The sequence below is a fragment of the Pleurodeles waltl genome, chromosome 8 (genome assembly GCF_031143425.1).
Source record: "Pleurodeles waltl isolate 20211129_DDA chromosome 8, aPleWal1.hap1.20221129, whole genome shotgun sequence".
In the NCBI taxonomy this organism is placed as follows: Eukaryota; Metazoa; Chordata; class Amphibia; order Caudata; family Salamandridae; genus Pleurodeles; species Pleurodeles waltl.
Window position 1 is genome coordinate 1,447,932,602 of NC_090447.1, and position 144,179 is coordinate 1,448,076,780.

Consider the following 144,179-nt stretch of genomic DNA (forward strand, 5'->3'; position numbering starts at 1 on the left):
GGGGTGTTCCCTTCCTATTTGCGATTCGCACCGCAATACAGAATTGCTTTGTGACTGCGAACGCAGTCGCAAAGCAATTAGCAGTTAGCACCCATGTCAAGTGGGTGCTAACTCTTTCGCAAAAGGGAAGGGGTACCTATGGGACCCCTTCCCCTTTGTGAATGTCGCCATAAATATTTTTTCAGAGCAGGCAGTGGTCCAAAAGACCGCCAGCCTGTTGGCGGTCTTACCGCCGCTTCTCCGCCTTCCGCCAGGGTCATAATGACCTCCATAATTTGAAAAGGTACATGATATTATTATATGCTGAGCTATATTATGTAACATGTTTGATAATGAGATGAAGAAGAAAGTGCTTGAAAGAAAGCTAGACCCTGCAATGGATATAAGGGACTTAGTTTATCATAATTATGGTATGCTGTTTCTGTTTCTTGTCAATTACAGTGGGGTACTATCAGTGTTTTCCAGTGTGTTAAAAACGTAACAATATCAATGGTTATCAGCGTTTGCACTTTTTGTGCCATTAAAATTCATGTGGATGGTGTTCTTCTGGTGCTTACTGCTTACTTTCTACATTCACCAACATTGCATGATGTATGCTCTGAAAAACAAAGAGGCATATTTACTAGAAAGTGGTGCATCATAAATGATGCACCACTTTCTTTGCGCCCCCCTGCAGGTACCTAACGACACCATGGTTGCGCCGTATTGTGGTGTTTTGCTACACTAGTGTCAAAAAGTTTGACGCCAGTGCAGCAAAGCACAGGGAGGTCCATTGAACATAATGGGTGAATCATTTTAACGCTTGCTCTTAGCAGGCATTAAAAATGATGCAAAAAATGGCACAGTGAAATCTTGTAAATTTCATTGCACCATTTTTTTGGGCCTCCCAGCTCCAGAACACCCCCATTGCATTTATTATGACGGGTGCAGGCATAATATGGCCAAGGGGTTACAAAGTGGCACAAGCATTGCGCCTCTTTGTAAATATGGTGTGCCTGAAATGCCTACAGAGCGCCACATTAGCGTAAAAACAAATTACGCTAATGTGGCTCAAAGAGGCACAAGGGGCTTGTATGCCCCAAAATGTGCTGAAGACTTCGAAGGCTGTGGTCTCTGATGTTCTGTTTGTTGTTTTATAATTTACAGGGCATGTTAAGGATTCTATTACATGGACTACGGTGTCATGTCAGAGATACGGATAATGTGACTTATCACTTTAATTTGCAGTGGCGGATGGTAATTCTAAAAGGGAGGAGTCTGGACAGGCCCACATGCACATTTTCACACCACAACCATTCATTCAAACACGTGCACATACTCACATCCTTTCACAACACTCATGACCAAATATTCAAACATGTATGCATGCACCAAATATTAATAAATACAAAAAATCACCCTCACCTGCAGCTCTAAGTCTGAGATGTCAGGAGAGTTGGGACTGTTACCATCCCTCAGCCATTGAGGGAAGGCTGCAGGCCCAACCTCGTCACAAAATGGGAAGGGGTCAGTGAGACTACTGATTCCACCCTGTCACGTAGGCTCTCATTATCCTAATGAGACTACTGGATTTGGGCGGCAGAATCACTTGCACTGTGGGAGACTGAGTGTGAACCCTCTACAGGTGACACCTGTTGGCCTAATCCGGGTTTTGCTCCGACTAACTAGCAGTGCTTCATCTCCACCCAAGAGCAGGGATGATTGGGCAGCCGAGCGCATGACACAATTGATTCCTCATGGAAATTGTGGTCACTCAGATTGCATCAGTTTCTCTCAGTTACATTAGTCTCACATATTCAAGGATAGTCAGAGGCAGAATATATTTCAATAGGGTTTTATTGAAGCAACTGCTTCTTATATAATAAAGCATGTACTGCAATAACTAAGACGATAAAGCATGACAGGATTAAAATTGTGACAAGGAGAGTAGAACATAAAAATAATGCTAACATGTTGTCACTAGAGTCGTTAAAATAGCTCCTACCTAGGCAGTGTTAGGGCACAGCATGTTAAGCTCTAGTTCTGCCCTTCAGGTTCCCCTGGGAAAACATCATCCCTCATACCTGAGCAAGAGGCCTGTAGTGTACATAAGCAGCTTTAGCAAAGCACTCAGCAATCAGCATACAGTCATGGTCATCTGGCTGGAATCTTCCTCTAACGTACATGGGTCAAAGTAGTGTTTTTATAATAAAGCAGCTGATGTTCCACGAAAGAATCCCTACGTAGGAGGATATATGTTTTTATGAACACTAGAGACAAAGTGTTACCATGTTTGCCGGCAACCTATCTTACTGCAGGCTTGAGAAAAGCACAGAGTGAAAGAAATGTCTTGTTTAAGAACGCAGTGCTGGCCTAGGCAAAAACAGCTAGATAGAGAAAGTAAAGCAAGACCGCAAATGTAGCTACTGTTAAAATAATAAATTAAGCTGAATAAAATATGTCTAGGTTAAAGTGCACAGCGGCAGGCCTAGTTTGCTAAAATATTGTGTATGAAGCTATAACTAAAATGGCTACACAACAACCCCACTTTGGAACAATGTGTCACTGATTGCCACTCGGCCCTGGGCACTTCAGGGCTTAAAACTGAAGTGCCAAGGTCTGAGGCAATAAGTAATGCTCATCACCGAGGGGGAGGGCCTCAAGGTCCTTTGCTGAGCTAAGGAGTTCATGCCCACAGGAGCTGTGACATCCTCAGCCCAGCAAAGTTCAACTCAGGCAGCCAGGAGCCTGCACAATTAGAGCATGTCTAGCTCCTGGCTGCCTGACCCGAAAATGAAGAGTGTCTATCAGGCTGGCCTTTGCTCAGCCTGACAGACATTCTTCTTCAGGGGTAAAAGGTGAGATGGAGTGGCCTCTCAGCCCCTATGAACCGGGCGCGTTGGAATTGTACATTCACAGGTATATACTCTCTATAAAGGAAATGTACCTCAAAGCTATATGAGTGGAATGAAACTTAAATGATGAAGTAAGTTGTGTTTTCTGGTAGTTTTGTCATTTTCAAGTTAGAGGAAAAATTGTCTGATTGAGAGGAAAAATTCATTCAAACTGACATTCATAAGGGCTGGGTAAACCAGATCAAAACAACACTGTATAGCTTGTTTTAGATTATTATATTTGATTTGTGTTATCTCTTTGTGAATTAAAATGAAAAACTTTGGTTATGTGAAAAAATCTGTGGCTCTTGTTCTGGGTACCCAGCCTTCTCTGTACTAAGGGCTACTTACACCAAATCAAAAGCCCCACCACCGCTGAGCTACTAATATTATTAGAGATGTAACAGTTATCACATCAGACAAGATCAGCAGCCACCACATGCAAATATTCCCAGAAGTGCATTAGGAACTGTTGATTTCGGTAATGTAACAAGCATTTGCAATGCAATGGGTCTCTCATTTGCTCGAGTTAGAGCTATTAGCGCTGTAAATTGAAAATGAAAAGTAAAACAGTTGACATAAGTGAGCCGATTCAAAGCGCCATGGCCGCCATGAGCATGAGCGTGAAGGAGAGACAGAAAAAGAAAAAGAAGTTCGCTCGCAGTCAAATATATCGACAATCCTGCAATTATCCATGTAACAGGGGCAGTCTGCAAGGCGGTAACAAAACCCCAACAAGGAGGGACAAACATAAAGCATTTGCTGATGAAAGGAAAGGATTTTTGAAAGGCAAGCCCACAAACGAGTGAAAGTGATGGGCGTGCGGTAGACGTTGTTAAAAGCCCACCATACTTACAACAAGTCAAATCCCTTGTGCGCTCAACCTAAAAATGATTTGACAATGTGGAATGCCTCTATATCGGTAGTACAAAACAGCCATAGCTACAATGCCCCTTGTGCCAGGTTAATAATATTGCTTCTCCCCAACACCGTTTTATTTTTAGCACTCAAATGTCAGCATTGAATATATTTTAGAAATTCAGTCTTTTTTTATCAAAACTTCAGCATTGGAGTCCTGAAAATGCACACAATTTCATTTCTAGTAAATGGCTTTCAATTCTGGTTCACATATACTAATTCAACAAAGCAAAAGCTTTTAATTTCATTGACTAGGCAGCCCACAGCAGAGCACCTTAAAGATAGTTGGAGAGCTACCAGCAGCTCACGAGCTACTGGTTGGAGAAAACTGCTCGAGGTTAACACTGTGTCAGCTGATTGGAGCGTCAATAGAACTTTCTCATTAAGAGTTGGCTTAAACCGATCTAGGGAAACCCTTACCATGGTCTAGATCAGATGGAACACGTCCTAAAGTGATTATCAGTCTTCAGTCCGGTTTTATTACATCTTTGCTTACTACAGGTAGGGCTCAATCACTTCAGAAGCTTTAAGGAAATTTTGACTGCGGCCTTTCGCTCAACAGACACTCTTCCGGCTTCAGTTTTCTCTCATGCACAAGTAAAATTCGACCTGCAAATTTTACCCTTGACTAATACCATATCTTCCTTGTGCACTCAGGAATCACTTAGTACTTGCAAAACTAGCTCTCCCTTAACACACGCACTAGGAATACAACTATATCAACTGTAGACAAGTAAACAACTGCAACCAAACAAGCGTCTCATATACTTCTAATATACTCCAAAGTCTTAGACCTCGCAGGGTCTGTTACAACAGCAAACACGTTGGCAATTTTTTAGCACAAAGCACCACACTCACTTGAAGTTTGACGACTTCCCTACTTTCACCCTTTGCAATACACAAACTCCCTACTAAACTACGTTGGAATACGCAAACTCCCTACTTCTCTCATACATCTCAATTCACCTGCGATTTGCCAAAGCATTGCAAGCACAGATCCTACTCAAAACTCAAACAACACTTGAAACGTACCAATTTAATCTAAACAATCATTGGCAAAACCTAATCTCTCAAAACCAGGATGAACTCTGTCTCATATTGAGACAAAACCACATCTAAACAAGCATTGGGAAAACCAAATCTCCAAAAATAAGGATAATCTCTCTCCTATGGAGACAAAACCATCCTTTGCTACCAGAATCTGTGGGCGTCTGACATCTACTACCCTCAGAGGTCGACTCAAACCTTTTGACTCAGACAAGAGTAATGAGACCATCAAATCAAACAATGAGAACTAAGAACCATAAATAAACAAAACATAAAATGAAGAGTCAATAAGTTATAAACACCAGGACTTATGTGGCCATGAATCACCACACCAATTTATTAAAGTTTAAACATTTACTGCCCTTATATTAACAATGATAAAATCGGATAAATGATGTGCAAAACCAAATGATAGCAATACGGAAACAACACAGGCTGTCCAAAGTGTCTGAAGGATCTCAATCTAATAAGAACAATCACCATTAAACACTACAAAGGAATAATACAGAATGACAACAGAATTATTTGAGCAACAGTAACAGATTTCATTAGTTGTGCAGTTGAATCAATCATAATCAATTAATAAACATTTGACTTAATTGTTGGGTCAGACAACCTAACTACTAAATTTTAATTCGAAAAGCATGTGTGTGACTGGGCTCCGTCACATGCAAAAATAAAAATACGACAAAAACTAATTTTGAAAACATCTAACTATGGCGCTAACAAAAATGTGGTTGGATTTCTAAGGGCAAAACCTGCAAAGCAAAAACAAATGCACATTGGTTATACCTCTCCTAAAGTGAGACAGCAGCCAGCAGAGCCTTCGTCAGCGGATCACAGGAGCAGCAGGTCTTCAAATGTCAGCATCAAGAACCTGAAAAGGGGCACCAGTTCAGTAATCTCGGCCCAATTGTATCTGAACTGTTAAAATCATAAGTAGCTAGATAAGAGCTGAATGGCAGAACTGAACTGAACAGAAACTAAACAGAATCTAAACTGACTTACATCACCTAAAACTTTGCTAAATTAAAGTCCAAAAAATTACTAGCTTGGCTTCTATTGGACAAGACTATGAGGTGTGAATGTGAGCAAGCTATTGGACTTCGTCCTTTTCCATTTGTATCTTTCTTCATTACTTCTTCAAGATAGGTTCATGTTCATGCTCCTTTCTGGTCAACAGTTTTCGTGTAATAATAACTTGGTTAAAAACAACTCAGAACACAACATTGAGCTAGCATTAATTCCTACCAGAAACTAAGGCCCATTGTTAAAACTTGTAATATTTACCATAAGGAAGTACAGAAGGAACAGCTAATGAACAATTTCTTTCAGTAAGGTCAGCATAACATTTCAACATTGTGCTTCTGGAAAAGTACTAAAAAATGGCCCTTTTTACTAATGCTAATGCATGAAGAAATAAAACGATTCTAATAACTTCAAACCATTAGTTTTGTAGTACATTAATAATAATCATCTTCTGTACCTGTAATTATGCTTCATCAAAATACATTTATAAAGGTATTTATTATTTCACGTAGAAATCATGGTAGTGGACATCATGTCCACCACATGCATGTTTTATCTTTCTAAGACATGTTTTTCTAATTAAACTCTTTAGTACATCTTATTGTTATATTTTAGTTACTCTTATTTTATTAATAATGTTTTTTCTCTAACACTGAATGAGTGTTGTTTCTTTTTTTGACGCTGAATGTACAAGACCTGCTTCTCATACACATTATTTCAGGAGCAACCATTGGCACCCCCATTGGCATTCCTGGCTTTGAAAGTGAAAAAGACAGTGCTGTGCAAAATGATCCAGAGAACAGCAGCTGGCCATTGCAGAGTGACTTAAAATGCTAAGAGGTACAACTGTTGCAATTCAGCCCGATCAGCCAAAGTGTCTCCTAGGACCACACTTTTAGGGTCTCTTAGGCACTGGTTAGCCCTCAGCATGAGTATGTTGTGCCGGGAGTCTTTCAGTATGAATGTACCATTCTACTTTGCTTGCATCAGGAAAGGAGTTGTAACTTGAAGCACTCCAGTGATGCAGGACATATGCTTTTCTTGCGTGGAGCCTGCTGCAATGCTTCACATTCAAGCAGAGAGTCACAGGCAGTGTTTTCATTGGCCTTCTAATTATTTTCACCAGTAGATATTGAGGGGCTTATTTACAGGCCCCTGTGTGCCACCATATCATTACTTTTAATGATGATCCAGCACCGCACACTGCAGATCCATATCCACAAGGCCATGTAAAGCCACCATGCGTGGCTTTTCATAGGCTCATAGATATGGAGTGAGGCAATGCAGTGCAAGTCGCTGCAATACCTCACACTGTGATAGGGAGGCAAGCCGTGGGTGTTACGGTGGGTTTTCCCCTGTAACATCCAAGGTATTTGACACATTCACAGATTTACAACATGCTGTAAACCTGGAAATGCATCAAAAGCCTATGCCTCCCAGGGGCACTGAGGAGAAATAACATTTATTCTCCTCGTTTTTTCCTCTTCCTATGTGTGTTCCATTCTGCAGCACATTGTGCAGAAACAAAGCCATTGATTATTTCTGTGTAGAAAGGTGTCCTTCCTGCACAAAAGCAATCATCCCTACAATGCAAACAGCCTTGCACCATGGTGGCAGGGTGCCTGCGTTGGCGCATGGCTGTCAATTGTGCGCCAGCTCTATGGAAGAGGACAGCAATGCACCCTATCTTAAAGATAGGGTGCATTCCTACCCTTTCATATGTTGCAGGGCAGGACAGCAAGAAGGCGTGGGTGCTGCCCTGCAGAAAACCGTTGTTAATGAGTCCCTGAGTTTGCAAACCATGACATTATCAAAAATTGTTTTTTCAGGTGTTTCTATTCACTTCACTTTTCTTCCAAGTGGTGCTCATTGTAGGAAAGAACCATCTTGCCTGGCATGTTACCCACAATTTTACTTGTGTGTATGTTTGTTTTTGCCTGTGTCACTGGGATCCTGCTAGCCAGGACCCCAGTTCTCATAAAGTATGCCCTGTATGTGTTCCCTGTGTGATGCCTAACTGTCTCACTGAGGCTCTGCTAACCAGAACCTCAGTGCTTTTGCTCTCTCTGCTTTTAAAATTGTCACTGCAGGCTAGTGACTAATTTTAGCAATTCTGATTGGCACACTGGAACACCCTTATAATTCCCTAGTATATGGTACCTAGGTACCCAGGGTATTGGGGTTCCAGGAGATCCCTATGGGCTGCAGCATTTCTTTTGCCACCGATGGGGAGCTCAGAGAATTCTTACACAGGCCTGCCACTGCAGCCTCCGTGAAATAACATCCACGTTATTTCACAGCTATTTTCACTGCTTTTAAGTAACTTATAAGTCACCTATATGTCTAACCCTCACCTGGTGAAGGTTAGGTGCAAAGTTACTAAGTGTGAGGGCACCCTGGCACTAGCCAAGATGCTCCCACATCGTTCAGGGCAAATTCCCCGGACTTTGTGAGTGCGGGGACACCATTACACGAGTGCACTACATATAGGTCAATACCTAGATTTAGCGTCACAATGGTAACTCCGAACATGTCCACGTAACATGTCTATGAACATGGAATTGTCACCCCAATACCATTCTGGTATTGGGGGGACAATTCCATGCATCCCCGGGTCTCCAGCATAGAGCCCGGGTACTGCCAAGCTAACTTTCTGGGGTTTTCTCTGCAGCTACCGCTGCTGCCAACCCTCAGACAGGTTTCTGCCCCCCTGGGGCCTGGGCAGCCCAAAGGATTTCCTCTGAGAGAGGGTGTTACACTCTCTCCCTTTGGAAATAGGTGTAAAGGGCCTAGAAGGAGTAGCCTCTCCTGGCCTCTGGAAATGCTTTGAAGGGCACAGATGGTGCCCTCCTTGCATAAGCCAGTCTACATCGATTCAGGGATCCCCCCAGCCCTGCCTTGGTGCGAAACTGGACAAAGGAAAGGGGAGTGACCACTCCCCTGACCAGCACCTTCCAGGGGAGGTGCCAGAGCTCCTCCAGTGTGTCCCAGACCTCTGCCATCTTGGATGCAGAGGTGTGAGGGCACAATGGACAGCTCTGAGTGGCCAGTGCCAGCAGGTGACGTCAGAGACCCCTCCTGATAGGTGCTTACCTTTCTCTGTAGCCAATCCTCCTCTGAGGGCTATTTAGGGTCTCTCCTGTGGGTATCTCACCTGATAACGAATGCAAGAGCTCACCAGAGTTCCTCTGCACTTCCCTCTTCGACGTCTGCCAAGGATAGACCACTGACTGCTCCAGGACGCCTGCAAAACTGCAACAAAGTAGCAAGAAGACTACCTGCAACATTGTAGGGCCTCATCCTGCTGGCTTTCTTGACTGTTTCCTGGTGGTGCATGCTCTGAGGGCTGTCTGCCTTCACCCTGCACTGGAAGCCAAGAAGAAATCTCCTGTGGGTCGACGGAATCTTCCTCCTGCCAACGCAGGCACCAAACGTCTGCATCACCAGTCCTCTGGGTCCCCTCTCATCCTGACGAGCGTGGTCCCTGGAATACAGGAGTTCGGTCCAAGTGTCCCCGACAGTCCAGTGGCCCTTCTGTCCAAATTTGGTGGAGGTAAGTCCTTGCCTCCCCACACCAGACAGTAATCCTGTGTACTGCGTGAACTGCAGCTACTAGGGCTTCTGTGCACTTTTGCAAGACTTCCTTTGTGCACAGCCCAGTCCAGGTCCCCAGCACTCCGTCCTGCAGTGCCCAACTCGCTGCCTTGGACTCCGACTTTGTGAGACCCTCTTTTGTTGTGCTGAGTTGACCGTTGTGCTCAGATCACCGGTTCAGGTGCTTCTGTGGGTGCTGCCTGCTTCTGTATGGGCTCTCTGTGTTGCTGAGCACCCCCTCTGTCTCCACCTCCAAGGGGCAACCTCCTGGTCCTTCCTGGGCTCTGGCAGCACCCACAATCCTCAACCGCGACTCTTGCAGCTAGCAAAGCTTGTTTGTGGTCTTGCTGCGTGGAAACAACTCTGCATTCTCCAGCACACCATGAGGCATCTATTGACCAAAGGAGACGTTCCTGGCACCTTCCGTTGTTGCAGAATCTTTGGCTTTTTCCACCCAGAGGCAGCCCTTTTGCACCTTCATCCGGGGTTTAGTGGGCTCCTGCCCCCCCTGGACACTTGCATGACTCTTGTACTTGGTCCCCTTCCTTTGCAGATCCTCAGGTCCAGGAATCCGTCTTCAGTGCTTTGCAGTCAGTTGTTGTCCTTGCCGAATCCCCTATCTCGACTTTACTGTCTTTCTGCGGTAGTATGGTAACTTTACTCTTACTTTTTTGGGTCTTGGGGTGGGGAATCTTGGACACCCTTAGCGTTTTCTTACACTACGAGTGACCCTCTACACACTACACTAGGCCTGGGGTCATTCGTTGTTCGCATTCCACTTTTGGAGTATATGGTTTGTGTTGCCCCTAGGCCTATTGTCTCCTATTGCATTCTATTGTGTTCTACAGTATTTGCACAACATTTATAACTGTTTACTTACCTGATTTGGTTTGTGTGTGTATATTTTGTGTATATTACTTACCTCCTAAGGGAGTAAATCCTCTGAGATACTTTTGGCATATTGTCACTAAAATAAAGTACCTTTATTTTTAGTAACTCTGGGTATTGTGTTTTCTTATGATATAGTACTTAGTGATATAAGTGGTATAGTAGGAGCTTTGCATATCTCCTAGTTTAGCCTAAGCTGCTCTGCTATAGCTACCTCTATCAGACTAAGCTGCTAGAACACCTCTAATCTACTAATAAGGGATAACTGGACCTGGCACAAGGTGTAAGTACAACAAGTTACCCACTATAAGCCAGGCCAGCCTCCTACACTCATTCTCAGCATATGAGGCTTAAACTAACAATCATCTTAGCTTTAATTCAGCTTTTAGTCAAAGTAAAAATATAGGGGCAGATTTACAAGCACCTCCTTGCGGCACAATAGCAGCATTTCTTTTTAAGCTAATGTGCTGTTAGGAAGGCATTTTTGTCATGCCAGGCATAATGTATGCAAGAGGGGGCGTTCCAGAGCTAGGAGTCCTGCAAAAATGTTGCAGTAAAATCTACAAGATTTCACTGCACCATTTGTGGTGTCATTTGTACCGGCTGCTCAGAGCAGGCGTTAAAACGACGCACCCATACTAACCTATGGGCCTCCGTGCACTTTGCTCCACTAGCATCAACATTTTTTACGCTAGTGGAGCAAAGTGCCACAATAGCGTCTAAACTGTTGATGCTATTGGCCTAATGTGCACCCTGGTGCGCCGTATTATGAATACTGTGCACCCATGGTGTCATTAGGTGGGGTAGGGACAACACAAGAAAACTGGCGCATCAGTGCTGATACACCAGTTTCTTGTAAATCTGCCCCTCAGTTGCTACAGACTAAGAGGGCTTGGGTGGGGGATCAGGGTAGATCAGAGGTTTGAACTGACGTACATGGCAGACTTCTCTTTAGGTGGATGCTTTCATCTTTTTGACATAATACCTGCTATTCTTAAATAATCTCTAGGAAAATATGTCAGTTACAATCATAATAAATTAATTTCAGGCTTGTAAATTAAAATTTCTTCTGGAACACGTCAAGGGTGGCCAGTGTCCCTGATATAATTTTCTATTCAACCCTTAGCAATTGGAATTTGAAACAATGATACAATTTACCCTCAAGTCCTTGGTATATCTAAATTAAAAGTCTACACTGATGACTTGATTCAATAAATCTCACTAAACAGATCTATATATTTTCATTTAATTATGTTCTCATTAAAATACCCAGAAATTCAATATTCAAGTTAATATCATGGTTCAATCAATCAATCAACCAGTAATTTGTTAAGCGCACTACTCACCTGGTAGGGTCTCAAGGCACTGGGGGGGGGGGTGATACTGCTCGAATAGCCAGGTCTTGAGGCGCTTCCTGAAGGTCAGGAGGTCCTGGGTCAGACGTAGGTTGATGGGGAGGGAGTTTCAGGTTTTGGGAGCAAGGTGGGAGAAGGATCTACCGCCGGCTGTGGTACGGAGGACGCGGGGGACAGTAGCGAGGGCGAGCTGGCGTGTCGGGATGTGGAAGTGAAGATGCTCGTTGAGGTAGGCGGGTCCTGCGTCGTGGAGACCCTTGTGAGCGTGGATCAGGAGTTTGAAGATGATCCTTTTGTTGACAGGGAGCCAGTGGAGGTCTCTGAGGTAGGCTGAGGTGTGTTCATGGCGAGGGAGGTTGAGGATGAGTCGTGCTGAGGCGTTCTGGATGCGCTGAAGTTTTCTCTGGAGCTTGGCCGTTGATCCCGCGTAGAGTGCGTTGCCGTAGTCCAGTCTGCTGCTAATGAGGGCGTGGGTGACCGTTCTTCTGGTTTCAATGGGGATCCATCTGAAGGTCTTGCGAAGCATGCGAAGGGTGTTAAAACATGAGGATGAGATGGCGTTGACTTGCTTGGTCATAGCAAGCAATGAATCCAGTATGAAGCCAAGGTTGCATGTGTGGGTGGTGGGCATTGGGGTGGCTCCCAGAGTGGCAGGCCACCAGGAGTCGTCCCATGCTGCTTTGTTGGAGCCGAAGATGATGATCTCGGTCTTCTCCGAGTTCAGTTTGAGGTGGCTTGCCTCCATCCAGTTGGCGATGGCGTGAAGTCCAGTGTGGAGGTTGGTCTTGTTGGTTGCGGGGTCCTTCGTGAGAGAGAGGATCAGCTGAGTGTCGTCCGTGTAGGAGACAATGTTGAGGCCGTGGGATCGGACGATGTTAGCGAAGGGTGCCATGTAGACATTGAAGAAGGTGGGGCTGAGTGAGGATCCCTGGGGGACTCCTCAGATGATTTTGGTGGTTTTTGACAGGAACGGGGGAAGGTGGATTCTTTGGGTTCTGCCAGAGAGGAAGGATGTGAGCCAATCCAAGGCTCTGTGGCGGATTCCAGTGTTGTGGAGGCGTGTGCCAAGTGTGTGGTGACAGACGGTGTCCAAGGCTGCAGAAAGGTCAAGGAGGATGAGGGCAATGGTTTCACCTTTGTCGTGCCTGCTCCTGATGTCTTCGGTGGTAGCGATAAGGGTGGTCTCGGTGCTGTGGTTCTTGTGGAAGCCAAACTGGGAGATTTTGAGTAGGCTGTTGTCCTCCAGGCAGGAAGCGAGAAAGTTGGCTGTTGACTATCTTCTTGATGACCTACTCAGGGAAGGGGAGTAGGGAGATGGGCCAGTAGTTTTTGAGGTCTTCGGGTCGGCTTTGGCCTTTTTGAGCAGGGCGTTGACTTCGGCATATTTCCAGCTCTCTGGGAAGATGACGGTCTCGAAGGAGCTGTTGATGATGGTCCGGAGCTGGGCAGCGATGATTTGGCTGGCTTTATTGAAGACGTGGTGAGGGCAGGGGTCGGCGGGTGAACTGGAGTGGATGGCGCTCATGGTGTTGGTGGTTTCCTCGTCATTGGTGTGGGTCCAGGCACTCAGGATGTTGGTGTGGATGGGTGCGTTGGAGTCGGCGTTGGCAGTGGTGGTGGTGGGGGATGGCGGTGCGAAGCTGCCATGGATGTCTGTGATCTTGCGGTGAATAAAGGTGGCGAGGGAGTCGCAGAGGTCTTGAGAGTGTGGGGGGTCGGCCAAGCAGGACTTGGGGTTGGTGAGTTCCTTGACGATGCTGAAGAGCTCCTTGCTGTTGTGTGCGTTGTTGTCAATTCATTCTTTGTAGAAGGATCCTTTGGTGTTCCGGATGAGCTGGTGATGTTTGCGGATGGCAGATTTGAGGGCAGTGTGGTTACTTTCTGTTTGATCTTGGTGCCAGATCTTCTCAGCTTTCCGGCATTCCCGCTTGGAGGCCTGAAGTTCTGCGGTGAACCAGGGAACTTTCTGGCTGGTGTGGGTGTTGGTGTTTTTCCTAAGTGGAGAAAGGGTGTTAGCGAAGTCATTGAGCCACTGCTTGAGGTTGAGGGCGTTGGAGTTGGGGTCGCTGGTGTTGGGTGGCGGGGCGAGGGTGGAGATCAGTTGGTTTTGGAGATCTTGTTCCACTTGCGGTGAGGGGTCCGATGCTGTTGGTGGCGGGTTTCAGGAAGGAGAAATGGACACAGCGGTGGTCAGTCCTGTGGAGTTCGGTGGTGTGGGTGAAGGTGATGTGGCTGGTGGTGGAGAAGATGGCGTCGAGTGTGTGGCCGGCTGAGTGGGTGGGTGTTGTAACGAGTTGCTTGAGCCTGAGGTTGGCAAGGTTGTTCAGTAGGGCTGAGGAGTTGATGTCGCCTGTGTTCTCCAGGTGAAAATTCAGGTCACCGAGGAGCATGTAGTCCGTGGAGGGGAGGGCGTGGGTGCTGATTGTGTCAGTGATGTCATCGCAGAATTATGGGCAGAGGCCCGGGGGTCTGTAGACGAGGGTTCCTCTCAGGGTGGTGCTGGCGTTCACATAAATCTGGAAGTGCAGGTGTTCAGAGGCATCCAGGGCGTCGAGGGTGCTGGTTGAGATCCTGATGGAGCTCCTGTGGACTATGGCGATTCCATAGTTCGTAATTCTATCTGTAAAAATCAACATGCTCGTCTAAGACTCAACTGTCTGTAATTGGATAATGAATATGGTGAATTGGCAGTAAAACAATTAAGGCTCTTCTATCAGGAAGTGTTCTCCTGCGTCCTGATGGGCTTACTGTTGTGTTCAGCTGTAAGAAATTATACATGCCAAGATCAGGTTATCTGTATGACTATGTCTGTAGCTCGTTCACTCATTTAAAAATGTTGGAAGTGTATGGATATGGTTCAATAGCAGTTAAAAATTAATCATTCAAAGTTATTAAAGTTAACATATGCTAAAAACAGTTGTTAGACCTGACATCCTGAGGGTGGTCCTCCCCCAGATATTTTGCCTGCTTTCCTCCCATTTTGCTGAATTTGTTTTTGTTGGCCTTAGGATTCTGCACTTTACTACTTATAACCACTGCTAAAGTGCTCTGCTTACTCCCCTAAAATATAATTTGATTGGTATATACCTAATTTGCATATTTAGGCCCATATTTATACTTTTTGACGCAAAACTGTGCAAATGCAGTTTTGCGGCAAAAAGTATAGTGCCAGCTTTCGCCATTCCACAGTGCCAGCCGGGCGCCATATTTAAGGAATGGCGCAAGCTGGCGCTAAGCCTGGGCTAAAGTCAGAAAACAAAGACGTTAGCCAGGTGGGGGTGGCGGTTGAGGAGATGGAGGTTGAGCGTCAAACAATGACGCTAGGCTGGTTGAGGCAAAAAAATGCCTCTAACCAGCCTAGTGTCATTTCCAGACGCACAATCATCCATAACACTTGACTCCTGTCTTATAAAAGATAGGAGTCATGCCCACCACCGCAATGGTCAGCACAGGTTACCAGTGTCCCCTGGGTATGGTCATTGCACCCAGTGCCATGCAGAAGGGTCCATGTCAGGGCACCCAATAGCACTCAGAAAATATTATTTTTAAAAATGACCTATTCTTACCTGGGATGGGGTCCATCACTGTCTGGTGTCCCTCTGGTGTGGGTGGGGGTGTTCCGTGGGCTTGGGGTGGGCACCTGTGGGCCCATTCCATGGCCTTTAGCCATGGAAACGGGTCCACAGGTCCCCTAATGCCTGGTCTGACCCAGGTGTTAAATAATGGCACTAATCAAGCTTAGCGCCATTATTTTAGCATGGGGATAAATATGTCACTATGGGAAAAGCGTCATGTTTTGGATGGGAACGCCTACCTTGCATCTCATTGATGCAAGGTGGGTTCATGCATCCTAAGAATGGTGCAAACGTTTGTGCAGAATTTGCTTTAAAAAATGACGCAAATTTGGTGCAAACAGAGTGTAAATATGCCCCTTAGTTTACTTATAAGACCCCCGTAAAGTGACTATATATGTCCAGGGCCTGTAAATTAAATACTACTAGTGGGTCTGCAGCACTGATTGTGCCACTTGTTTAAGTTGCCTTTAAAACATGTACCAGACCTACCATTGCAACCTGAATGCAGTGCCACACTGCCATGTCAACTTGCCATTTAAAACCCCTTGCCAAGCCTTAAACACCCCGTTAATTACATATAGGTCACCCTTAAGGTAGGCCCTAGGTAGCCTATATTGCAGGGTGTTGTGTCATTAAAAGGTAGGACATGTACCTTAAAGTTTTACATGTCTTGGTAGTGAAAAACTTCCAAATTTGTTTTACACTGTTGTGAGACCGCCCCCTCCCATTGGATAATGTGGGGGATTCCTTATTACATTTGATACGGTGTGACTCCAATTGGGAGGAGGTAGATCTGTTATGTTTAGTATTTATAGAATTGTAACGATAAAACCTCTTTAATGGTAAAGTCTGAATTATTGTTAAAATGTTGAAAATGCTGCTTTTATAAAGGTTGCCATTTTGCTGCTCTTAGCCCTATGTGCCTGCAGCATGTTTCCAACGTACATCTGGGGTGGGTGACAGTTGGGCTTGGTGCATGCCGTCTAGACAGCCATACACAGAGGAAGCTTAGGTGTGACTAGATAGAAATATAGATAGATAGATAGATAGATAGATAGATAGATAGATAGATAGATAGATAGATAGATAGATAGATAGATAGATAGATAGATAGAGTGGAAAAATTCACAGCTGAGTAACTGAGGTAAAAACGAATGAACCACTGGCTCACCCAAAAGGAGCTGGAGAATAGCCAGCATCATCATGTGGTGTGGCTGAAGTGTTTATTCTTGCAATCATGATGGTCTGTGACATAAATACAATCAAACATTGCTGGGTATATAAAATCCACCTTTTCAAACTCTCAGACAGACAGGGAAAGTAAAACAGCCATGATGTGCAGCCTGCTCCCCTGCATCGCACTTATTTTTGTGGCCACGGTCTTTGCGGCAGGACCACAGTCTTCAACACCAGGTAATGTATTGTATTGCATCTTACTATTCTAGTAGAAATCCACAATGACTTAAAATTAAACTAATTAGTGAAATTGTGAAAATTAATTTTTCTCTTTTCTCAGTCCTGGTTTAGTGAACTATAGGTTCCACCAGCCATTAAGTTATATTACAGGAGTTTAGAGGAAGCTAAGATTTAAAATGAATTGATAGGATTTGTTTGCAATGCTCTGAGCTCTTATTCTAAGAATTTAAATATGTTATTAGTAAGTAATAAGCATGGCAGATGGGTGCTTATCCTTCCTGTTTGAATTTTATATTTCTAGTAAATATTATGCTGCTGTGTTTAAAGACATTGTTAAGCATAGGCAAAACACACACAGGCATGTCCATCTGTAGGCAAATGGCATGAATAAAAGGCGAAAGTTGTTTTGCAATTGTCAAAAGGCCAATTTATGATCATTTATCAAATTAATCACATGCAATATTTTGTAGGTTAAATCATGGGCACCACTTCACTAATTCATGCACTCTGTCCCCCCCACTCACTCATGTGTACTCACTTCCTACAGGTACCTCCTGAACTATCTCAATTAGGCTCCCCCCTGTACCCATTCACACAGGTATGCCCTTCGCACACAGGCAGAAGATTCATTTTGCACACACACAAACACACACACACACTCACATACAGATATAGGGGGTTATTACAACTTTGGAGGAGGTGTTAATCCGTCCCAAAAGTGACGGTAAAGTGACAGATATACCACCAGCCGTATTACGAGTCCATTATATCCTATGGAACTCGTGATACGGCTGGTGGTATATCCGTCACATTTGGGACGGATTAACACCTCCTCCAAAGTTGTAATAACCCCCATAGTGTCACATACAGAAACATCACTCTTCTGAACTCTCACCCTCCATTTATTTAGCAAAACTTGCATATACAGGAGCACCTTACACACATCAGCAGCACACACACCCTTCAGTCTAAAACCACAATACCTTTCACACATTCTAGACAGCCCCTGCACCCACACACACACACTCTCTGCATTCACATTCTACAGGTACTTTCTGTGCTCACCGCTTACAGGTACACCCTGCACTCACCCTCTAAATGCACTGCTGTACTCTCCTTCCTAAAGGTACCTCCTTACTTTCCACAGACACCTGGCATACATATACATAAGACTCACTGTGCTCAGACAGAGGCACTTATCTATTCCTGCACACCACCCTACTTTATAAAGCAATACTACTTTTTTCAAGAGTGGGTGAATCAGCTAAAAATCAACTGATAGGAAGCAAATTGTATTTACCTCTAACTAAACCATCCAACATTGGTACCCATCATAGGCTCACAAGCAACCCTTTCTCCTTCCCATTGAAACATTCACATTCTTGAGGGTGGCACTTATGAACTACCCATTAATTGGTTGAAACCAAGCAACCAAATAATGAAGTGAATGGGTCTTTTTATGCATATGTTTATATATTACTGCTGTGTCCATGTACCATGCATTCTTAATCTAGCTACGGAGATATTTTAAAGTTAGATGATTCTATGAAATAAAAACAAAGCTCAGCTGTAGTAGGCTGGCCTTGTTTGTAATGGGTACCTATGGTACTTGCACATGAAACTAGGTCCAGTTATCCCTTATCAGTGAAATGTAGGCAGTGTCTAGAAGTCAGGCTCTCTAGCGGTAGCCGTGGATGAGCAGCCAAGGCTTATCTAGGATACATGCAAAGCTGATGCAATACCACTGTAGTCACACAGTACTCACACATGAAACAAAATATGCAGTGTTATAAAAATAAAGGTACTTTATTTAGGTGACACAAATATCAAAAATATCATAGTGACTATACTCCCTTAGGAGGTAAGTAACACAAAAATGATATACACTAGTATGCAGAAATATGCAGGAAAACAGTTAGAAAACAGTGCAATTACTGAAAATCACAATAGTTAGAAATGGGCCTAAGGGGAGCACAAACCATATACTAAGAAAGTGGAATGTGAATGTCGGTCTCCAACCTAGGCAGGTGTAGTGTGTAGGGGGGAGCTGGGAGTATTAGAAACCCCCAAAGGTAAGTACTAGAACCCACCGAGAGCCCAGGAAAGCAGGAGTAAAACACAGTAACTTTCCTAGAACACACAGAAACACAAGAAAGAAGATTATGCAAGAACCAGAAGAGACTGCAAGACACCAACACTGGATTTCTGGACCTGAGGACCAGTGGAAGAAGGGGACCAAGTCCAAGAAGCATAGAAGAGTCCATGGAGAACAGGAGCTCCTGCTATCCTGGATGAAGGTGCAAAAGAAGGACCACTGGTGCAGAAGAACAGTTGGGATTGCACCCATGAAGATGGAGTCAGGTTCCTGATGATGTCCCACGCCAGATGGAAGATTGCAGTCTGTTTTGCTTCACTGGAGTCCACCAACAAGTCTTGGCACACGCAAAGTTCAACGTTAGCATAAAATGGAGCTGCCTGGTACCAGGAAGGACCTGGTGGACTATACCCAAGAGGGGGAGTTGAAGGGGGGTCTCAGCAACTCAGAGAGCCCACAGAAGACCAGGCATTGTCCTCAAGAGTCCCACAGCACGAGGACAAACAAGGTGCAAAAGGGACCCACGCAGCACAACGACAAAGGATCCCAAGCCGCCGGAGAACCACTCAGGAAGCTGTGCGTCACAGGATAGCGTGCTGGGGTACGGAGCTGCATGTTGTATGAAGAACTTCATGGAAAGATGCCAACAAGCCTTGGCAACTGCAAAACACACAGTGCACGGGGTACTGTCTTGCGTTGGGAAGCAAGCTCTTACCTCCACCAAAGTTGGACAGTAGGACCTCAGGACCATCAGGACCACTTCAGTCCACCACCCATGATGCAGGATCCATGCAGCTCAGCAGGAGAGGGGATCCATGCAGCCGGTTGTCGTTGCAGTAGTGCCTGCAGAAGTAGGAGAGTGACTCCTTCACCCCAAGGGAGATTCCTTTGCTCTTCTGGTGCAGGCTGAAGACGGGCTGTCCTCGGAGGATGCACGATCGGAAAATAGTTGCAGTTGCTGGCATGGGCTAAAGATACAATGTTGCAGAAGGCGTCTTGCTTCTTTGTTGCAGTTTGAAAGGGAGATTGGTCACCTAACCAGGTAAGCACCTATCAGGGGAGGGCTCTGACATCACCAGCTGGCACTGGCCACTCAGATGCTCCCAGAGTTCCCTGCCAACCTTGAATCCAAGATGGCAAAACCCAGAGGCCCTATGGAGGAGCTCTGAGCACCACCCCTCCTGGGGTGGTGATGGACAGGGGGTGGTAACTCTCCTTTCCTTTGTCTGGTTTCGCAGCAGGGCAGGGACTGGAGGTCCCTGATCAGGTGTAGACTGGTTTATGCACAGAGGGCATCAAATGTGCTCTTCAAAGCATTTCCAGTGGCCTGGGGAGGCTACCCCTCCCAAGCCTGTAACACCTATTTCCAAAGGGAGCAGTTGTAACATCTCTCTCCCAAAGGAAATGCTTTGTTCTGCCTTCCTTGGCTCAAGCTGCTTAAGCAACAGGAGGGCAGAAACCTGTCTGAGAGGTGGCAGCAGCTAGGGCTGCCTGGAAAACCTCAGAAGGCTGAAACGGCAGTACTGAGGGTCTTCTAAGGAGCCCCCAGAGTGCAAGGAATCATACAACCAATGCTTGCAAAAGCATGGGGGTATGATTCCTACATGTTTGATACCAAACATGCCCATGTTCAGATTTACCATTATGTAGCTACTCACATACCCACATAGCAAATCATACATGCACTGACACACCTGCTAACGTACTCACACACCCACAAAACTATCACACCCAGTCACAGACATACACAGCCACTCACACACCCACACAACCACTCACTGTCATTCACACACCCATACAGTCACTCACACACCCGCTCACAGACCCACAAAACCCCTTGCACGCCAACTCACAGACTCACACAGCCACTCATACATCCACTCCCACTAAACCACTACCATACTCAGTCACAGACCTACACAGCCACTCACACATCCATTCACACACTGACTCACCCACTTACACACCAACACAACCACTCATACACCCACTCACACACCCATACAGCCAGTCACACACCTGCTTACAGACCCACAAAACCACTTGCACACCCACTCACCCCATTCTTTTCTGTGCGCCGGCTCCAAGACCTTCAGTCACCATAGTGCAAGAATGGCTGGTAGGCAGCTGAACCTACCACCAGCACTAGGGAAAACACAGGGGTGTGCTGTATTTTTGTAAATACGGCGCATCCCTGCATTTATGAATTGACGCAGCACGGCTCTACCAACTTCCTTGTAGATATGCCCCATAACTTATGCCCTAAAGTAACAATAACTCATGCCTTCACCATATACTGCTAATTGTCTCACATATTACATTGGTCATGACATCTTCTATGACATCTTTGATAATATTACTACAACATTTACAATACCATTATTCATGAGAAAACTGTCCATGGCGGGGTTTTCTTGTTATATTTAAAAATGTAAATTGTATTTTATTAAGTGTATTAAAGCATACTTTGCTGGATGATTTAATCAGTGATGTCATTTGAGATGCCATCAGTGATGTCACTGACCATCTCATAAGTGATGTAATATGTGAGGTCATAAGCAGTAAATTGCAGGGGCCAAAGTTATAGTTAGCTCATGTAACTACAACTGCTGAATTCTATGTTTGTTGTGTGTAAAATAAAAGTCTATCTGTAATGTACCTGTAAACTGTTGTTTGAGTGAAATTCTAAGGTTTGTGTTTTAATTCTATTTCCTAACTATAATGTCCCTTTAACTGTCGTGTTTTTTTCAGTGAATTTCTATTGTTTTTTAATGGTATTTCCTAACTATCACATCCCTGTAACCTTTGTGTTTTAAGTGAATTTCTACGGTTTGTCATGGTATTTCCTTTTTAAAATATCTCTGTAACTTATGTTTTTTTAATGAATTGTTAAGGTTTTGTAATACTATTTACTAACTATAACGTCCCTGTAATAGCATTAGCATTAGCAAAACAGTTCAACCAGAGGGGTTTGACAATTGATATTCAACATCTCCCTCATTTTCAATTTTTGGTTTCTTAACAACATCCTTATTCACTTTCATTTCCTTCCTTGCAACAGCATCACCACACTGTTTTGAAAGTTTCTGCTGTGGACAGATGGAACATTTCTCATAAACTGGATATTGTCCTAAATGAGGAGCATGGAGACTTCTTAATCAGTTGTATGGTTTAACACAACTTGAGTCTGCTTTTACTCTGCTGTCATCAAATGCAACTAGATCCAAATTAGACAATGTCCTCACTCGAGACAAAGCTACATATGACATACCTTCCTTAAAGACTGTGATACCACTATTAATAAAGGCTGCATCTAAGCCTAAAGCTTGTGATTTATGAATACTAAAGGCATATGCTAGAAAAACTAAAAACTGTTTCTGTTGAACATATACATTTTTCACAAACTGAATACATACAGTACCTTGCCCAATTTGCTTTGTGTTGTCACTCTGATCAAATTTAATCCCAAGGTATTCTAGCCCATTCCTATTAGGAAAATAATACAATCGACAACTTTACTCATAGCACCATTAACCAAATCTTCCTCAATGTTTAAGTTTTGCCACAAAATAACCCTATAGTTTTTGCATAGACTTAAACATTTCTCCAATACTTCAGTTAATGAAACAGATTTTCCTAATGAATCCATTTAGGCTTGTAACTTCTCATTTAGCATCACATTGACACCCTGGTGTTCCATTTTATATACTGCCTTCAGTGGCAAAATGTATTCTTTTTCCAATTCCAGCAAATCATTGTTGAAACGTGCATACTCCTTCAATGTAGGCATTAGGCATGTGCACCATTTTGTATAATATTGAACATTAGCTCTGTTGCTGTCTTCGTTGTTGGATAAAGGTTTTTAAGAAGACAGCTTTTTAGAACACACCTTCTTTCTTTTGAACGAACACCTATGCTAATATATTTCAAAACATAGTTATACTCAATATAAAATGTTTGTTGCATAATCCTGATTAATTCTTTCCATTGGAAATGTAACCAAATATTCACATGTCCAATGCTTTTCAAAGAATTCCTAGCTTCATCATGCAACAGTGTTTCGAACACAGATGAACCCTTCACAGGAGTAAGTTCCAGTAGATCACAAAAACAATCAAATGATTTCCTCCAAATAGGACATCAGAATCTGTTCTCAGAACCTCTTGCAATCACAAATGCACGAAAGCAAGCATTAGGTTTCAGATCATGCTCACAGTTACAATGATTAAAAGTTTAAACTTTTGTAACATTCTTCACACTTCATGACAAGCTTCATCACATAGCTTTTTGTATTCCAGTTTGTTTTCATGCTCCACAGGATAAGTTGCACTCTGTAGTGCAATTGTAGAAAAGCTGTGGAAACTTGTATTAATTAACTTTTACCAGTGCCAGCTTTACTACTGAAATCCAATTCAGGTATTATCCAGCAATATCAGGTCACCAGCATATTACATTACAGGGCAGTTTTGGTAACCTAATTTGGGTGGAAAGGTTTTACCCTGCAGCAGCTCTGCACGCATGTAGGCTGTGTAAATGTTAAAAAAAGTTGGGGCAATAACACAGCCCTTCTTGAGCAACTTATTGGTATATATTTTCCTGGTAGCGTAGCTATGTGAGATCCTGATACGCATCCATGTATCCGTAAAGTTGCTTTGGAATGCCCTACATAGAAAATTTTGCACTTGGGATATTGCGGTCAATTCCATCAAATGCGGCACTATAATCTTTGAAACAGACATAGGGAGGGGGCATGTTCACTTCAGCTGGATTTTTCTCCAGATATGATAGAGAAAGCTCATTATCAGTGGTTGATTAGTTTGGCCTGAATCCAGTTTGGTAGTACAGGATGATATTACTATCATTAATTCGTGCCTCAAGTTCATACAATAATACCTTTGCAAATGCCTTTCTATCGATATTAAGCATGGCAACTCACCTGCAGTTGTCAGGCGAAGTGCAATCGCCCTTTTTGTGAATGGGAAAAAAGATAGACCCTTTTCACGATTCTGGAATACTTGATGACAAGATGCATTGTTAATTAAACTATACATATGTGGTGCCCAGAAGTCCCAATCATCCTTAAAAATGTTCCCTGGCAGACCATTAGGACCGGGTGCTCCATCTACCCTAATGCTCTTAGGGATTCTTGATGTCTCTTTTCCCGTGATGTATGTTGGATTCGCTTTCAGTTCATCCAAAACGTTTGTGAAAAATCTATTAGTGGTCGTGTTCTGTATCTCTGCATCAAAGTATAAAGTTATTTCATGAGCGCACCACTTGTCTGCTGAAACTGTGTTGTCCTTGACTAATGATTTACTTGCTAAGTTGTTGATTTAATCGCAGAACTCTCTTGACTTACTTGGTGCCAGCAGAGTGCGAAAATGGAGCCATTCCTTCTCTATTTTTTTTTTTTTTTTTTCTGCCAACCAGTTTCTTATTAGATTTTCTGGTGCTTTTTGCTTTCTCTTCTGTGTAGCGGTTCTTCCAGATCCAATAGTGGATCACAGGAAGGTAACATATTTGTTTACTCTCTTGGAAGGCTTAATTTCTAGAAAATATGGAGCACTGGTTACGCTTACTCTTAGTTGGTTGCTTCCTGTGCTTGTTTATTATTAAGGCCTAGTGGAACAATGTTATTATCATCCTCCATTGTTTTTGGTACATTGTGGCATTGTGTGCTGAAGTTGAAAGAGTAGCAGCTGCTTTCCAGGCTGCATACCGACCCTTGGCTACTTGACCCCATTTGATTCTTCTGATAATAGGGCAAATATTGGATGGAAGTGGCTGCTCTATCAATTACTCCTTCATGAGTGTTGTTGCCCTTGCATTCACCACTAAAGACGGTGGATAGTTGTAACTTTCTGATCTCTGCTGTACTTAAGATGCCTCACACCTGTTTTGCAGGTTTGTGCTTAGGAATATAGAATCTAAAGTCGAAATAGTCCTAAAAGTTAGGGGTTGTGTACCATTATGATTGGCCAAACTTAAACAAAAGTCATGGAAGTGAGCCCTGAGCAGGTCACGTGGGGTACCCATTTTTGTGGACCTGGAAGGCCTAAGTCATGTATGTTGAAGTCTCCCTCAATGGTGAAAGCATGAGCGGGATATTCGATATTCATACATACCAGATCTCATTATGTTGACCATTTGTTTAACCATCGCGAATTGGATTGTACTGCAGGGGTTAATGTACAAATGTAATTCAAAAATGGAAGTTGGGGTGTCAGTTATTACCAAATCTTTAAGCTCCAGCACCTGCAAAACATTGCAGGGAAGACTAAGAGCCATTACTTTCACTTGTAGATCCAGTTTTACATAAGTCCAAAGGTCACCCATAAGCCTTCCAAACAGGTTTTTCTTTTAGGCTGATGTGTGAATTGCATGAAAACCTTGAATAGCAATAGGCTCCCTCAACCATGTTTCTTTTTATAAGAGGATGTCCTCTGATTGCAAAAATTCCACAGAGTTTGTGTTAGATACTGTAGAAGTTAGCCCTGCCACATTCCAGCTTATGACCTTGATTGTGTCTTTATGAGATGACTTATTTCCCCCCTTACAGCACGGTATGGGGCTACCCCTTGGCTGTGAGCACCGTTGAAACCCATGACCAATCGGATTAGTCAATGCTTCTTCCAGCTGTCTGGCACATTAGCCTTTCGGAGTATGATTATCTCCAGTGTCACGTACCATTTTGATCATGATCCTTCTTTCCCAATTAGAGGGCCTTATTTGTTTTGTCCCTCTCAGGATACTGTAAACTGCCTTATCCTGTGTCAATATTCTAAGGTTGTCGGGTTTCTTCTACTGATTTATTTGACAGACTTGTTGTCTATCTGTCAGGTTTGCGGGTACTTATCCAGGGCCAGCATGCTCACACTAATTCCCCATTCAGTAATGCCATGATTTTTATAGTGTCACCAGAAATGGAACATTCTGGTAAGGTTGAATCCTTTTAATTTGTCAGTGTCATGTTCTTGAGCTGCCCAGACAAAAGATGTGCCATTGCAAGACATCTGAGTGTTGGAATGTTGCTCAAAAGATAAAGAATGTTGGACCTATTTAGTGTGTCTCAAGACCCTCTTGTTCCATACTGTGGGTTGAAGATCAGGACGGTGTTAGATGGTGCCAGCGGTTGTGAGAAGTTGTCCCTATAAATTTTTGTTCAGTGGAGTAGCTGACTTCCTTCATTTAGGTAATCTGCTACTTGGTCCTTTCTAACTACCTCCTTCATGGATTGTGCATCAATAGTAATTAGACAATGCACCTCCTCGGTGCATGCTTGTTCCACAATCTCCTATGGTATAACACTACATGGAACCTGGTGAAGTCCTACATGCCTGAAAGATATATTATGCTTAAATGTGGTGTCAGAAGTCTTGGAATTTGAATTTTGTTCAGACCTATTGCAAGTGGAGTCCACCACCTGAGCGTAGGTGTGCCTTGGGAGGTGCAAAGTCTTATGTTGCGTGAGCCGGACTTCAGTATCCATTTTCACTTGCACATCTGCTTGTTGATTAGATTGTTCAATTATCTTTAGTGCAGAGATCATCAGAATGAAAATTGGATACTTTGCTGGGCCCTCTTTGCTGGAGTCAGTGCCATTTTCCTGCCCATCACTGCATTCAATTGCTATGCAACACACTTTCTGGGTGGTGTGGGTGGTATGGGATATATTAGAGGGGCGACTCAGTCTTCTGCTATGTTTCATAGGCTTTTCTTAACTTTTTCTTTTGATGGCATGACAGTGAGCCATTGCTCTCCAAGCATTCAAAGGCTCCCCCACCTTCCAGGTTACCTTGCTGAGGAACGTGGTACGTTTTCGTGACTTGGCCTACATGCCCTTTTCTCTGATTAGCATAATTACCAGGTTTATCATTTTCCATATTAGGTGCTGATAAGTTCATCTGTGGATTATGCTCAGTGACCTTCGATCTTTGTGCGCTAATGGATTGAGCCCTACATTGAGCACAGCTGTCTATGTTGCCTTCATCACAAAGTTCTACATTCCCTGGTCCCTCCTGTAGGTTCTGAATGGCAGATTCATCATTATTGGGGTCATCCAAGTGCCTGGTTTTACAATGATTTAATAATGGCGACAATAGCTCTGGTAGCATTGTAAGTTTGTCAGTGATTGCGCTATTTGCTGTGAGGTCATTTCCTTTTTGGGAGAACCATTGGTCAATCTTCGTACTCAAGCTGTCCATCTTCCCATCCAGGGATAAGACACTCTGCACCAGCATATGTATTAAATCCACCCGGACCTCTAGCTTATTCAACTGCTAGGAAAGGGCCTTGACCACCGCCAGTAAGGAGGAGTTGATGGTGGTAATGATTTGATCAGCAGTGCTATCACTGAGTGCTTTAGAGTCTAAAGAACAGTCGTCTGTTCATTTAGAGTCTCCGCTTTTCCACCTCCGTGCCTATTTCCTGTTCCCCAGAAATGGTTAAAGATTGAGTCAGTGAGCATTGCATCTCAAGGGGGCAACCCAAAGCCCATTTTGATCTTCTCAAGCTTGTCAATGTCGTCAAGCTCATCCGATCAATCCCCTTCTTAGGGGGGTCCTGCTCATGTTGATATACTATTGCCTCCATTTTGATCTTATGTCGTACTTCTGATGGTGCAAGTCTCAACGCTACTGGGTTTGGGCTGTGGCCAGAGTCCTGTCCGCTGCGCTTAACTTCTGGTGACAGTACTTTTATTAAGTTTGTTTTGAGAACTATTGCCACCCTCATCCAGTGTTGAACAGATCTCAAGGATTTCAGGCCCCTCTGCCTTGACAGCGTACATGTTCGTGTCTGTGAGGTCATCACTGAGTCTGCCACCTCCACCATCTCTTCAATTACAGACTCTTCTGAGCCGCACACAGTCTTAGTTGGGCCACTTCCGTGGGGAAGAAGGGGGCTAGGCACACACTCTGCGGAGGCTGACTACAACCCCATGCTCCACACTGCCTACTTCAAGTCTCCTTGGTGCTAATATAACAGGCAGAGGCAGCAGGTGAGGTAGATAGTGGCCTAGTGGTGCAAGCAGTTAAATCGATGATGCAGAAGCACTCTGCCAAAACTCTCTGCTGCCCCAACCCCCCCCATGCAGCCCCCCTCACTGCCACACCACACCACTAATCTTTTCTACCTCCGGTTCAACAATGAGTGAGCAAATGAGGCATGCAGGTGCAGGCAAAGGCAAGCAGGCAGGTGGTCAAGTGGGGCCGATGGGCAGAATGAGGTGGGATGAGGCAAGGCGAGGCAACCATGACAAGCAGGGTAGACAGGGAACACGAAGCATGTGGAGCTTCCCATTGAAATTAGGGCCATCTCCATGGTTCATTCAGCGTCTCTTTTCTTATTGCGTCCCTAAGCGCTAAGGGCTTGAGTCTTGAGACTTCAAGGTTCTGGCCTCTCCTAACTCTCCAGCCTCAGTGGTGGAAACTCAGCTTGGCAGCTCCTGTGACTTGGCGGCATGTCGGCTTGCAGCACAGCCTGCAGCACCGCTGGCCCCTGCAAGCTCGACCCCTGTCAGCCCAGCTCCAACTGACCTCCTCTTGAGAAAAACCTGCCAAATGAGCAATGGGCTCTATATACCAAAACAACTTACGCTTCTGTAAAAAAATTATATATAGAAAGGATGGAGTCAATTTCACAGATGGATTCAACAGGATGTTCCTCAACAACATAAAAGGATGTATTTTGTTATATGTGTAATTATCATCTACACATCATAAACACAAAAGATCTTTTCAGAGCAACCCTTCTCCCAAACACTGGTTCTTTATTTAATACAGTGGATGTCTGAGTGGGTATGAGTGGCTGTATGGGTGCATGAGAGAGTGTGTGAGTGGGTGTGTAAGTGACTCTGTAAGTCTGTGAATGCATGTGTAAGTGGTTTTGTTGGTCCGTGAGAGGGTGTGTGAGTGGTTGTATGTGGCTGTGTGGGTGATTGATTGGTTGTATTCGTATATGAGTGGGTGTGTGAGTGACTCTGTGGGTCTGTATGTGGGTGTGTGAGTAGTTTTGTGGGTCCGTCAGAGAGTGTTTGAGTGTGAGAGTGAATGTGAGTGGGTGTGTGAGTGCGTGAATAGGCATGTGAGTTTGAGTGGTTGTGTGGGTCTGTGAGTGGATGTTTGAGTGGCTGTGTGGGTCCCTGGGTGTGTGAGTGGTTTTCTGGGTCTGTGAGTGGGTGTGTGAGTCTCTGAATGGGTGTGTGAGTGGGGGTATGAATTTGTGAATGGGTGTGCAAGTGGGTGTGTGAGTGGCTGTGTTAGTCTGTGAGTGGGTGTGTGAGTGGTTCTGTGGGTCTATAAGAGGGTATGTGAGTGCATGTGTGAGTGGCTATGTGGGTGTGTGAGTGGCTTTATGGGTGGGTAATGGGTGTGTGAGTGTGTGAATTGTTGTGTGAGTAGATGTGTCACTGTGTGAATGGTTTGTGACTAGGTATGTGAGTGTATGAATGTGTGTGTGTGATTAGCTGCATGAGTGTGTGAGTGTCAGTGTTTTTCTGGGTCTCTGAGTAGGTGTGTGAGTAGCAGTGTGGGTGTGTAAGTGGGCATGTGAGTGTATTGTGGGTGGGTATGTGAGTGAATGTGTTACTGGCTGTTTGGGTCTCTGAGTGGTGTGTCAGTTGGTGTGGAAGAATTTGAGAGGCTGTGTAGGTGCCTCTGTGTGTCTGTGAGTGGATGTGTGAGAGGTTCTCTGGGTCTCTGAGTGGATGTATCAGGGACTGCACAGGTATGTAAATGGGTGTCTGAGTGGCTAAATGTGTTGAGACGGGCCACTCAACTTAAAAGCAGGATGTCTGCAGGGGCGATGGTATGCCCCCGACCTCCTGAAACAGCTCTTGGCACTTCCTGGTGGACACAGAAACCCCGGCAGGTGTCCCAAAAGGAAAGGTGGAGTGTAAGAGAAAAAGACAACACACTGTCACATTTTGCCGGTCCAGCCAGGCACCCTGTATCTTTGGGGGGCAGGTCATTGTTGACAGAGTGATAGTAGAGTTAGTGCACTCAACTTCCTTGAAACTGAATCTCTCTTTCTGATATGGGCACGAGAGCGATAGAAGTACACCGGGATGCTCCAGAACACTGTTGGCACAGTTATTAACACTGCATTATCAAAACCCCAAACTGAGTACCATAACAATAAGTACTGCAACACTAGAGCTGGCTTCCCAGAGAGTCACTGTTGCACACTGCAATTAGAACTGTGGTTGCACTTATCATGCACAAGAAAGACAAACAAGGGCATAAATTATATCACATATAACTTTCCTTCATGCATAGGGTTAAACTAAAAGGAACAAAAACAATCCAAGAAATACAAATGTCCACTCTGGGTTCAAACAGTTAGGGTGGCACAGTTTGGTTTGGTTTCACTGTGTGTGTGAAAAACCCTTCAAAAAGCAAATTCCTCAACCCTGAAACACAGGCATGAATGACACAATTTAAATCCAAGAGTTATGCTATTAGAGAAAGAAAAGTCACGTAAATGCACTTTTAAAATTGCACTGTCACTTTTTGTAGTACATAAGCTCAAGCAGATTTCCTGAAGCACATTTAGGCAAGTAACTACAATAATAATGTAGAATGTTCAGAAATGCATTTGTCTCTTCAAGATAAGCACTCTGCCAAAATACGAGGTCTGAAGCATACCAGTTGTTCTAGGAGAGCGTGGCGCTCAAAGAACAAACTCCCTGGAGAATACTAGTCACTTAGCTGCAGTCTTTTCCAGAGTGCTGGAGGAATACCTGGTGTCAGCTGGTACAGGAACGAAGAAAATAATTTCCTCAAAAGTCCTGAATATGAGGATGACAGCAGGGTGCTGAGATCAGGAAGCAAAACAAAGCCAAGCAGGGAGGCATGCTTCACTCTGCTATTTATAGCCAATCAGGAAAGCAGTTGAGTTTCCACATGTGGATGAGTCACCACACCCAATTAGAAGCACATGTCTACACCTGCTCACATTAGCAAACAAGCATTGGTAAAACAAGCATTGCTAAAACCAATTGTGTAACACAGCACATTGGGGGTCATTCTGACCCCGGCGGTCAGAGACCGCCGGGGCCAGGGTCGGCGGGAGCACCGCCGACAGACCGGCGGTGCCCCGCAGGGCATTCTGACTGCGGCGGTTCGTCCGCGGTCAGATGTGGGAAACCGGCGGTCTCCCGCCGGTTTCCCGCCGGTTTCCCGCCGGTTTCCCGCTGCCCTGCAGAATCCTCCATGGCGGCGGAGCGCGCTCCGCCGCCATGGGGATTCTGACACCCCCTACCGCCATCCTGTTCCTGGCGGGACTCCAGCCAGGAACAGGATGGCGGTAGGGGGTGTCGTGGGGCCCCTGGGGGCCCCTGCAGTGCCCATGCCAAAGGCATGGGCACTGCAGGGGCCCCCGAAGAGGGCCCCACAAAGTATTTCAGTGTCTGCTATGCAGACACTGAAATACGCGACGGGTGCCACTGCACCCGTCGCACCTTCCCACTACGCCGGCTCAATTCTGAGGCGGCGTCCTCGTGGGAAGGTTGATTTGCCCTGGGCTGGCGGGTGGCCTTTTGGCGGCCGCCCGCCAGCCCAGGGCGGCCGGTATTTTGGTGGGGGAACTCTGGCGGGCGGCCTCCGCCGCCCGTCAGGGTCAGAATGACCCCCATTATGTTTACTTAGAAACATGAAGGTTAAACCACGAACAGAGATATGATTTAACCCTAATCCCTGGGGATGCTGACAGATAACGCATGAGGCACCTTGGGGATTCCTGACAATATGGATGTATGACAGGGGTGTGAGGGGCTGAATGGGCCTCTGAGTGGGTGTGTGAGCGGGTGTGTGGGTATGTAAGTGACATGTGATTGTGTGGTAAGTAAATGTATGAGTGGGTATGTGAGTGGATATATGGATGTGTGAGTGAGTGTGTGAGTGGTTGTGTGGGTGTGGGAGTGAGTGTGTGAGTAGGTCTTTGAGTGAGTATGTGAGTGGATATATGGATGTGTGACTGAGTGTGTGAGTGGTTTTGAGGGTGTGTGAGTGAGTGTGTGAATACGTCTTTGAGTGAGTGTGTGAAAGGGTGTATATTTTTTAATGGGGGTCTGGATCTGCAGATACATCATGGATTTACATGGGGGGTCACCCAGTGCAGCGGTGGATCCGCAGATCCTCGTTTGCCCTGAAAAAACATTTTAGACAATTTGTTGCCCATAAGATATCCCTCAGAGACACCTTCTATCGTTCCCAATGGGTCATGGTAACATTTATCCTCCCCCTGTCAACAGGACTGAGTACCATTATAGAAAATGGCAGCCGCAAATTCCCTTTCAGATTGCGGCCAGCCAATCAAGGCATTGAAGTTGGTGCATGTATCTACGGTGGATCTGTGTCTCTAGATATACATAAAATGTATTTCTTTAATAACTCCAAGCTACTAAGCAGATTTACACCAGATTACAAAAAGCGATATTTCTGACCAAAATCTAGGTTCCTGCCAAATATGGTGTAATTTTGGTCAGATGTTTGGGCTGTAGTCATGTCTAAAATGACTATGGGGAATTGCATGAGAAAATTGCGTTTTGAGACCTCCCCCCTTGTTTTCTCAGCCCCCGCTTGACAAATCTCCCCATAACTTTCCTGACAGGAACTGAATTGACTGCCACACTAATTTTGATCATTTGTTAAGATTCATCAAACAGCACCAAAGTTATTAGCAACACTAAAAATGATTTTCTGCGCCATGTATGTGTTCCTCTAAATACGTATAGCTATTTTAAGTGGCTATAACTCGCGTCCCTGCCATGCACAGTTTTATCTTCAATACTTTCACTGCTAATGTTTCATTTATATTTTTGATGACATTATAGAAGTTGTCATGAGTGCTGTACTATCTGGGGTAATTAACAATGCATGGTAAGGGAGCGAGTTATCATTACCTCAGGGCGTGTGTTTTTGTTGCGTAAAAAAAATCCAACTGCTGAATTTCTAATATTTTGTGCGAGTAAATTCAGAACCTAGTTTTTTTCAATGAATTTCTATGTTTTTATAACGTAAAGTAATTTTATTTACCATACGCTAATACAACCACTGCCGGGGGTTGGCCTTTGGCCGTGTGTGGCGGGGTTTGATCACAGGGCCTGGCCTTTGGCCAAACCCCTATAACTACCCAACCCTGCAGCCAAACCCTTATTACCATCCAGCCCCTAGTCGCACACAGCCTTTAGCAGTGGCCAGACCCTGTGGCCAACCCCTATCAGCACCCAACCCTGTGTCATTTCTTGCCCCCTGTTTCTGCCTTTCCTCTCATTTCTTGCCCTCTGTTTCTGCCTCTCTATCCATTTTCTGCTAGTTTTTTGCTCTCTGTTTGTGCCTTCCTGCTTCTTTCTTCCCTGTTTGTGCTTTGGGGGCAAGACCCCTGCAGTCCCAGCTATCTCCCCACCTCCAGCAGGAGCTAGTACTGCTATTGCACACAGGGAGCTGCTAAATATGCAGCTCCCTCTCTGTGTGCAAGAGCAATCATTTCATCTCTTTCCCTGCCCGCATCTCTGTGGGCAGTGAAAGAGATGAAATCTCTGGTTCCAGCGGGCGGAAGCACTTTGACAGCCTTCACTTGCTAGAACCAGAGTGTTTGCACTCACTTGGCGGTAGCTATCAAAGCTCCTGCCATGTCTGAGCAAACAGCTATGTCCTATGGGTGTGCACCCGGGACATAGCAGGAGCCAGCCCTGGGGGCTGGCGGTTCCCAGAGCCATTACTGGCTCCAGGAGGGGGGGCCGCGTGGCCACCCTCCAGCATTTACAATTTGCCCTGGGGAGGTGGTGATAGCCAGGTGTCCACGACAGACCCCCTTCTTAGTTTGCTTAGAAGCCCCGGGGAGGCCCTGTGCACCCCCCTCCTTTATTTTTTACATACTCCCTGAAACCTGGCCCACACAGGGACTTTAGTATAAGCAAGCACAGGAGACCCTGCTTGTTTTTTTGTTTGTTTTATTTCACAAATTGGTTGCAAATTTAGGGCTAAATATTTTTTTTAAAGTGCTTTCTTGCCTGGCCGGGTCCCCATGGAACCCCAGCACTGAACAAAGAGGTCAGGGTTTCCCTACCCTGTTGCCTTTTCTTTTTTTTAAATCTTTTTTTCAGGGACTCGGCTGAAGCTGAGGCCCTAGATGGCTGACACCACTTCCTGGTTGAAGTGTTGATAGTCAAACAAATCTCTGCAGCAGATTGGGAGTATTCACAAAGTCTTTGCTCCTCCAGATATCTATATTTAGGTTTTTTTTTAGTAGCTCAAAAACTACTGAACAGATTTGAACACCAATCAACAAAAAAGCTTCTTTCCGGACCAATAGCTACCTTTCTGTCAAATTTGGTGTAATTCCGTCCAGTCGTTCGGGCTGTAGTTGTGTTCAAAATCTCTATGGGAATTACAAAGGGAAATCCCCCCGACCCCTTTTTCTCAGCGCTGCCTAATGAATCACCCCGAAAATTCCAATGTACAACAAGATTTCTCGGGAACACTTTTTAAAAATAAATTCGTAAAGATTCGTCAAAGGGTGCCAAAGATGTAGGCAAGTCAAAAAATGTATTTTTCTATGGAAACTAGGTCCTCCTACTGGTGACCGCATATATATATATTCACTTAAAAAAACAAAGGTTACCGGGGCGTTATAGTTAGGCTCACATTTTAAAAGAATGAAACCATAAAACTTCACCAGTTACAGTTAGAGTTACCTCAAGTAACTATAACTCATGCCCTAAGGTAACTATAACTCGAGCCCCCACCATGCACAGTTTACATTGATATCATCAATGATGTTATGAAGAATGGTATGCATATCATATTTTGAGGGGGTAATTAGCAGTGCATGGCAAGTTTCTCCCTGCGCCCACGCTAAATTAAGTTGCCTGCCTTCCACCGTCCTTTATCCACTGTGACTCTGCTTGAACAATAAAAAAAAAAAAATGTTACCCCTGGGGGTGTCCCTTTGGGACCCCACCACCAAAGCTAAGGGGTCAGGGTGTTCGTAACCTGACCTCCTTTCTTTTTTTTTTTACTTTTGTTTTGGGACTCGACTTGTCCTAAGATGGCTGAAAACACTTAAACGGCTTCTGTTATCAGCCAATCAGATCTCAGCACGAGATCAGAAGGGGACGCAAATCTTTTCCATCCCTAGATATACAAATTTGGATTTTCTATATTTTCTCCAAAACTACTGGACGGTATTACACCAAAACAAAAAAGCACTCGTTATGGACCACGACCTACCTTCCTGCCAAATGTGGTGTAATTCCGTTCAGCAGTTTTTGCGCCATCGCTGTTCAAAATCCCTGTGGAAAAATGAATAGGGAAATTGTGTATTGGACCCCCCCTTTTTCGAGCCCCCCACACAAAAACAGACCACCCCGGAACTTTCTTGGTAGCAGCTGACTTGACTGGCAATTTGTTTTGGAAAGTTTAGTGAAGATTCGTCAAGCGGCGCAAAAGATATAGGCAAATAAAAAAACGTTTTTATATAGAAACTAGGTCCTAACAATAACTACCTAGTGGCGAGCGCCATTAAATTATATATATATATACACATATATATATGTATATACTGTATATATAAATTAAATTCTCTTTATTGCCTCTTTCTGCATTCTGCAGCATACATAGAATGGGGAAGATGCCTCAAAGGACTGTTTTGTGCAGAAAGGTATACCTTCCTGCACAACAACAATCCTGCTTGTAACACAAGCATGCCTGCATTGGTGCTAGGCTGCCACAAGTGCACCAGTGCTAGGAGACAGAGGAAGTGCGTTGCATGGAATACTGGTAAATAGAACCCTTCATATTTATGAATTTTAAGGTTTGAGTGGAATTGATCTGCTAAAAGATTAAGGCCCTCATTACAACATTGGCGGTAAATGCCGCTGACCGCCGTGCCGATGGCCGCCAACATACCGTGTCCGTGGCGGAAATCCGCTACGGGTATTATGACCCACAATGAGAAATCCTCCACAATACAGACACCCACACAAGTCCGCCAGACCAAAAGTCAGTGATAAATTGGCGGAACCAAAACCCACACAGTCACGCCAACAGGAATACGCCCACACTATCACGACCCACGAATCAACGCAGTGGTCATTCGACAGCGGTAAACCATTGGCGGTACACACCGCCACATTCAAAATACATACACACTTACATAACACAACCACATTGGACAATTCTAAATACACACACCTGACACACATACACACACCACACCCACAAACTCACAAGACTATAAAACACACACCCACATTACCCACAACCCCTTACACTGAAAAATGTTGAAGAAGCAGAGAGAGAGAAAAGCAAAGACCACACCAGCATTCAGAGGCACACAACACCATCACTCATACACCATCCACGCACAAAACACCACACACCCCAAAACATCACCCCACACATCACATCTAACATCACCTCACACATCACTCACACCACATCATGGCAACTCAAAGACACCCCAGGTTTTCTGAGGAGGAGCTCAGGGTCATGGTGGAAGAAATCATCCGGGTAGAGCCACAGCTATTTGGATCACAGGTGCAGCAGACGTCCATTGCTAGGAAGATGGAGCTATGGTGGAGAATTGTGGACAGGGTCAACGCAGTGGGACAGCATCCAAGAATTAGGATGACATCAGGAAGAGGTGGAACTTCCTACGGGGGAAGGTGCAATCAGTGGTATCCAGACACCAGGTAGCCATACAGAGGACTGGCGGTGGACCCCCACCTCCTCCCCCACAACCAACAACATGGGAGGAGCAAGTCTTGGCAATTATGCATCCTGAGGGCCTCGCAGGAGTAGCAGGAGGACTGGACTCTGGTAACTCAAATCTTTACTAAGATTTATAAATCCTGCATGCCATCACAAACTCCTACCCCTACCCTCACACACATCACTCCACCCCCTCACATATACCCCACCATCACAACCCACCCATCCCAATACCAAGCCCTGCATGCAACATCAATGCATGGACACCTATCACAGACCTGCATGGATACCCATCACCAAAGCATGTCCAAGAGAGAGACTCACCCAGGGCACACAATCACCACTCACACAAGGGCCAAGGCGATAGTGCAAGCACAGTAATAGAGGAAAACACACCCATTGCACAAGATGGCACACACAGATACAATAACAATGCATTTACACCCCAACAGAACCCCTACCCAACGTCACCGGACAGGAGGTGCCAGCCATATCCAGTCCCCCCACAGAAGAGGCCCACAGTGATGACAGCAACTCTGCACGCCTGGATCAAGATGACCAGCCCGGCCCATCAGGGACCTCTGGACAGTCGGTTCCCCTGACACAGTCCCAAGCCACCACAGAACCTCCCCCCTCAGGAAACACCACCCAGCACCCACCTAGTGGGCCCATGCCACTGTCCCCAGGACACGTCAATCAGCAGTGTGTCCACCATTACAGGGACCCCAGGCAAACCCACTAACCCAAGCAAATCAGGGACCTGGGATCAGTGGCAATGGGCACACTGTTCAGGGGACGGAGGCACAGGACAACAGGGAAGCTGGGAGGACTGCTGTGTGATGGGGAGGACAGGCCAAGGGAACCCATTCTCCACAAGGCACTCTCAAACATCATGAGAGCATACCACCATTCCCAGGAGACCATGCGGCTGCAGAAGGAACAGTACCTGGGGATCCGGGAGGACTTGAAGTCCATTAACACCACCCTGGTCACTACTGCAGGGTTGCTGGCAGACATGGCCAACACCATGAGGGAGACAGTGGCATACCACCGGGCCCCTGACACCAGCCCAACCTATGAACAGCCTTCTACATCCACTGGCGCTAGTGGACAGGATGCCCGACACAGGACCAACAGGCCACCAGTACCCCACCCCCTGCAGAAGGAGAACCACCCGCAAATGGTCCCTGCGATCAAGGCAGAAGACAGAGAACATTGCCAAGACCCCCACCAGGGAAATAAGACTCTCCTGAATGTCACCCTCCTGTCCCACTCTGTCAACCTGGTGCAATGAAAATGACTGTGAAATAGTGCTATACTATTTCACTCAGGCTGCAATGGCAGTCCAGAAAAAGTGTTTGTATGAGCTCTTTATGGGTGACAAAATAAATGATACAGGCCATAAGGATCTCCTGGAACCCCAATGCCCTGGGTACCTAGGTACCATATACTTGGGACTTATAAGGGGGGTCCAGTATGCCAATCTGGAGTGGAATACTGGGTTACCAGTATGTAAGTACAAATTTGGAATCAGAGAGAGCATAAGCACTGGAGTTCTGGTTATCAGGACTCCAGTGACACAGTCAAGCATACTGACAACACAGTAAAACATATTGACATATAGGCCACAAACTATGAGCACTGGGGTCCTGACTAGCAGGATCCCAGTGAGACAGTAAAAACACACTGACAAACACTGACAAAGAGGCCAAAAATGAGGGTAACCATGCTAGAAGAAAGCCACCTTCCTACATGATTTTTTTCTGACTGAAATGGGGTCGCAAAACATTCGCATTTTACCGACTACTTCAAGTAGGTAGTAACCCATTCACTTTGTGAATGCATGTGAAAACATTTTTTAAGAGCACTTTTAAAAAATGAAAAGAAAACTTTGCATTTTTGTTTTTTAAACGCATCCCGTTTTCCTTGAGAAAAACGGGCTGCATTAAAAAAAAAAATTGCTTTATTTAAAAGCAATCACAGACATGGTGGTCTGCTGAGCCCAGTGTCAGATCACTGTGGCATGCTGCATGCTCCACAACACCACTTTGCAGAGGAACATCCCATACATCCAGAGGGGGAGGAGCCTGCAGTGCCACCAGGTGAGAGTCCTGAAATGCCAACTGAAGATGACAGTGGTGAAGAGGAAGGAGCTGACTTGTGAGAAGATCTCATCCACAGCTATTTCTCATGAGTGTAAGTATGTCACGTTATGTTATGACTATGACTGTACAATGAACTGTTGTGTTGAGAATGTGTGGAGTTTAGTGTTTTTGAAACAGGAAGCTGACACTCTCCTAAAATCAGACAAAGGTTGATTGATGAGATAGCTTTTGACACATCCCCACCTTGATGATGTTGCTTTGTTTGTGTCAGATTCATTTCAGTGTGCTTTGTTTTCCAGATGCTTGCTATGTGACTTGTGTCATATGTATGGTTTCAAGCCTCCTTGTTCTGTCCTTTGTACAGGTGTCTTCACCATGACATCTTCATGTGGGCATTTCAGAGTTGTGACACTGGTGAGTATATAAGGCATTTCTGACATACAAAGTGGACCTGGGTTATATCCAGCGGCGGACGTCGCCAAATCTCAAGTGGAGGGGCGGGTGGGAAGAGGGACTTGGGGGGAATAAAAAATAATAATTAAAAGAAAAACTTACCCCTTCCCGTCTCCCCACTGCTGCCGTAGTCCCCTGCTGCCTCGATCCTCTTCTAGTGTCCCAGGATTCACGGGGACACCAGCAGAGGCTCCCCAGCAATCCAGCACTGTCTTCATGCTAAACCTAAAGAAGCATCAGGATTGGTCTGAGTGGCTTGAGCTGCCGCTCAGACACAACTCTGGGGTCTATGCAGTTTCTCCTGCCCGGCTGTTCAACACAGCCAGGTTGGAGAAACCTAAGTGCGCATGTGTGCTTAGCAGGCCTAACAAGGTCAGCCAAACACACATGTGCACTTAGGTCACTCTCTCCTCCCCACCCCCACTTTCCATGTCCCAGCCGGCCTCTCCCTTCACATGCAGCTGTCTCAACCAGCAGCTGAAAGATAAAACAATAAACAAACATCATTTTAACTTTCAGCTCCTGGCTTAGCCGGGGGGGGCGACGCTCCTTCGCCATTGCAAAGGAGCCGCTCCTTATTATTTCAGGTATTGTAGGTCACACAGTTTGGGTGCAGGAGACCTGTGCCAAGACAGTTTGCACAGGGTTTGGATGGAAGTTCAGAAGTGTCCATTGGACCTGTTTTGTGTCCTATGGTGGGGCTGATGCATTATGTGTGTCATAAAATATGTAGTCCTAGGTCACAACCAAGTAATTTCTCTTTACATTGGCTAAACATTCTTTTCGTATGACCTGTATGTAGCTCTAGATGTATTTCATCATTGTAGGCCTCGGCCAAAACACTGACATAGGTTTGTGTCCTACCACCAGTTGCATAAGCATTGGATCAAGATGACCTTGTGATCAGAAACTGTTGTACTGTCTCTATCTGAATCTTGGATTATGTGATGTTGGTTTACTTTGGTGTGGTGCGTGATAAGGCTCAAGCTGGTGATATCAGCCACTTTAATGTTTGCCTATTCTACAGGACAATATCTGGCAAATCCCTTCCTTCCATGGTCTGGAGGTCTGTACCTGTAAATATGTTCATTTACTATCAGTCTATCATTTATGAATTCCATTTGTTGAGACATATTGACAGCCGATGTGCTAAACACTGCATTAACATTCTTAGTTTGACAAGACACTTGTATTTATGTGTTTGTGTGGGATGATTGTAATCCTTAGCTGGACACTGTGTACATGCAACATATCCCATCTTGAACAAGTACCTTGGATCATCATCGTATGGTTCACATGGTTTGACATATCTACATGGCTAAATATGAAATCAATATCAGCAGACAATGAGTCAGTGATGGGTAGTTTTATTTTGAAGCTATGGCTAACAGAAGATATATTTTGAATCAACCAAAAAATAAGAAATGTGATGGGGTCAGTCATGGTGAATGAAATCATTGGAGTAGATGCCACACTATTGGAGGGCCAAAGTCCAGAGTGCTCCTCCCATTGGAAATGGAAGGTGATTCAAGATCAGTCCACAAAGTGAATGTGTAACACACAAGGGAGGACTTTAAAGAAGAGGGTTATTGCTACCAGTGGTGGGTGTCTTGCCATCCATACCTCTTGGATTCTTTGTTGGATGACCCTGTTTAGGGGGGGATCAGCTGCTACAGAGGCAGGGATGTCTGAGGCTGGTTTTCCTCTGGCAGTGCCTCCCTTCCTGTGGCTGGCGCCAATGTCAATGGGCCTACTGTTGATGAGCCAAAGGAAGGGGAAGATTGTTTTTGAGAATCCTGACCAGAGGAGTTGTGTGTATGCCCCTTAGCACACCTGTTAAGGAGGCCATGTTGGAATTGTGGTCTTCCATCTGTTCCTGCAAATTCTATGCATGTCCCTCTGTAGCTGCTCGATTTCCGTGAGTTCCTGACACACCCCCAAGACGTGACTGATGTTGTCCTGCCTGATAACTGCCCCAGTGGCCTCACCCTGCTGACCCACAGCATCCCTCCAACACACCCTACCCCCGTGAGCCTATGCCCTTGGCACAGGGTGCCATCTACAACTTGGTAGGGGTAACTCAGTTTCCAAAAGTATGAAGCTGCAACTCAGGATCCAGTGCTGGAGCGCACCAGATGGTTGAAACTCTGCTAGGTACACAGGTTGGGGTGCAAATGGTTTCCTGTGATGTTGATGCAACAGTGCTGGGAGGTGACGTTGTGGGCACAGTGAGACTCACGTTGCCATCTGATTAGGTTGCCCAGATGGGCCAGAATCTTCCTCCACATCCACAAATCCAGGAGCTCTTCATCCAGGGGTGTAGTGGTAGTTTGTTCTGTGTCCTCTGTGTGCCCAGTGGCAGATCCATGTGTTTATGAGAAATGTACATTGTTACTGGTTGAATTGTGACATCTACCTCCAAGGTTTTGTGTTACAGTAGGCAGAGATCTTGCACACAGTTAAGTTGTAGTAAACCCAATTGTGACAAGTAAACAAAGTGTTGGGTTAATTGACATGACATGTGTGACGCATGCCAAACCTATATGATTATAGCAGCTGATGAGATGTGCAGATCAGTTGACCTTTGGAAGATGGCCTGAAATGACATCATACCACCTGTGAAGCCAACACAGAGGAGAGGCAACATATTGCATTGCTTTGACCATTTGCAAGACTAGCTGAGTGGCATGCAGACAAACCCAGGCCTTTATTGTATATGTGACTGGAGTCATCATGTGCACAGTGCTGTGTCAATGTGTCTGTTGCCAATACCAATCTGTTGATGCAGCTTGAGGCCTTAGGAATACATTTTGTACACACCTGGTAAGGTGTCATTCCTGTCCTCAATAGTTTCATCTTGGGTTAGTAGGTCAAGATGGAGCTAGGTATAGAGACACGTCTCTGAGTTGTGCATAATCTGTTTCTTGGTCACTCCCAGGTGAGTAAACTTCAATTGAGAGTTAACAAAACAAGGGTTTTTGGACAAGTGACCTCTGGGCTGGTATTTGGAGTTACAACAATAGGGCCTCCTGTGATTTGCAGTCAGGTCACTCTCTCTACTAAACACGCTATACAAATGTATCCTTCCAGGTGAGTACACCTCATGTGGGAGCTCACTAACAGATGTATTGGGCCAAGTGGACACTGGGCTAGTGTTTGGAGTTACAACTCTACAACAGGGGTTATTGGTCTTTGCAGTCATGTCAGTCCCTCTACTTCCCAACTCTAGACAAATGGTATAGTCTCAGGTGAGTGCACTTCAATTGTGAGTTCACAAACAGGTATATTTGGGCTAGTGCACAATGTGTTGTTGGTTGGAGTTAGAGAAACAGTGCCTCCTAGGAGCTGCAGTCAGGTCACTCTCTCTACTACACACACTATACAAATGGGATCCTCCCAGGTGAGAATACCTCATGTGGGAGTTCACTAACAGATGTATTGGGCCAGGTGGACACTGGGCTGGTGTTTTGAGTTACAACAGCATGGTCTATTGGTCACTCCCTCTACTTGGCAACACTTGACAAATTGTATAGTCCCAGATGAGTGAAGAGCATTAGAGAGATGACAAACAGGTGTATGGGGCCAATTGACCACTGGGCTGGTGTTTGGCATTAACACAACATGGTCTCCTGGGATTTGCAGTCAGTTCGCTCCCTCTACTTGACAACGCTCGACAAATGCTGGGTGTGACATATCTAGGATGCAGGCTCCATTTAAGTTTGAGCATACATTTATATTTTGGGACATACCAGGAATTCTGGAATGTGTTTTTGGTGTTGCGAGATTTACAGGCACCATTTGGACATATGGCATGTGATAGGCCTTGGTAGCTATGATGTTGGGTCCAATAATACACATTGACAGTGTTTAAACTCAGATACTTTGGGAACTGAATGTTGGTGAAGTACAGGAAGAAGACAGCTGAGATGTGAGCATGCATGACATTGCATTTGTGTGACTTTTTTGTGTTCTAACTTACTAGAGCCCTCTCCCCTGGTTATTCCTGTCAAGCCCTCATGATACAGGATGGCCAAGACCTTCTCCTCCCAGGGAAAGAGTCTTAAAGGGGTACTGGGAGGGCCACTACCAATCTTCTTGGCCTCCAGCTGCTGCCTGAAGACCAGGGAACGGACCTTGCCCTTGAGGTCATTTCACCTTTTCCTAATATTCTTCTTTGTGCCTACAGCATTCACTCTGTTGACTGTCCTGTCTCACATGTCCACTTTCCTACTGAGAGGAGTGTGCTGGGCTGGTGTTCCAAACAATTGTGGCTCTAGTCTTATGATTTCATCCACCATGACTCTCAATTTATCTTTGGAGAAACACAGATTTTTGGAACGTGACATGGTGGAAAAAAAGTGTGCGACAGGGGCTTACTGAACAGGGGAAGTTCAATATGGAATGAATGGACAAAAGTGTGTGCAGGGTGTTCTATGGGATGGTGGAAAAAGGTGTGCATAATCTGTGAAAAGTAAAGAAAAAGTTGCTCAGGATTCTTTGTCTTCCAATGGAAATGCAAAAGGTTGTGGTGTGTGTAGGGGTGTGTTTTATAATGTGCTTTGCAGGTGTGTCTACTGGAGCAATGTGTGTCAGCTGTGTTGTTTTTTAATTCATCCAATGTGCGGTTATCTATTACTTTGCTGAACACGGACCGATGTGGTTGACCGCTATTGGCTCACTGCAGCCAGAAGGCCACCTCAGTGACTGTGTGATTGTAATGGGCTCAGTGGTTGGCCATGACGCAGAAGGTCAGACCGCCTAAACACGAGCCACTGCGCAGCTGACGGTCTGCCTTTTATGCTTGGGGGCAAGTGGTCCTGTCTGCTTGCATTGTAATGCGGCAGGCTGGGGACCCCCGGTGCAGCAGTTTTTTTGGGACCACCAACATGGAGGTCTGGCTGTCCCACTGCCAAAGTGGCAATCAGGCCTTTAGTTGCTTTTTTAAAAAAACAGTACCTAATTTTAGTTCCCTGCACTGTCCGATATATTGTTGATATGTTAGCAGAGTTTTAAATTTGTACACTAGATATGTACTACAAAAACATTTGCTAAAGGAGATTTACTAAAGGCAATGTTGGTGCGAAATGGAGTGATCCAACACTGTCCATGTGGGGTGCATAAAATCGGTCCTTCTTGTGCTCCAAACAGATATCAGAATCTGGTAACAGTGCATTCAAGCATAATTCTACAACATTGTCTTCACCTTGTAGTGCATGAAAATGCTGCAGGGTATGCACCAATTCTTGTGGAGCGGAGTGGGGTGGCAAGATGCTGCTAGGTATAGGAACAGGCTCAGATTCTGCCAGAGGTGGGACTAGTGGTATTGGAGCACTAACAGGTGGGATGAATGGCTCCAGCTAAAGCCCAGGTAGAGACAATGCATTCCACATCATACAGGGAGGCTAAGAGAGCATCTACAGCCATACTCCAGGCCTGGTATATTCCTGCTGCTGTTGATAAAGGGAGGACAACTAGGCAAAGCCCAAGTACCACTTACCAGTCTGGTCGCAACCACAAAAGCATTGAGACACGTGGAGCTCTTCTGCTGTACTGCAGTCCTTGGGCTTGGGGGTGGTCTCGGGTGATGGTCAGGTGTTGTACTGCAGAGAGGTCTTTCACTAGTCCGGTTTAGAGCTCACTGGTCATGTCTCTGGCTGGGTAATGTTTCCAGAACAGGTCCTCCAGCAAGGAGTGTCTGTCATTACTGAGCTCTTGGGGTCGCTACTATCTATGTAACCCACACCAAAGCATCAGCTTCATACACTCTAGAATATGGCAGCACTAGGGTTTGTGCCCCTGTATTCTGTTCAAGGACAAGAAGTAGGTGGTCAGACCATGCATGCCTGCCATAGGACATCAAACAGGCCATTACCTTTATTATAAACTGTGTTAATAACGATAAATAATACATAGTAATTTTTCATATAAACCACATGGACAAGATGAAAGCCACAAGTGGAAACAAGCCACTGTACCTTTAGATTTGAACTCAGCTTCCATGTTAGGTGAAGAAAAACCCATCATAAGACAACCAGAAAGAAATAAGCAATTTGTATTGTGGAAAGTGTATAAAGTCTTCCTACTATTCACAGGGACACCAACCTTTGGGTGGAGCCAAAGTCCCTCTGTCAGTACTGCTTCCTAAAGATCTTTCTCTGTTAATAACATAAGATCTGCAGAAAACTGCACTCTCAAGTCAGGCCTGCAAATTATCAACTATACTGTAGGATGAATATGAATGGTATTCAACAGATTGACCCCCAAGGGACGAAGGAGAGAGCTATGTAGGCTAACATAACATTCAAACCTATGGGCTGCAATTTACACACAGGAATTTGAATCTAAGACCTAATCCACTATGCTGTCCTATTTATCATAAAAGACACATGTCTTACCACTTTGTGAGGTGAAGACAGATTCTCATAATCAATTCATATTTATAAATAAGTGTAAATGCTGCTAGTTTTTAGGTGACCAAATATCTCAGCAGTCATTGTAGTTTATTTGCCATTGTACATGATGCATTGTTCAAAAGAGTAATTAAAGTCAAGAGCTGAGAACAGACATAATTCTTATTCAAGACTGAAATTTTGCTAAAATGTTGACAGTTCACTTACATTACATTTCATACAGTGTTTTCATTTTAAGTGTTTCATTCTGTTGGATAATACATTTAAAAAAGCAATGAAAAACATCTCCTAACATGTCCTTTGTTTTTGTTTGTGTAGGATGTAAATCAGTCGAACCAGATAAGAGAGTTTGGTGTTGTGGTCGAAGAGGTCTCACCAAAAGGGAGTGCTTGGATAAAGGATGCTGCTATGACTTAAGCATTCCCGGAGCTGTATCCTGCTTCAACACCCCTGGTAACACATGCACTTAAGTAGCCCATTGATCATTACCCTCTTCATCTTCTTGCTCAATCTCTTTCTCATCCTACCAGATTCTCTTTCCTTTATCTTAGCCCCCATCTTCATGCGTCCTTCCCCTTCCATTTGCTTCTCCTTCTAGTAATATTAATAATAATAATAGTAATAATAATAATAATAACAATAATAATAATAATAACAATCAATAACAGTAACTAATAACAATACTGATAATAATAGTAGCAATAAAGAAACAACAATAAAAAAATGACAATAATAAACACATAACGTGTCATCATTGCTATTATTATCATTATTATTTTAAATATTGTTACTATTTTTATTATTATTTTATTATTGTTATCATTATCATTATACTCTATGTTCTTCTTCTTTAGCTTTTCTGCTTCTGTCTTCCATTTTTCTACTTCTCCATTTCATCCTCCAATGTTTCCTTCAGTTTCTTCTCAACCACCACCTTCCTATCTTTCTCATCTATTTGTACTTATTCCTCTTCCTCTCTACATCCTTCTCCAACATCTGTTTTTGCATCTCCATTTTGATTCTGCTTTATGTTCTGCTAAGTCCTTTGTGTGCATCTTCCATTTCTCTGCATCTTAAATGAGGGCACAGACAGAAGTTGAATATGAAAGCAGATCTGAGGTGATGTTTAGGAGATGGGTCATTGGATACAGAGAAGGTGATTTTTCTGAGTTTGTTTTGACAGATTGATCTTTGTGTTTAGGATGTCTAGCTCTGTAGATGGTGTTAATCAGATATGCAGTGAAATCTTGTTGGTGTTTGTGAAGGCTTCTTCAGGACTGGGGCCCAGACTTAAGAAGCACTAGCCCCACATTAGTGTCATTTTTCGGCACTAATTTGATGTTAGGCATAAAAACTTGCTGCCCTGTATTTACAAAGTGGCACAAGAGATTCCTCTGCATCATTTTTTGCGGCTACATTTAACACCTGCTCAGAGGAGGCATTAAAGTGGACACACAATTGGATACAATGGGCCTCTATGTACTGTTTACTCTAACCCTGAACAGTACATCAATAGCGTCAAAACTTTTGATGCTATTGCCCCCTACCTTATGCCATGGTGCACCGTATTATAAATATGGCGCTCACATGGTGGTGGTGGGGGGCGCAAGAAAAGTAGTGCTGCAGTGCCACTTTTCTTAAATCTGCCCCTTAGGTGTGTTGAAAGATGCTTAATTGAAGTCAGGAAAGCAGTCACTGGGAGGAGAGTTCTTGTGGGAGTTTAAGAGGGAGAGTGTGATTTTTAGATGTTGGGCCTCATGTATCAATATTCCAAATAAGAAATTGTAAATTGCAACAAATACTGATTTGCAATTTGCTATTTGGAATTTATAGTGGATTCAATAGAAGTTTTTGCAGCAACTTTTACCAAAGGCATAAGTATTTTCTGAAACAACCTATGCAATAATAGGTTAGTTTAGAAAATACAGAGTTGTGGTGGATCGCAATTCCACCTACATCATTAATATGCAATTGGGACCCACTAGTTTCCCTCAAATCATGTGTATGGTGTCCTGTTGTGGGCAGCAGACCACCATGTCTGTGATTCCTTTTAAATAAAAGGAAAACAGGATGCGTTTAAAGAAAATGAACAATGTTACAACATTTTTTTTAGTAGTAGGCCTTGTTCCCGGACATCACTGCATGCTCCTAAAAACGTTTTTGTCCACATTCACAAAGGGAATGGGGTCACAAAAGGACCTGTTCATTTTTGTGAAGGTTACCAACTCCCTTGACTTAGTGGTAAACTATTAGGGACATATTTAAAAGCCGCTAGCGCCTCCTTGTGCCACTTTAGCTTCAGGTATAATGTATGCAATGGGGGATGAAAAAATGGCACAAAGAATTCTAAAGTATTCTTTTGAGGCATTTATTTTTTGGCATTTTTAATGCCTGCTCAGGTATTTTTTCAATTTAGTAATGAATTTCAATTTGAGTTTTGGACATTGAAAAATGCCATTTTGCTTCTGCAATAGTTTAGATTTGATCTTTGAAACCAAACAAATGCTTTGTACATGAAGGCCCAAATATCTTTAAATATTCAGTGCCACTTTGATGTTAAGCAGTTCATTTCGTTGAAAGGATAACTGGTTTTTGCTTTGTTGATTAGTAAGTGGCTGTAATGCACCACTCAGGGCATTCCAGTTTTTTTTACTTGCATGTGGTTTGTCTCTGTCTAGAGTGGCACAGTGGGGGAAATATTTTGCAACCCGTTATTTACCTATGACACTCAGCAACAGCACTGGCTGGCCTAAGTATAAATAATCCATGTGACAAATATTAAGGCCCATATGTGTACTTTTTAATGCAAAACTGCGCGAATGCAGTTTTGCCGCAAAATGAACGCTGGATTGCGCCCTTCCATATTTAAGGAATAGCAAAAGCCTGTGCTAATGTCAGAAAAAAAGACGTTAGCCAGGTGGGGGTGGCGGTTGAGGAGATGGAGGTTGAGCATCAAACAATGATGCTAGGCTGATTGAGGCAAAAAAAATGCCTCTAAACAGCCTAGCGTCATTTTCTGGTGCGCAACCATCCAAAACAGGACTCCTGTCTTATAAAAGACAGGAGTCATACCCACCCCCCCAATGGTCAGCAAAGGGGGCCAGTGTCCCCTGGGCATGGCCATTGCACCCAGTGCCATGGAGGGGGCTCCATGTCAGGGCCCCCAATGGCACTTAGAATATATTCTTTAAAAAACTACCTATACTTACCCTACTTACCTGGGATGGGGTCCCCCATCCTCTGGTGTCCCTTTGGTGTACGTGGGAGTGTTCCTGGGGCTTGGGGTGGTGACCTGTGGGCCCATTCCATGGTCTTTAGTCATGGAAATGGTTCCACAGGTCCCCTACCCCCTGGTCTAAACCAGGCATTAAATAATGGCGCTAAGCAAGCTTAACGCCATTGTTTGGGTCCGCCTCCCATCTGTGCGTCATTTTAGCATGGGTGGATAAATATGGTGTTATGGGGATGGAGTAATTTTTGGGATGGGAACGCCTACCTTGCATCTCATTGATGCAAGGTGGGTTCACGCATCCAAAAAATTAAGTTAACTTCAATCTTTTGACACTAGACGGGTCAAAATATAAATATGGAGTTAAGTTTGCACCAAAAAAATGACGTAAATTCGGGGCAGAGTATAAATATGCCTCTAAGCCTTCAATCATTGTATAGCTCTACTAATCTTGAATGCTATGAACCTTCTCAAGCTAAAATTTGGTAAGCAGAACTGCTATTCCTCTCCAATAAAGGGGGTGATAACCTTCTTAGACTTTTTACTGTAGCGTACCCTACAGTACACCAAATCATCTAAATGCCTGTTCCCCTGAACTTAGTTATGAACCAGATGCCCATATATGGTATTTTTGTAAGCCTGTTCATGGGAAATGTTTGCATGCCTTTTTATGGGAAATTCAGAGTTATTATAAGTTAGAGATAAGTGGAGACCTTCATCCCTGGTGTTCTGAAGCAGCCCAGTGCAGTGGACCCTCAAACTAGAGACCAAGGGCCAGATGTAGGTAGGTTTCATATTGCGACTTGCAATTTCCGAGTCATAGGAACACACAAATTGCAACTCGCAATATGAAATGGAGAAAGGTGTCTCAGACACCTTCTGTGACTCGCTAAGGGGTCGCAAAGACCCACCTCATGAGTATTCATGAGGTGGGTCGCTGTTTGCGACCCCATAGCGAGTCTAGGCACTCATGGGGATGGTGGCCTGCTGGAGACAGCAGACCGCCATGTCTCTGACTGCTTTTAAATAAAGCAGTTTTTTTTTCTTTTTGCAGCCCGTTTTCCTTAAAGGAAAACGAGCTACTAAAAGAAAAAATACCGAAACCATATAGTTTCGGTTTCTTCAGCTCTGAAAAATACTTTTTTGTGGCATTCACAAAGGGGAAGGGGTCCCGTCGGGACCCCTTCCCTTTTGCGAATGAGTTACCATCCACTTCAAGTGGATGGTAACTGCGAATTGGTTTGCGACCGCTTTCGCGGTCACAAAGCAACTCTACATCGCGATGCGGTCGCAAATAGGAAGGGAACACCCCTTCCTATTTGCGAGTCGGAACCACATTTTGCGAGTCGGTACTGACTCGCAAAATGTGACTCTGCATTGCGTAAGGCCTTTTGCGCCTCGCAAACTGCGTTTTTCACCATTTGCGAGGCGCAAAAGGCTTCCTACATCTGGCCCCAAGTATTCTTTTTAGCATTTGACTCCCAACATAGCGTGGCAGAGCAGTCCATGTTTCAGTAAGGGGCTGTTGGCTACAAAATAAGGGACATAATGTGTTGCATCACCCTTGTGCCTCACAGGGGGTCGTGCTAGTGTGACGCAACACTAAAGTAAGATATAACAAGCCACGCAAGGCCATCTTGAATGGCCCTCAGTGGCTTGATAAAAATCTAGAGTAACGCAACATTGCAGTTCACTGTGTTGTGTTACTCTGCCCCTGGGAGATGTTTACTGGTAGACCAGGGAATGGGCTAAAATTCTATGCCTCCCCAGGAGAAATATCTTTATTTCTTCTTGTTTGTTTCCTTCCTTCTGCAGCACACATAGAAAGAGGAAAATGCCTCTGAGGATTGTCCACAGTGGAAAGGTGCCTGCATTTATGCTAGGCAGCTAAAAGGGCACCAGCACAAGGAAATGACAGGAATGCGCTGTATTATGTTAAATATGGCACATTCCTGCCCTTTCCCTTTCATGCAGTGTAGCAAAGTGGCTTGCTGCGTTGTTCTGCATGAACTATTGATAAATGTGCCACTCAACTTAGCAGTGCACACAATAACTTTCAATAGGTTAATGTCCATCCATTACTTTTACTTCGAAAAAGTTTTTTAATGTACATGTAATGAAGTACATGATCACAAATATATGCACAATTTTCTCATGCTTAAACAATTTAATCCCTCAGGAAAATAATTGTGTTGGAAAAGGGGTTATTGGTAAGGGCAGGTGGGTACCTACACTTAGCAATAGGCCACTAACCTCCACTAAGGTCCAGTTAGATCTCAGTAAATTAAACCCAGCTCAACCCTTGGTAGCTTGGCAACGTGCGTCAAGGCTTAACTTAGGAGAAAGAGTGAAAGCATTCAAATATCACAAAACAGTAATTAAATAAAACACAGGAAACAGTTTAAAAATCCAAAACCAATTTATAACAATAGATTATATTTTTATCTTTAAAATGACACAAAAACGAATAAAATCAGATAAGGGGAACGGGGATATGAATTTTTAAAGAATTATTGTTTTTTTAGTGCTTAGAAACAAAAAGCGCCAATCGGGTCATCTGGTTGCACCTCGACCGGGGCAAAGTCAAAGTTTAAGGCCGACCGCGATGGAGCCCTGCTCGGCTACAGCCCACGGGAGGCCTCGGTTAAAAGTTTACCTTCACACTTAGGCCCTCATTCTGACCTTGGCGGGCGGCGGAGGCCGCCCGCCAAAGTCCCGCCGTCAGGTTACTGTTCCGCGGTCGAAAGACCGCGGCGGTAATTCTGACTTTCCCGCTGGGCTGGCGGGCGGTCGCCTTCAGACCGCCCGCCAGCCCAGCGGGAAAGAGGCTTCCACGATGAAGCCGGCTCGGAATCGAGCCGGCGGAGTGGAAGCTGTGCGACGGGTGCAGTTGCACCCGTCGCGTATTTCACTGTCTGCGCAGCAGACAGTGAAATACATGTAGGGGCCCTCTTACGGGGGCCCCTGCAATGCCCATGCCAGTGGCATGGGCACTGCAGGGGCCCCCAGGGGCCCCGCGACCCCCCCTACCGCCATCCGGATCCCGGCGGTCGGACCGCCGGGATCTGGATGGCGGTAGGGGGGGTCGGAATCCCCGCGGCGGTGCAGCAAGCTGCGCCGCCGTGGAGGATTCATTGGGGCGGCGGTACACTGGCGGGAGCCCGCCAGTGGTGCCGGTCCGACCGCGGCTTTACCGCCGCGGTCGGAATCCCCATTGGAGCACCGCCGGCCTGTCGGCGGTGCTCCCGCGGTCCTCCGCCCTGGCGGTCTTTGACCGCCAGGGTCAGAATGAGGGCCTTAGTCTCTTTTTCGAAGATTTTCTTCAGCGAGACGAACCTGCCAGTCCAATCCGACCTCCTGGAGCCCTTCTCCGGATACGCGATGCGGGAATCCTCAGTGGAGATTTTTACCTTCGCACTTAGTCATTTTTTCGAGGTGAAAATCCTTCGACCGGGGTAAACCTGGATCTTGATCCGACGTCCCTGGAGCCCTCCTCGGATGCACTGGCTGGGAGGTCCCGGTCAACTTTTTACCTTCGGACTTAGTCTCTTTTTCCGAGATTTTCTTTACCGGGACGAACCAGCAAACCAGGCCGGGTTGCGGTTGAGGCAAGCCAGCTAGAGTTGGCGCGTCCGGTCGGTCCCTCTATGAAGCTTTTTTACAAAAGTTCTCCAAACTTCTCCAAACTTCTGGGGCTTCTCCCAGATGTCCTTTTAAGGTTCTTTTGAGGTCCACAGCTCACCCCAAGGGTCCAGAAGTTCTGAGATGGTCCTTGGGGGCTGCGGACTACAACTCCCAGAATGCACCTGGTGCAAACTCCTTTTTGGCCACTGGGCAGTAGCCAGCTGGTTGATTTCTTCAGGAGTTGGTGCAGGGGACTCTGGATAGTAATTTTTCACCTGTAGCAAACAGGGAGTCCCTCCTTGAACCAGTTGAAGCCAGGCAAAGTCCTTCTTGTGGTGAAGCCCAAGTGTGCAGCTGGTGCAGTCCTTCTGAGTGCAGGTTCCAGGTGCAGGCCAGGGGTCCAGCAGGGCAGTCCTTCTTCTCCTTTGGTTCTTCCTTGTTGGAATCTGATGGGGATCTGAGGTGTAGGTGCAGGTCTGCCAGTTTTATCCTTGCTTCTGGGTGAAAAGCAAGGGGGTCCTGGTTCTCCAATCAGGTGCAAGGTCCTTCCCCCTGTGATGACCACTTCCTGGGAAGTGTGGCAAAAATCAATCCCAGGAGGCAATATTCTCCAAAAATACATCATGGCTGAATCTGATTTTTGGAGGTTACATCTGGCTGAGCCCACCCATCGGTGTGGCTACAAATCATAAACACACCCCTCTCCTGCCCTCTCCTAATCTAATCAAGGGGGCACCTAGTTGTCTGGGGTTGCAGGATGTGGGGGTGTTGCTGGTTGCTCCAAATGTCCTTCTCTGCCTTTGAAGACCAGTTTGGCAGCCCTCCCCCTTCCTGCCTCACCATCTGCTGAGGGGAGATTCCCTCCCACAGGCACATTCCTTTGTGTGAAGCCAGGCCACTTCACACCTCATCAAGGCAGCCTGGCCAGGCTGCTAGAGGCTGGCCAATCAGGGCACAGCAGCAAAAACAATGCAGGGCTGAAATTGGCAACTTTTCAGGTAAAGTTTAAAACTCTTTACCTGAACAAGTTATATTAAATCCAACAACTGGAAGTTGTTGGATTTATTACAACAATTATATTGATACCAAACTCTTGGTATGCATCATTTAAGGAGACTTTAAAAATTAAAATAAAGTCTCCCCATTCTAGCCTATGAAGGCCATTTACTACAAAGAGGGAAAAACGAATTTGGTTGTTTTTACCTCACCAGGGCTCATAAAACTATTTTTATAAAGTCCCTGCTTATATTTACATGGCACCCAGCCCTAGGGGCACATAGGGCACACCTTAGGGGTGACTTATATGTAAAAATAAGGTAGTCTAAGACTTTGGAACTACTTTTAATTCCAAAGTCCAATTTGCATATAAATTAATTTAAAAGCAGCCAGCAAGGCAGGCCTGTCTTTAAAATGACACTGGGCACCTCAGCAGTGCACCTATGGGTGCACTACCTATGCTGTGGTCCCTAAACCTACATGCCCTACCATATACTAGGGACTTATAGGTAGGGTAACTGAGCCAATTATAATTAGCCTAATATGCATATCCATTTTACACAGAGCACTGGCCCTGGGACTAGTAAGCAGTACACAGGGCACAGCCAAGAGTCAGTAACCACCAGTACCTGTCCAAAAAGTGTGGGGGTGACCAGGGCAAGGAGGAGGACTTTCCTACAAATTGCAAATAGAAATGGCTGTCACAGGGTTAAATGTTGATTCTACCAGCTGCTATCCAACTCCTCTGAAATCATCAGCCTGCCAACTGCTGTTTTATAACCCTGCTAAAATTACCAATCTACTACCTCCACATTGATTAGAATGATGCAGTCAAAATCACAGGTGGAATAGACATTGTGATAGAGGATGCTTCACTGGCAACCCATGAGTACCTGCAATCTTTAGGACCTTCTGGTGCATCCACAGAGCCATTCTTGGAAATGCATCCAAGTGCAAGTACTTCTCACGTACCAAAGAAACAAAACAAACCACCATACCTCTGAATGTTTTATAATCTCATTAAATACCAGTCCACATACCCACACCCTGCACCAATTGCAAAGGAGGCGCAATTTGCACTTTATTGCTACAGCTCCTGAGTACAATGTCTACTCAAAACACAAAGTAATAAATAACTTTCACTTCAAACAAACTGATGTCAGAAGCTCTTCTGAATTGCTACCACTAGCCATAGAGTTCCTATTCTCTATAATACTCTTTATGCACACACTCAGTCGCTCATGAAAACATTTACTCACGTACTTGCTGATTCACATTCACTTGCTCACTCTCTGTTTGACTTGGTCAGCGCCACAATCACTCACACTCACTCACTTTTTCTCTGCTTGCTGATATAGGCAGGAATATAAAATGTAGTCCTGAGTTGGTTCCATTAAGTGCTACCATAAATATATACTTTTTTCAGATAATGACCAAACCTGCAGCCACCATCACAGGAGTAAGAAAATAATAAAGAGGGATGACGAGAAGGTGGAGGAGGAGGTACCTGTCGTACCTGACGAAGGTGAAAAGAAACCAGAAGGTTGGTCAGCATTTTGCATTTAATATCCATATAAACAAAAAAAACATCACGTTTTCTTGAATCGATTCATCAAGGGGAGGTTCTATGGAGAATAACCACCATCATGAAAGTGCCATAGTGTGTACGTAGACCCTGGTATCAGAATATTGGAGCCTAAATAGCTACTGAAAAATAATGTGTCCCAAATATCATCTAAAACATATTGCGCAGTTCAAGTTAATAGTAGAAAATCTGCACCCAATTGAACAATATTTTCAGCAGTGATATTTAGGACAAGAAACTAGAGTCAGACAATAGTTTTGTCATCAATATATTTTGACATACAAGATGAAGGGGTTGAAAAAATTGTAGTTCATTTGTGAATGCTGGAACAGTTCCTGTTTAAGTCTCTTGTATTTTCATTCCGTGTTTGCACTCAGATTCTTTTATCTTTTTTAGTGTGAAGTTTTTAGACACATGCAGAAATGTTAGCATAATGCCTTTTTATAAACTACACTGATATGTTTTATTGTTTTCAGTTATGGATGTTGAAATGACATCATGGACGCTCAATGTATTGGCTGACATATTTTAATTATTTTTAGTTAAAGCAGCATATAATCAAGATGTGAATATAGATGGCACATTTATCACCATATGTTTTTAGTCTTGATGGTTTAGAGTTTGCAAGTGATTGGTTCTATAAACATAAGCTAAAATCAGTGATCAGACACAATAAAACACAGATATCTGACCATAGAGTACAGGGATTTCACACTAGGGCCATACACCCAGAGGTCACATCGGTTTGAAGCACCAACTAGCCTCAGTCAGAGGTGACACTGGGAGTAGTGCAGAGAAGTGGCCTTCAGGTTAGCACTGTTTTTCCTTCCTGGTAAAGCTATGATAGAATATAACTGAAAGGCGTTTTAACTTGCAAAAAACAGGCATGCAGTGTGATCCATTTTAAGAAACTCAAACAGGTTTGTTATTTATTGCTTCAGCTAAAATTTAGCTTTAAGTATAGAAATAGCTTTAGATTTAGGCTTTTCGGATATTAATACCTTGCCAACCATGTTAGAAATATTCTTGTTGTTGTCACTGACAATAGCATGCATTTTAGCATTCTGTCTGGTTAGCGTTTATACTTTATGGACTAGACTAGGTTTTTAAAATAAATGCTTTAAGGTACCGCTCCTGTTTCTTAGTGCTAATTTGAGTGTGTTATTCATTGACAAACGAGGATCCTGATCTAATTTGGTGGGTCAGATCGTTGCCAGAAACACTTCTTGCAAAGTATTGCTCAGCGGGTTGTGTGTGGGTTGCAGGTAACTGGATTGCAAGTTTATATTAGTACATTGACTGAGTCCAGGCTTCAAAGGGTTAGTAATGCTACTGCTGTATGTAGCTCTGGGGGAGTTGAGGGGGTCTGGCCAAGATGTAATTATTTAAGCCCATTTGTATTTTTTTTTAGGTATAGTTTGAAGAAATTAGACATGTATCTTTTCCCCTTAAGAAAACAAGAAGAACAGCAGGAAAAACAAAACAGACAACTGACAATAAAACAAGGAAAATGGCAGAACCAAGAGCACAGAACTTGAAATCATGAGCGAAATGATGAATAAGTGAACCACTTATAAACTTGAACCTATTATGAAAATATGGATGCTTGAGCATCTGCAATTAAACATAGTCTTTTCAATGTTTTGGTGACACACCTCTTGTGCAGTGCCTAATATGGTAATAAGACTGCATGTTTAGGGCAGCACCACCACCGAATGTGGGAGACTGAGTCAATGCCACACAGATTGGAAGCTGTTGGCCTAACTCTTCTTAGACAGGCCCCACTTCGGCAGATCATAAAACCACTAGAGCCTCATTTAGAAGGTTAAGGAGCACACATGACCCACAGCCTCAGCCATAGCCATAGCGGAGAGGGGCAGCATTCCATGCTGTGCCAGATGTCGGGGCATCCAGAGCCAAAGTGACTTGATCCATGAAGGCTGGCTCATAAAATGTGTCACAAAGCAACCACAACCTCATGGAACAACTCCAGCAATGAACTCTCATCGAAACCATCATTAGATTTATTTCTACAGAAAGTGCTTGCTAGTGGACAAGACACACTTCAATTTCATGTTTTAAAGAGCACCATAAGCAATGGTAAACGGGCTGCACACAGCAGAATACTGCCCGAAATGACATTGACCAGTCCTTCTTCCAACAGTGCAACTCCAAAGTACTGCATCCCGAATTAACAACACAATTGGGTTGGTGGGACTGCAAACACTCCTCGTAGCTGAGATGGGGCAGCCGTTGCGAATCAAAAATAGTAACAGCAAGATACTGCCAATTAACCTCAAGACAATTAGGAAACCTCCAAAAGCACTCATATAAGTGACTGAATGGCTGAATGTTTTACTCCAAAGACATTCTGCTGAATGTTTTACTCCAAAGACATTCTGGATTGTACTTATAAATTCTGAACCAACAACCTTAAAAAGTGTACAATCCCTGTGGTGTTAGATACATAAAATATGTGACTCACCAATCAACCAAAATGTCTTGGAAATCTCGTATATAAAGGGGAATGTATCTCATCTGATGATATTGCCACTTGCAGGACATATGACTCATGGGCAGATGTGAGTGCCACATGTTTTTGAAACAATAGTGCCTTTAGTCTGCATAATAGACCAATGTTGACTTTGCCCATGTTGTAAAAATTATATTGTTTTGAATAAAGTCAATAGCACAGGACAAAGTGTTGTTTAATTTGTATATATGAGTGGATAGTGTGTTCATACCATTGTCGACAATAGCTAAAGCTTTCTTTAAACTATTCCTAATCTATTTGCCTTAAATGAGCAGCTTCCATTTGCAAAAGCTTCCAAATTTCATTATATATTGCACAAAGAAATCTTTTGGAGTGTGGTTTTCTAGGACCTAACAAGAAATATTGTAAGTCTTTATCTTCAGAAAGGAGAGAGAGGTGTTCTTTTACAGCTGTTAATGTGGAAGTTTACAACTATTGCTGACATAATGTACCCACGTTGTATGTGGTGGCGATACCTGAATGCTGTGTGATGACATAACGAGGGTCTGGTCTGCTCACTCCACATGGAGTTGATAAAAAGCATATGACAAATCATTTGTGTCCACTGGCCACAATAACCACCCATTGGGACCTTTAAGAAATTAATTAAAGGTACCTTTCTGAACCATACCATTGAACTGCTCTTCTGTAAAGTTCACAATTTTCTGCCAATTTTCAAATTTAGCTGTGGAGGGAATAATAGTCACATTCATTTCTTTTACTTTTGTTAACTCAAGGCAAGTTGTTTGCTGAACAGTGTAATTCAGAAAAGTAATTTGTAACTGAATTAAACATGCTCTAAACAAAGCTTATGTGCTTTGTATCTGCCAGTCTTTCATTCCCCATACCATTTACTTTTTCCAATAGTCATAGCCTTGTATGGCCAACTGGGAAGCAAATGCATTAGAATAAATTTATTTAGTGTCGGTTAGCACTATTTTCCTTGATGTTGATGTTGGTAACTTGAAATAATATGACTCTGCATTTGTAACATCATGCCCAAAAAAAGGGTGACTTTCTCTAGATATGTTTTAGAACTCCCCACTGGTGGAGTCCTACAATGTTCCCATTGTGTGTAATTAAAAACTATTCTTGGAGTACTAGCTAAATGTAAATTATGATGTCCACAATAATGGTAACAGAACATTTCCCCATAATTTGCAGTATTTAAATACATATCTTCACTTTCAAACACAGTATAAAATATAAGCTCAGAAAGCATCCCAGTTATTAGAAACAACCCCAGGTATAATAATGTCATTCATTGGAATTTTAGAAACATATAGGATTTGTATCATTGGTCCAAATTTGCCCAAATATATGAAAATTTACTTTATCCCAAACAACCCCATCAGACAAGTCTGTTTGCACTTTGTGAGACGACAAATAAGGCTTTAAAACCCCATCCACCAGTTTAACAGCAGAGCATTCAAGAAGATAATGGGCATTCATAAGCAGAAAGCAGACAATAACAAATCCAAACCATAGAAAGAAAGCAAGCAATGCAAATATAATCCACAGATAACACAATGGATGAATCAAATATTTGCATTTAAGTCATTTAAAAGGCTTACGTATTCCATGTGCTGTTGCAATAAGTTGTGCTGAAGAACTTGAAGAAAAATCATCAACGTCAGCAAAATAACCAGAAGCAGTTTGTGCAAAAACTGGAGCCAGTGCTGGAGAAAGGGAAATGGTAGAAGTATCCAAGGGGGATTCGTCCTAGACAATCCCATCTGCTTGTGTTAGGTTTGTAAATTGCAGATTAACATTTTGGACATTTCCTGTGCTTATATAGTAACTGGAATCAACAAAAGTTCATCCCCAGCCCTCCCAAATCTCAGGGAAATCATGTTAGTGTTATTTAATGCTTGATCAGATATCTCCTGTATAGTAGTGAGAGGGGCAAGGGAACTACCCAGGAATCCTTGTGGCCTATGTTGCAGGATCAGCAACATGATGCAACTTCATGTGATCAATAGAGACAAAGCAGTTGTCTTTAGAACCAGGTGTTGGAATGACAGTTCTTGTACTTGTATTCCAAGAACAAGCACCAATGCCCTGTAGGATGGGCCAAATTCCTTCTTCAGAGGAATCTTTTCACAAACCAAATCCCAACTTTTTGAACCCAGCCTATGAATGTTGTTGAATCCCTCATTCCCAAGGTGGCGGCATATGCTGGGAAATGTTCATCTCAGAACTGTTGTAATTCCTGCAAGACGGTGACATGTTCATTTATGTCAAAAGGTGTTTGTTGCCACTGCACCAGGACCATCAAGATCTGGGATGTACATAGGGATGCCGATCGGGACTTCATAAAGGGTACAGCCTCCCAAAGATCTTCTAGGCAGATTATTTAATGATCTCTGGACTCATACAAGTGATGGATCCAACTACAAGATGAGCCTAGTAGTTTAGCTCTTAAGGATGGCTTTAAGTCCCAGTATTTTCTTTCCGCTACCGAATTTCCCTTGGGATGGTGTGACTAGAATAATGCACTGTAACACCCATTGTTCCCATGGCATCCCTGTATGCCCTAGAGGCAAAATCAGGGACCTGGTCCGAGTGGAATGCTGCGACTGCATATGGCCCAATAAAGACTTTCAAATTTTTAATAACAGTTCGAGCTTCAGCCAATCATTGTGGCCACACCCCTAAGAATCTGGAGCAAGAGTCTACTGCAACTAGAATGTATTTGTATGCACCATCTGAATTTAGAGGACCGCAATGGGCCAAGAACACACACTGAATAGGATTGCTTGATATCAGGAGGGGTGTCGTGGTGGGCGTTTAATGGTGGAATCTTTAATTTGTTGACAGATGTCACAGATAAGGAAATACTGCTTGGCCTGTTTATATAGTCCATGCCACCAATAGTGTTTTTGTAGAAGACAGATGGTAGCCGCCACCCCAGCATGGGCAGAAGCAATACCCTCATGAGCTGTTTGGATTTCTTAAAACCTACGATATTGGTTGGGGATCACACGATCACCCACCCCTGGTATTGTCACAAAGGCAATGTTTTGGGCACTTAAATTGTAGGAATATTTGGTGGAGTATGCTTTGATAAAGGCTTGCCATCAGTAGAAGCATCATAGCAGCTGAAATGTCATCATCCACCCTCTTTTGAGAACGAGTTATCAGAGCAAGAGATGCCTTAGCAACTGGAGATGTGGTTGCTTCATCAGCCAATGAGTTTCCTACAACATGTATTCAACATGCTGGTGGCCCAATGTATGTATTACATGAGCCTGTGGCAGTTTGCCTTTAAGACCTGCCACTTTCCCCCACAAACGTTTAGGTCTTAAGGTATTTCCTGTCGAATCTCCGAACCCATTAAGGCACCAGTAGTATACGTGTTCATCAAAGAACTGGACACAATAATATGAATCACACACAATAAGTGTAGGGAGTTCAGGACCAGTATGTTCCAGTACCAAAAGTAATGCTTTAAGCTCAGCAAGTTGTACAATTCCCCAGGCACTGCATGTAGGTTTGTAGCGGAACTTGGCCTTCTGGACCTCATTGCATGCTCTTCTCAACTCTGCCTCTGTCTCAGTGATGAACTCAGGGCAATCAGTACGCCCACGTTCCCTAGACTTGTCTGTGCTACTTGCAAATGTGTCATCAATTGCCTGCACCCAGCCAACTCCATCATCTGCGTAACCACAACATGGTCCTGTGATTTGTCTGGGAAGGTGGGCCAGACCGCTGAGAAAAATGAGCCAGGATGGCGTAGTACAAAAACTGCTGTGATCCTAGTTGATACAATTCTGTAAAGGTCTCCCACGCTCTACCACAACCCCTCCATTTTCTGCACCTCCTATCCAGACCCAGAGAAGCAACCAGTTGCAGCACCCAAAGATGCTGATCATCCGCAAGCGAGGCCCTTCAGACCCTGCTCACCAGTATTTGTCATACCCCTGCTGTCAAGCATAAAAGATACAGGAGTGCTTTGGGACTCCCTTCCCCATCATGAGTAGCTCCGGTAGGGTGTAGGGGTCATGCAAGCCCATCAGAAGAGCCCTCTCCCAGTTAGGGTCATCATCAATCCAGCATAGTGCATGCTAGAGCTGGGTAGCTGCTTAGTGTAGAAAGAGGTCTATGAGTCCCAGCCCCCCTCATCCCTAGCCACAGTAGCTCCTCCTTCTTCCCCATACAATCCCAGAGCACACAACAGCTTATCATGCCAAAATAAATGTGCTGTAAGGTATCAGTCACATCACATTTTGTAGTACATCGCAGCAGGAACACCATTTTGGACAAAGAGGTGAGTCCCATGCTCGAGAGAGGCAGGGTGTCCCAAAACTCCACAACCATTCCAGACCATCTAGCTATCATCACACATTTAAGTATTAGTGGGCTGTAGAGCAGCTCCCCACTAATATTCCCAGGTAACAGAATTTGTCCAGCTCCCACTGTAGCCCCTGCCCCAAGAGAGAGCCTCAGCCGTGGGTCTCAGTTTTGCCAACAGAAACTGCCTAGATTTTGTTGTGTTCATTGTCAGTCAGGACATTCTAACAAAGTCTCCTATTAGACCTGGCATCCTTGGCGTGGTCTCCCCTATCTTTTTTAACTCTGCTTTCCATGTTTTGACTGTGTACTGGACTTCATTTTTGCTGGTTTTGTTACTTTGGGCACTTTACCACTGCTGACCAGTGCTAAAGTGCAAGTGCTCCCTGTGTAAAATGTATGTGTAATTGGCTTTTCCATGATTGGCATATTTGATTTACTAGTAAGTCTCTAGTAACGTGCACTAGAGGTGCCCAGGGCCTGTAAATCAAATGCTACTAGTGGGCCTGAAGCACTGGTTGTGCCACCCATAGGAGTAGCCCAGTAAACATGTCTCAGACCTGCACTTCAGTGTCTGTGTGTGCATACTGGCACTGCCAATTCGACCTGGCAAGTACCTTCCCTTTTTATACACGTAAGACACCCCTAAGGTAGGCCCTGGGTAGCCCAGTAGACAGGATGCAGTATATGTTAAAGGTGGGATATGTACTGATGTTTTCTATATGCCCTAACAGTGAAATCCTGTCAAATTCGTTTTTCACTGTTGCAAGGCCTATCTCTCTCATAGGTTAACATAGGGGCTGCCTTTAAATAACTTTTAAGTGCAATTTCCCTTTGAGAGCAGATAAAGATATGGAGTTTCGGGTCCGTGAACACGCAATTTAAATAGACACATTTTGGTAACGTTGTTTTTTAAATTGTTTGTTTGAAAATGCCACTTTCAGAAAGTGGGCATTTTCTTGCGAAAGCCATTTTGTGTCTCTGCCTGTTTGTGTTTTCCCTGTCTGGGTCAGGCTGACAGTTGGGCTGTTTGTGAATCCCCTCTAGACAGTGACACAAAGGGAGCTGAGGTACAGCCTGCATATCCTGTTGAGCCACCTGGGCTAGAGTGGAGGGAGGAGTGGTTATTTACACCTGAAAGGGATGTGCTTGCCCTCACACAATGCAGTCTACAACCCCCTGGTGTGTGTTTGGGACCAGGTCTGGGCAAAGCAGTATCTTGTTAACAACAGAGACTTTCCTTTGTAGTTTGCCAACTTTAAAGGCAGAAAGGGGTCCCAAAACCCCAGATTTTAGATTACTTCTGGGACCAACAGGAACCTCTGCCAAGGAGAAGAGCTGAAGAGCTGAAGAGAAGTGCTGCCCCTGCCTGTGACTGTGTTTTGCTGGGCTATCCTGCAGTTGCTGCTTCTGCCTGAGGAAGTGGACAAAGACTGGACTTTGTGGTATGTTCCTACATAAGAAGTTTCTCCAAGGGCTTGGACTGAGCTTGCCCCCTGTTTTGAAGTCTCAGCGCCATCAAAGACTTCCTCTGCCAGCACCTGGTTTCTCTGCTGAGACTGCTGCCCTGCCAAGTCGTGCCCTATCCATTCCCTGGGCCTTTGAAAGGTGAAGCTAGTGGAACAAGGACTGAAATCCAAGCACAGGAAGCCGTGCCAGGAAATGCACCACCTGCAAAGCGACAGTAGAAATGACGTACCACACACTTCGCTGCTGAAATCGACGCACCACCGGTATCGCGGCTGGGAAATAGGCATCTCACCTGCATCCCGGCTGGAGAAACGACACAACACCCGCTTGCGGCTGCTAAAATTGACTCAACCCCCACGCAGCGCAGTTTTCCGTCACCGTGCGGACGGATTTCACCTGCATTTTCGTTTGGTGTCAAATTCATTGTGACACTGATCCGAGGTGCCCAGTCTGGAAATCAACGCATCATTCTCTTGTGGGAGAGAAGAACAACGCAGCGCCTACCCGACTGGAGAAGAAACGATGCACGGCCTCACTTGCGAGTAAGGAATCAACGCAACCCTGACTTTTCCAATGCATGCTCGCCTGTGTGGCTTTATTTGTGACGCAAACCAGGTACTTTGTGTAACAACAACATTTCCATTGTTTTCTATTAAGTAAGAATCTGTTCTTTTGAAAATTCATATCTTGACTTGTGTATGTAAAATTTTTGTTGTTTTGGTCTTGTTCGATTTCGATAAATATTACATATTTTTCTAAACTGGTGTTGTCCATTTTGTAGTGTTTTCACTATATTACCGTGTGTTGTTACATATACCTTACACATTGCCTTTGAGATAAGTCTGACTGCTTGTGTCGAGCTACCAAGTGGGTGAGCAGGGGTTGTCTTAGAAGTGTAACTCCCTTACTCTGACTAGAGTGAGGGTTCCTGCTTGGACAGAGTGCAAACTGACTGCCAAACAGAGACCCCATTTCTAACATCAGGGTTGAATGAATTGACTTGCACTAGGGGCAGACATGGGTGCTCAGTAAGAATATATGCACCTCTCAGCTGGCAGCCCCCCATTGCAGTAGAGTTGGTATGCCCTTTGCATTGACTTTCCATAGGGGTTTAGAACTAGCTGAAATATGTAAATTCTCTTTGTTTCTCCAGTTCTTAATGTCCGTCGGGTCAAGGAGGGGAAAGCCAGATGGTTTGGAAATGCCCCAAGTGCTGAACTTTGACCTTTTTGTCCTTTTCTTGTCTTTTTTACCAACTTAAGCATAGGCTGAGGAAAGGTCTCCACTGGACCTGCAAATTCCTTATTGCATAGTTGGACTTTGCCAAAAATAATGCGGCTGAGTAGTAAGTTGGACACAACTTACTGGCAGGGGGACTGGTGGTGCATTTGATGGAAGTAGATCAACTCCCTCAATAAGTGTTTCAATAGCTCTAATGGAGCAATTGGAAGCAATGCTCTGAAGGTTTGGTTTCTTTTTGCAATCACCTGTTGGCAGTGAATCACTGGCTATGCGCTTCCCCAATATTTGTTGGCCTGCAGTGGATTGAAAAAGTAGAAGACCACATAAATAATATCGAACTTCAATAACCTTAAAATTAGCTGAGCGAAGGCATAAATCTCTAGGGGTCAAAGAACAGAACCAACAGGTTGGCCCAGCCCAGCATCTTCTGGGCTCTGACCTGCACAGACAGACCCCCACTCTTCACTCTGACATGCACCCAGGTGTCCCATGTGCATGCTTAAATGTGGATAAATGCGCTGTTAATAGGCATGCATTGTGTACCCTCCTCAGTGACAGCAGGGGAGAGCTGGGGGGGGGGTGCAGTCCTTCCCCAGCTGATGCTTAACATTCTAAGTGTGTGCCCTATGCTGCAGGAGACTAGAAGTGCTTAAATGCACTGTGAAATGGCGTGTAGCATGTCTTCTCCTCAATGACAGCAAGGGAATGCTGGGAGATGTAGTCCTACCCCAGCTGGTGCTCAAAGTTTGTGCCCCATGCTGGGGGAGTCCAGAAGCACTTAAATGTGCTGTGAAATAATGTGCAGTGTGCCCTCCCCTCAGTGATAGCAAGGGAATGCTGGGAAATGAAGTTCCATCCCAGGTAGCGCTCAACTATGTTACATTATATGCACAGAACTGGGAGAAAATGTAACTCAATGTCACATATTATATAATGAAATGTCACACAAGACAGAACTTGCCCCTGCTCCATAGCTCGCTTCGAAGGCATGGTCAACATTGGACTCACCCAGCTCATCTCAGGACCAACACACACACAGAATACACACTGGGTCTCATCTTCCCACTAACAACAGCACTAATACAACTCTACATTATCACTACATGGACCAACCACTACCTCATCCACTTCCAAGACAACAGATGCTACGAGAAACAACAAAGGGACACCAGAAAAAGAGTGCTAGTCAATTGTATCGAAGGAAGCTGCAACAGCTGCAAGGAGATCTTCTCGCTTGTCAAAGACTTCACTTCTCCCTCAGCCTCCGTTAACAACATTACCACCCCCTAACAACTCTGCAACAACTTATCTACCTTTTTAAACAGCAAAATTGCAAGCACGTACAGCAACTTTGAACACTAACTCAACCCCCAACAAACTCATTGCCAATTACCCACTAGCAACCAATCTAAATGGACAACCCTGCCCAGAGATGACACAGTATCAATCATGCGGTCCATCCACTCCAGGGGCCCAATGGATCCATGCCCCAACCACATCTACAACATGGGAACAGCGCCAATCAGCAACACCCTGGAAATGTCCTCCACACCTCCATCATGTCGACCACTTTCTCGGATGACAGGAGACTTGCAGAAATCGATGCCCTCCTCAAGAAGCCATCAGCCGGCTGAAAGCAACCAAGCAACATTTGACCCATCCCCCTGCTCTCCTAGCCAGCCAAAGTGATTGAGAAGGGCATCAACAAGCAACGTACAAATTACTTTGAGCTTCACCACCTACTAGACAACACCACATCAGTGATTCAGAAAGAACCACATCACCGAAACAGCACTCATCACAGCCACCAACAACATCCAGACTATCCTGGACTGAGAATAAACAACGTCCTTTGGAGTTACGACCAATGCCAACACACATCGACCACGCAAGAAATCTGAGGATCATCGTAGAACAAGTTCAGCATTACAGCACAAGTTAACACAATGAGCACCTTCTGCTTCCACACCCAAAACATACTTCAAAAAATCTTCAAATGGCTACAACTAAACACCAGACAGACTGTCACGCAAGCACTCATTACTAGCAGGCTGGACGATGGCTATAATGGAATCTTCAAACAAGTTCTACACAGACTCCAGACCATCCTGAATGCCTTAGCAAGACTCATACTCAATCTCCCACGCTGCACCCACATCACAAACACAGCCAATTCACACTCATTAAGCACACATACAAAGCCTCACACAATGCAGGACCAGCATACCTAAACAGCAGCATGCACTTCCACCAGCCTGACAGACACCTATGCTCTGCCTCACTCTCACTCACACACACCCTGCACATCAGCAAAAGTAAAGAAGGAGGTTGCTCTTTCTCATACATCACACCCAAAATATTGAACAACCTCCTTCAACATGTTAGATCCTCCTCCTTACTTCTTGAGTTTTGCAACAAGGTGAATGCTTGGCTCTTTGAATAACACAGTGTGAACCGCACATGTACACACCTGTTCAAGAGACATAGACAACCTGAAAACTTGGCAACTATGAATGTACTGGTAAGTCATTGAACCTTGTCACCTTAATGAGCAATAAACTTCATGAATCCCTTAGAAAACTATTCTGCAGTTTCTTTCGGAAGTTTAAGTATATCTATGAAATATTTTGGAATGCCTCTGTGGAGGCCACAGACCAGTCTGTTGAGGAAACTTGACCCTAACCTTAAACGCCTATACTTACTCTCCTCTCTCAGCCATTCCAATTGAGTTGCTAGGAAAGGCCAATTGATGTGAGAGCAGTACAAACAGAGTGCTATGTCAGAAAATGGTATAGATGAAGCATTGGTCTGGTTAGGAGCTTACCTCAGTTTTGTGCAGGATATTCAGCCAGGTTATCAGCCTCTGTTCCTGAAATTATGCGACTGTTCTCCCTAACACAGCTCACATGTTTGTAATGACACCCAGAAGGAGTGTCCTGTCTGCCATTAATGACATAATGATTGCCAGTATTTACCACTTGCTCATGGCAGTAAGTGACAATATATCATCTGTGGCAAGCAAAGCTTAACTGGAATAATGCACCCAATATATTCTATGGTTGACAACAACAAAAATGTTGACAATTCCTGTGTGTGGAATAGTTCACAAAAATTAAATCTTGTACATTTTCAATTACATTTATACCAGTAAACAGGGACAATTAGCACTGCATCCGCTTAACATTGGCACCAAAGTAGGGGCAAATTTGTAAAGTGAAGATCCTGGTATAGGAATATTAAATGCCATAAGCAAAACAGGAAATAACTGAGAAATTCAGCAGTCTCCCTTCTCTAATTAACTAGATTATCAGTTCTTTCAACTCTAAATGTGTATATATATTTATTTATTCATCTCCACACTACTGTATGTGCTCTAAACAATGTCCATTCATTAGTCCATATTTAGCTAGTTCATGGTTCAACAATATTTATTTGCACACCTTTGGCTAAGGTTACCGGTATGAGGAGGAATTGAAGTACATTATTGAAAGCACAAATAATACATAATTATATGGAATTTATTATTTATGTCCTTTTGCACACAGAGGTGGACAGAACAACAACTAGAACAAAGACAACAGCAAGAAAGAGGAGAACAACAAGAAGGAGGAGAACAACAAGAAGAAGGGGATAACTATGCTGCTTTCCCGTGGTGTATTTTCTGAAGGTGAGGATATTGCTATGTTATAAACCTTGAATTATTTTCATACGATATTTTAAGTACAAATATGTTACACAAAGAGGTACGTGTGTGTCTATATATATATATATATATACACATATGTATATATATATATATATATATATATATATATATATATATATGCATATGCGTATATATATATATATATATATATATATATATATATATATATGTACAAAAACAAAGCAGTCTGGCAACACGGGGTGTCCTATAGCTGGGCAAGTGTTTAAGGTACAACCACTTTCTCCAAAATATCTAAACTGCCAAGAGATGACGTTGCACTCCCAGGAGCTTTGATTCCCATATTCATTTATTGGACAACAGCATTGTGAAAAAGATCAACTTGCCTATTATCACCAACGCATTTGGACAACAGTTTTTCTCAAGGTGATTTAAGCCTTTCTCGTTACTTCAGATCTTTCATTTCTACTCTGTAACCAACAAGCAGCATTGGGGCATTGTAGTTATTAAAAGATCACTAATGCTGGATTATATGTTGTTTTCATCAATAAGCACAAATATTAACAGCTTAATTTCATAATAAGGCTCCCATTGATGTAAATATAACATGATGTGTGCCAATGTTTGAACAGGTCAATGTCCCTATGCTGTCATAGCGCTGAATGCAATTAATCGTTCCGAGTCAAAATACAATTACTAACACTTCAAATTTGGTTTAATAACCAGCAATGCTACCTTTACTTCCAAAGAAAGCTTCTCAGTCAATACCTTTGGTGTTAACATTGCTCCCTCCAAAGAAGTGAAAAATGAAGCCCCTGAACCCTAATGGGCTGCACCGGTATGAAGGTTCTATTTCCCATTTTCCTGATGCTCGTAGTGCACATCCTTCTAGCCTAGTTCAAAGCAATCCCTAAGGAGAACGGTTAAAAGCATGTCGGATTTGTAGTGGTACACCGGATTATCAACAAGACTGTTCAAGGATGTGTGAAAGATTTAAGGAGAGAGACTACAGTGCGAAGGTTATTACTGGGGCGAAACTAAAGCTGGATCAAATTTGCAGAGAGAATCTACTATTTAAGGTCCAGCCTAAAAAGGAAGAGAATGAAACTGTTAGATTTATAACAACTTTCAGTAATCAATTTTATAATGTAAGGAAGATTTTGAGTAGAAGTTGGCATATTCCACAGACAGACTCGGTGTTATGTAAATACATACAGATACACCTCAGATTACTTTTAAGAAGAGTAAATCTCTGAGAGAGGATCTATGTCACAATTTTGTTATGAGGGAACAAAGAAAGAAACTAAGAATGTGATGCCTTTAGGATTTTATTGTATACAATGCAAAGCATGCAAAAACAGTGTAAACTGTAACAGAATAATGGTGACAGGAACTATGACAGAATATGTTATCAAAGGACACTTTAATTGCAGTACATCATATTGTGTGTATTGTCTGATATGCCCTTGTCAGAAGATCTATGTAGATAGCACACATCATGGTGCCAAGAAGATGGTATTGGAACATAGAAGAGCCATAAAAATCATAATAGAAATTATCCAGTGGCAAGACACTTTTATGATAAACACTTTGGTAATGAAAACCTACTCAGATATGTAGTGATTGACAAGGTAAAAATAAATGGTCGTGGAGGCAATCGCGAATGAGAATTACAAATTTAGGAATCAAAGTATATAATAGAATTTGACTCACTTGATCCCATAGGGTTGTACTCCAGTGAGGAAATTAGTATCCATTTGTGATAAAATGATAAGGTTATAGAATAGAAGATGTGTAGGACTGTATGAGCCTCCGTGTTTTCAACTGCAATACTTATGGATTTTATATCATTAGTTTAGTAAAACGGTTTAGTGGGTGTATATTATCTTTCTTTCACTGTAATTTTATCTGATTTCTCAGGGAGAGTGGCGGTAGTGCAGGTAATTGTGAAGAAACAAATTGTTATTATAGAGAGGTTTCAAATAAGGGAATAAGAGATCTGACATGATTTAGAATTTTGATTGAAGAGTATACTAGGTTTTTGGACACTACATGTGTTATTAGGTAAGTCCACTTGGACGAGACTATATTTAGTGATATGATTAGTTGTATTAAGAGCAATGATATTTTCTTTATTAATTTTAAATATATTATAGAAAGCGAGCATTAAGATACAGGATAAACATATATCTATGTACTCATAATCATTGTATTATATGAAATTAGAGGATAAAGAGTGTTATTTGATTCAAGATGAATATGTATTAGGAATGATTGCACTATTCTGAGGTGGCCGCCAAAGTGAATGTGTTTACACTGTGATGTAGATGGTAGTCCATTTTTTATGTTTAGTGTTATTTATAGATGTGTGTGTATACCTACTCCATCCGTGACCAAGGCTACGGCCAAAACGCGCTGGAGGGGAGTCTTTTTCTCCACTAATAATTTTTTTTTATACTGGCAGCACTCTGGAGGAGTCCCGGCTTTTCCTTGAGGACAAGAGGAAATGTTTGATAATTATATGGGCGTTCTGGAGCCCAGCTGGGACCACTGCATTTTGCTTCTACATTCCGGCCTTCATTTTGGAATATATGTATATACATATATATATATATATATATATATATATATATATATATATGTATATACATATATATATATATATGTATATATATATATATATATATATATATATATATATATATATATATATACACACACACATGTTTGCTTTACTAATTGAGGTACCGGCATGCTCCAAATCATTGGTGGTGCTTACACAATGTGCCTGCCTGCGCATGTCACATCAAACAAAACCTCTTGTCGGTTACAATAGAGATCGGTACTCCAGCAGCAGCTGATAGAAAATGCATTTATTTTGCAGAGGCACTAACGTAGCATTTCGGCACAAGCCTTGTTCATGTTAGCAGCACCATAACGTTTCTACCATATTTAAATATACACCCATCAACGTGAAGTCACACACACCCATGTCCAACATAAAGGAAGGACTAATATGATGTGTATCGGATCCACCCCCTTGGAATGGAACATAATGCAACTAATTCACTGATAGTCAATCACAAAACCATATGGAGCATATTATGTAAAATCAATCCTTACATATTTTATCTTGTCATAATTGTAACCAGTTGAAAACGAGCAATTGAAAAAGAGCATACCATCACGCTTATATAGTATCAGTGTTAATATATATTCAGAAATCCCCAGGATGTATTCACTAACTCCACTCAAAGTGCTACTCATTATCCAATCAAAACAATATTATATTTCTGTAATCAACATTCATCCCCCCAATCAATTTGCTTCATAGAACATATGTAATGATCGACATACAATTGTCAATCTCATCAGATCCACCATCTTGGAATGGAACATACTGTAACTCATTCAATAATAGTGGATCATAAAACCATATGGGGCATAGTATGCAAAATCAATTCCTGCATAGGTCATCCTGTCATATTTGTAACCAATTGAACAAGAGCATACCATCCTGCTTATATAGAATCAATATTGATACATATTCAGAAATCCCCAGTGGGTAATTCATTAAATTATCCACTCAATACAAGATATGTTTCTGTAATCATCATACATTCCCCCCATCCAATTTGCTTATTTTACGAATCATCACAAAACTTTCCAAAAGAAAAGTTTCAGCCACCTCATCTCCTTGCCGAAAGATTTTCCCCATGCAATTTCTTATAGAAACTTTAGACATAGTTACAACCAAGATGACTGAAAATAAATTACACCAAATTTGCCAGAAAGCTAGACCTGTATTCAGAAAGCATGCTTTTTGTTATTTGGGGTAAATCTGTTCAGTAATTTTTGAGAAATTAAGGTTCAAAGTTTATAGATATTTAGAGACACTGGAGTAATGTAGGGCCAGCAGATCGAAAGATAAGATCTGATTGGCTTCCTCATATCAATAAAGGTGTTTGGCAGCCATTTTAGGACTTAGGGGCTCATTCATAGTGTCCTGAAGCACAAATCACATATAGGGGAGCAGAGTAGGAAAACCCTGAATCCCTGGCCTTGTGGGCAGAGGTTTAAGAGGGAACCCCCCCCCCCCAGGGCAAATTCTATATTTTTTAAGTTTAGCTGCAGTACCACGGTACCGCGGGAACAATTAGGAAAAAGGTGTGAAACTGTTTCTCAAAAATACCGCTCACAGGGTAGTCCAGGACGCAGGGGTAGTCGCCCTGAGACTAAACAAGTTCCACTTTACAAAACATGCTCATAATATAGGCAGCTGAAACCCAATCACTGTAAGTGTAATGCTTCAATAACATACAAAACCCTGTAGTGGAGTGAGACGGTTACCTTGGGCTGCACAAGTTTTGAAATGACCCAGCCTTAAAGTGTTTGATCCAATTAAGAAGTCCCCCAAAATTCTGTCCTCCTCCGCATTTTGAGATTCTGGCCCTCATTCTGACCTTGGCGGGCGGCGGAGGCCGCCCGCCAAAGTCCCGCCGTCAGGTTACCGTTCCGCGGTCGAAAGACCGCGGCGGTAATTCTGACTTTCCCGCTGGGCTGGCGGGCGGTCGCCTTCAGACCGCCAGCCAGCCCAGCGGGAAAGAGGCTTCCACGATGAAGCCGGCTCGGAATTGAGCCGGCGGAGTGGAAGCTGTGCGACGGGTGCAGTTGCACCCGTCGCGTATTTCACTGTCTGCGCAGCAGACAGTGAAATACATGTAGGGGCCCTCTTACGGGGGCCCCTGCAATGCCCATGCCAGTGGCATGGGCACTGCAGGGGCCCCCAGGGGCCCCGCGACCCCCCCCTACCGCCATCCGGATCTCGGCGGTCCGACCGCCGGGATCTGGATGGCGGTAGGGGGGGTCGGAATCCCCGCGGCGGTGCAGCAAGCTGCGCCGCCGCGGAGGATTCAATGGGGCCGCGGTACACTGGCGGGACCCCGCCAGTGGTGCCGGTCCGACCGCGGCTTTACCGCCGCGGTCGGAATCCCCATTGGAGCACCGCCGGCCTGTCGGCGGTGCTCCCGCGGTCCTCCGCCCTGGCGGTCAAAGACCGCCAGGGTCAGAATGACCACCTCTGTCACTGACCATGTGTATATGTCTGTACAGCGAATGTAGCAGAAAACTGAACCACATTCACACACGTCATACTTTCCATTTTACTACAATGAACAAGGATTCTCATTCCTGCTTCATTGTTGAAGTCTTTTAAAAATGAAGCATACTTGAAAATAATCTGGGATGCTAATGTAAATGCAAAAGTCTGACAATGTTAAATCCAGCTACAATTTTTTTTTATTTTTTCTTGAAGGGATACACTGGACATATACCTCCCACCAGCATTCTGAAGACTATTTGTAGTGAGATGCCGTCATTAATCAACCTCAGCTGATAAGCTGACTTAAATGCTCGAGCTCAGAACCAGATGACCACCTCAGCGAACTTGCTTCATCATAACTCCTGGTCATGTGAGCCACAACTAGCTAGCTGTCATTGCTTCAGAAAACAGGGAAAGCAGGCCACTCTGTTCCCACTCCTTCCTTCTTCCTCCCCACTCGTTCTGACATTCCTCCCTTCCATGCTCCCTTCCTTGATCACTTGCCACCTTTTTGATAAAGAGTCCTTAGGGTGGGGGCTGCTCGCATTCCAGAACGGGCAGGCATTTCTCTCTAAATCATCAGATTTCTGGAACAATCTGCCTTCGCAGGACTGTGCTCAAATGTGGTTTGACAAAAAAAAAAAAACTTGCCCCTGTGCCCCTCACATCCCTATCTCTTAACTTATTATTAACCCCATAGGCAAAACCTACTGAATTTACCAATGCTTGTTTGTTATTTGGTGTAAATCCGTTCAGTAGTTTTCGAGTAATGAAAGGAAAAATACATTTTCATATCCGTGTGGAGCCTAAGCACAGATCTCATGGTGAGATCTGATTGGCTGCCAACACTTCAGCCAGGAAGTGCTGGCAGCTATTGTGGGACCAATATACATGATAGCACCTTCTGAATGATCTACAGAGCTAATAACGAGAACTAAAGCTTAAATATAGGGTAAAATGCACTTTAAGGAATATATACACTATGTAACATGCTGTAGCAGCCGTTAAAGGACTCTGGGACATGGACCCTATTGAAATGCATGGTAGTGAAGTGCAGGTTTTGAGGGTCAAAAAAATTAGAACTTATAAAGTGTGATAACAGATTTAAGTTACAATATATTTCATTTGTTTATGGTACCATACTAATTGAATGAATTGTGGTGGATTCTAAGGATAGTTTACTCTTTTAAAAAGCCGGCTGAGCTTTCATGAATCACGTGAGAGTGAAACTTGTTTTCTCATGATTTTCCCACAGGGGATATGGAACAGTCTTACCTATGACAAAAGTGTGACAAACCAGATGCCATCTTGATTGACTCAAACTGGTAAAACTTAAAACATTAAAGTTAGAAAGAAACACAATCATGGGGTTCATTTTATCATAGACATTTTGGGTAGTGATGTAAAAAGAAACATGAGGACTCATTTTAAGTGAGTCCTCTAATATCTTCCTCTTCTATTTCATTGAACAATTCTGACATGCAGACTGAAACATGCACATTCAACACCAGCAGCAGACTGCCAGTTAACTACTTGGGAATCAGCAGCTTTACTACAGTGTTCTAATGTTCAAATAGAATGATAACATTCTGAATTTATGCCAAAAGGGTGGCACATCTGAATGCCATCATGATAGAATCAATGTGAAAAACTGAAAGCATTTTCTACTGAGAATACTGCAGTAAATGAGAAAATTAGGGAGCTTCATAACAGAGAAGTCTCCCAAGATGGCTACCAAAGACAAAGAGTCCAAATGTAGAACAAATGTCACCCAAATGTAGCCCAAGCATATCCCAATGATAGAAGAGTACAGAATATTTGGGGCCTGGTTTAGATGTCGGGAGAGAGGTTTTCTCCATCACAAACGTGACGGATATCCCACTCACCGTATTATGATCCCATTCTATCCTATGGGGATTGTAATAGGGCCAATGAGATATCTGTCACATTTTTGACGGAGTATTTCCTCCACCGACATCTAAATCAGGCCCTTAGTCTTTTGTTTTTTTGCAGTTTTATCTAGCGTGGACTTGACCTAAAGGTACTGAAGTGCATTACATGAGCACCTGCTACACTACACAAGGACACATTCATTTTGGTTTTAGGCATGTGGAGATTAAGGACCTGACTTAGATATTGGCGAATGAGTTACTTCATCACAACGGTGACAGATATCCTATCCGCTAAAATTTAAATCCCATTATTACCTATCCCATTTGCCAATATCTAAATCAGGCCCTTAATGATTTACCCAGAATCACAGGATGTCTAGCTGATGCCAAAACTCAAACATGATTCCCCAGTTGCAAAGTCTGCAGCTCTGGCGTAATGCCATATCCTCTCCCCTAAGTGTAATAAATAATCAAGTGATCAACTGGATAAAAAAAAAAATAATAGCTAGGAAATAATTTACAAGTGCTTTGTAACTATTTGATAACTCAGAAAATATGTCCTCATTTTAGTTTTTTAGAGCACTAACCATAATTTCTATGGGAATAAGACCCTCTAATTTTGATAATTTCTAAAGGACATGCTTTAGGTATTACAGTTTTGATTGAATCAAGATTACATCAGGCGTGCCACACTTTTGTAATATAGAATATTAGCAATCTAGTTGTTCATTAGAATACTGTAGGGAGCAAGAGGTCAGGGGATTCGGATAATTGAGGGCAGGGAGAAGGGTGCAGAGGTGACTATTTGAACACTCTGGTCAGGGGGGAGGGGCAGTGGCAGGACAATGGACCATGGGGGCAGGGGAAAGGGAGGCAGGGCCAATAAACCAACCACGCAGGAGAAGCAAGAGAAGCTGTGACAAAATAACAGACCACTGAGGGCTAAAGGAAAAGGCAGTGGCAGTACAAGCATACATGCGAACAGACCAGATTCTAGCAGGAAACGTCTATTGTTTTTAAACCAAAAGGGGCTTTATTTTATCTACCTCTTGCCTAAAATCTCCTCTTTTTCAATGCAACTCAGTGGGGAAAATCAATTCCTCAGATTTATTTCAAACTCTCCCTTTTACCAAGTTCAAAATGTTGGCAAGTATGGTACATTGGATCATGGAGGGCAGGAGGAATCAAGTAGGGACTTGGACTCGAATAACAGAGGGCAGGAGGGAGATGGGCAGGGGCACCAAACTGACCTTACAAGGCAAGTGTCAGGGGTTGCAGCAGCAGAAAAGACCACACAGGGCAAGTGGGACAGCAATGCAGCACAACGGACAATGGAAAGCAATAATAAGGGGACTGGGCCATATAAATGGAGAACAGAGAGTAATGGGGAAAGGGACAAGGGCAGCAAGCTGACCATACCAGAGAGACAGGAGGGACAGTTGCAGAATAACGGACCATGAAGGGCAGGAGGGAGAGGGCAGGGACATGTCAACGGACCAGACAAGGCAGGAGGGAGAGGTTAGGGGCCTGCACATGGAAAATGGAGGGCACAAGGAAGAGGGGCAGGAGCATCAAGCTGACCATGGAGATCAAGCAGGATGGGCACTGGAAGCAGAACTCACCATGAAGGGTAACAATGATACTATAATGGGATACACATAGACAACCAAGGGAAGGTGGAAGGGGGTCAGGGGAAGCTAGCTGACCACACAGGGCAGGTGGGAGGGGCTTTGGTAGCTTAAAAAGACATGCATGGCAATCAGAAGGGTTAGTTGCAGTGCAACGGCCATGGTGAGCAAGAGGGATGGGGCAGGCAGGGGCATCCAAAAAGGACCATAGAGGACATAAGGGAGGAGTAGGGGTTGGACACAGACAAGAGAGGGCATGGGAAGTGTGGGAAAACAGGGCTGGTTGCAGAGGCCCCCTAACTTTGTGCCCCCATTCTTCACTTTTTGCTGGTGGTTTCCTGACTCTGATGGTACCCTGGGTACTGCTAACCAGTCCCAGAACCTGTGCTCTGTATAAAATGAGCTTGCAAATTAGGCTAATTATAGTTGGCTATCTCAACCTACCTATAAGTCCCTAGTATATGGTAGGGCATGTAGGTTTAGGGACCCAGGCATAGGTAGGGCCCCATAGGTGCACTGCTGAGGTACACAGTGCCATTATAAAGGCAGGTCTGCCTTGTTAGCTGCTTTTAAACTAACGTTAAATGCAAATTCGACTTTGGAATTAAAAGTGCTTCCAAAGTCTTAAACTACCTTATTTTTACATATGTCACCCATAAAGGGTGCCCTATGTGCCCTTGTTTTGGGTGCCATGTAACTATAAGCAGGAACCTTATAAAAATTGTTTTATAAGCCATGGTGAGGTCAAAAAGCCAGATTAGTTTTTCCCTTACTGTAGTGAATGGCCTCCATAGGTTAACACAAGGAGACTTTATTTTAATGTACAAAGTCCCCTTAAATGTCAGGTACCTTGCGTTTGGTATCAAATTAATTGTTATAATAAATCCCACAACTTACAACTGTTGGATTTAATATAACTTGTTCAGGTAAAGAGTTTAAAAACTGTACCTGAAAGTTGCCAACTTCAGCTCTATAGTGCCCCTCTCTGATTGGCCAGTCTCTGGCAGCCTAGCCAGGATGCCTTGGTGAGGTGTGAAATGGCCTGGGCTGAACACAAAGGATGTGCCTGGGGGAGGAGATCTGCCTCAGCAGATGGGGAAACAGGAGGGGAGAAGAACAGCCAATCTGGTCTTCAAAGGCAGGGAAGGACATTTGGAGCCGCTCAGGACCGCCTTCAGATCCTGCAACCCCAGACAATTAGGTGCCCTCTTGATTAGATTAGGAGAGGGCAGGAGAGGGGTGTGTTTAGAACTTTAGCTGCACCAGTGGGTGGAATCAGCCAGAGCTAACCTCCAAAAATCACTTTCAGCCATGTTGGATTTTTGAAGAATGTTGCTCCCTGGGACTGATTTTTGCCACACTCCCCAGGAAGTGGTCAATCAAAGGGGGAAGGAACCTGTCTGTGATTGGATAACCAGGGCTCCCCTGCTTTCCACCCAGGAGCAAGGATAGATATGGCAGAGCTACACCCACACCTCAGATCCCTACAAGGAACAAGACAAAGAAAAAGAAGGACTGCCCTGCTGGACCACTGACCCGCAGCTGGACACTGCACTCTGAAGGACTGCATCAGCTGCACACTTGGGCTTCATCACTAAAATGACTTTGCCTGTCTTCTACTGCTTCAAGAAGGGACTCCCTGTTTTCTACAGGTACAAAGGAGCTGCCCAGAGTCCCCTGCATCAAGTCCTGCAAGCAGAGCCCAGCTGACCAGCGTCCAGTGGCCATTTGAGGATTCTGACCAGGTGCATTCTGGGAATTGTAGTCCCAAATCCCAAGGAGCAGCTCAGAGCTCCTGGAACTTTAGATCAAGTTGTGGGCACTTTAAAGACCCAAAAAGGAACTTTGGAAGAAGATCCAGAAGTTTGGAGACGTTTGGAGCAACTCCATTAGTTGAAGAGGTGCATTGCGGGAGTTGTTGTCCCAGACCCCAAGCCGGTGCTGCTGACCACTTTCCTGAATCAAGAAACACTTCTGAAAGTAAGTGTTACAGTTTTACTTCGTGGGTGCCCTGAGCTCTGTATCTTTTTGAACCCTTTGAGCATTATTTGCTTCTTTGTGCTGGAAAACATTAATACTTTAAAAATTCATATCTCCGGTTCATCTTATCTGATTTCAGTCATTTTGATGTTATTTTAAAGATACAAATATAATCTATTGTTATAAATTGATGTTGGATTTTTATTGTGTTTTGTGTTTTACTTATTTACTGTTTTGTGATTTGTAAATGCTTTACACACTTGTCTCCTAAGTTAAGCCTTGTCGCTCATTGCCAAGCTACCAAGGGTGTAGCTGGGTTTAATTTATTGAGACCTAACTGGACCTAAGTAGGGATTAGTGGCCTATTGCTAGGCGTAGGTACTTGCCTGCCCTTACCAATAATCCACTTTCCAACAGGAAGGGGCTTCACAACAGCCCAGGCAGGGCAGGTAGGAGGAGTAGTGGCAGCACAACAGAGCATTAAGGGCAGAAGGGAGTGGCAGTAAAATGGACCATGGAGGACAGGAGGGAGGGGATGGGGCATGGAACTCGGACAGACAGGGTGGAGGTGACAGGGACAGGTGGCAGCCATCTGACCATGCTGGACAGGTGGGCGGGGCAGTGGCAGTTCAACATGGCACTCAGAATAAATAGGAGGGGCAGTGGCAGGTCCATGGAACATGATGGGCAAAAAGGCAGGAACAGGGGCATCCACATAGACATTGGAGGGTAGGGGCATTAAGCTAAGTACAGAGGCTAAGCAAGAGGGCAATGATGGGGCATATGTAGGAAAGTGCCATCTTGCCTGGCATGTTCCCCCCATTTTTACATGTATGTCAGTTTGTTTTTGCCTGTCTCACTGGGATCCTGCTAGCCAGGACCCCAGTGCTCATAGTTTGTGGCCAGAATGTGTGTCCCTGTGTAGTGCCTAACTGTGTCACTGAGGCTCTGCTAACCAGAACCTCAGTGCTCATGGTCTCTCTTCCTTTAAATTTGTCACTATAGGCTAGTGACCACTTTTACCAATTTCAATTGGCATACTGGAACACCCTTATAAATCCCTAGTATATGGTACCTAGGTACCCAGGGTATTGGGGTTCCAGGAGATCCCTATGGGCTGCAGCATTTCTTTTGCCACCGATAGGAAGCTCAGACAAACCTTTACACAGGGCTGCCATTGCAGCCTGAGTGAAATAACGCACACGTTATTTCACATCCATTTTCATTGCACATAAGTAACTTATAAGTCACCTATATGTCTAACCTTCACTTGCTGAAGGTTAGCTGCAAAGTTACTAAGTGTGAGGGCACTCTTGCAATAGCAAAGGTGTCCCCACATAGTTCAGGGCCATTTCCCCAGACTTTGTGAGTGCGGAGACACCATTACATGTGTGCACTACACATAGATCAATACCTATATTTAGCTTCACAAAGGTAACTCTGAATATGGCCATGTAACATGTCTAAGATCATGGAATTGTCCTCCCATTCCAAATATGGTATTAGGGAGCCACTTCCATGCATCCTGGGGGTTCCACTATGGGCCACCAGTACTGCCAAAACAGCTCTCTGGGTTTTTCTCTGCAGCTACAGCTGCTGCCACCCCATAGACAGGGTTCTGCCCTCCTGGGGTCCGGGCAGCCCAGTCCCAGGAAGGCAGAACAAAGAATTTCCTCTGAGAGAGGGTGTTACACCCACTCCATTTGGTAATAGGTGTTAAAGGCTGGGGAGGGGTAGCCTCTCCCAGACTCTGGAAATGCTTTGAAGGGCACAGATGGTGCCATCCTTGCATAAGCCACTGGTTTAGGGAACCCCCAGTCCCTGCTCTGGCGCGAAACTGGATAAAGGAAAGGGGATTGACCACTTCCCTGTCCATCACCACCCCAGGGGTGGTGCCCAAAGCTCCTCCACTGTGTCTCAGACCTCTGCCTTCTTGCTTTCAGAGCTGTGAGACCCCTCCTGATAGGTGCATACCTGACTAGGTGGCCAATCCTCCTCTGAGGGCTATTTAGGGTCTATCCAGTGGGCTTTTCTTCAGATAATGACTTGCAAGAATTCACCAGAGTTCCTCTGCATCTCTCTCTTCGACGTCTGCCAAGGATCGACCGCTGACTGCTCCAGGATGCCTGCAAAACTGCAACAAAGTAGCAAGAAGACTACCAGCGACATTGTAGCGCCTAATCCTGCCAGCTTTCTCGACTGTTTCCTGGTGGTGTATGCTCTGGGGACTGGCTGCCTTCACCCTGCATTGGAAGCCACGAAGAAATCTCCTGTGTGTCGACTGAATCTTCCCCCTGCTCCAGCAGGCACTAAATGTGAGCTTCACCGGTACTCTGGAGCCCCTCTCATCCTGACGAGCGTGGCCCTTGGAACACAGGTGGTGGACACAAGTGACCCAGACTGTCCAGTGGTCCAACTGTCCAAATTTAGAGGAGGTAAGTCCTTGCCTCCTCTCTCCAGATAGTAATCCTGTGTACACGTGATCTGCAGCAACAAGGTCATCTGTGCACATTTCCAAGAAATCCTGCATGTACAGCTGAGCCTAGGTCCCCAGCACTCTGTCCTGCGATGCTCAGCTCCCTGAGTTGATCTCCGGTGTCATGGGACCTCCTTTTGCAGTGTTGAGATGACCACCATGTTCAGAATTCTTGAACCTATGTTCGAGGACTTCTGTGGGTGCGACCTTCTTGTGCATGGGCTCTCTACGTTGTTGAGGGCCCCCTCTGTCTCCTTTCCCAAGAGACGACATCCTGGTCCTTCCTGGGCCCAGGCAGCACCCTTTTTCTCCATCCACGACTCTTGCAGCTCGCAAGGGTTCTTTGCAGTATTTTGCCAAGGAAACAACTCTGCATCCTCCAGCATGCCGTGTGACATCTTCTGCATGAAGAAGAACTTCCTACCTCCTTTCGTTGTTCCAGAATCTTCAGCTTCTTCCAACCAGAGGCAGCCATTTTGCACCTTCATCCAAGGTTTAGTGGGCTCCTGCCCCCCATGGACACTTTCGCGACTGTTGGACTTGGTCCCTTTCCTTTGTAGGTCCTGAGGTCCAGGAATCTGTCTTCAGTGCTTTGTAGTCTGTTGTGGTCTTTGCAAAATCCTTTATCACAACTTTAGTGTGTTTCTGGGGAAATAGTAGTACTTTACTCCTACTTTCCAGGGTCTTGGGGTGGGGTATCTTTGACACCCTTAGTGTTTTTTTACACTCCCAGTGACCCTCTACACACTAGACTAGCCTAGGGGTCCATTTGTGGTTCGCATTCCACTTTCTTAATATATGCTTTGTGTTGCCCCTAGGCCTATTGCATCCTATTGTATTCTACAATGTCTGCACTACTTTCTGACTGCTTTACTTACCTAATATAGTTTGTTGTGTATATTTTGTGTATTTTATTTAACCTCCTAAGGGAGTATATCCGCTGAGATATTTTTGGCACATTATCACTAAAATAAAGTACCTTTATTATTAGTAACTATGAGTATCGTCTTTCCCATGATATATTACCTATATGATATAAGTGGTATTGCATGAGCTTTGCATGTCTCCTAGTTCAGCCTTGGCTGCTCTGCTATAGCTACCTCTACCAGCCTTAGCTGCTAGAACACTACTACTCTACTAATAAGGGATAACTGACCTGGCACAAGGTGTATGTACCATTGGTACCCACTACAAGCCAGGCCAGCCTCATACAGCATAGAATTGGGCAATAGAGGGCAGGAGAAGTGGGCAGTGACATCAAGCGAAATGGAGGGCAGTTGCAGCATATCAGACCATGCAGGACAGGAGGGAGGGGGCTGGTGCTTTAACTCGGGCAACAGGGGGTAGAGAGGATGTAGATGAGGCAGCAAGCTAACTGTTCACGGCAGGCGGGAAGGGCAGTGGCAGAATTAACGCCACATATGGCTGTAATGAAGGAGCAGGGGCATGGATTTGGACAATGGATGTCAAGGAGGAGGAGGGCAGGAGCAGAAAGCAACATATTCATATGTATACATATGTTGGAAAATGGATTATTGGTTAGGGCAGGTAAGTACCTACACCTAGCAATTGGCCACTAATCCCCACTGAGGTCCAGCTAGGTCTCAATAAATTAACTCCAGCTCAACCATTGGTAGCTTGGCAACAAGCGACAAGGCTTAATTTTGGAGACAAAGGTGGTCATTAAGACATTGGCGGTGAGTGTTAAAGTGGTGGAAATACCGCCAACAGGCTGGTGGTAAATGCCACCAAATTATGTCTATGGCGGTGATACCCCTCATAGACAGCAAATGTACCACACCAACCGCCAGGGCGTTAACACCACTGACCACGGCAGTATCCATCAACAGCCAGGCGGAAGCCAAGGTACTGCCCACCTTATTATGACATAGCAAACCGACAGGATTTCCGGGGCGGTATCAACACCATCAAAAGCCTGGCAGAAACACTGCACAGAAGATGAAAGACTCACCTTCAGGGACACAGAGGAGACCGCCGCCTCCATGGAACCGGAACTTCAAGTCTACCCAATGGTTTTCTACACCATGGGCCTCCTGGAACACCAACACTGACAAAGACGACGACAGTGAGTACAGCCATCTAGCACACAAGGGAGGAAGGGAGGAAAAGGAGAGTGACAAACACACTTACAACACACACCATTCACACACACACCATACACAGAACCAGCTACAGAGTAAACCCAATATCACAGGACCCATGTTAAATTAAAACAAAGACCACATTGAGAATTAACAAACACTGTAATTTGATGCCAACAGCCACCATATTGTCTATTTGAAAGCAAATGCAGGCATCAATGTTCAGAATGGGCCAATGGCCAGTCCAAAGTACAAAATGGCCACAGGGCACTGTCCAAGGCCCAACTTGATTCCTGACACAATCCGGAATCCATTGTGCAGGGGCATCATGTTAAAAAAGGGCAGGCACCCCAGGGGAAGAGGGGTGGGGGGCACCTCAGCTGAAGTGGGGAACATGCCCACTAGTTCAGGAGGGGGCTCCTTGCACAACAGTCCCTGGAGGGTGGCCTACGTGCCCTCTGCTGGAGGTGGGGGCTGCTGTGCCTCTGCTGGACGTGAGGGCTGCTGTGCATCTGCTGGAGGTGAGGGCTGCTGTGCCTCTGCTTGCTGTGCATCTGCTGGAGGTGAGGGCTGCTGTGCATCTGCTAGGGGTGAGGGCTGCTGTGCATCTGCTGGAGGTGAGGAGAGGTGAGGGCTGTTGTGAATCTTCTGGAGGTGAGGGCTACTGCGCCTCTGCTGGAGGTGGAGGCTTCTTGCCATCTGCTGGTGGAGGGGGCCTCTTGCCTCTTTTTGGTGGTGGAGTGGGAACCTTCCTTTTCTTTGGTGGTGGAGTGGGAACCTTCCCTTTCTATGATGGTGGAGTGTAAATCTTCCCTTTCTTTGGTGGTGGGGTAGGATCCTTGACAAACTTTGGTGGTGGAAGGGGATCCATGTGTCCCCTCTTGTGATGGGTCCCCTTGGCCTTTGACATGTCACTTGTGTCCTTGCCCCCAGGATTAGGAGGTGCTTCCACTGTCCCCGTCTCCTGTCCCTTGGTTTTCACCATCCTAGTCCTCCTTTTCTGAGGCGAAGGTGTGCTCACAGTAGGAGTGGCAGCCGTCACACTCTGGGGCTCCTTTGTGCCAGCAGCTGATGATTTGATAGGAGCAGTGGCAGACTGTTTGGCTGAGGTGCTGTGCTGGGCCATTGGGACCCTGCTCTTATGGGCAGGACGGGGAGTGGAAGGGTAGGGAAGAGGTCAAGATGTGCAAGGAAAAGCTTCTTAGGAACATTGGGGTGGGATGTGGGGGAAGGGATGGGAGTGGAGGGTGAGGGAGTGGTTGTCAGAGGTGTACGTCTGCTGGACTTGGGTGCAGGTGCATGGGCAGTGTGTGACGTGGATTGCTGTTGGGAGTCTGAGTGTGTGTGTTTGTAACTCTTATGGGGGCAGACAGGCTGCGAGAGGACAAAGAGGTCACGTGGATGGATGTTGTGGAGGTGTCTGCAAGTGATGTGTGTGTGCTGCTTTATGTGGTGATGGTGGCTGTTGATGCAGTGCATGCAGGTGTGAATGTGGATATGACTGTGAGGGAGGATGAGGAGGATGAGGGGGAGACAGTGGAGGCAGTGGATGTTGTTGTGTGTGCAACTGTCTGTTGTTGTGTGTGCAACTGTCTGTTGTTTGTGTGAGTGCTCGTAGCCTGAAGTGTGTTGCCTGTGTTTGACTGTGCTACACATGTGTGATGTTTTGCGTGCATGCTTGTCTGTATGTGTGCCTGGGATGGGTTCAGGTTGAGGAGACTAGGACTAGTAAGTGGTAATTGGAGTTGGGACAGGAGGAACAGGGACACTGGCTGCCATCAGAGAGGAGGCCAAAGCCTGAAACAATCTTTGTAGGGCTTTCAACCCACCGTGGATGCCCTCCAGGTAGGCATTACATTGCTGCATCTGGGATGCCAGATCCCGGATGGCATTCACTATGGTTGACTGCCCTACAGAGATGGATCTCAGGAAATCAATAGCATCTTCACTGAGGGCAGCAGGGCTCACCTGGGCAGGGTCTGAGGTGCCTGGGGCTCCTGGGTGAGCAGGCACGGACAACTTGGTTGGGAGCTACTGGGAGGGAGGTGCTTGTAGGGGGGTGGCGGCTGTACCTGTAGCTGAGGTGGTTACAGAGGTTTCTGCCACCACCAGGGATCTTCCATCGGAGGAGGAATCAGAGTCAGTGTTGTCACCTCCTGTCTCCGCTGGCATGCTCCCCTCGCCCTCCGTCCCACTGGTCCCCTTGGTGTCAGTGGACTCTGCCTCCTGGGTCTTGTGGGATGCAGCTCCCTCAGTCGCTGGTGCCCCTGCTCCTCTGCCGTATGATGCTAATGCACACATGGACAGGATGACAGAAAAAAATAGGGGGGTAGAGAAAGGGAACACTGGGTCAATTACAGCACCAACACCACAGATGGCATACACATTACCATCACACACAGGGATCACGATTGAGCACTATGGATCACAGTGGCATTCCATTGACTAGGTACCACAGCAAGATGAGAGCCAACCACCGCCAACTGCAGTTCTCCTGGGACCCACTAAGCCATGTCTGACATGGTATGCCACCTAGCTAAGTTACAAGAATTTGCTATACACCCATTTACCTTGAGCTGGACCACGTAGCAATGTCTGAGCTGGCATTAAGGGGCACCCCCTAACAGAAACCCACCACCAGGATCCCATGCCAGGCAACAAAAATGGTTGTCACGCTCACTGTACGCATCCCCTTGTGGCTGCTGTGCTGCCCGCAAGCGCCCATCCAGCTCTGGGTAGGCCACCGCGAGTATGAGGGACATAAGGGGGGTCAGGTTCCGACGGGCACCCCACCCTCGTTGGAAGGCCATCTCCAGCTGGGCATCCATGGCCTTCTGGACCCAGCGTCTCAGGTCCTCGCACATTTTCCTGCAGTGGGTGCTCCGTCTGCTCTAGACCCAAGGGTCCGCACCTCCTTGGTGATGGCACACCACAACCCCTTCCTCGGATGGGTGCTGACCTGCAGAGGTAGCAGAGACAGGAGGACACCATTAACCATACAATCCAGCCTGTCACACATATGGCCCACAAATTACTTTTCCATCTCCATTGGCACACACATCACCTGGAGCCCTGCATGCACACTACCACCAGACATACCCCCAACCAAATGACACACTGCCAGCACACACATCTCCATGCAACCTTGTTGCATGCATCGTCCCCATGGTGTACTCACCTGTTGGTCTGGAGGCCCATACAGGGGTAGGAGCCCATACACCAGGCGCTCTAACTCCTCTGAAGTGAGGGCAGGGGCCCTTTCCCCTGTCACACGGGCCATGACAGGATCCAGACACAGGTCACAGCAGCACATGCAGTGTAGGTGTTGTCCTGTGGAAAGTCAGGAATCAAGTGAGGTTATAGACAGAAAATGGCGGTCACGTCCGCGGCAATGTTCACTGTCACCACGGCCAGTGATCCCCATTGGACACTGTCCTCCGTAGAGCCCCATTTTAGCTAACGAGGAATAGCACGGCAGTGCAAGACCGCCTTCCACCATGACACTCAACGTCGGCGGAGTTACATCACTTCCACCTGTCCATACTTACAGGACAGGTGTCGCCATTTAATGGTGGTGGACAACAATCAGAAATTGGAAACTGTGTAATTGCTGTAAATTGTACATACATTGCCATTCACATTGTCCGATTACATACATGCTCAGTTACACCAAGGTGGTGGTTCCATTGTTCAGTTTGTGACACCCTTCTCACTCTTGTGTCCCGTAGATACCTACCACTGCGGAGGAATAGGAGGAGTAGGCAAGACCCCTTGTGGACTTAGCTACACTGGAGACAGGCACATAATACTGACTATAGACTGGACAAGGCCACAATTACAGAGCTGTGTACTCAATTGGAGCCTGATCTGATATCAGCTATCCATCATCCCACTGGGATCCCCCCTCTTGTGCAAGTTCTATCAGTGCTTCATTTCCTGACAACTGGTTCTTTCCAAGTGACAGTGGGCTTGGCAGCAGGAATGTCACAGCCAATGTTCTCAATAAGGCTGGCAAGGGTTTTTTCAGGCTTGCTCAAACACATGTGCAGCTACATAGCTTTCCCCCAAGTGGAAGGTTTGGCCACTGTGAAGGCTGGATTCTATGCAATGGGACATATTCCTAATATTATTGGGGTGATTGATGGAACACATATTGCATTTGTTCTCCCTGCCAGAATGAACAGGTATTCAGGAATCGGAAGAGTTTCTACTCACTGAATGTGCGAAGGTGTGCCTGGCGGACCAGTACATCTCCCACATCACTGCCAAGTATCCTGGGTTGGTGCATGATGCCTTCGTCCCGAGGAATAGCAGCATCACAAATGTGATGGCATAATTACAGAGGCATAGGGTGTGGCTAATAGGTGAGCCTGAGTCCAGACCCAGTACATGTCAGTGTATGCCTTCAGGAATAATCCCCATACCATTGTGTAAGGCTAATGTTTGTCCCTCAGTTCCTGCAGGTGACTCTGGCTACCCAAACCTTTCGTGGCTCCTGACCCCTGTGAGGAATGCCAGGAGAAGGGCTGAGAATCGGTATGATGATGTACATGGGCGAACACAGCAGATAATAGAATGTACATTCGGCCTCCTGAAGGCCAGGTTCAGATGCCTCCATCTGACAGGTGGATTCCTGTGCTACTCCCCTGATAAGGTCTGCCAGATAGTTGTAGTATGCTGCATGTTGCACAACCTGACCCTCAGACGACATGTGCTTTATCTGCAGGAGGAGGAGATTGGAAATGCCCCTGTGGCAGCAGTGGACACTGAGGACAGTGAAGATTAGGAGGCAGAGGATGTGGACAACAGAACATCAGTAATATGGTAGTACTTCCAATGACATACAGGTAAGACAGTGAAACTGACCATTCCTCTAAGTATTTATGTTTTCAGTGTGGCTCTAGCAGGATGGCAGTCACTTCCTTTGCATCTCAACTGACTGTCACCTATGCCCTCTCAATTTGCAGATGTTGGTGTTATTAAAACTGTATACTGATGTGATGACTACAGACAGCTACAGGTCATTATTTGTATGCTATCACAAAGTTCAGGTCAATTGCACAAGATGTAACTGTTTCAAAATTGCACATTTTCATCACATAAAGCACTATCAGTCAAGTTGTGTTCAAGGGTGTTTATTGTAGTGAAATTTATTGAAGGAATAGTGCAATGGAATGGGGTGATGGTAGAGGTAAGTCCAGGGTATTGGTCCAGTCTGTTTGTAGCACAGGTCCAGTGTCCAGGGTGCCATAGGAAGGGGAGCAATGGCAGTTCAAAATGGACAAGGTGAGACAGTGGGACACAAGGGTGACATTCAGAAGGGGCTAATTTCCTGGTAGTGGTCTTGGTCTTGGCAAGTGTCTCTGGCATCTGTCTGGGTCGCAGGGAACATTTGCAGGGTGGTTCACCTTCTGGAGGGGGAAGGGTGCTGGTGGCCTGTGTGTCCTCTGGCAGGGCCTCCTGTCCACTAGCTGCAGCAGATGTGGTGGGGTGTTCAGTTGACTGGTTAGTGGAAGGTGCCTGCTGGTGTGTTGTATATTCCCTCATGATGTTGGCCATATCAGTCAGCACCCCTGCTATGGAGACCATGGTGATGTTGAGGGCTTGCAAATCTTTCCTGATCTCCTGATGGTGTACCTCCTGCAGCCGCTGGTTGTCCTGCATGTTGTTTAGAATCTGGCCCATCTTGTCCTGGGATTGTTGGTAAGCCCCCAGTACATTAGTGAGTGCCTCCTGGACAGTTGGTTCCCTGGGCCTGTCCTCCCCCTGGTGCACAGCTGTCGTCTGATTGTCCCTGTCCACCTGTGCCTCTGTTCCCTGAACGGTGTGCCCACTGCCACTGACCCCAGAACCCTGATTGTCTTGGCTGTGAGGTGTGGACAGTGGTCCCTGTACAGGTGGGCATACTGCTGATTGACGTGTCCTGGGGACACAGGTGTGGGGATGTTGGGTGGGTGCTGTGGTGTTGGATACTGAACGGGGAGGCTCTGTGGTAGAGTGGGGATGGGCTGGGGTGGCCGACTGACCAGTGGTCCCTGATGGGCCAGGTAGTTCATCCAGATTCAGAAGTCCAGAGTTACTGTCATCACTGGGGGCATCTTCTGTTGGGGGACTGGATAGTCATGGCACCTCCTCACCACTGGGATTGGCTGGGGCACCTGTGGGGATGTAAGTAATGTATTGTGCTTCATGTCTGTGATATATTCTACATCAACAGCTTCCCCTATAGCTGTTGCCCTGCCACCTTTGGTTGTGTATGGTGAGGTATTGTGGGATTGTTAGTTCTCCATGCTGTGCATGCATTGGTGGTGGATGTACATGCAGGGCTGGGAGGGCTGTATATGCATTGGTATGGCATGCAGGGCTTGGCATTGGGGTTAGTCAAATGTGTAGGTGCACTGTGTGGGATGGAGTGGAGTGATGGGAGTCAGGGTGAGGGGGTGTGATGGCATGCTAGTATGGGGGGTAATAGGTAGTAAATATTGACTCACCAGTGTCCAGTACTCCAGCAACTCCTACGAGTCCCTCAGGATGCAGTATTGCCAAGACTTGCTCAACCCATGCTGTCAGCTGTGAGGGAGGAGGTGCGGTCCATCTCCAGTCCTCTGGTGTCAACATTAGAAAAGTGCACGCTCAACGGGCGACGTAATGCAAAAAGCCAATCCTTATGCAATGTAATAATTCATGCATTATGTGTAAATGCAGTATGTTAACCTTTTACATTACAGAGATTCATCTTGAAATGTCATTAATGTTGTTTGCAAGACTTTGCTGCAGGATACAGGGGTGGTTAGGTTGTGGTCCCTATTCTGAGCCTTTCTAGAATTCTTTCCTGCAGTGTGGCTGGGTGTGGCATGTGGGTGGGGCCTGGGTCTATTTGAGGGACCTAGCCCAGCTCTACGTGCTCACTATTCAGAGGTCCCGGTGCAGAGCAGCAGCATTTTCCTGAGCTCCTTTTCCGGAGGCCTACCTAGGATTTCCAGGCCTTGTCCTCATTTCCTTGGTGATCTTTAAGCAGGTCGGTAAGGCGGAGGTTGGGTTAGGCCCGACTCCGTTTTCAGAAATACTCGAGTTTTGGGCCTTTTGGTTAAATCGCGTGTGCAATGTTTTTCTTGGCAATGAACCCTTGCAGCTCAGATCGGCAGAGTGCGCGATCGTATCTTGGCATTTAAACCTTGATGGTTGAATAGGCAGCAGTGTGCGCGATTCATTCTTGGCAATTAACCCTTGCAGCTCAGATCGGCAGAGTGCGCGATCGTACCTTGGCATTTAAACCTTGATGGTTGAATCGACAGCAGTGTGCGCGATTCATTCTTGGCAATTAACCCTTGCAGCTTAGATCGGCAGAGTGCGCAATCGTATCTTGGCATTCAAACCTTGATGGTTGAATCAGCAGCAGTGTGCACGATTCATTCTTGGCATTTAACCCTCCTGTTTCAAATCGACAGACTGCACAATCATTTCTAGGCATTGAAATCTTGATGCACAGTTTGATATTAAAGTGTATAATAATTTCTAAGCAATTGAATCTTGAAAGTCAAGACAGAGTCTGACCTTGCAGTATCATTCATTAGTCTATCGTAGTTTATTCATGAAAACTAATGTATTCATTGATTACTGTTATAATGTAGTTGCTTTTCCAAGAAATAACTTGAGGCAGTTCAAGGTTCAGAGCATAAGATTTTATTCTAAAAAAGCTCATATGAAAGTTTGCATAATCCTTCTTTATTTTCCAGGTACCCGGAGCTAATAAGGTCATGATATAGGAAAGCTCTTGATCATTCATGTTATCAGTATATAAATATTAGGAACAAAGTTTATGAAAGTCAATGTGAATAATCTTGCTATTGTGTTCCTAACATTTGCTTCCACAGGTCTCCTTCCCTGCTGTTCCCAACCTAAAACCCCATCCCCCACTTGGCCATTCTTTAACTCTGTGCTATAATAGCTAGTAGAGCTTGGAGCTGCCAAGAGGTGGACATATTGGGAACAGGCGCAAACCCTGAGGAGCCGGACTCCCTGACATCTGGATGGCGAGCCGGTGCGTTGTTGCCATGGAATGTACCTTCCCCTGTAGGTTGTTCCACCTCTTCCTGATGTTGTCCATTGTTCTTGGATGGTGTCCCATGGGGTTCACCCTGTCCACAATTCTCCGCCATAGCTCCATCTTCCTTGCAATGGATATTTGCTGACCTGTGCTCCAACAAGCTGTGGCTCTACCCTTACTATTTCCTCCACCATGACCCGAAACTCCTCATCTGTGAAACGGGAGTGCCTTTGTGGGAACATGGGTGTTGTGTGGTGTGTGTTGTGCAGTGGGTGTTGAGTAATGTGGTGGGGTATGGGGTGCGTGACAGATGGTTGGGTGTTAGTGTTATATGTAGTTGTTGCTGTGATTTTCGTGGCTATCTCTTGGCTATTGTTCGTGTTCGTAAAGGGTTGTGGGTAATGTGGGTGGGTGTTTTATAGTACTGTTGGTGGGTGGGTGTGGTGTGTGTATCAGTGTCAGGTGTGTGTTTTTGGTATTGGCCAATGTTGTGTTGTTTTGTATGTGTACCTCCAATGGTTTACTGCCGTTGAATGCCCGCCGTGGTGATTCGTGGGTCATAATGTGGAGGGTGTTGTTTTGTTGGCGTGACGGTATGGGTGGTAGTACCAACACTTTACCACTTACCTTTGGACTGGCGGATATGTGTTTGTTGCAGTAGTCTGTTGGTTTAGTGTGCATGTGTCATAATATGGCGAACGGATGTTCACCTCTGCAACGGTATATTGACCGCCATCGCTGTGGCGGTAAGTGGCATTTACCACCAATGTCATAATGAGGGCCAAAGTGTGTAAAGCATTCAAGTATCACAAAACAGTAATTAAATAGAACACATGAAAAAGTTAAAAAATCCAAAACAAATTTATAAAAATAGGAAATATTTGTATCTTTAATTTGACACCAAAACTAATAAAATCCGATAAGGGGAATCAGAGATATGAATTGAAATGAAAAGCACCAATCTGGTCATCTGGTCGCACCTTGACCGGGGTAAAGTCAAAGTTTAAGGCTGATCGCGATGGAGCCCTGTTTGGCTACAGCAAGTGGGAGGCATCGGTCAGAAGTTTACCTACGGACTTTATCATTTTCTTGAAGACGTAGCAGGAGACCTCAGTGAAGATTTCTACTTTTGGACTTAGATGATTTTTCAGGACGAAAATATTCGTCCGGGACAAACCTGAATCTTGATGTCCTTGGGGTCCTCTTCAGATACACTGCGCGGGAAGTCACGGTCAACTTCCTACATTCGTACTTAGTCACTTTTTTGCAGCTTTTTCCTTCCGACGGGGGTCGATTCTCCTCAGCAAGCCGATTTCAATGCAAGGTCATTGGATCACCTTTCTCAGAGCCCCTGGTAAAGTCCTGGAAGTCAGGGGACTCTGGAGCTGTTTAGCGGGACAAACCTGCAAACCGGCCCGGGTCGCGGTTCAGGAAAGCCGTCTAGACTCACTGCGGCGGGTTCGTCCCTTTATTGAGCTTTTTCCAAAAAGTTCTCCAATCTTCTCCAAACTTCTGGATTTTCTTCCAGAATGTCTTTGAAGGTCCTTTAGGAGTCCACAGCTCACCCCAATGTTCCAGAAGCTCTGAGTTGCTCCTTGAGGATGTGGACTCCAACTCCTAGAATGCACCTGGGTCAAACTCCAAAATGGCCACTCGACAGTGGTCGGCTGGTTAGTTTCTTCAGAATTTGATGCAGGGGACTATGGTTAGCTACTGTTCACCTGTAGCAAGCAGGCAGTCCCTTCTTAAACCAGTTAAAGTCCTTCTTGTGGAGAAGCCCAAGTGTACAGCTGGTACAGCCCTTCAGAGTGCAGTGTCCAGTTGCAGGTCAGGGGTCCAGCAGGGCAATCCTTCTTCTTCTGATGTTGTTCCTTGTAGGGATCCCCACCTGCTGAGGCAGATCTCCTCCTCCAGGCACATCCTTTGTGTTCAGCCCAGGCCACTTCACAACTCATCAAGTCAGCCTGGCCAGGCTGCCAGAGGCTGGCCAATCAGAGAGGGGCACTATGGAGCTGAAGTTGGCAACTTTCAGAGATGAAGTTGGCAACTTTCAGGTAGAGTTTTAAAACTCTTTATCTGAACTAGTTATATTAAATCCAACAATTGTAAGTTGTGGGATTTATTATAACAATCAATTTGATACCAAACTCAAGGTATCTGACGCTTAAGGGGACTGTGTTAAATAAAATAAAGTCTCCCCATTTTATCCTATGGAGACCTTCACTACAGTGAGGGAAAAACAAATGTGGCTATTTTACCTCACCAGGGCTTCTAAAACAATTTTTATAAGGTCCCTGCTTATAGCTACATGCACCGAACCCTAGGGGCACATAGGGCACACCTTAGGGGTGACCTATATGTAAATATAAGGTAGTTTAAGACTTAGGAAGTAGTTTTAATCCCAAAGTTGAATTTGCATAATACTTTAGTTTAAAAGCAGCCAGCAAGGCAGGCCTGCCTTTAAAATGACACTGGGCACCTCAGCAGTGCACCCATGGGTGCACTACCTATGCTGAGGTCTCTAAACCTACAAGCCCTACCATATACTAGGGACTTATAGGTAGGTTGATACTGCCTGATTATAATTAGCCTAATTTGCATATCCACTTTACACAGAGCAGTGGCCCTGGGACTGGTAAGCAGTACCTAGGGCACAGCCAAGAGTAAGTAACCACCAGTGTCTGTCCAAAAAGTGTGGGGGTGACAATGGCAAAATGGAGGACTTTCCTACAATATATCAAATATATACATCAGATTGTGACTGTAGTTACAGAGTCACACATTTATTACCTTGTTGGTGATCCCTAAGCGTTGATGATGAACCCTACTATACATCACAGAGTTTTTTTGTTTGTGAAGGGGAGCAATCTTTGGCAGTATAGTTGTGGTGCCCTCTCCATTATATGGCAGATTAGGAGTTTTCCCCATTCTGTTACCTTTGAGGATGAGTGGAAACCCCACTAGACACCAGGGACATCATTACCAAAGGGGTGGGGACAGCCAACCTTGGAACTGTGTCATGCTTCCACCCCCAAACTAGCATTTGGTCTTTCTGACACCCCCATTTGCACTGATAGGGGGTTTGTCCATAATCTGCCCAACCTGGGAGAGGATAGAAAGCCCACTAGACATCATGGCTTTCATTTGCCAGTTGGGAGAGGCCCTTTGAGCAAGCTCCAGTGCCCCCTCCCCTCCCAGGGCAGTCCAGTCTTTCTGCATCCTCACTAGAGACTAAGGCCCTCATTACGACTCTGGCGGGCGGCGGAGGCCGCCCGCCAGAATTCCGCCCTCCGTAATACCGCTCCGCGGTCAGAAGACTGCGGAGGGTATTATGAGTTTTTCCCTGGGCTGGCGGGCGGTCTCCAAAAGACCGCCCGCCAGCCCAGGGAAAAACTCCCTTCCCACGAGGATGCCGGCTCGTAATAGAGCCGGCGGAGTGGGAAGGTGCGACGGGTGCATTTGCACCCGTCGCGTATTTCACTGTCTGCCAAGCAGACAGTGAAATACTTGTAGGGGCCCTCTTACGGGGGCCCCGCGACTCCCCCTCCCGCCATCCGGTTCCCGGCGGGAGAACCGCCAGGAACTGGATGGCGGGAGGGGGAGTCGGAATCCCCAAGCCGGCACAGCAAGCTGCGCCGGCTTGGAGGATTCCTGGGGGCAGCGGGAAACCGGCGGGAGACCGCCGGTTTCCCTTTACTGACCGCGGCTAAGCCGCCGCGGTCAGAATGCCCCGCGGGGCTCCGCCGGCCTGTCGGCGGTGCTCCTGCGTGCCGCGGCCCTGGCGGTTCTATACCACCAGGGTCGTAATGAGGGCCTAATTGGCTATTGTGCTCCAACCTGACCCCTTAGGGGAGTAGAAAGTCAGCTGGACACTAGGGACTGCTGCATGATGGAAAACCAAAGTGGTGCATGCAGCCCTGGCATTGGGCCTGCACTCATCACAGAGGGGTTATGCCATCTAGGGGCCAGTGTACGGGCAAACTAGGAACCATTGGAAGTCAATATGGCCCAGTGCATAGTGGGGTACTGATTTATTTTTTTTCAAAAGAAGTGTGGGGAACAATGGGTGGTCGGAATGTTGTAGATCTCTGCAAATTCCAGAGCTTTCTCTCTCATAAATGTGAGAAAAGTGTGTGATTGTAGCCAAAGTTTGATGTGGGCAAGAAGATTGAGAAGGATCCATTTAAGCCACACCACACTAGACTCCAATGGGTGTCTAGTTGTCAGAAATGTTTGGGATTGGTAGGTAGTTTCCCTGGTTGGTGGCAGAACCTAGAAAAAAATCAACAACTACTTACATCGCCAAAAATGTTTAGTGTTTATGCCAGAAATGTGATGACTCCATGTTACATTTTAGGGAACATTTTGTGGCTCATTGACAATTCTGGATATTTTGTTGAGAAATGCCAGAAAAGTGCACACTTTTAATTAATTTTCGAAGTTTGCATTGTGGGAATGAAAGCATGGTGTGATCTGTGCAAGTCACTCCACCCTGGACTTACTGGGTGTCAGAAATGTCTGGGTTTGGTAGGTTTCCCTGGATGCTGGCCAAGCCTGGGGCCTAATTTTCCCAGCTATTCACATTCCTGTCAGGGGCTCTAAGCCCAGCCCAGCCCCTCAAGTCGGGTATCATCATCATTATAATAGAGAGAAGTGATATAATTCTTGATTATAAGAATGTTATGAATATACACTGATTCTAAAACTTTTCCTCTGAGAAATGTGAGGAAAATGCAAAACATTATCTAAAGGTTGAGTTTTGCAGTTAAGAAAACGTATTGAGGTCCACAAAAGTTATGCTACCCAGACTACTTTGGATATCTACTTTTCAGAAATGTCTGTCTGTGGAAGGTTTAGATGCCTGGGTGGTGGATAAGTGAAGGCCCAAATTCCACAGCTACCCACATCATCAATAAGGGTTGTTTTTTTATTAGATACATTTTATGTTTCCACTTGGTGTTTGGTCCTTTCTTGCCTCTGGTGTAAGCCCAACCACACAAGTGGGGTATTGTTTTTATTGGGAGTAGTATTGGAATACAGAATCATAGAATATTTGCTATTATCAATTGGATTTCTCGCTATTTGTGGCTTCAGAATGTAAGCAAGCGTATGATATAGTAAACATTTAGCAAAATGCAATCTGTTAGCTGAGTAACCTCAAATTCAGAGGTGTAGGCTTACCCACAATTGGTGAACTCAGTATCTTGTACACATTTTACTCCCATTTTTCATTCATTTGACCATATGAATTGCTGCATGGTTGGTAGGCAATGAAAATACATTACAAGCTACAGCTTAGTTGTTGTCTGTCGATATTGTGTGTTTTTGACAACCAACAGACACTATGGAGGTCATTATGACCCTAGTGGTTGGTGTTAATGTGGTGGTAGTACCGCCAACAGGCTGGCGGTACATTCCGCCACATTATTACATTAAGCCAACCCACCAACATACCACACTGACCGCCATGGTGGTAGCAGCCACCGGGCCGGAGATAACAATCTCCAGCCAGGCGGCTGCTACTGTACTGCCGGTGGCATTTTGACCCTGTCTACCGCCATGGCTTTCGTGGCATTCGTAATGCCATGAAAACCATGGTGGTAGGCCCTACCAGTGACAGGGATTTCCTTCCCTGTCACTGGTAGGAGGCCCACCCATCCCCTTAACACTCCCCCGACGCCCCCACCCTCCCTTCCCTCTACATTGCCCCCTTCCAATCCCCCATACACACACACTCGCAGACATACACCACGCAATCATACACTCACTCAGGCATACATACATACATGCATCCATTCATTTGCGCACACATCCGTACACACATTCATACAGACACGCAGACACGCATTCACATTTCCATTCATACACGCATTCTCACACATGCACACACACACGCAAACAACACTACACACACATTTGTATTCACGCACACACTCACACATTCATGCACACACAACACCCACTACCACCCTCCTCTGTCGGAGACCCAACTTACCTGTATCCAGGGGGTCTTCCGACAGAGTATGGGGAGGGGCACTGCTACCACCAGCAGCGCCCGTCAGCAGAACACCGTCAGACTGTATTATTTGACATATTATGGCTGGTGGCAGGCTACTGGCGTGGCGCTGCTGGTGGTAGCAGCGCCACCTAAACACCATCCATCAGTATGGCCACAGCCGGATTTCCACCCTTCTTTTGGCGGAAATCCGGCTGTGATCATAATTTGTCAGACGGATGTTAGCTGCAGCGACGGTCTTTTTGCGGCGGTCGCGGTGGCGGTAGGCGGCATTTACCGCCATTGTCTTAATCAGGGCCTTAATGTACTAATATGTCCCTAGCATGTGGTCCTACATGTACTCAGGACCTGTAAATGAAATGCTTCTAGTGGGCTGTAGAGCAATCATTGTGCCACTCACGAAAGTAGCAATTTAAACATGTCGCAGGCTGGCCATTGTAGCCTGTAATACAGTTTTAAACTGCCAATTCAATCTGGCAAAATAACCCTTTCAAATAACACAAATAGGTGCGTGTGGTGAATGTGGGTATACGTCTCTGTAAGGGAAATAAGTGTTTTGGTAAGGACGGTGTTAGAAATGGGGTCTTTGGTTGGCAGTCAGGTTATCCCCTGTCCAAGCAAGGACCCTCACACTGGTCAGGGTAAGTCACACACAATCCAAATTATCCTGTGCCCACCCTCTTTTGCTCAATCTGGTCATGAGACTTCAGGGAACAGGAGGCAAGCTCTATCCAGGCCCTTGGAGAGCACTTCTCAGCACAGCCAGAGAGCAACAAGGCAGCAGGGCAACAGTAAGGCAGTGGTCGTTCTCAAAAAAGCAGTCCAGGTCAGTCCTTTGAGCAGCCAGGCAGTTCTTCTTGGCAGGTTGCAGGTTCTGGTTCAGGGATTCTTCTCCAGCAGGTTTCTTGTCCAGAAGTGTCTGAGTTGGTAAATACCCAAATGTGCCTTTGAAGTAGGGGAGACTTCAAAGAGTGGCTAAGAAGTGCACAAGGTCCCCTTTCAATTCAATCCTGTCTGCCAGGGTCCCAGTAGGGGGTGTGGCAGTCCTTTGTGTGAGGACAGGCTACTGTCCTTTGACATGTAAGTGTCAAGCCCTCCACCCTCCCAGCCCAGGAAGACCCATTTAAAATGCAGATGTTTGCCAGTGAGGCTGGGTATCCTGTGTTTGGGGTGTTTCTGAGTGAATGCACAAGGGAGCTGTCAACTGAACCCAGCCAGACATGGGTTGTAAGGCACAGAAGGATTTAAGTGCAGAGAAATGCTTACTTTCTAAAAGTGTCATTTCTAAAATGGTAATATTAAATCCAACTTCACCAGTCAGCAGGATTTTGTATGACCATTCTGGCAATAAAAAATGTGACCTTACTACTCCTTTCAGATCAGCAGCTACCATCCAAACAGTATATGAGGGTAGCCCTAATGTTAGTCCATGAAAGGAGCAGGCCTCACAGCAGTGTAAAAACGAATTTAGGAGTTTTACACTACTAGGACATGTAACCTACACAGGTACATGTCCTGCCTTATGCCTACACAGCACCATGCCCTATCGGGTACCTAGGGCCTACCTTAGGAGTGACTTATATGTAGAAAAAGGGGAGTTTTAGACTTGTCAAGTATTTTTAAATGGCAAGTCAAATTGGCAGTGAAACTGCACACCCAGGCCTTGCAATAGCAGGCCTGAGACATTAAGGTTAAGGGGCTACTTCAGTTGGTGGCACAATCAGTGTTGCAGGCCCACTAGTAGCATCTAATCTACAGGCCCTGGGCACATATAGTGCACTTTACTAGGGACTTATAAGTAAATTAAATAATCCAATTGGGTATGATCCAATGTCATCATGTTTAAAGGGAGAGAGCATATGCACTTTAGCACTGGTTAGCAATGGTAAAGTGCACAGAGTCCTAAAACCAGCAAAAACACTATCCAAAAAGTGGAGGGAGGCAGGCAAAAAGTTAGGGGTAACCACCCTAAGGCTGTCAGGTCTAACAGACGGTAACCGTCACCCACCCTTAGGTGGCATGCTTCCTCATCAGGACCCTCCTCACACCAGGATCAAAGGTACCTAGTGTAGGCTATAACTCTCTGTGATCGGGACGAGATTGTGAAGTATTTTAAAATAATATGAGCCCTTGAGAAGATATTTGGTCTGAATGAGGGGTGCAGAGTGCAAGATATGTGACATAAAACTACCTGTTGGTAGACAAAATCAGAATTGTATTCAGGTGCATTCAAGGAATAGACTAAAAAATAAGAGGAGAGTGAACATTCAACCCAATATGCAAGGGGTCAACATGTTTCTGCCTTGCTTCTGACCTTATAAAGAGGTTCTAGGTATCCATCAAGACCATAAATGTATGTCACTCTACAATATATTATAGATGAATTGTAATACATGTACCTGGACCGCATGAAGAAAGGATCCACTGGTGTAGTTTCCTGAAAAAATAGTACAAAAATGCACAAATAAAACCCAGGTGGACACAAGGCCACCTTACACACTCAATTTCTAGGTGTGTATAGTATGTTTCATGGTGATCATTCATAGGTGATATTGCAGGGCATACGTGTCCCACTCAATTCAACATCATAGTGAATCATCAAGAGTTAGGTCTTACCTAAAATCATTTTGTGTAGGACTTCGACTATAGCCTTATTTTGAACAAACCTATGTTACCAGGGCTACATGCAAATAGAAAAACAAAACTATCCCTATTATTGATGTGGTAAATGAGAAAAAACAAAAGTTGTCAGTCACTGACAGACCTGTATCATAGGCAATTCTGGTAAACCTCAAACTATAAAACCAACCAAACCTCTTTCAGTAAAATCAAACTAGGCCTTACATGATTGTCATATTACCATAGTGCAAGTGTTCGCAATATATACTTATTTATGAGCAAGAATGAAACATTTGCTTCTCTTACAATCTAATTTAAATCACTAATGCCTCTTTACATTTAAAAAGATGCATTTGAAGAGAGTCATATTCAAACCATAAGAATAAACCAATCAACTAATAAATATATCATCAATCAATAGGTTAATACAATAAGAACTGATCAAATGATATAAATGTGAAAGTGGGAAGTATCAGAATTGACTGAAGTAAAGAATATATAAATTGATTTCTGGCCAACAGGCATGTAAAGACTCTGTTGTGTCATTTACAAAAAAAAAAGCCCTCAAGAATCAACAAAAAATAATGTAATTCATTGTCAATATTTAGTCCTAGTTGTATTGCTTTTAAATTCATAATCCATAATGCTGTCGGTAATCTCAATTTGAGCTCACGATTTTCCCCTTCCGATCAACCGGTATTGTCTCCAATACATGAAATTAAAAGTTACGATGTATATTCTGTGCATTACAATCCAAGATGTGTACGGCAACAGGATATTTAAGTTCTCCCTGCTGCACTGCTTTCAAAGGTTCTGAAATGTTGTCTTGCAAGGGTCTGATTTTGCTGCCAATGTATATTTTATGGCAATTACATACCAAAACATATACCGCAGAGTTAGTACCACAATTAATGTTGCTTCTTATTTCATAGGTTGCACTGTTATTAATTGTAGTTGTTAGTTGTTATTTGTTACCTTATCAACCGCTAGTCTATAGGTGCAGTCATGCCCACATTTGAAAAAAACCCTTTCTAATTGATGATCACCAAGGCATTGTCGTCCTTGCTTCTGCATTACAGGAACTAATGGTGTTTCTTAATGTTCGTCCCTTACAATAAATGTGATACTGAGGTGAGAAGTTAAATATTTGTTGATCACAGTTTGACCTGTCAGAAAATGCCAGTGTTTATTGAGTAATCTACTGAGTTTATTGGCTTAATGTCTGTGATATTTCTTGTTTTTGTCTTTCATTGTAATACTTCTATCTGAATGCATTGGTTTCAAGTTAGCAGCCTTGATTATCCATCTCACAAACCCTCTCCTTGGAAACTTCTATTTAGTTTCAGGATTAGTCTCCAAAAAATCACAATATCTGTTGTAATTCCTCTTGGCCTGAAGCAACTCCCTGAATGGAATAGGAACAAGTTGACTCTTTGCATATCAGCTAGATGGACGTAATAAGGAATCACATGATTATTTTTATAATACATTTGACTCTGTAGTGTCATATCTCTAACAAACTGTTACACTTCTAGAAAGGTAATACTTTCAAAGCTGTACTCCAAAATAAAACTCATTATATGAGCTGGCATTCATTTGAAACAAATTCAATCAATTCATTAATGGTCCAGTCAAGATAATCAAGACATCATCTATATACCAACCCCAGTATGAATGAAATGCATGCTCTGGGGTAGCTTGGGCCCTGATTTATCCTTTTTTAGCGCCGCATTACTGTCATTTATTGATGCAAAAGAGACGCAAACTTACAAAATACAAATGTCTTTTGTAAGTTTGCACCACTTTTGTGCCAAAAAATGAGAATAATGCGGCGCAAAAAAAGTATCAATCAGGGCCTTGGTTTCATAAATAGTTATTATTTTTCATCACATTTATTGTCATGGTTTACGGGTGTCACTACCTCTGGTGTGTCACATAGGTGCAACAAGCTATGGCTCTCCATTATACTTAAGGACTAACAGCTTCATTAGGAGTTTGGAGCTCCCACCGCAGAACCGCCAAACTAGAAGAGAGTTCGTCCCCCTTGCCCTATTACAATGTTCCCACCTGTCTGACAGGCGGGAACATTGCACTAGAGTGTGCATTTCGGTCAGACTGGCAGGAACAGTGCTACTAGATAGCACTCAGCTTCCTTAAAGGAGCCAAGTGCTAGCCAGTAGCACAGAGGGGGCCGACCAGCACCATTGGAATGGGCACTGTTTGCAAGGCAGACAGTGCACATTCCAATGGTGCTGGGTAAGGGGGGGAGCCTGCACTGCCCATTCCATGGGCAGGGGCAGTGCCCCCAGCAGACCCTCACCACCACCCTTTCCATGTTGATAAAACCATCATGGAACGGCTACCAGTGAGGGGAGTTGTGACCAGCTAGGTGGCTCTGAGTTCAGTACCTCCCTGGCTGAGTACAACTCTAACCGCAGTCATGCTGTTGGGAATAATTTTTCCCAGTAGGGACTTCAGTCCCCTGCTGGGTCTGCCCACCAGGGTTGTAATTGGCAGTGAGACTACCTGGAGTGCAGCGGTTCGAGTGTGTCGATCCTCAGATGGCCACACTTGTAATGAGGTCCTAAATTTGATTATTACTGCATAGATATCTGATGGTATTAGTATAATATGTTGTAATTCCTCTTCCCAATATGCTTGTACCTTTTAGTTCACAACACATAGGTGATGGTTTATGGTACTGAGTATTTATGTAGGTATTCTAAATATGTGGTTACCTCTTCTAGCCCCAATGAAGTTGGTTGGAAATAATGTATCCTATGACGAAACACGTGTTGGCTAGCATTTGGAAGAAATCTGTGTATCAATGATTAAATGCTTTTCCCCTTTTCCTCAACCAAAACAAAATTGTGCTATATTTTGGCTATTTTTTCAGTTCCTTCCAGGAAATCCACAAATCCTGGGTGCCTTTAGAATCCACAAGTGTTGGAAAGTGGACTATTAGTAAGGGCAGGTAGGCACCTACAGTTAGTAATAGGAAACAAAGTCACATTAGATCCAGTCAAAGTCTCAAAAAATTAATCCTTGCTCATCCTTTGGTAGCTTTTCCAACCTCTTCTGCCATGTGCAGCAGTGGTTGGATTAACGAATAGTAATTAAAATTACTTTATGTTAAAAAAACATAGAAATTCACTGAAAAAACAAAGGTTACAGGGACGTTATAGTTAGGATCTGAATTTACTCGTACAAAACCATAGAAATTCAGCAGTTATAGTCAGAGTTATTTCAAGTAACTGTAACTTTCGCTCTAAGGTAACAATAACTAGTGGCTTTGCCATGCACAGCTAATTACTACACACATTATATCATTGATCATATCTTCTATGGCATCTTTGATATTGTCACTGCAACATTTGCATTAAAATTATTGAAAATTGTGTAGGCCAGGAGCTCAAGTTATAGTTACCTTACGGCACAAGTTATGGTCACTTGAAATACCTCTATAACGTCCCTGTAACCTTTGGCTTTTTTCAGTGAAAAAAAAAATAGATATGTATATATATATATATATATATATATATATATATAGACACACATGTATATATATATATATATATATAACATACTGGTGGTCACTGTTATTAGTTATAGTTATGACCTAGTTTCCATAGAAAAAGCATTTTTTGACTTGCCGATATCTTTGGCTCAGTTTGACGAATCTTCACAAAAAAAGTGTGCCAAAGAATCTTGTTGTGCATGGGAAGTTTTGGGGTGATCTGACAAGCAGGGCAAAGAAAAAGGGGGGGGGTCAAAAAAGTGCATTTCCCAGTTTTATTTCAATAGGAGTTTTGAAAATCACTAGATGGAATTACACCAAGTTTGGCGGAAAGGTAGCTTTCGACGCAGGTTACCCTTTTTGTTATTTGGTGTAGATCCGTTCAGTAGTTTAAGAGAAATGTTGTACACCTAGAGGTACAAAGGCTTTGTGACTCCTCCCGATCTTGTGCAGGAATCTGATTGGCTGTCAACACTTTAACCAGAGAGTATTGGCAGCCATTTTAAGACTTCAGTCAAGTCTCAAAAACAAAACAAACAAATTAAGAAAAAGGGTCAGGGAACATTTGCCCTAAGCCCCTAGCCTTGGTCTAGGGGTCCCTCAGGCACTGCCCTCCCCCAGGGTTTAAAAGTTTTTTAAAAAAATTTACAGTGACATTTTTGAATATTCATGAGTTTTGCGATGATTTATAAAAAATTAACAAGCGTGGTGTCCCACTCTTGCTTTTAATGGCATTGTGGAAAAATAGGAGGGGGCTGCACAGGGCCCCCCTCCTAGGATTTATCAAAGCTGCGCGGACTGCCACCTCCCCTGGGTACTGTATATTATGTATGCAGGGGGTTCCCACCTCCCCAGGGCAAATGCTGTAAATTAAATGCGGGGCTCCGGGGACCACCACCTTCCCATGACAAATGTGTTTGAACTAATGTAGGGGTCTGTGCAGCCCCCCTGCAGTCCGAGGGACTGGCACCTCCCCGGGGCAAAAATAAAATAATGTAGGGGGTCTATTGCAGGCCCTGGGCCTGCTACCTCCCTGGGCAATACACACAATGCATGGTGGACTGCTCGCCCCCCTCCACGCCGTGGGGACCACCACCTACCTTGGGAATAGATAAAATAATGAAGGGGGTTCATCCCTAATTACCCCAGACATTACAGCACTCATAACATCATTAAAAATATAAACGAAACATTAGCAGGCAAATTACTGATCAAAAAAACTGCACAGGGCGGGGTGCAGGATACAGTATCTTATGCTGTGAGTTATAGTTACTTGAAATAACTCTAACTACAACTTCTAAAGGTATCTTTTTTTTTATTCGATTTCCTAACTATATTATCTGTGTAACCTTTGTTTTTTTCAGTGAATATATATATATATACACATATACACATTTACACATATAAATATACACACACGCACATATACACACAAACACAAACACACATACCACACACTCATACACACAAATATATATATATATTTATTTTATTGCCAGGCAGCAAAGATTTATTCGGAATTAACAGGGGAAATCAATGCTTTGGGATCCCCCTTTTTTTTGGTCCCTGCTTGAGGGATAGGTGTGAAACTTTCCATGAAAAAGCTGCAGTTTATTTTTTGGAAACTTTTGTGCAGATTCGGCAAACAAAGCCAACGTTATTAGCAAGACAATAACAGCTCCCCCTATGGAAACTCTCAATAACTTTACAGTGTTGAATGTACATTATATTTGATGTAAAAATTACATAATGGTTAACTGTTTGATAAGGACACATATTGCCACTGATGGGTCCTAAAAACATTTACAAAAAGTGAACTGTCATATTTCAGTTTGACATTATGCACCACATACCCACGTCTTGAGATCCTGTTTAACAATCCTTACACTTCTCTGATCCTGCCAAGTTGCGGTGACCTTTGTCATTGTTCCCCTGGCAGGTGTCCTTGCTATAAGAACCAGGCAGGAGGGGTTGTCCCTTTCTCTCATTCACTATGGAGGTGCTACCTCACAAAATTGAAAGCTTGATGGTGAAGGGGATGAAATAGAAAAGTTGAAGGAACTTTTGTCTACTATTATTCCGGCATTGTAATTTTGCATATACATGATTTGCTTAATAATAAGCCTAGGATATAAAAGTCTTATAATAACAACCAACAAAATGACAATTTATTCATGTGATAAATGCTGGCCCTCTGTAAGCTACATGAAATATTGTGGCCTAGATTTTTTCTCAAACTGTGGTTGGCTAACAATAAATATTGTTTGACTACATTAAACTGAAACTCCTAAGATGTTTCAATACCTGACAGAACAACTATTTTTCTATTTTCATATCACAAAATTATTCTATTTCATGGCCATTGTTGGTAACTTGTACCAGAGAGAGAAGCAAAACGGACAACTTACCAATGTAGTGGATGATCATCAAAAGAAATTAAGGTTTACTGATTTTTCATATTTTACTTTGCTGTGATAGTCTGTATTCAGGAACCATTACAAGTGTTGTGTAATATAGTTTTCTCATTTTTTATGGAATTCTCTATTAAATGCCCTTCAATTAAAGATGGGAAATATTATGAAAAGTCTGTTCATACCCTTTCTTGGCATGTATCTCTTTTCTAACATACCTGTTCTCTACCAAGCAGGTTTAGTGCATGGATTATACATGTTTTGATATTTTCACTCCAATTCCCCTCAGTATTTTGGGAAAGTTGGAGGAATCGGTCCTTTTTATATCTCCATTATTGGCCATAAATGTGATTTTAGTAAGTGTGTGAACTACCATAAATTGAAACCTTAAAAGTAATGGTTCCTCCTTTTTATTTAGAGTTGTGGGAACAGAAATACAATGCAGGCGCCTTAAAATATTATCATTTTCCGCCTCAAATATATTAAAAAATTGATTGACATGGTCTAACAAACAAACAAACCCCTTGTCAAAATGCACATCCTAACAAGATCAATATAGCTAACTGTCACAGAGCTAACAGTGACTGGAGGTGGTTGGAATCAGGTGTCTGGCTTTAATAACTCATGTTTTAATATGAGTGTACTTAGTGAAGGGCAAGACCTTCTTCACACTGTTTTTCTTTCTAGAACAATTCAAATTCTGGATATGAAAGAAGAATATTATGGCCAATAATAAAATGTTTTTGGCCTGACAATGACAATTACAAGTCATACCACTAGCCTTCTTCCGGTTCATTTCACTTCTCTCCACTTTTTAAAAAGTCTGCTGGACTTTTTCCTTATTGACTTTCTCAAATGAGTTCCTAATGCTAAATCAATTTTGATTTTGCTTTCTTTATAAATACATCTTTTCAGTTCTCTATGACATCAAATTTTGTCAGCAAAGTCCTCAATAGAGTAAAGCGAACAATAAATGTGAGATGACACAGGTGTATCAGTCAGTCAGTCATAAAACTTTATTCAATTCAATGGCAAATCATAAAAGCACAAACTTAACACTTCATGTTTCAAACAACCTTAAAAAACATATTTTAAGGTGCACATACACACCAACCATTTTCTATCAGAAGTCACAAATAATTTTCTTGATGATGCAAAATTATAATATCATAAAGGGCAAATTTTGTAAAAACAAATCTCTTAAGGAGGTAAGGAACCATATACAAAGTTAAAATCGTTCCTGGGTGAAAAATACAAGTTACCACCCATTAACCATTAAATGCTGGTTTTACAAAAACAAATCTGTTAAAAGATTAAAATGCTTAGATATAATCAAGTTCTTTCTAAGCAAGGAATAATAACTATAGGTGTAGGGGTACCTTAATATGCTAAAATTAGCCATACCGCTTTCGTATGGTCAGTGCTCCGCTTATAAAACTTAAAAATGCATAGCATATTTCAGTAGACTCAAGAGAATATAGATAATTAAAACCTCCCCTGTATGAACATGGGCAATAACCCCTCAGAATAGGTAGAAAAAACTTGGATCTCAAGGATTTATAAAGTGCACAAAACAATATAAAATGTATTGTAGATTGATTGGATCAATTATTAGAAGGGCATGGGGCGAGGTTATCAGACCATCCACATTGGCTTGGAAAGGCTACCAAGAAGTGATCAAAGCCCAAGTGGAACCTACTTAAATGAAATCAATATTACAAATTCAGAAATAAAGGTAAATAAAACTGCAGTTGATTTCTAGGAAAGCTTGCATTGCCCAGGCTCAGTAAACTCCCCTTACTCAGTAATTGTTGATGACATAAACTTGCCCTTGTGAGATATGTGGACCTAATTATAATTTATAGGTTTAGCTTGAGAAGGTATTTTAAGAGGATTGTCAAAAAGCTTGCTTAACCCTATCTCCCCCAAAACACATTTCAAGCATCCCAACCAAGGGATCTTCTCAGCCTTTGCCATGGAAAGACAGTCTGTTACAGATCTCGAAAAATCTAAGTCATGGAAGAGCCAGATTTTGACCCATAGCAGCGGAGGAGCCAGACCAATGCGATCCTCAATGTACTCGAGGCCTAATTCTAAGTGGCAAAAAGGAGTCGAAGCACACCTTGGAGCCATCAACAGACTCTTAATAAATGTGTTCTCTGTTATTTGGAGCTTATTGCAACTACAAGGCCCCACATTTCCTCCCCATGAGTGGCAATAGGAAGGCTTTTTGCATTGTAGAGCATTAGCAACTCCTTCACAGGTTTGTGGCCCAGTTTTGCTGCAAGGAGAGGGCCTCTTCCACTCTACTCATCTGATTTGGTCTTAAAGTCACTAGCTGATCCCATGATAACTGTGAATTAAAGAGAATCCACAAGTAAGAGACATTTTGGACTTTAGAAATGATCTTGCCCTATACCCCAAATTGTTTTGACTTTGTTGACTTGGAGCAACACACCATAACAAAAGACTTATTGTGATTCACTTTTAAATCGAGAGATGATGTCAACTAGACAAACAAATCATTGTTTTTGTGCAGACTCATTGCTGTCCTTGCTAATAGGACAGCATCATCTGCATATAGGAGGGTAGGAATAAAATTACCCCCAATTTTCAGGTAATCCAGTTTCGCTTCCAATAAAACTGCCGCTAGTCCATTTGTGTAAATAAGAAACAGAAAAAGGGCCAGAATGCAGCCCTGGCGGAATCCTTCTGTCAAAGATATCAAATGAATTTTTTCACCGTCAGTATCATATCGAATTCTAACTGAGGTTTGGGAGTGTAATCTTTGTAGGAGGATGACCAGGGGCTTCACAACCCCCCAGGTGTATCTAATTTCTCAGAAAACATATTTAGTGCAATTCAATTACTGAGAAACAATTTTGCATAAACAGTTTAATAGGATTTTTTAAGATTAATCACATTTACCATTTTATGGAAACCAATCCATAGAAGGCCCTTTTTCAAAAATAAATTGCATGCCTATTTTTCAAGGTGTGAATGCCAAGATGTAGGAGGCTGGCCTGGTGTAGTGGGTACCACAGGTACTTACACCTTATGGCAGGTCCAGTTATCCCTTATTAGTGCCATGTAGTCAGTGTCTAGAAGCCAGGCTGTCTAGAGGTAGCTGTAGGCAGAGCAGCCAAGGCTGAACTAGGAGACATACAAAGCTTTTGCAATACCACTGTAGTCACACAGTACTTACACTCAAGAAAAGACAATACTTAGAGTTAACAAAAATAAAGGTACTTTATTTTAGTGACACAAGGCAAAAAATATCTTGGAGGCTATACTCCCTTAGGAGGTAAGAATTATACACAAAATATACACTAGTAACCAAAATGAGGTAAGTCAACAGTCATGAAATTGTGCAAATAGTGAAAATCACAATAGGTTGCAATGGGCCTAGGAGGAACACCCAGGGTATTGGGGTTCCAGGAGATCCCTATGGGCTGCAGCATTTCTTTTGCCACCCATAGGGAGCTCAGACAATTCTTACACAGGACTGCCACTGCAGCCTGAGTGAAATAACATCCACGTTATTTCACAGCCATTTTACACTGCACTTAAGTAACTTATAAGTCACCTATATTTCTAACCCTCACTTAGTGAAGGTTAGGTGCAAAGTTACTTAGTGTGAGGGCACCCTGGCACTAGCTGAGGTGCCCCCACATTGTTCATTGCAATTTCCCCAGACTTTGTGAGTGCAGGGACACCATTACACGCGTGCACTACATATAGGTCAGTACCTATATGTAGCGTCACCATGGTAACTCCGAACATGGCCATGTAACATGTCTAGGATCATGGAATTGTCACCCCAATACCATTCTGGTATTGGGACAATTCCATGCATCCAAGGGTCTCCAGCATTGAGCCCGGGTACTGCCAAACTAAGTTTCTGGGGTTTTCTCTGCAGCTACCGCTGCTGTCAACCTTCAGATAAGTTTCTGCCCCACTGGGGCCTGAGCAGCCCGGTCCCAGGAAGGCAGAACAAAGGATTTCCTCAGAGAGAGGGTGTCACACCCTCTCCCTTTGGAAATAGGTTTGAAGGGCCTGAGAGGAGTAGCCTCTCCTGGCCTCTGGAAATGCTTTGAAGGGCATGGATGGTGCCCTCCTTGCATAAGTCAGTCTACACCGGTTTAGGGATCCCCCCAGCCCTGCTCTGGCACGAAACTGGACAAAGGAAAGGGGAGTGACCAATCCCCTGACCAGCACCTCCCAGAGGGAGGTGCCCAGAGCTCCTCCAGTGTGTCCCAGACCTCTGCCATCTTGGATGCAGAGGTGTGAGGGCATTATGGACACCTCTGAGTGGCAAATGTCAGCAGGTGACGTCAGAGACCCCTCCTGATAGGTGCTTACCTTTATCTGTAGCCAATCCTCCTCTGAGGGCTATTTAGGGTCTCTCCTGTGGGTTTCTCACCAGATAACAAATGCAAGAGCTCACCCGACGTCAGATCCCTTCCCTGATATGTGCTTACCTGGCTAGGTGACCAATCCCCCTTTCAGGGCTATTTAGAGTCTCTCCGCTGGGTGTTTCTTCAGATTCGGATTGCAAGACTCCAGCAGGAATCCTCTGCATCCTTTACTTCAACTTCTACTGACAGAACCGCAGCTGAACCCTCTAGGAGCTCTACAAACTGCAACAAAGAAGCAAAGACGACTTCTGCAACATTGTAACTTCAGGTCCTGCCAGCAACTGCAACAGTTTCCAGGTCGTGCATCATCCGATGCCTGCCTGTCTTCAGTCTGCACCAGAAGAACCGAAGGAATCTCCAGGGGAGTGACAGAGTCACTTCCCTGCTTCAGCAAGCACCTCTCTAAAGGCACGACCGGTGGCGTGCGTCCCCTCTCCAGATGACAAGCATGGATCCAACAACACGGGTGGTGGGTTAAAGTGACTCTGACAGTCCCAACGTCCAGCTGTCCAACTTTGGTGTAGGTAAGAGTTTGCCTCCTCACACAACACAGTACCCCCTTGCTCCATGTGACTTGCAGTTGCCAAGTCTTGTGTGCCATCTTCCAAGAAGGCCCCCAGCACTCCATCCTTTGATGTACAGTTTCCTGAGTGGTTCTCCGACGGCATGGGTGTGGGCCTCCATTTGCACCTTCTTTGTCCCCGTGATGTGGGACTCCTGTGTGCGTTGCCTGGTTTTCTGAAGGCTCTCTGAGTTGTGAGCCCCCTCTGTCTCCCCATCCTGGGTAGAGGCCACCAGGTCTCTCCTGGTCCCAGGCAGCGCCATCTTCCGCTAACAGTGAGTTTTGCATGTGCCAAGGCCTGTTGATGGAATCTAGCGATGCAAACCAGATTACAATCATCCATCGGGCGTGGGACATCTTCTGCACCAACCAGGAACCCGCATCTGTCTTTTTGGGTGCATAACTGACTTTTTCTTCTCACCGGTGGTTCTTCTTTTGCACCTTCATCGGGTTAGCAGGGACTCCTGTTCTCCCTGGACTCTTCAGTAGTTCTTGGACTTGGTCCGCTTCTTCCACAGGTCTTCAGGTTCAGGAATCCATCTTTGGTGTCTTGCCATCTCTTCTGGTTCTTGCATAGTCTTCTATCACGACTTCTTGTGTGTTTCAGGAAACTTACTGTGATTTACTCCAGTTTTCCAGGTCTCTCGGTGGGTTCTATTACTTACCTTTGGTGTTTTCTTACACTCCCAGTGACCCTCTACATGTTACACTTGCCTAGGAGGGAAAACGACTTTCGCATTCCACTATTTTAGTATATTGTTTGTGTTCCCCCTAGGCCCATTGCAATCTATTGTGATTTTCACTATTTGCATTGTTTTCTGAATGTGTACTTACCTGTTTTTGGATACTAGGGTATATATTGTGTTTATTACTTACCTCCTAAGGGAGTATAAACTCTAAGGTGTTTTTGGCATTTGTGTCACCAAAATAAAGAACCTTTATTTTTGCAACACTGCATATTTTCTTTCATGTGTGTGAGTACTGTGTGACTACAGTGGTATTGCAAGAGCTTTGAGTGTCTCCTAGTTCAGCATTGGCTGCTCTGTTAGCCTAGCTGCTAGATGTAGGAGGCTGGCCTGACTTATAGTGGGTACCTTGTGGTACTTACACCGTGTGCCAGGTCCAGTTATCCCTTATTAGTAGATTAGAGGGGTTCTAGCAGCTTATCCTGATAGAGGTAGCTATAACAGACCAGCTTAGGCTGAACTAGGAGACATGCAAAGCTCCTACTATACCACTTATATCACTTAGCACAATATAACAAGAACACACAATACTCAGAGTTACTAAAAATAAAGGTACTTTATTTTTGTGACAATATGCCAAAAATATCTCAGAGGATATACTCCCTTAGGAGGTAAGTAATATACACAAAATATACACACAAGCCAAAATCAGGTAAGTAAACAGTTAGAAAAGTAGTGTAAACACTGTAGAACACAATAGAATGAAATAGGGAAAAATAGGCCTAGAGGCAACTCAAATCATATACTCCAAAAGTGGAATGCGAACCACAAATGGCCTCCAGGCCTAGTGTAGTGTGTAGAGGGTCGCTGGGAGTGTAAGAAAACACTAAGGGTGTCCAGATACCCCTCCCGAAGTCCCTGAAAAGTAGGAGTAAAATTACCCTCCTACCCCAGAAAGACAGTAAAGTCGAGATAAGGGATTCTGCAAGGACAACAACTGACTGCAAAGCACTGAAGATTGATTCCTGGACCTGTGGACCTGCAAAGGAAGAGGACCAAGTCCAAGAGTCACGCAAGTGTCCAGAGGGGGCAGTAGCCCACTAAACCCCGGATGAAGGTGCAAAAGGGCTGTCTCTGGGTGGAAGAAGCCGAAGATTCTGCAATGACAGAAGGTGCCAGGAACTTCTCCTTTGGTCAGAAGATGTCCCACGGCGTGCTGGAGGATGCAGAGTTGTTTCCATGCAGAAATACCACAAGCAAGCCTTGCTAGCTGCAAGAGTCATAGTTGAAGGTTTTGGGTGCTGCCAGGTCCCAGGAAGGACCAGGAGGTCGCCCCTTGGAGGAGGAGACAGAGGGGGCACTCAGCAAGATGAAGAGCCCATGCTGAAGCAGACAGCACCCACAGAAGCACCTGAGCAGGCATTCAGAAGATCTGAGCATGACGGTCGACTCAGCACAACAAAAGGGGGTCCCACGAAGTCGGAGTCCAACTCAGCGAGTTGGGCAATGCAGGACTGAGTGCAGGGGACCTGGGGTAGGCTGTGCACGAAGGAAGTCTAGCAACAGTGCACAGAAGCCTGAGCAGCTGCAGTTCACGCAGTATACAGGATTACTGTCTGGTGTGGGAGGCAAGGACTTACCTCCACCAAATGTGGACAGAAGGGCCACTGGACTGTCAGGGACACTTGGATCCAGCTCCTGTGTTCCAGGGACCACGCTCGTCAAGATGAGAGGGGACCCAGAGGACCGGTGATGCAGAAGTTTGGTGCCTGCGTTGGCAGGGGGAAGATTCCGTTGACCCACTAGAGATTTCTTCTTGGCTTCCAGTGCAGGGTGAAGGCAGACAGCCCTCAGAGCATGCACCACCCGGAAACAGTTGAGAAAGCTGGCAGGATAAAGTGCTACAATGTTGTTGGTAGTCTTCTTGCTACTTTGTTGCATTTTTGCAGGCATCCTGGAGCAGTCAGCGGTCAATCCTTGGCAGAAGTCGAAGAGGGAAGTGCAGAGGAACTCTGGTGAGCTCTTGCATTCATTATCTGATGAGATACCCACAGGAGAGACCCTAAATAGCCCTCAGAGGAGGATTGGCTACAGAGAAAGGTAAGCACCTGTAAGGAGGGGTCTCTGACATCAGATGCTGGCAATGGCCACTCAGAGCTGTCCATTGTGAACTCACACCTCTGCATCCAAGATGGCAGAGGTCTGGGACACACTGGAGGAGCTTTGGGCACCTCCCCTTGGAGGTGCTGGTCAGGGGAGTTGTCACTCCCCTTTCCTTTGTCCAGTTTTGCGCCAGAGCAGGGCTGGGGGATCCCTGAACCGGTGTAGACTGGCTTATGCATGGAGTGCACCATCTGTGTCCTTCAAAGCATTTCCAGAGGCCAGGAGAGGCTACTCCTCTCAGGCCCTTCACACCTATTTCCAAAGGGAGAGGGTGTAACACCCTCTCTCTGAGGAAATCCTTTGCTCTGCCTTCCTGGGACCGGGCTGCCCAGGCCCCAGGGGGGCAGAAACCTGTCTGAGGGTTGGCAGCAGCGGTAGCAGCAGAGAAAACCACTGAAAGTTAGTTTGGCAGTACCCAGGCTCTATGCTGGAGACCCTTGGATGCATGGAATTGTACCCCCAGGAACAATTCCAGGATCCTAGGCATGTTACATGGCCATGTTCGGAGTTACCATGCTACATATAGGTATTGACCTATATGTAGAGCACGCGTGTAATGGTGTCCCTGCACTCACAAAGTCTGGGGAAATTGCCCTAAACAATGTGGGGGCACCTTGGCTAATGCCAGGGTGCCCTCACACTAAGCAATTCTGCACCTGACCTTGACTAAGTGAGGGTTAGACATATAGGTGACTTATAAGTTACTTAAGTGTAGTGTGAAACGGCTGTGAAATAACGTGGACGTTATTTCACTCAGGCTGCAGCAGCAGTCCTGTGTAAGAATTGTCTGAGCTCCCTATGGGTGGCAAAAGAAATGCTGCAGCCCAGAGGGATCTCCTGGAACCCCAATACCCTGGGTACCTAGGTACCATATACTAGGGAATTATAAGGGTGTTCCAGTATGCCAATCAGAATTGGTAAAATTAGTCACTAGCCTGCAGTGACAATTTTAAAAGCAGAGAGAGCATAAACACTGAGGTTCTGGTTAGCAGAGCCTCAGTGATACAGTTAGGCACCACACAGGGAACACATACCGGGCATACTTTATGAGCACTGGGGTCCTGGCTAGCAGGATCCCAGTGACACAGGCAAAAACAAACATACATACAGTAAAAATAGGGGTAACATGCCAGGCAAGATGGTACTTTCCTACACTAGACACTAATTACATTTCACTAATAAGGGATAACAGGACCTGGAAAATGGTGTAGGTACCTTTGATACCCACTACAAACCAGGCCAGCCTCCTACACCCACTACAACCAGGCCAGCCTCCTACAATGTGTAAAGTGGTTGTACAGAACTTTGTACAATAACACAGTGAAAACACTACAAAAAGACAGCACACGGGTTCAGAAAAATAGAGAATAATTATCTGAAGAAAATACTGTTGAAACAATAAAAATCCAATATAAACAAGCAAAGGTATGAATTTTTAAAGATTAAATCCAATTAAAGCACCTAGAAAACACAAAAGCTCCAACTGGGGCTATCATAGCGTCATTCCCAATAATCCGACACCACCGGTGCCAGTCATGGAGCCACACGGACCCCCAGGTATAGTACCTTTTATAAAAGACGGAGGACATTGCACGGAGTCGGAAAGAAGCGTCACTAGAGTCGGTGCAGCGTCAGTCCCTTACGGCTTCTAAAGAGAGAGGCACCGGTTCCGCACTGCGAACCAGGTGGAGATGGTGCGGCGGTGTCCATGATGCTTCGATTCCTTGTGACCCGGCGGAGTCGCTGGTTTCAGTCTGTCAGGACGTGATATGTCGACTTCACAGAGCCACGATGACCTTGAGTGACGTCAGTCGCGGCAACGTCAGACTTGCGTTGCTGAAGTCGTTCCGGAGTTGCTGGAGTCGGGTACTAGCAAAAAGCTTGCAGATGCAGTCTTTGCAGTCCCTGAGACTTCAGAACAGGAGTCAAGCTCAATCCAAGCCCTTGGAGAGCACTTTTAGGGAAAGGGAGTGTCCCTCCAGCACAGTCAGAGGCCAGCAGGGCAGCAGGGCAACAGAAGGGCAGCAGTCCTTCTCAGCAAAGCAGTCCAGAGAGTCCTTTGGGCAGCAATGCAGGTCTTCTGACAGAGTTCAGGTTCCGGTCCTGAAGTATGTGAGTTGGTGTGGTCAGAGACGCAGTTACCCTTTCAGCCCAGTCCTGTCTGCCAGGATCCTTTGTGTGAGGGCAGGCCCTGGCCTTTGAAATATAAGTGTCAGGCCCTCCAGCCTTCCAGCCTAGGAAGACCCATTTAGTATGCAGATGAATGCAGATGTGACTGATTGTCCTGTGTTTGTGGTTGTCTGGGTGAGGTGCACAAGGGAGCTGTCAACACGCACAGACCAGATGTTGATTGGAGACAGTCTGCAAGGCACAGATGGTTTTAATTGCAGAGAAAAGCTCACTGTCTAAAAGTGGCATTTCTAAAATAGTAATATAAAAGCTAACCTCACCAATAGGCTGGATTTTCTATTACCATTCTGGTCATACTAAATATGACCTGATTACCCCTTTCAGATCAGAATCTACCACTCAAAAGGTATATGAGGCTAGTCCTAATGCTAGTCTATGAAAGCAGGCCTCACAGTAGTGAAAAACAAATGTAGGAGTTTTTCACTACGAAGACATATAAAAACACATATGTACATGTCCTGCCTTTTACCTTCATAGCACCCTGCCCTATGGATTACCTAGGGCCTACCTTAGGGGTGACTTATATGTAGAAAAAAGGGAGTTTAAGGCTTGGCAAGAACTGTTAAGTGCTAAGTCGAAGTGGAAGTGGCAGCGAAACTGCACACACAGGCCTTGCAATGGCAGGTCTGAGGCATGGTTAAGGGTCCACTTATGTGGGTGGCACAATCAGTGTTGAAAGCCCACTTCTAGCATTTATTTACAGGCCCTGGGCAAATGTAGTGCACTTTACTAGGGACTTACAAGTAAATCAAATATGCCAATTGGGTATGAACCAATGTTATCACATTTAAGGGAGAGGGCATATTCACTTTAGTACTGGTTAGCAGTGGTAAAGTGTGCAGACTCCTAAAACCAGCACAAAAAGTGTCAGAAAAGTGGAGGGAGGCAGGCAAAAAGTTGGGGGATGACCACCCTAAGGCTGTCAGGTCTAACACCCCCCTGAGTATTTGTCTCAATTTGTGATGGCTTTTTCCACAAATTTAAGTAAATTTTGTATTTCATTGTGGCAATTCTAAATGTAAACAGTTTTTTTGCAGACCTAAGTGGCAGAATGTTTTTTGACTTAACGTTGTGCATCAAGTGCAACATGACATCCTGTCAGTATTCAATTGTGATCAATTATTTTCTGTATGTGATGTGTGAGGGATCAGAATAGCATTGTATTCTTACCCAATGCTCTTGCTGTCATAAGTCATAAAGTTAGTTCAGTGACTGCTAATCAGTGCATTTTTTATTTTCTTCACAGAAGTCAATAACATGGTGCAGCAAATCGTGAACGTCCTGCTCTTTACCTGATTCCGAGGAACGCATGTGTGCTCTTTCTTTTTAGATTCAAGCATTTCCAGTCAAATAGAAAATAATTTCGTGCTTAATTCAATCATGCTATTTTGGGGGTGCAGTGGAAAACATCAATAAAGCACTACTCTAAGGATAATTGTGCATTGGGTGTGCATTGGAAATAATCAATAAAACAATCTTCTAAAGATGTGTGTGCATTGGAAAAAATCAATAAAACATTATTCTAAAGATGAATGTGCATTGGGTCTGCACTGGAAAAAATCACTAAAGCATTCTTCTAAAGAGAAATAGTTGTTTTTCACAACACCTCATGTGTAATTTCATTGCCTATCCTGTTCAGTGTGTAGGAGCCTACACAGTAGCACATTTACCCATACTCCCTCATAGTACTATGGTCTTCTACTCTCTCTTCATACTGGTACAACACACCAACACAACACTCTATAAAATCACATGGTTCATGGTGTCCTCCATGACGAATTCCGTGATAAATTGCAAATAATCTGTATTGTCATATCCTAAATGTTCGCCGGCATCATTAACCTCTTGTCTAAATACCAGCAAGACAGGACCAGCATTACACTTGGCGCCAGTACTATAGGCATGATACTATCTTTTTACTAATAGTACCACCGGATTCCTGACAGTAACCTCCTCCAGAAACAAGCCGGCCGATACGTGTTGTACTGATGTGTATAACCCTACGCAAAGTGGCATAGCCAATTTGTCATGGGCCCTAGTGCAAGGAAGGGAATGGGCCCTCCGGCTGCTGTTTGGACTGTGAAATACAGAACTAATCAGGATTCAATAGGTCACTCAGGCCTCTGGGCCCGGGCTACACCCCTGCCTAATACACGGCCTCTGGTTCCGCTCACCATTTTACCCAAGTAGCCCCTACAAACCATACGGAACTCTTTAACTCTGTGTGATTTGTACTACTAAGGCCCTGATTTATACTTTTTGACGCAAAACTGCACTAATTCAGTTTTGGTCAAAAAGCTTAGCGTTGACTAGTGCCATTTTTTAATGCCACCCGGGCGTCATATTTATACTATGGCGCCGGGTGGCACTAAAAATAGGTTTGAGTCATTTTTATCAATGTTATCCGCTGCGCCTTGTCGTAAGGCAAAATTCCTTTAATGGAGGAAAAACCGACTCTTATCCGTTTTACGAAATGTAAACACATTGCAAAACGTAAATGCACCATTTTTGCCCGCAATAGTGTCAAATACAGACACTAACGGAGAAAACATTGCAAAGTAGAACCGTAACTGAGTGCAAGAAATGCTGGCATGACTGCAAGCGAAGGACAAAAGAAAAATGGCAAGGAACAGGAAGGCAGCACTGCAAATTGGAGGTGGGAGTCCGGCACCACAAGAGGACTTGGACAAGATGGAGGAGATGGTTGCAGCGGTCATCCCGGAGGAAATAGTCACAGGAATCGCTGGACAGGACAGCACAAGTTACCAGGAAACACCACAAATGCAGGGTAAGTTGTATGGGGGAAATGTATGCTAAAATGTCAAGTTCAAGAGGAGGGAGGCACATAGGGCTCACACAATGCATGTCAAAGGAGTGCAGAGGGACACAATGCACGTTAAGCAATTGTACCATGCTGACATAAGCTACACATGTACCTACGCCTTGGTAGTGCCATGCACCATAACACATTCACAACCTGGACATATGTTGAACACCAGGCCTAAATACCTACATGTACATATGCAGCACATGGGACGGATGGCATGTATAATCACTGTGCCACTGGTTGTGTCATCACAACATCCCTTGCATCATGTCAACACTACCAACATGACCAAGACATCTGAGACTAGGTAGTCAGTCAATACTATTCCTGGGGTAACGTCATGGTGGTGTCTTTTGCAGTAACACCTTGCAATTGCCTTGCCTCACTGCCCAAACGCATGTGTGCTGCATCTCACAGCACAAAAGTCATTGCAACTGTCCCAACAGTACCGAGACATGTGCAGGTAGCACCACCACACAGCACATTGACAACACATGCACATGAGGCAGACACCACTCCATCATGCAGTCAAGGTGCCCCCTGGGTGCAGGGAACAATGAACTGAACAGGCGCTGGAGGAATAGCAGGCTGGTCCTGTATCATTGGTAACATGCCACTACCCAGACCAACTAAACTGCAGTAGTGTAGAACCACACATCTTGATGCTGAACTGAAATGTGCTACTACAGAAAATATGTACCACAGATAGCAAACAGTAGGTCACAACAGTCACAGGCTGAGCCCACAATTACTCTGACACAACCATGTGGTATAATGTAAGAGGGGGGAGGGACCGGGAGATTGATTGGTCCAGTGTACACTCTCCCTACTATAATGCAATACAACACAAGTACACTGTTCCATACAGAGGAAAGAAAGAAAATTTAGAGTGACCTGAAATATCAGGAGCAAGAACCCTCAAGCATCATAATAGATGTCTGGCATCATCACTGGGTAATGCTCCTCGCCAGGTCGCCAGTGCAATACCTGACGGGCTCCCCACAAGGAGGAGCACTGAACCGTAGTGTTCGAACTGCATGAGGTTCATAATTTGGACCTTCGGCACACGCACTGATAGCCGAGTCTTGGGGACGTACTTACCAAGGAGCCTGCTCCCGACTTAGGGGTGGGCGACCTGACTGTGGCTTAACCTATTGCTCCACAATGTAAGTGAATCAACTTTTGTGAGTATGATTTTTATTTGACTGGAGAAGAGGGCATTAACATTTTGGTCCTGATGAAGCGTCATTGGATCCACAGGGACCACACAACGCGAAACATGTTGACCTTGTTTAAGGAGGATTCCTAGTAGGTTTTTTCTCCGAGTTTATTTCTCATCGAAAGTAATCGAGCATTGACACTCATTATATTACTTTCTCTTGTTTTTAATCTTGGTTTCATCCCTGACTATTGATTAAAATGATGATATATGTAGGGTTGTTTTACCAATTTTATCCTTAAGCCTATTGTTCTCTCCACTGGATTTGGGTGCTCGAATGATAGCACTTACTTTTCTTGCTAGTTAGTTTTCATTTGTAACTATCAGAACACTACGGTTCAGTGCTCCTCCTTGTGGGGAGCCCATCAGGTATTGCACTGCCGACCTGGCGAGGAGCATTACCCAGTGATGATGCCAGACATCTATTATGATGCTTGAGGGTTCTTGCTCCTGATATTTCAGGTCACTCTAAATTTTCTTTCTTTTCTCTGTATGGAACAGTGTACTTGTGTTGTATTACAACCATGTGGTACACATGTGAATGGGGAAATAAACACACACATACAACACATAGGGTATGGCTGTGATCATAATGGCGTATAATTCCACATCGATGTGCGGGGATGGTGCATGGGCAAGTCCAGTGTTAGTAAGACTGCCAGTGCAGTGTAACCTTTGCAGGTTGCAGTATGAGTCACAGGTTGGGATGGCGGCTGGAAATCTGTCTGCTCATGGTAGCTCTGTGGGGCACTTAGTACAACATTCTTGATGGATCAAATAGACTTAGTGCCAGTTTTGGTGTGCATTGGGTGTAACAGGACACGCTGCACTCAACCCTTCAAAACAGGCAGTGGAAAGGGCAAAGGGCCAGGGCATGGGACCCCCCTGCACTGCCCATGCCAAGTGCATGGGCTTTGCAGGGGCACCCAGGGGCACACCACACCACATCACCAACAACCTTTGCATGGGGGTTTCACCGCTATGCAAAGGCCGGTGGAAATGCGGAAACAGACCTGGAGGGTAGCGTTGAACGTCATACTGGTCTGGTGTCACAGGACAACTGGCATTGCCAGTCTGCAAGCTGCTGGAAACCTGCCAGTTCCAGGCCATTGGCCCATGGGGCACTCCACATTGACAACAGTTGCAACTACCACTTGTGTTGTTGGGGGTGGTCAAATAGACAATGGCAGTCAGGTGCCCATAGGACTGATGCACTTGAAATGAGGTTCCAATGTGACTACATGCAGAATCACCTCAAACTAGCTTCAGGCCCTGACCTAAGTGCAACTCCTGTTAACTGGCTACGTCCATATACTCATTTACCATCAGGCACCATCACATGCATAATGATGTACACAGCAGAAATTTCATATCCATGCTGTCCATCCCTGGGTCTACCCCTGTGCTTGTGTCAAATTAGCTGCAATGCCACCATGCTGAACTCATGTGTCATAGTGTAAGGAGGGCTTCATTGAGGGGGAGGACATAGGTGTCTAGGAAGGCAAACACACCTCCACAGACAGAAGATGAAATTTAACTCTGCTCGGTCCATGAGTGCTATGCAATGTAGCACACTTACACAAACATTAGCATGTGGAGCTATCAATGGTAACAAGAACACAGTGCCCCGTCAATGCCATCCCTGGGGTGCAGCAAGGTCTCAGCACCAGATAGGTGTATGTGAAACATGTACGACGGGGACAGGGGAAAATTGCCATATGTGGTGCTGTTGCATGAGCACAGCAACACCCATTGCAAGGCATCACAATGCAAATCGATGCATAGGGAGGGTTGACAATGACAAGATGGTGTCAAGCCACAAAAAGGATAGACATCACACCTGGAAGATATGACACAGCCAATTGCGCAAACTGGGCTTCCCTTCATGTGACACGCAGGAGGGACATAGTGCTAATAGACTGCAGCCATGATGTACAGGAACAATGTTTTGGAACTAAGATGACAATGAGCCTCAAATAGCAAGTCAGTGATGTGACATATCAACTGCCACAACACAGATAGACTGATTTTACACCAACTAATTGCAAACGATGATGGCTCTCCTGCAGATCTGCCTGTCTTGGAGTACCCCGATGACCTGGGTGACCAGCTGACAACCATCAGCCAAGAGACCTTCCAAGAAGTCCTTGTAAACCTCCCGACACTACCTCCAGTCGCAAGGAGGAGTATTAATGTAGCAGCCATCCCAGAGGCCCCACCTAACACCCCAATAGCATGATCTGCCAGCACTGACACAGCTGAGAACTCCGAGGACCCAGGGACCAGCTTTGAGAGGACAGTGGTAGGAGTACAGCGGGAGCTGGCCAAGGAGGTGCGGGTGGGGATGCAAACTATGGCAGTCAGCCTAGAGGGTATGCACACGTGCATCGTTACGGCTACTAAACAGACTGCAGCCAACTGAGGCACACACTCCCCAATACATGAAGTGCAGCGGTGTCTGAGAGACGTAGCTGCTGCCATGACGGAGAGGCCACAACAAATGCCCTCCCAAACTGGCATCAGCATGCTTGAGAACAAGATGGACTCCATGCATAGGGAAATGGTCTTCCTCAGGGCAGACATGGCTGCCTACCACAGGGATGTTGCTGTTATACTAAAAAATCAGCAGTTCCTCCTTGCTGCTGTGATGCCATATGTTGTCCACAGATGGTAGCTGCCGGGAATTGGGAGTCCACATCTCCAACCACTGAAGTGTGTGTGGCCCCCTCTACCTTCCCAATACCACCATTAAGGGCAGAGGAGACACCTCACTCATCGGAGGATGAAGATGTGGATCAGATCATCTTCACCCGCTGGAGTTCCCAGTAGAACCAGCCCATGCCAAATGGGCAGTGTTTTCCTTTGTACTGTGCTTGATATCATGCTAGTGTTAGCACAGTTGGAGATATGCACTCTTCACCGACACACTGTTGACCTTTACGTTATGGACTGCAATTGTCTCTAACTTTTCAGTGGGCAATTCATGTTCCCCTGCACTGAATGACCCTTTACCCAAGCATGTCCCATAACATGTCCCTCAACCCTGGAATTGTGTTGTGTCACAATTGTATGGATTTCACTAATGGGGTCACAGACCTAAACATTGTAAATATTGCACTACAACTCTTGTAAATTAACACCACCTACACAACCAGCATGTCTTTGTGTGTTGTGGCACATCTACTACGCTTAGGAATTGTGATATGGGTAACATGTCTTTAGTCACACATTGTCAGTACAAGAGTGCAGGAATGTGGGGTCACATATCTACGCACAAGGTACCTACATGATGAACGTCGATGCTGGTCTCACGCCCTGCAAGCAATTCAATGAGTATGTCAAAAATGTTGAACGCATGTATGGTTCACCTACTACATACGGCAGGAATGGCTGTGAAACAGTTCTCGGGCAATATTGTCATCTGGGAGTACCAGTAGAACACATTGGTGTGAAACAGAGGTACTTAAGCTCATCTGTAATTAGCACTGGTCAGTTTAGCAGTATAGAAATGCAGGCTGTTGTCAGATGTCCCACAGTGCCCAACATTCCGACACAGGACCCAAACAATGAGAGCTGAATTACCACACCTACCTTTCCAACACATGGTTAACATAGTCACCTTGAGTGGTGGGTACACTGGATGGCAGATGCATAGAAAAGTAGATGTGTTGTAGCTGCCAATGTGACAGCCCCGTCGTAAGAAGGTGATGAACATGTCAAGAGAGGGATCTGGAGGGAGGATGGGATCTCTAGGTCAACACACAATTTTCACTGTACACTCATGGAAAGACCCGGAGACCCAAGCATATGACACATGAAGCAAGGGATTACCCAAAGATTTTTAATAAGAATTACAATAAACTAAAAAGAAGGAAGAACACCTATTCTAACCTAACCTAAACTATCCTAACTGTACATAACCAACAACTGAGCCTAACTACCCTATGCTAAACTTACCTAACACATTTAACAACACATTCTAAACATTAGCCCTCCACCCCCTTATATCACGAGACACATGCAGGTCAACATATACAAAACTACATATATACTACCTATATCTAAACAAATATTTACATTTTTGGGTATTGTTTTTTATTTTTTATATATTGTTTTACATACAGCACATAAATGCCCCAACATTACCCCCACCCACCCACCCACAAAGTTACATGTAAAAAGTAGAAAACCCACCGACCAAACCTACTTATCATAACTAAACTACTAACCTGATTCATACTGACACAAACTCCCTAAAACCCACTATAAAACTTTAAAACAAATGAGGAGTGAGGGGACAGAAGCGGGTGCAACCGTCATTAAGCCAATTACAGATTGGCCCTCTTGAGTTTTCTTTTTATGAACTTCAGTCTCTTAGTGTTCTTCTGTACCTCCGTCTCCACACTCTCCAACTTTTTAAGGACCAGTGTCACATCCCTCTGTAACTCCTTTATTACATTCATATCCATGGCAGCAGGTGAGGTGGACTGTAGCACAGATGTTGTGGCTGTAGCAGCGGGGGCTGTAGTGGTGGTGGCAGCTGTGCGCCCCTGCACGGCTGTGGAGCTTGGACCTCTCTTTGTGGCCAGTGTGGGTCCCCCTTGGATGAATGCCACCATTCCCTTGTAGATCGCTCCCGGCGATAGCGACGTGCCATCCCCCGGAACCCAGATTCCACTGCCAGGATGTGCCTATAGCAGACTGCCCTCTTCTAAAATGCCTGCATTTCCTCATTGTTCATGTTGGCAGCTGTTGAGACAGGCAACCATCAGTGTCACCATTCTTTGGAGTATGTACAGATTATTAGCTTACACTCTACATCTAATTGCACATGCACTCCAACTCACATTCCGGATAAAACAATGGCCCTGATAAATACAACGACAACGCTGCTTTACCATCATTACATTGACACCAAAGCGACGCACAGCAAGATTAGGAACCAAAGCAAATTAGGTGTGCATTGATTTTGTGCCATGTGAAACAATGCAAAGGCAGCATCAACTTCACATAGATCAAGGCCAATATTCCTCATCATCTGTGTCAATTTTCAACCATACATCACCAGTAACTTGAATATGTTATTGTGAGTATGGGAGGCAGTTGGTAACCATAAGAGGTCAGTGTTTATAGATACACATGCAAGCCTGATCAAAATAGCTGTCACCAACACTGTGAGAATCACATCTACCTACAAATTTGTTGTTCTTCTCCCCCTGTGCCTCAGGAGGGATGGCCGTGCAATCCATCATCTCAACTGTCCAGGTCATCCACCAAGGCATGCCCACTTATACATGGAGTCAGGAAGTGGACCATATGTTAGGAGGGCTGCCAACTAGGAAGCTGGTATCCATAGGTCTATCATATCAACATTCATGTGTCCAGGTGTAGACACCCATAAATACTTGATCTGCCAATACTATTCCTTACACACCCATATCCATGCCAACATACGCCTGGCCTTGACCTGCATGCATGCCTATTACATTCCACATAAGTGTCACATAGATGGAGTACAAAATATGAAGCACTGTGCTGGGGGACAATTGCCCACCCAGTCCTACATATACATTACAATACAGGGATGCAACAATTTGTGTTCAAAATGGTGCATCATTGTGTTGTGAGAATGACGGTGGGTCCCAGTGCCAATATTCTCACAGCGGTGCATTTCTTAGTCACATATGGGCTTACATGTGACTTGTCCTTGCCTTGTTTACACTATGCTGCCCATTCAGCACCACAAGCCTCACAAGATATGACTCTCTGCTCGTGGATGTGAACTCTTAAATGGGACACAATGTCACCATCCAGTGATATCTGATCATTTGACAGCTCATCACTTCTAGCATTGTGTGCAACACACAAGACTTACTCACACAAAAACCCTCAATCACTACACAGGACAGACATTGTCACACTTACTGGACACATCTGGGTCTTCAAATCTTGCTACTTCGTCAATGGTGTATTGGGCAGGTCCACCTGTAAGATATGAATGGAAAACCATGCTTAGTGTGATATCACTGTCACTACTAGTGGAGAACATGTTACAGTGTGTATTATTTTAGAGGAATGAGCTAGTTATCCTGGTGTAAGACAGTGCAACAGACACACCACTGCAAACTCATGATGACACTGACACTCATGTGAGTGAGAGCCACACATCTGCACACTTACACTGGGCCTGAGACTCATGTAGTGCTACACCCTGCAACAACCATAAGTGGCCAATGTATAGAAGAAGAAACTCCAATGGTATGAGGGGGAGTTGGGTGACAAATACATGACACTATCCAGGTGGTCTGCAAGACAACTGACTCAGGTATTCTGGCTTGTCCTGCAAGGCACCCAGAGGTACTTTGTGATGGACATGAGGCTCAATTTCTAGTCTGCAATGATCATGCGTTGAGTAAGTCATGACTTATGTGGCAAAGTTATCTAATGGTATCAAATGCCCCAGTGCCCCCTAAGGAGGGTAAGCCCCCTTTGCTAACATAATGGCAGGGATCATGTGTGTGAAATAATGACAATGTAGCACTATACATGGATTGCCCCACTTTGTTGACACAATACAGTTAAATATGGTATGCTGGCGGTGTCTTGGCGTATCATACATGACACTATGCTGGGCACAGGTGTTGCCATGGCCCCTGAAATGTGTGACTTAGTGATGGTTGTGCATGACTCACCAAACATTTGACCTGCATTGGTAAAATAGTAGGACATGTGAACTCCATGTTTAGACTTGTGCAATTAGACTTCATTCTGGTTGTATGCAACCTGTCCACAAGCATTGCATGCAGCACTGCAACACATCTGCTTCTGTCATTGAAGAGTGGTGAACAGTAAATAGTATGGCAATGGGAGACTCACCAACAGGGCCACCGATCACCACACCATGATGGTCAAGCAGATCCTGCTCCCTGGCCACCAGATCTTCTCAGCAATGCTTGAGCTGGTGCTTGTTGGATTACATGCCCCCCCCCATCTCCAACATTAATGGCAGGTAGTGGGCTACCAGCCACACGAAGACTCCCAGCTCCTCCTCCCCCATCCTTGTCAACCTCCCCCTACCAGACATATCTATCAGGTACAGGTTGACAACAATAATAAAAATAAAAAAATGAATAGAAAGAAAACTTAAGGCCTAAAAATTAATCCCAACTATCCCAACTTATCAACTATCCCGAACAGACATCCCACAGTACAAGTACAATGACACACACAAAAAACACACACATTTAGTGACACTGGGACAAAGTACAGTCAAAAATAGAAAAAACACAACAGGAGGGACACCATAATATACAATACTGAGCAAAAGCACACCACCAACTCCAGGACACAACCACACAGTCAAAAGAGGCACAAACTGTAAAAGGAAAGTGAAAGTACAGCCACTGTACCATGCCTGTAAACAGAATTTCCTATTACATTACTTCCTGTCCCTGTGCGTCACGTTTTCTGTTATTGTAGGAAAGTACCATCTTGCCTGGCATGTTACCCCCATTTTTTCACTGTATATATGTTGTTTTAGTTGTATGTGTCACTGGGACCCTGCCAGCCAGGGCCCCAGTGCTCATAAGTGTGCCTGAATGTGTTACCTGTGTAGTGACTAACTATCTCACTGAGGCTCTGCTAACCAGAACCTCAGTGGTTATGCTCTCTCATTTCTTTCCAAATTGCCACTAACAGGCTAGTGACCAATTTTACCAATTTACATTGGCTTACTGGAACACCCTTATAATTCCCTAGTATATGGTACTGAGGTACCCAGGGTATTGGGGTTCCAGGAGATCCCTATGGGCTGCAGCATTTCTTTTGCCACCCATAGGGAGCTCTGACAATTCTTACACAGGCCTGCCACTGCAGCCTGAGTGAAATAACGTCCACGTTATTTCACAGCCATTTTACACTGCACTTAAGTAACTTATAAGTCACCTATATGTCTAACCTTTACCTGGTAAAGATTAGGTGCAAAGTTACTTAGTGTGAGGGCACCCTGGCACTAGCCAAGGTGCCCCCACATTGTTCAGGGCCAATTCCCCGGACTTTGTGAGTGCAGGGACACCATTACACGCGTGCACTACATATAGGTCACTACCTATATGTAGCTTCACAATGGTAACTCCGAATATGGCCATGTAACATGTCTATGATCATGGAATTGCCCCCTCTATGCCATCCTGGCACAGTTGGCACAATCCCATGATCCCAGTGGTCTGTAGCACAGACCCTGGTACTGCCAAACTGCCTTCCCTGGGGTTTCACTGCAGCTGCTGCTGCTGCCAACCCCTCAGACAGGTTTCTGCCCTCCTGGGGTCAAGCCAGGCTTGTCCCAGGATGGCAGAACAAAGGACTTCTTCTGAGAGAGGGTGTTACACCCTCTCCCTTTGGAAAATGGTGTGAAGGCAGGGGAGGAGTAGCCTCCTCCAGCCTCTAGAAATGCTTTCATGGGCACTTTTGGTGCCCAATTCTGCATAAGCCAGTCTACACCGGTTCAGGGACCCCTTAGCCCTGCTCTGGCGCGAAACTGGACAAAGGAAAGGGGAGTGACCACTCCCCTGACCTGCACCTCCCCTGGGAGGTGTCCAGAGCTCCTCCAGTGTGCTCCAGACCTCTGCCATCTTGGAAACAGAGGTGCTGCTGGCACACTGGACTGCCCTGAGTGGCCAGTGCCACCAGGTCACGTCAGAGACTCCTTCTGATAGGCTCCTTCAGGTGTTGCTAGCCTATCCTCTCGCCTAAGTAGCAAAACCCTCTTTTCTGGCTATTTAGGGTCTCTGTCTCTGGGGAAACTTTAGATAACAAATGCAAGAGCTCATCCGAGTTCCTCTGCATCTCTCTCTTCACCTTCTGCCAAGGAATCGACTGCTGACCGCGCTGGAAGCCTGCAAAACTGCAACATAGTAGCAAAGACGACTACTGCAACTCTGTAACACTGATCCTGCCGCCTTCTCGACTGTTTTCCTGGTGGTGCATGCTGTGGGGGTAGTCTGCCTCCTCTCTGCACTAGAAGCTCTGAAGAAATCTCCCGTGGGTCGACGGAATCGTCCCCCTGCAACCGCAGGCACCAAAGAACTGCATCACCGGTCCCCTGGGTCTCCTCTCAGCATGACGAGCGAGGTCCCTTGAATCCAGCAACTCTGTCCAAGTGACTCCCACAGTCCAGTGACTCTTCAGTCCAAGTTTGGTGGAGGTAAGTCCTTGCCTTCCCACGCCAGACTGCATTGCTGGGAACTGCGACTTTTGCAGCTACTCCGGCCTCCGTGCACTTCCGGCGGAAATCCTTTCTGCACAGTCCAGCCTGGGTCCACGGCACTCTCACCTGCATTGCACAACCTCCTAAGTTGTTCTCCGGCGACGTAGGACTCCTTTGCGCGACTTCGGGTGAGCACTGTTTCACGCATCCTCGTAGTGCCTGTTTCTGGCACTTCTCCGGGCGCTACCTGCTGCTAAGAGGGCTCCTTGTCTTGCTTGACATCCCCTCTGTCTCCAGACGCCATTTGCGACATCCTGGTCCCTCCTGGGCCACAGCAGCGTCCAAAAACCCTTACCGCACAATTTGCAGCTAGCAAGGCTTGTTGGCGGTCTTTCAGCGGGAAAATACTTCTGCACGACTGTCCGCGGCGTGTGGGATCCGTCCTCCAAAGGGGAAGTCTCTAGCCCTTGTCGTTCCTGCAGAAACCTAAGCTTCTACTGTCCAGTAGCAGCTTCTTTGCACCCGCAGCTGGCATTTCCTGGGCATCTGTACTGCCATTTGTTAAATTTTGTTTTGACCAATGACTTTGTGTTTCACCACTGCGCATATTAGTTGCTCAATGTTCACCAGTAGCACATGGTATGTTTTGTTCAGTTTAGCCGCCTATTGGCTTTGACATGGCATTAGCCATTGCTTTCTGTATTCAGTTTAGCCGCCTATGGGCTTTGACATTGCATTAGTCATTACATTCTGTATTCTGCCTATTGGCTTTGACATGCTGTATCCAGTCTAGCCGCCTATTGGCTTTGACATTGCATTCCTATTGGCTTTGACATGATGTATTCAGTTTAGCTGCCTATTGACTTTGACATGCTATTAGATATTCTGCCTATTGACTTTGACATGATATTATATATTGCATTTTGTATTCAGCTTGACTGCCTATTGGCTTTGACATGATATTAGACATTGCATTTTGTATTCAGCTCGGCTGCCTATTGGCTTTGACATGATATTATACATTGCATTTTATATTCAGCTCAGCTGCCTATGGGCTTTGACATGATATTATACATTGCATTTTGTATTCAGCTCAGCTGCCTATTGGCTTTGACATGACACTAGACATTGCATTTGATATTTAGGTTAGCTGCCTATTGCCTTTAACATGACATTGCATTTGATATCTAGGTTAGCTGCCCATTGCCTTTAACGTGGAGTTAGACATTGCAGTTGAGAATCCAAGCTGTATTTTTCCAAGCTGTGTTTTTGCACCAGAGAACCAAGATGTTTTTCTCACAGTAGACTAGACATGATAAGAGAGAGTACATGGGTGTTGTTCTCTCTGCTTGAGCTTGGGAACAGGAGTAGTCTTGGAGACCTGGCCAGTCTCCAAAAGGCTTGCTCAGTTTCCCAGGTCTGAGAGGAGGGGGCACACCTTTGTAACGAATGTAACAGGCTGCAGAGGGTCAGATTCGAATCTGCCGGACCTCGTGCTGGAGCTTGGCGCAGGCTGCCAGCAATCCCGTGTGGGTAGATGAATCTCTCTTTCTCGCGGCTGACAGGGGTCATCAGCTTGCAGACCTTAGAAAGATGAAGCTGTAGATAGTTCCCACACGGTGAAGTATTTGTTTTGCTTTGCATTCAATATCTTATAAATATAACCTGCTGTGAATATTGCAAACTGATATATTTTGTTTGATTAACGCGGACTTGAAAGCTACTAATTCGTCATTCATAAATATTGTGGTTGGGGAAGAATTAACAACAATAAAAGTCTTCTTTGACCTCAGAAGTGCATTTCTGTTGTGTTATGTTAGTGCTTAGAAACTAAATAAGAGGAAAGCACTACAATTGGTACCAGTAGTGGGGTCGGTCATTAAGAGGTGATTAAGAGGGTGTTGACGAGTTGGTAGATTTCTAAGTGCACACTTTAAAAGTGTAATTGTTTTTGTTGTTTGGAGAATTACAGAAATTGTTTTTTTGGAGAATCACAGTAGCACGGCAGACCATGTCTGAGAATACATGTGTTGATAAACTGCCTGATGGTGCTAAGAAAAACTGTGAATTGTTTTCTGTTTGGGGAATTACAGAAGAAAATGCATGTGTAGCTAAAATGCCTGATGGTGTTTTGAGAAATAATTCCTGTTGTACAAATGTAGAAAACGTGTGTTTTGGAAGTAATGATGACAGAAAGGTCTGGATACCTTTATCTGCTTACAGAGAAATGCAGGAGAAATGTAGGCAGTTGGAACATGAAAATAGGAATTTACGTGAGCAAATTAGCCAGGATACAATAATTAAAAATAAGACTGAAAGTTATAAAACTGCTGTTTTTGAAGAATCTTTCTTGTCCCATTCCAGTAATGAGGGGGTTAAGACAGCTCCGAGCTGCACTGAGTTTTCGTGTGAGCCAGGGTTTTTGGCAGCCAAAATGCATTCCTTAACTGATAACACGGACGAGAGAGACCAGAATGTGATTTACGAGTTACCGTTGCAAAATGCACAAGTAAAACGAAAGATTTTAGAGAAAGAGACACCGACTTTCATTAGCTTGTTTGATTTTTGGAAAAAGAATAGCCCTCATTTGAGTGAAATCCTAACACTTTTGTATATGGTCACTGTGAAAAATGATATGCAGCTGCGCGCTTGTGATTTGGCAAATGAAATAATGCAGACTTTAGGTTTCTGCGCAGTGCAAGAAGGAAATACTTATGTACATGTAATTCAAGAACAAGGGAAGAAAATAGTGCCCCTAGCTAGAATCATACAATGGATCTGGTACTTGCAAGACAGGGCTAGAGTAACACAGGTAAAATAATTACCGGTGAAATTGTGTGCAGCATTTGAATTCGTGTCCACTGAAGATAAAAAGCATGTTTGTTTTACTAATGATTCATTGACTGAAATGTTGTTTTCTGGCACAGTAGAAGGAACAGCGTTGTATAATGTGTGTCAGATTTTAAAGCAAGAGCTACGTGAGATGTGTCATTTTTACGCTGATTTTTGGTTCATTGCTAAAGTTTTAGCACCTAACTGGTTCAATTACCTTGCAGATGTTAATGAGAAAAATTCAGAGAGAGAAGTGTACACCCAGAATTCTGCCTTAGTGTGGATGGCTAAGTGGGTGCCCCAGAAATGTGAACAGCTGAGAGAAAAGGCCACTTACAGGTGGGCAGAGATGAGAGAGATGCACATTCCCCTAGATTTGATAGAAACTGTGCAGCACGCACAAAAGCAATCTGTCATGCAAGCAGTCACAGAGCAGTTGGGGAGAGGAACGTTACCAGAACAGAAATGGCAAATTGATCAGGTTTTAGGGAGAGTGATTGCTGCAGATTACCAAGGAAAAATCGAAATTATGCTGATACCTAGAAAAGAATCTGATTCATTCAAACAAATTGGAGACAGAATGGCCCAAATTGGCAAAAGTGCAGTGAATGGAGGTTTGTTAAAGAAGGAGTCTGCCCCAGCCCTTCTGACAGTGCAAGAAAAGGGAAGCTGTGGTGCAGCAGATAAAAACCTCAGTGCTGATGTGTGGGCTGAAGCCCCAAGTGACCCTCCAGAACCTGCAGAGAATATAACAAAGGGCCCCAAAAACGTCCTGCTGATTATAAAACAGGGAAAGAAAGAGGAAGGGTGCAGTTTAAATGAAAAATGTTGTTTGCAAGAAAAGTCATACTTGTTTCTTTTGCAGATCCTACCACGTTTCGCCACTGTCCCTGAGTGTGCTGTGTGGTCCCCCTTCCGGTGTGTGCGTGTGGGGTCGGGGAAGGGACCGAACCCCCAACCTGAACCTGGCTGAGTAAAGTGCCAGCACCATGGATCCATTTTGCGCAAACTGCGCCTTCAGTTCAAGTTCAACTTGTTTGATTGCATTCTTCCACTGGAACTAAGCTGTGTTTTTTTTTTTTTTTCCCTTCTCGTATGGAACTCTGACTTTCGCTTACCTTCCAGAAAACCTTTCAGGTGGACCGTGCATCTTTACATGAGTAGAACTCATGCCACATCAAATTGCTAACGCTGTTGATTTAGAGACTCACTCAGAGTATAAAAATTGCCCAGTCTTTTCTATGTAGATGTATCTGATGTGAAAGGTTATGAAATGAATGTGTTAATTCACTTCTATTGCTTTACAGGGATTGCTTTGATCATAATGTTTTTTTGTTTGTGCTGATGTTTTTTGTTTTTGTTTGAAACAGGAGATATGTGAAACAAAAATTCATTGGTCAAAGGGCGGAATGTACTGCCATTTGTTAAATTTTGTTTTGACCAATGACTTTGTGTTTCACCACTGCGCATATTAGTTGCTCAATGTTCACCAGTAGCACATGGTATGTTTTGTTCAGTTTAGCCGCCTATTGGCTTTGACATGGCATTAGCCATTGCTTTCTGTATTCAGTTTAGCCGCCTATGGGCTTTGACATTGCATTAGTCATTACATTCTGTATTCTGCCTATTGGCTTTGACATGCTGTATCCAGTCTAGCCGCCTATTGACTTTGACATGCTATTAGATATTCTGCCTATTGACTTTGACATGATATTATATATTGCATTTTGTATTCAGCTTGACTGCCTATTGGCTTTGACATGATATTAGACATTGCATTTTGTATTCAGCTCCGCTGCCTATTGGCTTTGACATGATATTATACATTGCATTTTATATTCAGCTCAGCTGCCTATGGGCTTTGACATGATATTATACATTGCATTTTGTATTCAGCTCAGCTGCCTATTGGCTTTGACATGACACTAGACATTGCATTTGATATTTAGGTTAGCTGCCTATTGCCTTTAACATGACATTGCATTTGATATCTAGGTTAGCTGCCCATTGCCTTTAACGTGGAGTTAGACATTGCAGTTGAGAATCAAAGCTGTATTTTTCCAAGCTGTGTTTTTGCACCAGAGAACCAAGATGTTTTTCTCACAGTAGACTAGACATGATAAGAGAGAGTACATGGGTGTTGTTCTCTCTGCTTGAGCTTGGGAACAGGAGTAGTCTTGGAGACCTGGCCAGTCTCCAAAAGGCTTGCTCAGTTTCCCAGGTCTGAGAGGAGGGGGCACACCTTTGTAACGAATGTAACAGGCTGCAGAGGGTCAGATTCGAATCTGCCGGACCTCGTGCTGGAGCTTGGCGCAGGCTGCCAGCAATCCCGTGTGGGTAGATGAATCTCTCTTTCTCGCGGCTGACAGGGGTCATCAGCTTGCAGACCTTAGAAAGATGAAGCTGTAGATAGTTCCCACACGGTGAAGTATTTGTTTTGCTTTGCATTCAATATCTTATAAATATAACCTGCTGTGTATATTGCAAACTGATATATTTTGTTTGATTAACGCGGACTTGAAAGCTACTAATTCGTCATTCATAAATATTGTGGTTGGGGAAGAATTAACAACAATAAAAGTCTTCTTTGACCTCAGAAGTGCATTTCTGTTGTGTTATGTTAGTGCTTAGAAACTAAATAAGAGGAAAGCACTACAGCATCTGCCCATCTCCGACTTGCTTGTGACTTTTGGACTTGGTCCTCTTGTTCCACAGGTACTCTTGACTGGAAATCCATCGTTGTTGCATTGCTGGTTTGTGTCTTTCCTGCAGAATTCCCCTATCACGACTTCTATGTCCTTTGGGGAACTTTAGTGCACTTTGCACTCACTTTTCAGGGTCTTGGGGTGGGCTATTTTTCTAACCCTTACTATTTTCTAATAGTCCCAGCGACCCTCTACAAGGTCACATAGGTTTGGGGTCCATTCGTGGTTCGCATTCCACTTTTGGAGTATATGGTTTGTGTTGCCCCTATCCCTATGTGTCTCCATTGCACCCTATTGTAACTATACATTGTTTGCACTGTTTTCTAAGACTATACTGCATATTTTTGGTATTGGGTACATATATCTTGTGTATATTTCCTATCCTCTCACTGAGGGTACACTCTAAGATACTTTGGCATATTGTCATAAAAATAAAGTACCTTTATTTTTAGTATAACTGTGTATTGTGTTTTCTTATGATATTGGGCATATGACACTAAGTGGTACTGTAGGAGCTTCACTCGTCTCCTAGTTCAGCCTAAGCTGCTCTGCTAAGCTACCATTATCTATCAGCCTATGCTGCTAGACACCCTATACACTAATAAGGGATAACTGGGCCTGGTGCAAGGTGCAAGTACCCCTTGGTACTCACTACAAGCCAGTCCAGCCTCCTACAGTTATGCGTGTATTAATTTGACATATGTGATATTTGTGTGAGTATTTCAGACTTATGACCTTCATGTATATATTTTTTTACGCATTAACTTTAGGCGTCAAATTAATCAAAAATCTGCATTGAGATGAGTGTGAAGGTGGAATTCACGCTAAAGGCCCATGGGTCATATACTTTGCGTTTGTGGATGTTTTCAACACATTTGCGTCAATTTGTTTGACTCTATTCCTGATTACGTGATTTTGTTCCATTGTCTATGGATGCGCCCTGTATCAACATACTAATGGAATGGGCTGTGCTGCAGTGTAGCATATTGTTCATGGCCACATGTGGTAGTCCATGTAACAATGTGATTTACCTGTGATTGACATGTTACACCGATGTGTGTGTTACAGAGTCAACAGCATGCAAATATTTGCACGTCGTGCATATGTATGCATGTGTGACAACATTGTATCCACATATGTTTGGCAGTCAGTACTATGCAACAGTTCTGGTATGTGATTGTGAATTGTATTTACTTATGTGATGTGTTGCCTTACAGAGCATGACGTTTAAGACAACATACACAGCTCGGGCATTGTTGATGATGGCTGATGAGTACTATGCAGGAAATGTTACCTGACAACTGTTTCCAAATGTAGATCTTGAGTTTATGGTGACTTCTGTGTGGACTACACATATGTCTGACATGTGTACATATTTGGTACATACTGTGATTGACACACTCTGCCTACATTCCACCCATATCATGCCTTGAACTCAAATGTTTGATTAAACTCATTACATTGAGCAATCGTTGTTGTTTTTGTGTGGTGGTCCTGCAGCCCTAGCTGCATATGTTCTCATCCATTCTGATGTGCATTCCACAGACGTGTCCATGCAAAGTGTGAGGTCGGGTGTACCCTATGTCAGGATTGGCCCTGTGGCGGGACTGATTTTGACAACCACTGCCTCATGTGTGGGGCCCTTGTTAACCTCCTATTTGGAGATGTTGTAGTTGTGTGTGATGAGCTATTGTTGTACAAGTTGGCAACGTGGATGTAATTCATATGTTGTGGTCCATAGTTTGTGTCCTTCAGTTGTCACATTCAAGTGATGAGGCTATTTGTGATGTGTGTGATGGTAGCAGTACAATTTTACACATCACATGTGATGTAGCTACAGTACTTTTCAGATTAGTGTCTGTAACATGCTCCCTGAGGTTGGACTCACAATCCTGAGGTTTATGTTGTGGAGATTGAAGAGACCAAAGCCGGATTGTGTGAATAAGTAAGGTGTTTATTGACAAAATTTACAAGGTGAGTTACTTGATTATTAAGTGAAGAAGTTCTCAACGAAGTGCAGTCTGCTGCTTATCCCAGCAGCTGTGTTGTGCTGTTCCCCCCCATTTTCTTCACCACCATCCTCCCTCTCCTCCTCAAACAGGTCATCAACCTGCTCATAAAACGGGACGTTCATCCGCACACACATATATTGTGCAGGGTAGCACATGTCATTATGATCTTGCAGATGATGTTTGGAGCATATGGGAGGCTGCCTCCTGTGATGTCTAGGCACCTGAATCTGGACTTCAGGATACCAAGGCCCATATTTAGACTTTTTATGCGCCACATTTGTGTCATTTTCTGATGCAAAGCAGCGCAAACTTAGAAAATACTATTATATTTTGTAAGTTTGCGCTGCTTTTGCATCAAAACATGACAAAAATGGGGCTAAAGAAAAATATAAATATGGGCCCAAATATCCTCTCCACAATGGTCGGTGTCCTCCGATGTATCTCATTATATGTACGATCTGCTTCAGTGCTTGGGTTGGGAAATGAGGTCATTATCCATGGCTGTATGCCATAACCTTGATCCGCTGCAAAAGTTTAAAGGAGTAATTTGTTGTTAAGGCTTGCAACAGGTTTGTCATGTAGCATGGCAGTTGATATTTTGAGTTGATTGTGACTCATATGTGTTTCTGGTATGCTGTGAGTTCCTATCCTTGTGTAAGGTCTCCTCAGCACTGGGTTGTTGGACATGACAATCTTGTGTTTGGCTCAAGGACCTGTCACATGTGATTTGGATTCCAAACTGATGGTCAGTATGTATGTACCATGCGTTGAGTAGTGCACCTTTGTATCACTGGGCTATCACTAGAGGGGACATGACACATCCTCACAACATAGTGGGGTCAGATGAGGATACAACATGGTAGCACTACAGAGGCTGGACATCTCATACATTTTGACATGTGTCATTGCAGTTGATGTGCGACACTTAGGGCTTTAGAAATTGGTAAGTGACAATGCACAACATGTCTCTAAAATTGGGTGCACTGTCCTGCAATATTCAGACTATGCAAGAATGCCCCATGTGTGACATGTTACTAGGCAGCCCTTTGTTGTCCCCTGCACCAGTTGCTCATATGCAGCCGTGCATCTACACTATCTACCTTGCACCAGGGTACTTGGCTAGCTGCCTCGTGGAGGTGGATGTATCTGTGCAGGAAGGGATAGCGCCTTATACATATTCTGTTTTGATGGCCAATTGTCTCTTTCTGTGTGTGCAGCAGTATGCAGCATGCATTGGTGGCACAATCATCTGATTCAAAGCGCAATCTACCTCCTTATTGCAACCTGCAAACAGCACCCCTGGGTTGGTGTTTGTTGTTGGCACTGCCTCAGATTTTAGGTGACACCTACATCTGAGTCAGCATTATGATGCTATGCACCTTGTGGTGACAGCCCTGCAGCAAAACACATTGCACACCCTTTACACGCTACATATTGCATGGGAGGGTGGCTGATTTACAATGTGGCTTCAAGACATTAACAAATGGTCATCTGCAAAGTTGTACATACAGTGCAGGCCATGACAACGGCACTGTGGGCTTTTACATAGGTCCCTTGATGATCCAGAGTGGCAGCTAATGTTTGTGGCAGCCATGAGCTGTCCAAGGGTGAGTATCCCATTGTTACAGGATGATCAACATAACTACCAATGTCTCTCCTATCTTCCAACACATGAATCAGCATTTATACTGTTAACACATGCACAGTGCAGGCTATGGGATGGAGCTCAGCTACTTAGCAAATGTGTCCCTTGGCACAGTGCATGTGAGGTCAGTGATGTCCTGTATTCTCCTACAGGGTCCCACTATGGCATCCATGTTCTGCACTGTCTGACAATGACTCTGCCCCATGGTGGGCCATTTATTGTATCTGGTACAGACATGATGGTGTTGTGGATCAGCAAGTGGTGTATGTGAGGTGGCACTACAGTAGGTGTGGTACCACTTCTCACACATCAGGCACATGTTATGTGATGGACATTGATCTTGTATTCCTTTGTGTGAGAGTCAATGTGTCAGGCAGACGTCTCTGCACACTACAGGTAAGTCAGGTATGTGTTGATGAGAGGTAGTTGAGACAGGCAGCAGTTGTCTGGTTTTTGATATTTGTTCTGGCAATGATTTGCACGGCAGGACTTGAGGGATCTGTTCCTATATGGAACTTACATGACATGGGCATGGTGTATGCCATTGACATGGCTCTGTTGTTCTTTGTTTGGTATACTGTGTGTGAAGTCTACGTAGTAGGCAACCTGTGGGCACTTGTAGTGCTCTGTGTAGTCCTTCTCTTAGCAAAGTGTATATGTCTGCACTTGTCCTTCACGTGGTGTGCCTGTCAATTTGTGGGTGTGTTACGAACATGTGGGTTTATGTGTTTGTGGTGTGCACTGATTGTGCTGTACTGCAGCATGTGCATATCCGTTGTTACCTGCACATCTGTGTTATCCTGGCCATGTGTTAATGCAGTAGTGTATGTCTTGTGTGTCCTACAGGCTTGGTGTGTTGTGTGCATATTGCTAGGTTTGTTGACTTACCCACAAGTAGGCCATTTCCATATTATCCATCTTGGAATTTTTCATTGATCCTGCTGTGCCAGAATATGAAGGCATCATGGAAACTCCTAAGATACTTGGCCAAGATGCTTATGAATAGTCCCCGGTGGTCGACTATGGCCTGCACATTAATGGAATGCATGTGCTTGTGATTCCGGTATAAGTGCTTGGTTGCTGCAGGTGGTACGAGCCGGACATGGGTGCAGTCAATTGCACCGAGCACATGCAAGAAGCCATGATTTGATGGAAACTGGTGTTGGGGAAGCTGATGTGAGGGGGTGTCAGGGAGATTATAGCTTCTAACACCTTTTGCAGAAATGCAGAGAATGACGGCTGTGAGACAGCAGCAACCAGGGCACCCGTTGTTTGGAATGAGCCACTTGCCAGCATGTGTAGGACAGCTAGCAGCTTTGTCAGAGGTGGTATGTTGTGTGGGGTCTGCAGGCTAGCTGTGATTTGTGGCTCAATGTGGTGCAGCAGGTATAGTATGGCTTGCCGGTTCAGTCTGTAGGTCCTAATGATGTCCTGGTCCCTGAGGCAAAGGAGGGTTATCCTGGTTCTGAAGACCCTCTCCTGCCTTCTGCATTGCCTTTGAGGGCCGCGTTGTAGTGGTGGTGATTGCTGCAGTTGTTGCTGTCCTCTGATTTGTCTTGCAAGCTGGATCAGTAACACCGACATCTTCGCCTGTTGGTTGGTAATGTTGCTTCTGTATGTTCTCCTTCAGTAGTGATGAGTTTGCCTCATTTTAATGCCTGCCCTGACCTAGGCAACAAATTTTGATGCAAATCGGTGTTAATGTAATTTTTGAGTCTGCCACCCACCTGTATGTCATTTTTGCCCAGGTGGATAAATATGGCGCTAGGGGTTAGAGTCATTTTATGGACGGGAACACCTACCTTGCATCACATTGACACAAGGAGATTTCAAGCATACAAAAAATTAATTAACACCAATATTTAGACATTAGATGAGCCTAGCGTCAAAATATAAATATGGCATTGAGTTTGCGCTGAATTCGTTTAAAAAAATGATGCTAATTCAGCACAGACAGAGTATAAATATGCCCCTCAGTGTTGACTATTTGAGCATAATAACTATAATTCATGAATTTAATTGTGATTACAACTTGTTCGTTAGTGTGGGCAACTTTACAAAGTATTTTGTTGTACAGGACAGCGAAATTATTTTAAAATGTTGGAATCTTCATTAGCTTCATAAAGAATGCAAAGATGTAAAAAACTAAAGGAAGGCATCTTACATAACATTCAAAATTAAGCAAGAAAACTGAAAAACACTTTTGTGCAGTCATTCTCTGCACAACAGAATATGGAAAATTTGGAAACTGCAGCATAGAGCACAAATTTCAGGATGTGCAATGTTTAGCACCTTCACTCATAGTTCAAGTGCAAAATTTACACACACCTCATTTTAATCTTCTTGTGAGTAGAAATGTATTTACTCCTTATGCATCATATTGAACCTAGGTGACTGCACGCTATGAACTAAGACAACTATAACTTGACTGTCTGTTTTGCATAAAACTTTGTCGAATCCCAATGTAAAATGAACAATCTTAAAAGACTCTATTCCTGATGCCACCACAGTGCCTTGATTCCATCACCACAACCCACCATATACCCTTCTAATCCACATAGTTTCATCACAGCAACTCCCTGCAACTTCCTCCTCTGGGCGATCCTTGGATCTTTGTAATGCACAGAAGAAACTGATAGTTGTAGAAGAAAAGAGCAGGTGAGAAAATGCCCAATTCAGGAATTTTCAGACAGAGCAGAATAAGATGACGTACTGCATTTTTTCTCATAGCTTCCCTCTGACCTACCACAACATAACCTTTCTCCTTGAATGGTATTTCAAAGAGTGCACATAACTACACATTGTCGAAAAACACCAAGTCCAATTGTAGCCTGCTTCATCCGACACCAACGAGCATGACAGGTCATATTGCTGGTGCAGAATAGCAGCGGCCCTTGCACATACCATAACCCCAACATCTTTATTACAACTGAATTTCCCATGAGACCAGCTTAAAACGCAGGAATCTCTTGGCTGTACACCCACAGCTTAAAAATGGGGAACCAGACATGGACTGTGGGAATCTGCCACAATATTGATGATGGTAAAAGAAATACCAATAAACCATGTTTTGATCGAGAACAATTCCCGTCAGTGTACCGCCGCCCCATTGAATCCTCCACGGCGGCGCAGCTTGCTGCACCGCCGCGGGGATTCCGACCCCCCCTACCGCCATCCAGATCCCGGCGGTCCGACCGCCGGGATCCGGATGGCGGTAGGGGGGGGTCGCAGGGCCCCTGGGGGCCCCTGCAGTGCCCATGCCACTGGCATGGGCATTGCAGGGGCCCCCGTAAGAGGGCCCCTACATGTATTTCACTGTCTGCTGCGCAGACAGTGAAATACGCGACGGGTGCAACTGCCGGCTTCATCGTGGAAGCCTCTTTCCCGCAGGGCTGGCGGGCGGTCTGAAGGCGACCGCCCGCCAGCCCAGCGGGAAAGTCAGAATTACCGCTGCGGTCTTTCGACCGCGGAACGGTAACCTGACGGCGGGACTTTGGCGGGCGGCCTCCGCCGCCCGCCAAGGTCAGAATGAGGGCCAGAGTGTAAAGCATTCAAATATCACAAAACAGTAATTACATAAAACACAGGAAACAGTTTAAAAATCCAAAACCAATTTATGAAAATAGATTATATTTATATCTTTAAAATGACGCAAAACTGAATAGAATTGGATAAGGGGAACCGGAGATATGAAATTTTAAAGAATAAATGCTTTCTAGCGCATAGAAACAAAAAGTTCCAATCTGGTCATCTGGTCGCACCTCGACCGGGGCAAAGTAAAAGTTTAAGGCTGACCGCGATGGAGCCTGGCTCAGCAAAAGTTTACCTTAGGACTTAGTCGTTTTTCTGAAGATTTTCTTCAGCGGGACGAACCTGCCAGTCCAATCCGACCTCCTGGGTTGAGGCATTTATCGTCGCTGGAGCCCCTCGGTGGAGATTTTTACCTTCGGACTTAGTCTCTTTTTCGAGCTGAAAATCCTTCGACCGGGGCAAACCTGGATCTTGGCCCGACGTCCTTGGAGCCCTCCTCGGATATGCTGGCTGGGAGGTTCCGGTCAACTTCCTATGTTTGGACTTAGTCTCTTTTTTGGAGATTTTCTTCTCCGGGACGAACCTGCAAGTCAGGCCGGGTCGCGGTTGAGGCAAGCCACTAGAGTTGCCGCGGCAGGTCGGTCCCTCTATGGAGTTTTTTTTCAAAATTTCTCCAAACTTCTGGATCTTCTTCCAGATGTTCCTTTAAGGTTCTTTTGTGGTCCACAGCTCACCCCAACGTTCCAGAAGCTCTGAGATGACCCTTGGGGGTGTGGACTACAACTTCCAGAATGCACCTGGCGCAAACTCCTTTTTGGCCACTGGACAGTGGTCAGCTGGTCAGTTTTTTCAGTAGTTGGTGCAGGGGACTCTGGCTAGCAATTTTTCACCTGTAGCAAACAGGGAATCCCTCCTTGAACCAGTTGAAGCCAGGCAAAGTCCTTCTTGTGGTGAAGCACAAGTGTGCAGCTGGTGCAGTCCTTCAGAGTGCAGGGTCCAGGTGCAGGCCAGGGGTCCAGCAGGGCAGTCCTTCTTCTTCTGTAGTTCCTCCTGGTAGAGATTTGGTAGGGAACTGAGGTGTGGTTGCAGGTCTGCCAGTTTTATCCTTGCTCCTGGGTGAAAAGCAGGGGGGTCCTGGTTCTCCAATCAGGGGCAGGGTTCTTACCCCTGTGATGACCACTTCCTGGGAAGTGTGCCAAAAATCAATCCCAGAGAGCAACAGTCCTCAAAAATCCATCATGGCTGAAAGTGATTTTTTGGGGTTATATCTGGCTGAGCCCACTCACTGGTGTGGCTAAAAATCCTAAACACACCCTCTCTCCTAATCTAATCAAGGGGGCACCTAATTGTCTGAGTTTGCAGGATGTGGGGGTGTTGCTGGGTTGCTCCAAATGTCCTTCTCTGCCTTTGAAGACCAGTTTGGCAGCCCTCCCCCTTCTTGCCTCACCATCTGCTGAGGGGAGATCTCCTCCCACAGGCACATCTCTTTGTGTGAAGCCAGGCCACTTCACACCTCATCAAGGCACCCTGGCCAGGCTGCCAGAGGCTGCCCAATCAGGGCACAGTAGCAAAACACTGCAGGGCTGAATTTGGCTACTTTTCAGGTAAAGTTTAAAACTCTTTACCTGAACAAGTTATATTAAATCCAACAACTGGAAGTTGTGGGATTTATTAAAACAATCAATTTGATACCAAACTTTTGGTATCTGTTACTTAAGGGGACTTTAAAAATTAAAATAAAGGCCCGTATTTATACTTTATTTGCGCCGCATTTGCGTCGTTTTTTGACGCAAAAACGGCGCAAACTTGCAAAATGCCATTGTATTTTGTAGGTTTGCGCCGTTTTGCGTCAAAAAGCGGCGCAAATGCGGCGCTAAAAAAAGTATAAATACGGGCCAAAGTCTCCCCATTCTAGCCTATGGAGGCCATTCAGTACAATGAGGGAAAAATGAATTTGGCTGTTTTACCTCACCAGGGCTTATAAAACTATTTTTATAAAGTTACTGCTTATATTTACATGGCACCCAGCCCTAGGGGCACATATGGCACACCTTTGGGGTGACTTATGTGTAAAAATAAGGTAGTTTAAGACTTTGGAACTACTTTTAATTCCAAAGTCAAATTTTAGTTTAAAAGCAGCCGACAAGGCAGGCCTGCCTTTAAAATGACACTGGGAACCTCAGCAGTGCACCTATGGGTGCACTACCTATGCTGGGGTCCCTAAACCTACATGCCCTACCCTATACTAGGGACTTATAGGTAGGTTGACTTAGCCAATTATAATTAG

The 144,179-nt window shown here is 44.7% G+C and overlaps 1 protein-coding gene across 1 annotated transcript; it reads left to right on the plus strand.

The window, feature by feature from the left end:
* Positions 1-16,576: 16,576 nt before the first annotated feature.
* Positions 16,577-117,449, plus strand: LOC138248750 (trefoil factor 2-like). The gene is made up of 5 exons (XM_069202610.1): positions 16,577-16,692; positions 45,791-45,925; positions 54,748-54,864; positions 67,990-68,111; positions 117,163-117,449. The coding sequence occupies exons 1-4, from the start codon at positions 16,611-16,613 to the stop codon at positions 68,076-68,078; spliced, it is 423 nt and encodes a 140-aa protein (XP_069058711.1). The 5' UTR covers positions 16,577-16,610; the 3' UTR covers positions 68,079-68,111; positions 117,163-117,449.
* Positions 117,450-144,179: the final 26,730 nt, after the last annotated feature.

Excerpts from the sequence above, each read along its gene's own strand:
- LOC138248750 (XM_069202610.1), top strand. The coding sequence starts at position 16,611 with ATGATGTGCAGCCTGCTCCCCTGCATCGCACTTATTTTTGTGGCCACG. Across the intron at positions 16,693-45,790 it reads ACCACAGTCTTCAACACCAG|GATGTAAATCAGTCGAACCA; the intron begins GTAATGTATTGT and ends TTGTTTGTGTAG. Across the intron at positions 45,926-54,747 it reads ATCCTGCTTCAACACCCCTG|ATAATGACCAAACCTGCAGC; the intron begins GTAACACATGCA and ends TACTTTTTTCAG.